Source organism: Chiloscyllium punctatum, chromosome 30 (assembly GCF_047496795.1).
Source record: "Chiloscyllium punctatum isolate Juve2018m chromosome 30, sChiPun1.3, whole genome shotgun sequence".
Classification (NCBI taxonomy): domain Eukaryota; kingdom Metazoa; phylum Chordata; class Chondrichthyes; order Orectolobiformes; family Hemiscylliidae; genus Chiloscyllium; species Chiloscyllium punctatum.
Window position 1 is genome coordinate 4,652,553 of NC_092768.1, and position 144,179 is coordinate 4,796,731.

The 144,179-nt window shown below is 43.9% G+C and overlaps 1 protein-coding gene across 4 annotated transcripts; it reads right to left on the reverse strand.

Annotated features, from left to right (window-relative positions):
• Positions 1 to 14,534: 14,534 nt before the first annotated feature.
• Positions 14,535 to 81,532, reverse strand: LOC140455137 (hepatic and glial cell adhesion molecule-like). Of its 4 annotated transcripts, XR_011952781.1 has the most exons (6): positions 81,342 to 81,532; positions 74,674 to 74,973; positions 51,913 to 52,182; positions 50,022 to 50,106; positions 43,013 to 43,177; positions 14,535 to 16,750 (listed from the first exon to the last, which is right to left on the reverse strand). XR_011952781.1 is itself a non-coding variant. In XM_072549806.1 (5 exons), the coding sequence occupies exons 1-5, from the start codon at positions 81,400 to 81,402 to the stop codon at positions 16,726 to 16,728; spliced, it is 741 nt and encodes a 246-aa protein (XP_072405907.1). In that variant the 5' UTR covers positions 81,403 to 81,528; the 3' UTR covers positions 14,535 to 16,725. The 4 variants fall into 4 exon arrangements, 3 of the variants coding, with proteins under 3 accessions (XP_072405907.1, XP_072405906.1, XP_072405908.1); XM_072549806.1 differs by lacking the exon at positions 43,013 to 43,177 and having other exon boundaries at positions 81,342 to 81,528; XM_072549805.1 differs by lacking the exons at positions 43,013 to 43,177; positions 50,022 to 50,106.
• Positions 81,533 to 144,179: the final 62,647 nt, after the last annotated feature.

The window sequence follows — 144,179 nt, forward strand, 5'->3', positions numbered from 1 at the left end:
ATAAATTCTGCATCTTACATCTTATACTCCACAACCACCTGATGAAGGAGCAGCCCTCCAAAAGCTAGTACTTCCAAATAAACCTGTTGAACTGTTGTGGTTCTGTTCGCCGAGCTGGGAATTTGTGTTGCAGACGTTTCATCCCCTGTCTAGGTGACATCCTCAGTGCTTGGGAGCCTCCTGTGAAGCGCTTCTGTGATCTTTCCTCCGGTATTTATAGTGGTTTGTCTCTGCCGCTTCCGGTTGTCAGTTCCAGCTGTCCATTGCAGTGGTCGGTATATTGGGTCCAGGTCGATGTGCTTATTGATTGAATCTGTGGATGAGTGCCATGCCTCTAGGAATTCCCTAGCTGTTCTCTGTTTGGCTTGCCCTATAAACTTCTCCCAAACTTTGAACACTTGTTGGACTATAACCTGGTGTTGTGTGAGTTTTAACTTTGTACACCCTGGGCACCTCCAAATCATGAGTTTGTTTTGTGGAACACACTCAGGTAGGAACTGCAGTTTCACAGCAATGCTGTAATTCTGAGCTACTACACAAGGTGGCAGTGTAGCAAAGCTTGGAAAAGAACTGGCAAATTCTGGATTAGTGGTGCTGGAGGAGCACAGCAGTTCAGGCAGCATCCAAGGAGCAGCGAAATCGACTTTTCGGGCAAAAGCCCTTCATCAGGAATAAAGGCAGAGAGCCTGAAGCGTGGAGAGATAAGCGAGAGGAGGGTGGGGGTGGGGAGAAAGTAGCATAGAGTACAATGGGTGAGTGGGGGAGGGGATGAAGGTGATAGGTCAGGGAGGAGAGGGTGGAGTGGATAGGTGGAAAAGGAGATAGGCAGGTAGGACAAGTCCGGACAAGTCATGGGGACAATGCTGAGCTGGAAGTTTAGAACTAGGGTGAGGTGGGGGAAGGGGAAATGAGGAAACTGTTGAAGTCCACATTTTTGCCCTGGGGTTGAAGTGTTCCGAGGTGGAAGATGAGGCGTTCTTCCTCCAGGTGTCTAGTGGTGAGGGAGCGGCGGTGAGGAAGGCCCAGGACCTCCATGTCCTCGGCAGAGTGGAATGGGGAGTTGAAATGTTGGGCCATGGGGCGGTGTGGTTGATTGGTGCGGGTGTCCCGGAGATGTTCCCTAAAGCGCTCTGCTAGGAGGCACCCAGTCTCCCCAATGTAGAGGAGACCGCATCGGGAGCAACTGATACAATAAATAATATTAGTAACTCCAGTGGGTGACCACTTTGCAAAATACGTCCAGTCTGTGCCAAGTGAGACCCTGACCTTCCTAGCCTGTCATTTTAACATAGCATTCTGCTCGCACGCCCACTTGTCTGTCCTCGGCATGCTGCAGTGTTCCAGTGAGTCACAGCTCAAACTGGAGGACCAAAATTCCATCTTCAGCCAAGACACTTCACAGTCTTCTGGACTTAATATTGAGTTCAACACACTTCAGGTAGTGAATCAACTCTCATTCCTTCCCTTTTCCTCTAGCTTAATTGTTACATTCTCTGTCCCCCTCGTCCCTACCCCCAACCCCAACTCCAGTGGGTCTAACTGTTCTTTCAAGTCTGGCAGGAGACACGCCATTCTCACATTCCCATCACATAATCTCTCTGAGCTGCTAACATTTGTGGGTCGCACAGTGGCTAGCATTGCTTCCTCACAGTGCCAGGGACCTGGGTTTGATTCCTGTCTTGGGTGACTGTGTACCTGGAGTTTGCGCATTCTCCCCGTGTCTGCGTGGGTTTCCTCTGGGCGCTCTGGTTTCCTCCCACAGTCCAAAGATGTGCAGGTTCGATGAATGCTAAGTTGCCCCATAGTGTTAGGTGCATTAGTCAGGGGTAAATGTAGGAGAATGGGTCTGGGTGGGTTAATCTTTGGAGGGTCAGTGCGGAACTTTTGGGCCAAAGGGCCTGTTTCCACACTGGAGAGAATCTAATCTAATCTTTTGTCTACATCCTCCAAACCACCCCCACCCGCCCCTCCCCCGCCCTCGCACAACCATAGCATAAGTGTCCCCTCCGCACTTCAATTCAGTTCTGATGAAGAGTCATCCAGACTTGAAATGTTACTAGGTGCTCTCTCCATGGATGCTGCCTGACCTGTTGTGATCTCCAGCATTTGAGGTTCTCAGTACAGACTCCAGTATCTGCAATAATTTACTCCTCCAATTGCAATCTTTTGTTTTCCGCATTGTTGTCCAATTTGCTCTGAATGCCAGTTGAAGGACAGCACTATTCTCAGTATGAAATCTGCTCCCACCACATTATTTATTGAGCATCTGACTGAATTTCAGATGAGAGAACTACTGAATCATTAAGGGAACATTTTCTGGACGAAATCTGATAAGGATCCGAGGACTGTTTTATTCATTGAGAGGATGAGGACATCACTAACTCGGCCAGCATTCATTGTCCATTCCTAATTGCCCAGAGGGCAGTTGAGTGACAAAGCACATTGCGGTAGGTCTGGGGTCACATACAGGCCAGGCCACGCAAGGAGGCAGTATCCTTCCCTAAAGAACATTAATGAACCAGATGAGTTTTTTTGATAACAATCAACTCAGGTTCATCATTAGACTCTTAATTCCAGGTTTTATAAAAATCAAATTCAGACTCTACTATCAGTCATGGTGGGCTCTGGACCCAGTTCTGCAGGATCTTACCTGGGTCTTTGGGGAAATAGACGACTGAATGTATCCACTGGGCCATCACTTCTGCTTTGGGTGGATGTGGATAATGGTTAGATGTGTGACGGAATGAGGAAATCAACAAGCCCCTTGCCTTGCCCTGCCCTGCCTTGCCTTGCTGATGTGGTCACATTACCAGGCAGCTGGTCACACCACACAGCATGGGTATGTCCATTTTGTCAGTATGCCATCTCGCACTCATGCCCGTGCCCTGTGGGGGCTGAAACCACACCAAGAGTGTTGCAGCCAGCAATGGGACATGTCTGTGAGTCTGAGCAGAGTGTCCTGGTGTTGGGGGGGGGAGGGGTGCGTGGGGCCAGCAGAATTCATCCAAGGGCAGACTCGATAAAAAGTGGCTGGAAAAGCACAGCAGGTCAGGCAGCATTCGAGGAGCAGGAGAGTTGATGTTTCGGGCATAACCCCTTCATCAGGAATGTGGGGGGAAGAGGATTGAAAGATAAATAGGATGGGGGCGGGGCTGGGGGAAGGTAGCTGGGAAAATGATAGATGCAGGTGGGGGGGTGATGGTGATGGGGAGGGTGGACGGATAGGTGGGAAGGAAGACAGGTCAAGAGGGCGGTGCTGAGTTGGAGAGTTGAATCTGGGATGAGTGGGGAGATTTGGAAACTAGTGAAGTCAATGGCGATGCCGTGTGGTTGAAGAGTCCCAAGGTGAAAGATGAGGTATTCTTCCTCCAGTCATTGGGTGGCTTGGATTTGGTGGTGGAGGAGGCCCAGGACTTGCATGTCCTTGGCGGAGTGGGAGGGGGAGTTGAAGTGGTCGGCCACAGGTCGGTGGGGTTGATTGGTCCATGTGTCCCAGAGATGTGTGCCCCAGGGCAGCCTCCCATACCAATCCAGGGGCTTCGAGCACTCTCAGGCACCAGGGTGGGGCACCATCGTAGGGGGTCTCATGTCTCTGTGCTGCAGGGAGCTGGTCAAGGTCAGCCTTTGAGGAGCCTGCCACCTCAAGCCTGCCACCTGTGTGAACAGCTCTGAGTGGCCTCTGGCAGGTCAGCTTAGTCGAGGGAGAAGACCAGAGGCAACAAGGCCTCTCTGCCCTTAGAAATTGCAGGGGGTTTGGGAGTTATGGGGGAGCAGGACAGGGAGGACGTGTCGAGGTCCTGGGTGATGAGTTGTGGAATCCTGTGGGGCTCACAAAGCAGGCAGCTAGAAAGGAGTGGACAGTGTTGTCCAGAGTTATGGGGGAATAGTTTCTCAAGGGCACGTGAAGGCTGAGACTGAAAGCCAGTGGGCAGCAGACCACCCAGTCTAATTTCAGTCATGAAGCATATGGATAGTGAGCATCCTTCGGGGGTGGGGGGCACACTGATAGAATCATAGAGACGTACAGCACAGAAACAGACCCTTCAGTCCAACTCGTCCATGCCGACCAGATATCCTAAATTAATCTTGTCCCATTTGCCAGCATTTGGCCCACATCCCTCTGAACCCTCCCTATTCATGTCTTTCAAATGTTTATAATTACAATCCAATGGGTGCAGGGATGAGAAGGGGAGCCAAAGTGTCAGGGTGGTGGCAACATCCACAGCCTCTGACTGGGCATTCACGATGGGGAAGAACATCGTGAAACGTGATATGTTGGCACATGACCCGCAGGATACCTTGGCTGTCCTGCGCCACTGACCTTCTGTGTGGGTTACAGTCGCTGGCACCATCACTGCCCAGAAACGTCCACTCCTGCCCATACAGACCCAACAGTAGGCAGTATTGAGAGGAGTGGAAGGGTGAGTCTAATATGTCAGAGTGAGCTGATGCCATGTAAGTATATTGCTAACCTTGCTCCTATATACAATACTTGGAGCTCATCGTAAATCCCTTATGATTGCATCCAGACAAGGAGTGATACCACAGGGCGCAATGAAGCATCTGCACCCTACACAGAGACATGGACAAGGTAAACAAACAATTTATTGAGTTTCACATAATGATTAGCTTTCGGCCCCACATGACCTCAGTATGATTTCCATCTCCTCTCCCTCCCCCGCTGAGCTTGATAGTTTTACTCTCGCTTTCTCTTGCCGTTACGATCACAAGACTTCCTTTGTGCGTCCAGCTTCTCCACTTTTACTTCCTAAAAAACCATTACATTTTCAACCTCTCCCAGTCCTGCTGAATGATCTGTTCTCTGTTCCTCTCTCCACACATGCTACCTCATTTGCTATTTCCAGAACGTTTTTGTTTTAGTTTACTCCAGAAGAGGCATCAATGTATTTAACTCTTTATTTCTAGGCAATATTAATCACACAGTGGTAATTTTGATTTATTGTGAGAACGTAAATCGAACAATGATGACTCGAGAGCCCATTTTACATCACTTTCCATTGGCATCAATCAGATGACACAGAAAAAAGGCTGGTATTACACTAACTGTTGTCAAACGATGCCCAATTCTCATTACATTAGAGTATTTTTCAGTTTGTGAGAAGTAATTTAGTATTAATTGTTCATATCTCGCATTCAAGATTTCAAAAGTTTCTGATGACGCAAAAATGAGAAGTAATGTGAAATGTGAGGTGGATAAGGATAGACATTAAGAAACCATAGACCATCTGGTGGAATGGGCGAACAAGTGAGAGACAAAACTTAATCTAAAGGAGTCAGAAGTGGTCTACATTGGTAGGAAGAATGAAGAGAGGCATTATCATATGAAGGATACATTTGTAAAGGGGCAAAGTTAAAAATCACACAACGACAGGTTATTGTCCAACAGGTTTATTTGGAGGAACTAGCTTTCAAAATGCTGCTTCTTCATCATGTGGTTGTGGAGTAGAATCACATGATACAGAATTTATAGCAACAGGATTGCAGTGTCATTGGAATGTAATATTAAACAAATTTAGCTTGAGTCTTTAATCTTTCAGTCTTTAATCTTGAGTCTTTAATCCTTTTAGTTTCGGCTCCTTCATTTGTAAATCCCAGAACTCTTTTGAAGTTACATTCTCAAGATAACTTTCAACAGGTGCCAGCTCAGCTCAGATAGTGCATTGAAGGTATGAAGGTAAAGTCTGTCTGTGTCCCAATATTCAGTCAAGCTTATTCTATTTCTAAAGTGGGATTTACAGAATCTTACATGGATTTATGCAGTTTTTGAGCAAAATAAAATATAATTCTGCAAGTACAAATTCACCCAACAAACTTATATGTGTGTTTCCAGGGGAGATGGAGTGAATGTGTGTAAGTGGGTGTGTATGTGGGGGTGTGAGTATGTGTGAGAGAGTATGTGTATGTGTGTGAGTGTAATAGGGTATACGCCTGTGAGAGGGTGGGTGTGAGTGTGGGGGATATATATGTGTGTGTGTGGTGCAGTGGGGTCACCTGTAGTGCAATATGTACACCAAGGTCCCAGTTGAGGCCAACCCCATGGGTACCGAACTTGGCTATTAGCCTCTGCTCGGCCACTCTGTGTGGTTGCCTGTCTCGAAGTCCGCCTTGGCGGATGGTCACCTGAAGGTCCGAGGCTGAATGTTGCTGACCGCTGAAGTATTCTCCGACCTGGGAGGGAACGCTCCTAGCTGGTGGTTGTTGTGCACTGTCCATTCATCCATTGCCACAGCCACTGCTTGGTCTCACCAAAGTACCATGCCTTCAAATAAACCTCCACATCATTCGTAAAGGGAATGCATTAACTGAGGGACCTCTAGACAAATAGGCCAGACCAGGTAAGGATGGCAGTTTCCTTCCTTAAAGGGCATTAATGAATCAGATGGGGTTTTCCTGACAATCGCAATGCAACTTTTGTTTCTCAACATCACCCGAAAATAAAATTGATTATCTGGTCGATTTTGCTTTCATCTTTGGCGAAACCCATCGTGCACAAATTTGTGGCCACACCCCTGGCAGTGCAGCAGCAAATCCACATCATTAAAAAAGTGCTTCGCTGAATAAAATACAGCGGGACGTCCGAGGTAGTGGATGTGGCAGATGTCGACAAATTTGACAGTTCATTCAGTCAAATGTGATTTTATTGCCCACCCAAATGCCAATTGAATTTCTAGGAGAAAGTGTTGACCCCCCGTCATGATTTTGGACTCTTAATTCCAGATTTTTCTTGAATTTGAATTCCACCGCCTGCCGTGATGTCATTCAAACCTGGGACCTCAGAACATTATCTGGGTCTCCGAATTAACAGTCCAGTGATAATTCCGCAAAGCCATCACCTCCTTTAAGTGCAAGATGCAAACCTTTTTTTTGACTGTGAGTGGTTAGGATCTGCAATGAGTTTATCTAAACAGGTGAAGAACAGAGAGAGAGAGAGAGAGAGAGAGAGAGAGACTCAATGTGTTTTTCAAAAGGAAATTGGACAAGAATTGCAGAAAGAGAGGGAGCAGCAAATGCTCTTGCAAAGGGCCAGTATAGACACAATGGACTGAATAATCTCTTTCTCTACTGTTACTGTTTTAAGATTTGATGCTCTGCTGGAAGCATTGTGAGTGATCTGAGGCCAAGTCAGTGCAGAATACATCACAGCAACTGCCTGACTCTGAAACCATAGGAAATGACCAATCAGCAGCTGCGTGTACGCCATCAAGAAAAGAGGAACTGGAGGGACTTTGAAGTGATCAGTTTACAATAAACACTCAGAACCAGTTACTGTTGCCAAATGGTGAGCAGTAATTCAGTTGATCATGAGTGTGGTGCTGGAAAAGCACAGCAGGTCAGGCAGCATCTGAGGGGCAGGAGAATCGACGTTTCAGGGCAAGGGCCCTTCATAAGGAATGAAATGTTACTTGAAACGTCGATTCTCCTGCTCCTCAGATGCTGCCTGACCTGCTGTGCTTTTCCAGCGCTACACTCTCGATTCTGATCTCCAGCATCTGCAGTCCTCACTTTCTCCTAGAAATTCAACTGGCGTCTGGGTGGGCAATAAAATCACATTTGACTGAATGAACTGTCAAATTTGTCGACATCTGCCACATCCACTACCTCGGACGTCCTGCTGTATTTTATTCAGCGAAGCACTTTTTTTTAATGAAGTGGATTTCCTGCTCCACTGCCAAGGGTGTGGCCACAAATTTGTGCACAGCGGGTTTCGCCAAAGGCGAAAGCAAAATCGACCAGATAATCAATTTCATTTTCGGGTGATGTTGAGAAACAAAAGTTGCACACAGAGGGAAACCTCCCTGCTCTTCCTCGAATAGTGCTGTTGGAATTTGTACTTTGGTTTGTGTCCCAATGAAAGACCGTACATCTGCCAGCATAGACCTCCCTCAGTGCTACACTGACGGATTCAGCCTGAAGGAGCCCACATCTTATTAACCCAGAGGAGAGGCGTTGCCTATATTTCCATGACTGATATAATGTTAGCACACAGTGGAAAAAGAGTCTTAGAGTCATAGAGATGTACAGCACAGAAACAGACCCTTCAGTCCAACTCAACCGTGCCAACCAGATATCCCAACTTAATCTAGTCCCACTTGTCAGCACCCGGCCCATATCCCCCTAAACCTATTCATGTACCCATCAGATCCTTTTTAAATGTTGCAATTGTACCAGCCTCCACCATTTCCTCTGGCAGCTCATTCCATACATGTACCACCCTCTGCGTGAAAAGTTGCCCCCTAGGTCCCTTTTATATCTTTCCCCTCTCACCCTAAACCTATGCCCTCTAGTTCTGGACTCTCCCACCACAGGGAAAACACTTTGTCTATGTATCCTATCCATGCCCCTCATGATTATATAAACCTCTGTAAGGTCATTCCTCAGCCTCCAACACTCCAGGGAAAACAGCCCCAGCCTATTCAGCCTCTCTCCATAGCTCAAATCCTCCAACCCTGGCTAAAAATCGCACAACACCAGGTTATAGTCCAACAGGTTTAATTGGAAGCACACTAGCTTTCAGAGCGACGCTCCTTCATCAGATGGTAGTGGAGGGCTCGATCGTAACACTTAGAATTTATAGCAAAAAATTACCGTGTGATGTAACTGAAATTATACATTGAAAAAGTGATTGTCTGGTAAGCCTTTCATCTGTTAGAATACAGTGATAGTTTCACTTCTTTCATGTGTAAAATTCAACCCTGGCCACATAGTTGTAAATCGTTTCTGAACCCTTTCAAATTTCACAACATCATTCCGATAGGAAGGAGACCAGAACTGCATGCAATATTCCAAAAGCGACCTAACCAATATCCTGTACAGCTGCAACATGACCTCCCAACTCCTCTACTCCTTTCAGTGATCACAACCTACTCTCAATTCTCCTGTTATGGGGCCAGAACCAAGAGTCTACCCTTCACTGAAGCTGCTGGGGACTGGACAGTTGATGCTGGTCATGTGCAATACTTAAGAGCATCACTTTCCTGGACAACTCTCCCAGCCACTCCATTTTGTTTCTTTAGTGACCTGTGGGCAGTCCAGTCTATGTTAGCTGCCCCTGAGTTTCAGAGGCAGCCACATTGTCATGGGTCAGGAAGCACGTGTAGGCCTGACCAGGTAAGGTTGACAGATTTCCTTCCCTGAAGGGTATTATCAAGTTGGAGAGGGCTCAGAAGAGATTTACCAGGATGATGCTGGGTATGAAAGGTTTGAATTATACAGAAAGACTAGATAGGTTCGGACTTCCTTCCACTCGAGCATAGGAGTTTAAGAGGCGACCTGGTAGAAGTTTGTAAAATAATGAGATTATATAGATAAGAGTTAATGGGAGTTGCCTTTTCCCTAGGATGGGAAATTTCAAGACTGGGGGCACATCTTTAAGGTGAGAGAGAGTTAAAAAAGCCAAGAGAGGTAACTTTATCACACTGAGGGTGGTTCAAGTGTGAAATGAACTTCCTGAGCAAGTGGTGGATGTGGGTACAATTGCAACATTTAAAAGACATTTGGATAGATACATGAATAAGAGAGGTTTGTAAGTGGGTGGGACTAGTTCAGTTTGGGATTATGTTCGGCATGGACTGGTTGGGCTGAAGGGTCTGTTTCCATGCTGTATGACTCTATGCCATGAGTGATCCACATGGGACCTTGACAGCAATCCGAGATAGTGGTCATGTTCACCATCACTGAGGTTGGCTTTATTTTTCAGGTTTACTCAATGAACTTAAATTTCACAAGCTGCTGTGGTGAATCTTAAACCGGTGCTCCCAATAATATTAGCCTGCGCACCTGGTTTATACATTAAACCAGCATTTCTAAAACTGTGGTTGATGACACCTTCTCGAAACATAGAAAATCAGAGCAGCACTCGGCCATTTGGCTTTTGGAGTGTTTGAGTCATAGGGCAACCCCCCAGAGAAACCTTCAATTTCTCGGGAAATTCCTTCAGGATCTGCTACAAGGGGGATTTTGCAGGATCCTCATATGCCTCTACATTTCAGAACCGATGATGTGGCCATCACAAAATCCTGGCCGAGACTTTTGCAAAACATCTGAAAGGTTCTTGTTTAAATGATGTGTTGCTGTATGTTGTTCTATAACATGCAAACAGTAATAATTATGTCTTGAATGTTGCCAAGCTGTTTTATTGCTGTTTTGGTTTTGCTGGCATCTGGGCTCCAAGTTAATTTTCAAGCGATAAAATGGGGTCACATTGGAAAAACGACCTGTGAAGATTGTTTCTTTTAGATGATTTGGAGAAGCCAGTGTTGGACTGGGGTGTACACTTGAGAATGTAACTTTTAAAAAAAGTTTTGCAATTTACATATGAAAGAACTGAAACCAACATGGTCATTCTAGAAGATGTGAGACTTAACAAACAATCCAGTTCTTTTTCAGTATATAATTTCAGTTACATCACCTTTGCTATAAATTCTGTGTCTTACAATCTTACACTCCACAACCACCTGGTGAAGGAGCAGCACTCCAAATGCTGGTGCTTCCAATTAAACCTGTTGGACTATAACCTGGTGTTGTGTGACCTTTAGCTTCTCATAGAATTTGTCTGCTTGCCTCTGCTTTGACTGCAGCCCAGGTGGGACCTTTGTTGTTTCAGTCACAGTGACCTCTTGAAAGGCAGAACTCACTGGCTCAGACCATTGTGTACTGCAGCTGACAAGCCGTCATTAAATATTTGTGCGTTTGTGGTTGCCAGCTCTAACAGGTGGATGCAAATGAAGGGACAATGCTGGTACTCTACCTTATGTACATAATACACAATGTGGTGTGATCAGTCATACAGCCATTGTCTCCTTGTTCATGCAGTGTGGAATAATCATTGAATTAATTGTGCTGCTTTTCCCTGTGGCTATGTGACGATAGACTAGGAAGCGTGTTTCAGGATGTGACATTACACACTTGTACACTTCCTAACTTGGGCAGATGGTCTGTTTCTCTGCTGTAAGGTTAAAAGTAATTATCCGCCCTTTTGATAATTTTTAGCCTTAGCAGAGGAAACACGTTTTAAAACAATCATTTACCAAGCTTTCTGTCAGCTCACTGACAAATGTTGGCTGATTGAATCAGCTTTTCCCAGAAATCAGCAGCTTTCCATAAACATCACATGATGGGGAAATTCCAGGAAACTCAACGGTTTAATTTTGATTACATCTCTATTGAACACAATTGAAATGCGTCTCCCAACCCCAAGTACTCTACGCAGCAGAGCCACAGGCACAGAAGCCTACTGAAAATAGTGTACCCACTCGTTGACCCATCAATCCCCAAACACATCAGAGCTGCATGCAACCACTTCGTAACCACAAGTATACCCACTAACCATGCCTCCACTGAGAGAGCAGGAAATGAAATCCATGGGATGGCCACAATCCAAGCAGGCTTCTGGGAGCGGTCAGCAGAAGGGATGTGGAAGTGATACCCATGTTACAAACAATCGATATTCATTTCCATTACAGAGAACATAATGGAGGACTGGGTGAGCTGAATGTGATGGAAAGAATGTGGAACTCTGTGCAGAGCATGAGAAACACCTGCAGAGTGCTGCCAGGCCAAATGGCCTGTTTCGGTGCTGTCAGTTTTATCTGTAACAGTAATAACCTGAAACGATTCTGCGCAATTTGTGTCCCTGATCAAATGATGACTCTGAAATAGATGTGAGGAAGTGTAACTTCCAGAAAGGATAATTGTTTTTCCGTATAATCACAGATGCTTGCCCAGACCAGCTGAGTACTTACTTGCAGATTTCCAGTATCCCCTGGATAATCGAGATACATTGCTTTTTTCAGGGGTGAGGCTGTTTCTCAAGGTTTATTTTAAAATGATGCACTTTGATTGAATAAGCAGACAACTGCTTGGCCTTCCCACTCCCCATTTAACCCAGTGAAGAGCACTCCCCTTGAATCACGTACATGGGACGTGATCTCAAATCGTTGGAAGTACAATGGAGGAGGCGGGCTCAGTTGAGGCATTCAAGAGAGCACAGGGTGATTATTGAAATAAAAGTGGCACACAGGGAAATAGAGAAAAGTAACAGAAGCAAAACAGCCACCATTGGCCAAATGGCCGACTGTGCCTGCATGATTCTGCGATTCTCTGAAATATACAGCCAGGTAATTTCAGACTGAGATCAAGGGGTACTTCTCTATCTAGAGCTGTTGTGCGATAATTGGGGGCCAAACAGAGTTTTACAAAACTGAAATAAATAGATTTGTGTTTGGGGTATAGTTAAGTGGTATGGAGTTACAGAGGATGGCATGACCTAACTGAGTGGGAAATCAACTAGAAAGGGGCTCAATGGCCCTATCCTGTTTTCATGCACTGATAATATCAATTCAATCCCCATTAACGTTGCTGGGTTTTTCAGGCGCCAGCAATGATCACAAATGATCCTGGCCCTTGACATTAAATGGAAGCAAATAATTGTTTTTTTTTCAGTGAATATAGCACTGGGTTTGGACTTGCCCTTCATTCTTCGCTTCTGCTGCCCATTTCCCTTGTCCACCCCCTGCCCTCTCCTCCATTCCCCTCCCTTCCTCTCGCTTCCCTTAAATTCCCTAATCTCTCCTCCCTTCCCTCTCAATATCCTACCCTTTCCTCACTTTATCTCATCCTTATGTCACTCCCATACCCCTTCCTCCTTTCCTCTCCCAATCCATTCCGACTCCCCACTCTTTTCCACCATTACATCTCTCCTCCAGGTCCACCCGTCCTCCCCTCACACTACCCCTTTCCTCCCCTCACCTCTCTATGGCCCAACCCCCACTCATCCATCTCTCCTCCTCTGTGTCCCTCTTTATGGCCTACTCCTGAACTCCCTCCGAACCTCCATCACGTTCTAAGAAAGGGTCACTCAATCCGAAGCGTTAACTCTGATCCCTCTCCACAGATGCTGCCAGACCTGCTGAGCTTCTCCAACAATTTCTGTTCCACCATTCCTCCACTGACCTGCCCACTAAGTACCCTCAAATGCTCCAAGACCATTTCCATCTCCTCAAGGCCTTCTACTCACCTGCTCCCACCCGCTTGCCCACTCTCCTCACACTCAGCTGCTCCCCTCTGCATCAGCATGTTTAATCCTGCCTGCAGACAAAAATTCAAATAACCAGGCCACATGACTGGTGATATGAGAGTACATTTTCATACAGTGCACAGCTAGGGGCTGTGAAACGCAGTGCCTGGAAATATGGTGGAGGCAGTTTCAAGTGAGACTTTCAAGAGTGCATTGGTTGTTTTTTTTCTTGGATAATAATGTTATGGAAGGCCAAGAGGAAAAGACAGGAGATTGGCAATAGAGGATAGAGCAGGTGGAAGCACAATGGGCTGAATATTCTCCTTCAGCTCTGTAACAATTCTCCAAGTCTAAAATATTGGCCAGCAGCCTCTATTCTGTTTAACTAATTTGCATTGATTGAGTTTTTACCTTCTGATGTACATCTCGACATAGCAGCTAGTGGAAGTTGAAATTCCATAAATACTATTTGAAAGTTAGTCTCAGTAATGGAGGACCATGAAAAACTACTTGTGTAAAATTCTCTCCAGCACACTAATATCCTGTAGCAAGAAGCCTTTAATGTTTAATTTGCTTTTGACCACGTGTAACTGCAGACCTACAGTAGATAGCCACAATTATTAATGCTCTGACCAATGAACTACATGGCCCTTGGTTCAGGTCCCACTCCAAGGCTGTAACACTCCCACTCACAGTACTGGAAGCCACAGTCAAACATAGTGCTGAACCGAAGCCAGCTTTGTGAAAGTGAGGACTGCAGATGCTGGAGATTAGAGTCAAGGGTGTGGTGCTGAAAAGCACAGTGAGTCAGGCAGCATCCAAGGAGCAGGAAAATCGATTATTCAGGCAAAAGCCCTTATTCGAAGCCACCATTTGAGTTGGGTATGATTCTTCTTCGGTGAGGAGGATTTGGACATCTTCTGGATTGAACAAGTTTTACCTTGTAGCCTCTTGGAACTTGGAAGGTTAAAGTGCATTACATAACACATACACTTTACAAACTGAGTGAGGGGATTTATGATTTTAATTAAACAGTTGCTGAAGGCTTAGCATTCTGTTTAGTTGCTCTTGGATTGGAGTTGATGTTTTCTCCTGTACACCAAGCTGAGTAAACAGAAGGGAAACAGCTTGCTCCGTCTCTCCCAAACAAGTTAACGAGAAAACGCAGAGGTAGAACTGGCTGCAAGGATCTGCCATTTCCCCTTAGCTGAAATATTTTGGGAATGTTGGAAAGTCAAATATCAGCATTTCCAACTGACTCTAATCTAAACTCAAGACTGATTTGAAAATCTCATCAATTGTACAGATGGCAGTATTATGAAAATGTTGAAAGAACGTTGACTGGACTGTCAGCAGACTTCCCATTTTATTGCTGAGGTTAAGTGATTGGTCCATTTTTCTGTTTCATTTCTTTAAATAAACATGAACGCTCTGCAGAGCTGTATCATCTTGTCTGTTGCATGAAACGTGTGTTTGGGATTAAAGAGATATACTTGAATTTCACATAATAATATTTTATTGTCCAAAATACATTTGTTCCTAATGAACAAGTTATTTTTATAAGCTTGAAGAAACATGGTGAAAGTTTCTGGACAGTAGCAGAAGACAGAAATAAACTGACTATTTCTCATGATTGAACATTCCCATTTACTGTGTGGCTTGTGAAAGTCCAGTGCACGCTTGTGTTTAGCCATAACACTTACCAAATGGGCAAGCAAGATACTCAATTCAAAGTTAGTTAGGAACAAGCAACAAAGGCTGGAAGCACCAATGCTCCACTGAAAAAATAAATTAAAAATAAATTCAAGGAGCATGGGATTGACAGGAGGAGGAGATTTCAAAACACGCGATTTAGATGTCTGAACGCATAGCTATCATCCAGTTACGTACAAGACATTGAATTTTGGAAGGGCAAGAGACATCAATCACAGGTACAGTTTGAGATAGAGCAGGGTGAGGTGGATACATTCCAAGCAAGGATGAAAATTTCAAAAACTGGCATCACTAGATTAAGAGTTAAAATAACTAGTTAAATTCATAACACAAATAATAACACAATATAATAAATACTTTAAAGTTATGTACAGGTTATATTACTCACATATAAAATTGGGATCTTACTGAATTCACCAGAATGCTCTTGCAACTTGGGACTGTTCTTTCTTCCTTCTATTTTCCCATGTTACAGTGGCTGGCACAATACTGTTTGACTACTTTCCATATCAACCTTCATTATTGGATTTACAGTCAGCTACCCCTTCATGCCACTAACCCTCGGTCATTTTTCCAGGTTGGGCAGCAGTACCAATAAGCACTTGGTGCATGTGCACCAGTAGCTGGGTTCCTCTGGTGGCCCACAAGTCCTGGCAGTGGGACTTGCTACTCGGAGCCGCACACTGAGCCACACCTGCTCCAGGCTGTGAACACTAGTGCCATATGTTACTAGAACTGGGGAGTGCTAAGCCTGTGTGGCGTCTGAGCACAGAGGCAATTCTGAGGCACTGACTTGAATTTCAGTATGAATTTTGTTGCATCGGGAAATGTATGCGGACATGTTCAATTAGAGCTTTCACTATGAGTACTTTCCTTCAGTAATTGTTAACACTGGCGTAACTAGATGCCATGTTAAAAAGGATTCCACAGAGTAAATGCAGAGAACCTACTTCTTGTTGCAGGGAAATCATAAAGAAGGAGGCAATATCTTAAAATTATAGCCACATCAATTAGAAAAGCAATAGCGATGTCTTTTCACATGGATAGGATAGGTTAGTGTAAATTCACAAATTATTCTGCCCTTAGAAAGGATATGGATGCTGGGTTGGGTGGGGGGGGGGGGGGGGGGTCGATTACAGTGTTGAAAGTTTTTAAGAGTAGTACGTACAAGATTCTGAATGAATGGGCTTGATTGCATAGACATAGCTGTTTCTACTGGTTGGCAAGTCAGGAAAAAAAACAACATAGGCCTAAGTCTATGATACGCAAAGGGGGTTGGGCTTACTTTATCACTGCATCCATTTAAGACTGGGTTTACACAAACCTTTGGTCCCTCAGGGAATTGAGGAATGTGGGGGTAGTGTCCTCACCTCTGAGCCAGGAGAGCCAGAATTCAAGACCCACCTACTGCCGAGATTTAGAATAACATCCCTGAACAGGTTGACGAGAAAATGTATCTTAGATGCTGTTCTATCCTTTTAAGGAGATTTTTGGTAGGGAAATGGAGCCTAGGAGTTAAACTACAGATCAGCTGTGATGCAGCTGAATGATGGAACAGATCTAATGGTTTGAATGGGTTCCTCCTCTTCCGCATGTCGCTATCTTAAAGCTCAAAATAAGGGATGTTGGACATTTCAAATGAAAGAAAGCAGATAATGCTGCAAGTGTTCAGTCAGTCAGATAGCATCTGTGAACAGAAACAGAGGTAACAGCTTGAATGAATTAACCAGCAAATGAAACCCCAACATTATTTCTCTCTTTGCACTGATGCTGTCCAACATGTTGACTGCATTGAGATATAGTTCCATTGCGGAAACTTCAGGATGATTGATGTAATATCACGAGCTGCTCAGGCGGGTCTAAAATAAGGTTGTAGGAAACCGCTGCATTCTCTGCTGAAAAAGGCACAGATTCTTCTGTTCCTCTTACACTGAAGAGAATCGTATTTCAGTTTTCTCAGCGTACCCAGTAGTGGTTCACTTCTCCCGAAACTTTCGTAATCTGTTGGTTAGAAACCAGCATTCTGAGAGTTACTGTTGTATCCCATTTCACATGAAGAGCCTAGCTCCCAAGGCTTTGTCAGCTTAACAATTATTTATACACTGGACATTTATACACTAGGGGAGAATAAAATGAGAGAAGAATTCAGCTCCCCTGTGAGGCCCCACTCTGCGGAAATAGTGTCTCTTCCTTCTCTGTCAGACCGTCTGGTGCAGAAGGAAACATTCTCAGTTGCTAATAAACAAAGCCTCCCAGCATGTCAGCTCAACTTCACCAACATAAATCAACTTGGTTTCAGTTCAGAGTCGAGAGTGCGGTGCTGGAAAAGCCCAGCAGGTTCGGCAGCATTTGAGGAGCAGGAGAGTCGACATTTCGGGCATGAGGAACCTGATGAAGGACTGCTCCTGCTCCTTGGATGCTGCCTGACCTGCTGTGCTTTTCCAACACCGCACTCTCCACTCTAATCACCAGCATCTACAGTCCTCACTTTCTTTTAGTTGGATTCAGTTCAGCTCACTTTAGGAACTACACGTCTAAGTTCCACTTATGGGCAGCACGGTGGCACAGTGGTTAGCACTGCTGCCTCACAGCGCCAGAGACCCGGGTTCAATTCCCGCCTCAGGCGACTGACTGTGTGGAGTTTGCACGTTCTCCCCGTGTCTGTGTGGGATTCCTCCAGGTGCTCCGGTTTCCTCCCACAGTCCAAAGATGTGCAGATCAGGTGAATTGGCCATGCTAAATTGCCCGTAGTGTTAGGTAAGGGGTAGATGTAGGGGTATGGGTGGGTTGCGCTTCAGCGGGGCGGTGTGGACTTGTTGGGCCGAAGGGCCTGTTTCCACACTGTAAGTAATCTAATCACTCTCGCAGTGGAAATATTTGCATCCCCCTGTTCTCTGATCTCAATAGTTCTTCGTCAGAACTGAGGTAAGGAGGAATTTCTTCAGCCAGAGGGTGGTTAATCGGTGGAACTCATTGGCACAGAGGGCTGTGGAGACCGAGTCACTGAGTGTCTTTGAGACAGCAATTTAGATAAGTCCCTGATTCATAAAGGAATCAAGGGTTATGGGGACAGAAGGCAAGAGAATGGGGTCAAGAAATACATTAGCCATGATCGAATGGTGCAGCAGACCCAACGGGCCGAATGGCCTAATTCTGCTCTGTTATCTGATGGGTCTGATAATATTCTGATTGTTGCTAAAGTAGCATCACAGAAATACTCCAGCCCAGAAAAAGGAACATTTAAGCTGTTCAGATTTATTCCTGCAATTAATTGTTCATAACTTCAAATTGAAAAGTTTACATCCCTTTGCATATTTTTAAAAAATTTATCTTTCAGGGCTCTTTTTTCCACCAGCCCATTTTTATCCCCTTCTCTTCATGTCTCTTTCCATGCCTGGTTTGAGTCAAATTCATCCCTCTCCAACATTCCTCTGGACCTCTTACACTTTTTGATAAAGTCCGAGCTTATCGCCGTGATGTCTAGTGAATTTTCTGACTGATCTTACCCAAATTTTACTCATGAATTACCCAGCCTGCTCCTTTGCTGTTCCTGACATCCAATTTCTGCCCCATCTTACTGTGCGCCAATTCCAGATTAACATGCTGTTCTACTCAAAGACAGGCACCACTTGCATCAATGCAGTCTCTCAACAGGCCAACAGAGAGGAGGGCTAGCAGAGGAGCTCTTGCCAGCACTCTCTGCTGCCTGGCCTGAGATCGTCATCAAGTCAGTGCCATCTCCAGGGTGCCGACGTCACCATCCACTAAAGTCCCTGCTGTCTCTCAGCACTGTTACTAGCTCACATTTCTGACAAATTACTGTGCAAATAACATTCAAACTGAAAGGTTCAACAAAGAGCCTAATTATTCCCACATGCAGCAAGATGCAGCCTTTCAGGAAGATGTTGGCTAATAATATAATTGACGTCAATTCATAAAGAGCATTAACCAGTTGTTTTGATATAAAGGACAGATGACAATATTTTATAATCTCCTCAGTTATGGGGAAGAAAATGGCTTACATATGTATATGCGACAATCGTTCCAACTTAGAGACAAATACATAAAACTGCCCTCTGTAAAACCACCATTCTAGGCCTTGACTTTTGTCTTTTTCAAGTAGATTAAAAACCAGGTCTTGAGAAGATTAACAGGGCATTATAACTCACCACATCACCCATATCTCAGCCTATTACCCTCATGGGCGGCACGGTGGCACAGTGGTTAGCACTGCTACCTCACAGCGCAGAGACCCGGGTTCTGTGTGGAGTCTCCCCATGTCTGCATGGGCTTTCTCCGGGTGCTCCGGTTTCCTCCCACAGTCCAAAAATGAGCAGGTTAGGTGAATTGGCCATGCTAAATTGCCCATGCTAAATTGCCTGTAGTGTTCGATGTAGGGGAATGGGTCTGGGTGGGAGGGTCGGTGTGGACCGATTGGGCCAAAGGACCTGTTTCTACACTGTAAGTAATCTAATCTAATATTATTTCACTGATGTAACCACATTGAACAGAGTTGAATTTAGTTGAGCCAGCACTGACAGACTTAACAGTTACTTGACATTCTTTATGTGTTTCAGATAAGAGGTTCTTGTGGGAATGAGAGAGATTCACAGTTGGTGTGTACCTCCCAGGTACCAGGGTTTGTGATGTCTCTGATCATGTTTTTGGGATTATTGAGGGGGAGGGGGAGCAGCCCCAAGTCATGGTACATATAGGCACTAACAACATATGTAGGAAGAAAGGTGGGGATCTAAGGCAGAAATTCAGGGAGCTAGGATGGAAGCTTAGAGTTAGAACAAACAGTCGTTATCTCTGGTTTGTTGCACATACCACGTGCTAGTGAAGTGAGGAACAGGATGAGAGTGGAGCTGAACACGTGGCTGCAGGGATGGTGCAAGAGGGAGGGTTTTGGATTCTTGGATAATTGGGGATCTTACTGGGGAAGGTGGTACCTCTACCAACAGGATGGTCTTCACCTGAACCATAATTGTACCAAGATCCTGGGGGGAAAATTTGCCAATGCTTTCGGGGGAGGGGGTGTTTAAACTAATGCAGCAGGGGGATGGGAACCTGAATTGTAGTTCCAGTGTACAGGAGGTTGAGGGTGGTGAGGTCAGGGATAGGTTTACAAGGTCGCAAGAGGGCACCAGCAGTCAGGGTGTTGGTTTGAAATGTGTGTACTTCAATACCAGGAGCATCCGGAATAAGGCGGGTGAAGTTGCAGCATAGGTTGGAACCTGGGATTTCGATGTTGTGGCCTTTTCAGAGGCATGCCTGGAGGAAGGACAGGAATGGTTGTTGCAAATTCTGGGATTGAGATGTTTCAGTAAGAACAAGAGAAGGGGGTGTGGCATTGTTAATCCAGGGTAGTATTACAGCAGCTGAGAGAGCACTTGAGGACTCATCCACTGAGGTAGTTTGGGTTGAGGTTAGAAACAGGGAAGGAGAGGTCACCCTGTTGGGAGGTTTCTATAGGCCTCTGAATTGTTCCAGGGATGCAGAGGAAATGACAGCAAAGATGATTCTCGATAGGAGTGAGAGTAACAGAGTAATTGTTATGGGGAACTTTAACTTCCCCAATATTGACTGGGAATACTCTAGTTCAAGTAGTTTAGATGGGTCAGTTTTTCTTCAATGTGCACAGGAGGGTTTTCTGACATAATATGAAGACAGGCTAACAAAGGGCGATGCCATATTAGATTTGATATTGGGGAATGAACATTTGGAGGTAGGTGTGCACTTTGGCGATAGCGATCACAATGGCAGGGATAGGTATATACCGCAGAAAAAGAGGAAGAACTGGGGGAAAGGCAATTATAATGTGATTAGACAAGATTTAGGATGCATAGGATGGCAATGGAAACTGCAGGAAATGGGCACAATTGAAATGTGGAGCTTAGTCAAGAAACAGCTCCTGCGGGTATATGCCTGTCAGGCAGGGAGGTAGTGTCAAGAGAGGGAGCCATGGTTTACTGAAAAAGTTAAAGCTCTTGTCAGGAGGAGGAAGAAGGTTTATGTGATGATGAAGCATAAAGGCTCAGTTAGGGGGCTTGAGAGTTATAAGTTAGCCAGAAAAGAGAGGGCCAAGAAGAGCCAGGAGGGGACATGAGAAGTTGGCGGAGAGTAGTGGGAAGTTATGTATGAAATCTGATGACATAGGGGAAGTGTTTAATAAATAGTTTTCATTAGTATTCACATTGGAAAAGAGCAATGTTAGTGAGAATATGGAGATACAGGCTACTAAATTAGATGGGAATGCGGTTGACAAAGAGCAATTTTGGAAGAACTGAAAATAGACATGACCTCTGGGCCGATGGGATTCATCCTAGGATTCGCTGGAAAGCCAGGGAGGAGATTGCAGAGCCTTTGGCTTTGATATTTATGTCATCATTGTCATAGGAGTAGTGCCAGAAGACTGAAGGATAGCAAATGTTGCTCCCTTGTTTAAGAAGGAGTCAGGACAACCCTGGTAATTATAGGCCAGGGAATCTTACTTTGGTTGTGGGTAAGATGTTGGAAAAGGTTATAAAAGATAGGATTTATAATCATCTGTAAAGTCAACATGATATTGTGAAGGGTAGGTTGTGCCTCACTAACCTTATGGAGTTATAGAGTCATAGAGTTATAGAGATATACAGCATGGAAACAGACGCTTCGGGTCCAACCTGTCCATGCCGACCAGATATCCCAACACAATCTAGTCCCACCTGCCAGCACCCAGCCCATATCCCTCCAAACCCTTCCGATTCATGTACCCATCCAAATGCCTCTTAAATGTTGCAATTGTACCAGCCTCCCCCATATTCTCTGGAAGCTCATTCCATACACGTACCACCCTCTGCATGAAAAGGTCGCCCCTTAGGTCGCTTTTATATCTTTCCCCTCTCACCCTAAACCTATGCCCTCTAGTTCTGGACTCCCCGACAACAGGGAAAAGACTTTGTCTATTTATCCTATCCATGCCCCTCATGATTTTGTAAACCTCTATAAGGTCACCCCTCAGCCTCCGATACTCCAGGGAAAACAACCCTAGCCTGATCAGCCTCTCCCTGTAGCTCAGATCTTCCAACCCTGGCAACATCGTTGTAAATCTTTTCTGAACACTTTCAAGTTTTACAACATCTTTCTGATAGGAAGGAGACCAGAACTGCACTCAATGTTCCAACAGTGGCTTAACCAATGCCCTGTATAGCTGCAACATGACCTCCCAACTCCTGTACTCAATATTCTGACCAATAAAGGAAAGCATACCAAACGCCTTCTTCACTATCCTATCTACTTGCGACTCCACTTTCAAGGAGCTATGAACCTGCACTCCAAGGTCTCTTTGTTCAGAAACACTCCCTAGGACCTTACCATTAAGTGTATAAGTCCTGCTAAGATTTGCTTTCCCAAAATGCAGCAACTCGCATTTATCTGAATTAAACACCATCTGCCACTTCTCAGCCCATTGACCCATCTGGTCCAGATACTGTTGTAATCTGAGGTAACCCTCTTCGCTGTCCACTACACCTCCAATTCTGGTGTCATCTACAAACTTACTAACTGTACCTCTTATGCTCGCATCCAAATCATTTATGTAAATGACAAAAAGTAGAGGACCCAGCACCGATCCTTGTGGCACTCCATTGGTCACAGACCTCCAGTCTGAAAAACAACCCTCCACCACCACCCTCTGTCTTCTACCTTTGAGCCGGTTCTGTATCCAAATGGCTAGTTCTCCCTGTATTCCATGAGATCTAACCTTGCTAATCAGTGTCCCATAGGAACCTTGTCGAACGCCTTACTGAAGTCCATATAGGTCACATCTACTGCTCTGCCCTCATCAATTGTTACTTCTTCAAAAAACTTAATCATGTTTGTGGGAAATGATTTCCCACGCACAAAGCCATGTTGACTGTCCCGAATCAGTGCTTGCCTTTCCAAATACATTTACATCCTGTCCCTCAGGATTCCCTCCAACAACTTGCCCACCACCGAGGTCAGGCTCACCGGTCTATAGTTCCCTGGCTTGTCTTAACCACCCTTCTTAAACAGTGGCACCACGTTTGCTAACCTCCAGTCTTCTGGCACCTCACCTGTGACTATCAATGAGACAAATATCTCAGCAAGAGGCCCAACAATCACCTCTCTAGCTTCCCACAGAGTTCTCGGGTACACCTGATCAGGTCCTGGGGATTTATCCACCTTTAACCGTTTCAAGACATCCAGCACTTCCTCCTCTGTAATCTGGACACTTTGCAAGATGTCACCATCTATTTCCCTACAGTCTATATCTTCCATGTCCTTTTCCACTGTAAATACTGATGCAAAATATTTATTTAGTATATCCCCCATTTTCTGTGGCTCCACACAAAGGCTGCCTTGTTGATCTTTGAGGCGCCCTATTCTCTCCCTAGTTACCCTTTTGTCCTTAATATATTTGTAAAAACCCTTTGGATTCTCCTTAATTCTATTTGCCAAAGCTATCTCATGTCCCCATTTTGCCCTTCTGATTTCCCTCTTAAGTATACTCCTACTTTCTTTATACTCTTCTAAGGGTTCCCTCGATCTATTCTGTCTATACCTGACATATGCTTCCTTCTTTTTCTTAACCAAACCCTCAATTTCTTTTGTCATCCAGCATTCCTACACCTACCAGCCTTTCCTTTCACTCTAACAGGAATATCCTGTCTCTGGACTCTCATTATTTCATTACTGAAGACTTCCCATTTTCCAGCCGTCCCTTTACCTGCAAACATCTGCCTTCAAACGTTCTTGCCTAATACCGCCAAAATTAGCCTTTCTCCAATTTAGAACTTCAACTTTTAGATCTGGTCTATCCTTTTCCATCACTATTTTAAAATGAATAGAATTATGGTCGCTGGCCCCAAAGTGCTCCCCCACCTGCCCTGCCTTATTTCCCAAGAGTAGGTCAGGTTTTGCACTTTCTCTAGTAGGTACATCCACATACTGAATCAGAAAATACTGGGCTGAGAAGTGGCAAATGGAGTTTAATGCGGAAAAGTGTGAGGTAGTTCACTTTGGAAGAAGTAACAGGAATGCAGAATACTGGGCGAATGGTAAAATTCTTGGCAGTGTAGATGAACAGAGAGATCTCAGTGTCCAGGTACATAAATTCCTAAACGTTGCCAACCTGTTTGACAGGGTTGTGAAGAAACCATATGGTGTGTAGGTGTTTATTGATAGGTGGGTTGAGTTTCGGAGCCACGAGGTCATGCTTCAGCTGTACAAGACTGCAGCTGGAGTATTGCGCGCAGCTCTGGTCACCGCATTGTAGGAAGGAAGTGGAAGCTTTGGAAAGAGTTCAGACAAGATTTGCTGGAATTTGCCTGGTATGGAGGGAAGGGCTTACGAGGAAAGCTGAGGAACTGAGTCTGTTTTCTTTGGAGAGAAGAAGATTGAGAGGCGACTTAATTGAGTTGTATAGGGAGAGCCTTTATCCTCGGATGGTAAAGGCTACACAAGGGAACATAGCTTTAAATTGAGGGGTGATAGATTTAGGACAGATATCAGGTAGCTTCTTTAGTCGGAGAGAAGTAGGGGTGTGGAACGGCTTGCCTGCAACACTAGTAGGGCGTTTAAATGGGCATTGGATATACATATGGATAATAATGGAACGGTATAGGTTAGATGGAATCAGATTGATTTCACAGGTCAGAGCAACATCCAGGGCCGAAGGGCCTGTATGTTCTTTGTTTCGTTCAATAACAGCTACTCTCTGGTGTTCTTTCTGAAGGATAATGAAAGATTAAATACAGACTTCGTCTCTGTCTCTACTTTTCCTGAAATGTCATTTGACTAATTCAAAACTGATTTACGAAAGCTGATCCTCTCCCTCCGATAGACATACTGTCAAAATAAAATCAAAGAGGTTTCACATATCTCAAGGCATCTCAAAAGGGTTTTTACAAACAACATTGAGCCTTTGAAATGCTCTCTTATGTGAGAGCCAATTATGTCACAGTCTCTTCCTTGAAAAACCATTCTTTTCCAATGTTTGTTCCATGATAACTGTGTTCCTGGACATGGAGCAGAACCCCTTAGCTGCTCTTCAAAATGATGCTCTATGTCGGTCAGTTGCTAGCACAGATAGAAACCAAGAGTATAGTCTCATCCAATAGCCAGACAGTGCAGCCCTCCCTCAGAACTGCAAAAAAGTGTCAGCCTCGGTGAAGCTCAGCTCTTTAGAGTGTAATTTGAACAGAGGAGTTTCTGTCTCAAAGGCCAAAGTGTTATCCAATGAAGAACATGGTGCAGTAGTGGACCACGGAGTTTCACGAAAACTCAGATGGATACCCTGCGAACATTTGGGCCCACAACAGAATGAGCCTCTAAGTCTGAGAGTCAACTATTAAATTGCAATCCAGTGATTCCGAACAAATTAGAAAGGGATGATCACCTTATTGGGATTGTATTATAGACCAGGTAAAAACAGTGACTGCAGATGCTGGAAACCAGATTCTGGATTAGTGGTGCTGGAAGAGCACAGCAGTTCAGGCAGCATCCAAGGAGCAGCGAAATCGACATTTCGGGCAAAAGCTCTTCATCAGGAATAAAGGCACTGAGCCTGAAGCGTGGAGAGATAAGCTAGAGGAGGGTGGGGGTGCGGAGAAAGTAGCATAGAGTACAATGGGTGAGTGGGGGAGGGGATGAAGGTGATAGGTCAAGGAGGAGAGGGTGGAGTGGATAGGTGGAAAAGGAGATAGGCAGGTAGGACAAGTCATGGGGACAGTAACTGAGCTGCAAGTTTAGAACTAGGGTGAGGTGGGGAAAGGGGAAATGAGGAAACTGTTGAAGTCCACATTGATGCCCTAGGGTTGAAGTGTTCCGAGGCGGAAGATGAGGCGTTCTTCCTCCAGGCGTCTGGTGGTGAGGGAGCGGCGGTGACGGAGGCCCAGGACCTCCATGTCCTCGGCAGAGTGGGAGGGGGAGTTGAAATGTTGGGCCACGCGACGGTGTGGTTGATTGGTGCGGGTGTCCCAGAGATGTTCCCTAAAGCGCTCTGCTAGGAGGCGCCCAGTCTCCCCAATGTAGAGGAGACCACATCGGGAGCAACGGATACAATAAATGATATTAGTGGATGTGCAAGTAAAACTTTGATGGATGTGGAAGGCTCCTTTAGGGCTTTGGATAGAGGTGAGGGAGAAGGTGTGGGCACAGGTTTTACAGTTCCTGTGGTGGCAGGGGAAAGTGCCAGGATGGGAGGGTGGGTTGTAGGGGGGCGTGGACCTGACCAGGTAGTCACGGAGGGAACGGTCTTTGTGGAAGGCGGAAAGGGGTGGGGAGGGAAATCTATCCCTGGTGGTGGGGTCTGTTTGGAGGTGGCGGAAATGTCGGCGGATGATTTGGTTTATGCGAAAGTTGGTAGGGTGGAAGGTGAGCACCAGGGGCGTTCTGTCCTTGTTACGGTTGGAGGGGTGTGGTCTGAGGGCGGAGGTGCAGGATGTGGACGAGATGCATTGGAGGGCATCTTTAACCATGTGGGAAGGGAAATTGCGGTCTTTAAAGAAGGAGGCCATCTGGTGTGTTATGTGGTGGAACTGGTCCTCCTGGGAGCAGATCCAGCAGAGGTGGAGGAATTGGGAATACGGGATGGCATTTTTGCAAGAGGTAGGATGGGAAGAGGTGTAATCCAGTACGGGATGGCATTTTGTAGACCCCCTAACAGTCAGGGGGAAATTGAGAAACAGATTTGTAAGGAAGTCTCAGTTATCAGTGAGAATAATAGGGTGGTAATAATATGGTAGGGGATTTTAACTTTCCAAACATAAACTGGGACTGCCATAGTGTTAAGGGTTTAAATGGAGAAGAATTTGTTAAGTGTGTACAAGACAATTTTCTGATTCAGTATGTGGATGTACCTACTACAGAAGGTGCAAAACCTGACCTACTCTTGGGAAATAAGGCAGGGCAGGTGACTGAGGTGTCAGTGGGGGAGCACTTTGGGGCCAGTAACCATAATTCTATTCATTTTAAAATAGTGATGGAAGAGGATAGACCAAATTTAAAAGTTAAAGGTTTAAATTAGGGGAAGGCTACTTTTGATGGTATTAGGCAAGAACTTTCAAAAGCTGATTGGAGGGAGATGTTCTCAGGTAAAGGGACGGCTGGAAAATGGGAAGTCTTCAGTAATGAGATAATGAGAGTCCAGAGACAGTATATTCCTGTTAGAGTGAAAGGAAAGGCTGGTAGGTGTAGGAATGCTGGATGACAAAAGAAATTCAGGGTTTGGTTAAGAAAAAGAAGGAAGCATATGTCAGGTATAGACAAAACAGATTAAATGAATCCTTATATTGTATAAAGGAGATAGGAGTATACTTAAGGGGGAAATCAGGAGGGCAAAAAGGGGACATGACATAGCTTTGGCAAATAGAGTTAAAGAGAATCCAAAGGGTTTTTACAAATACATTAAGGACAAAAAGGTAACTAGGGAGAGAATAGGGCCCCTCAAAGATCAGCAAGGCAGCATTTGTATGGAACTGCAGGAGATGGCGGAGATACTAAATGAGTATTTTGCATCAGTGTTTACTGTGGAAAAAGACATGAAAGGCATAGAATGTAGGGAAATATATGGTGATATCTTGAAAATATCCATATTATAGAGCAGGAAGTTCTGGATGTCTTGAAACTCATAAAAGTGGAGAAATGCCCAGGACCTAAAACTCTGTGGGAAGCGATTGCTGGGCCCCTTGCTGAGACATTTGTAAGATTGATAGTTACAGGTGAGTTGCCAGGAGGTTGGCTAACATGGTGACAGGAGAATGTGCAAACTCCACACAGACAGTCCCCTGAGGCTGGACTTGAACCTGGGCCCCTGGCGCTATGAGGCAGCAGTGCTAACTGCAGTGCCACTGTGCCACAGGTTAGCCATGGAAAATGCAGGGGACATGGCTGGGATGCTGCATGGAGGATTGGTGCAAGATTGATGGGCCAACTGGCATCTTCCAGCGCTTTAGGGATTATATGACACTCAGGTGACTCAATCAAGGCAAACAGTCAGATCCTGAGAACAAAGACAAGTATTTGGTAATAGGAGACTTTTTGAATGGATTGGTTTCATTTTACTGGAATATAGAAATTGGATCACAGGGTGGTTATAGTCATCAGTTTGATATGTTCAATTAGTCTCATACATCACAAAGGTACAGCACACATAAAATCCTTTCAGAGAGTTTTCAGATTTAATTTAGTATACTCAGCAAGGTTGAAAACAAAGTAAAGTCTCGATGAGACTTCTTACATGAAATCTTACTCCAAATGTTTGCATGGCTGTGTTGTTTCACAGATGAGGTCTTGGACTGTCTGCTATGAATATGTAAAGCTTTACAGACAGCAGGCAAGGGATCTCAACATTTCAGCTGAAAAAGCTGGGCAGTCAGTTCCTCAAGGACAATGCAAAAACAATGACTGCAGATGCTGAAAATCAAACACTGGATTAGTGGTGCTGGAAGAGCACAGCAGTTCAGGCAGCATCCAACGAGCAGCGAAATCAACGTTTCGGGCAAAAGCCCTTCATCAGGAATAAAGGCAGTGAGCCTGAAGCATGGAGAGATAAGCTAGAGGAGGGTGGGGGTGGGGAGAGAGGAGCATAGAGTACAATGGGTGAGTGGGGGAGGGGATGAAGGTGATAGGTCAAGGAGGAGAGGGTGGAGTGGATAGGTGGAAAAGAAGATAGGCAGGTCGGACAAGTCAAGGAGACAGTAACTGAGCTGGAAGTTTGAAACTAGGATGAGGTGGGGGAAGGGGAAATGAGGAAGCTGTTGAAGTCCACATTGATGCCCTGGGGTTGAAGTGTTCCGAGGCGGAAGATGAGGCGTTCTTCCTCCAGGCGTCTGGTGGTGAGGGAGCAGCGGTGAAGGAGGCCCAGGACCTCCATGTCCTCGGCAGAGTGGGAGGGGGAGTTGAAATGTTGGGCCACGGGGCGGTTTGGTTGATTGGTGCGGGTGTCCCGGAGATGTTCCCTAAAGCGCTCTGCTAGGAGGCGCCCAGTCTCCCCAATGTAGAGGAGACCACATCGGGAGCAACGGATACAATAAATGATATTAGTGGATGTGCAGGTGAAACTTTGATGGATGTGGAAGGCTCCTTTAGGGCCTTGGATAGAGGTGAGGGAGGAGGTGTGGGCACAGATTTTACAGTTCCTGCGGTGGCAGGGGAAGGTGCCAGAATGGGAGGGTGGGTCGTAGGGGGGTGTGGACCTGACCAGGTAGTCACGGAGGGAACGGTCTTTGCGGCAGGCGGAAAGGGGTGGGGAGGGAAATCTATCCCTGGTGGTGGGGTCTTTTTGGAGGTGGCGGAAATGCCGACGGATGATTTGGTTGATGCGAAGGTTGGTAGGGTGGAAGGTGAGCACCAGGGGCGTTCTGTCCTTGTTACGGTTGGAGGGGTGGGGTCTGAGGGCGGAGGTGCGGGATGTGGACGAGATGCGTTGGAGGGCATCTTTAACCACGTGGGAAGGGAAATTGCGGTCTCTAAAGAAGGAGGCCATCTGGTGTGTCCTATGGTGGAACTGGTCCTCCTGGGAACAGATACGGCGGAGGCGGAGAAATTGGGAATACGGGATGGCATTTTTGCAAGAGATAGGGTGGGAAGAGGTGTTATCCAGGTAGCTATGGGAGTCAGTGGGTTTGTAAAAAATGTCAGTGTCAAGTCGGTCGTCACTAATGGAGATGGAGAGGTCCAGGAAGGGGAGCGAGGTGTCAGAGGTAGTCCAGGTAAATTTAAGGTCAGGGTGGAATGTGTTGGTGAAGTTGATGAATTGCTCAACCTCCTCACGGGAGCACGAGGTGGCGCCAATGACAATGACTAGGACTCAGGAACTAGGTCGGCTTTAATCTGACTGTTGCCATTTCATTAGAAGAGAGGAGTTGGTCACAGAGGGAAGGACAGGTTGGTAAATTGATTTAATACTCGTCTCTATTGAAGTTCTTCAACACAGAAAACCTCACAGCAGCATTTTAGATCAAATTTCACCCAAAGGCACGGGCAGCTTTGTAGCTTTGGCCAATCTCATGTCTCTTTTGATAGCATCCTTGAAATCAGAGCTCTGGCTGCCTCACTGGCGTATTGGCACATGCTTCCTCCTCGTATGGAATAGCCACCTTTCATTCTTTGCTCTTGCCCAAAGCCAGGCAAGCAATTTCTACTTAATTAAGACTCATTAGCAATACACCGGAATGCACTGTTTCATTGGTTACTTCATTTGGACCATCGCTACTTAAAGGAATAGGGCTTAGTCTTTGTAACCTCTTGTAACTGATGGCTCTGGCATCACTTGGTGAATCGTGTTGCACCCCTTCCAAGACCATAACCTCTTACAACACCTCTTCCTAAGTTCTCCAGCTGGGACTGAACCAGAACCCTGTACAGCTGTAGCTTAACATTCAGTCCTTTGTACCTCTCCCCTCTTTAAATGAAGAACAATGTTTTGGTAATAAATACTGGTCTAGCTAATGATGCCGACAGACTCTATGATTGAATAGCTTTAAAATATTTGAGTACTCTTTTAAGTTCAGCTTTGTCAATACCCAGTAACCTTGTATGCTTTTTTTGCTGTACTTAGAAACCTAAATCTCTCAGCTCACTTTCACAATCTAGCATTTTGACATTTTGAAACAATTTTGAAGTAACTTCACAGAGGCCAGTATCGCGTCACCAAGCTACCCTTTATTCACACGCGCAAACTACTTGACACAGGTCTGGCTTCCTCACAGCCAGCTCTCAGAGTGAACAGAATCTCTGTCACTCATCTTTATATGTATCAGCTAGGGCTCCTTGATTGGACCAGATTAACTGCCCCAATCAGGGAACTCATATTCAGTGAGGCCCATCTGGCTGACCTCGCTCTAATCACTACAACTTTGATCGCACTACCTCAGTTTCAATGTGAGTGATCGCATACTACCCATTTTGGTCCCCATCTATTACACATCAGCTCTCTCATTTAATCAACCAATGACTTTGTGAAAATCTTTGCTTGCATCTACACTTTCCTGTGTACCCTCTCCTTGTGCCATCAACAAACTTGGATGTAGATCATAAAATCCCTACAGTGTGGAAACAGGCCCTTTGGCCCAACAAGTTCACACTGACCCTCCAAAGAGTAACCCACCCATCTGCATTTAACCCCTGACCATTGTGGACAATTTAGCATGGCCAATTCACCTAATCTGACACAGCTTTGGATTGTGGGAGAAAACCCACACAGACACAGGGAGAATGTGCAAAGTCCACACAGAGAATCACCTGAGGCTGGAATCAAACCAGGATCCCTAGCACTATGAGGCAGCAGTGCTAACCACTGAGCCACAGTGCCGCTCTAAATCACTCTTCTTGTAGATTGGCCATGTCAAGATAAAGTGAAAAGTGGAGTCTACCAACAGATCCCATGGGTATCACCAGTGGCCTGCCAATTTGAGTACCCATTATTATTAGTTTCTGAATCCTGCTTCCTAACTAATTCTTGACCCAGTGGACTGACTCTTTTGTGACAGCACATGTCTAATTCTCTTCCAGGCAGCTTCTTTGCTCTCTGGAATGAACACTGGACTTTAAGGTGTTCCCTATGGTTACCAGACCAGTTGTAACTAGAAACAGGTTAACCTGTCTTCTGCTTTCATAGTTAGTATTCACACCAACATCAAAACCAACACCCTTTTTATAAGACCTGGGGTTTGTAATGTTTTTGGCAAAGAGCAGGGATATTTGCCCAGCAGCAGAGTGCAACAATGTTGTCGAATGTAATGTACGGGCAAGCAACGAAATGTGAAAAGTCTAATCAAACCAATTATCATGTACTGGCAAGCACCACAAACTAATTCCAAACAACTACCACTGCAAATACAGAGACTAACGAATAGAACTGCTATTTGTAGTCTCACATTCTCAGAATGTTTCAATGCACATCATGAACTATATCAGTACTTCTGAACTTCATCACATTATAGGGAAATGTGTCAACCAACTTTCACACAGTGACAACTTCCCTGTTTGTCTTTTGACAAAGCTCCATGTGACCTTGACAAGGGAACATAGAGCCTCAGCGAAACTTCCCATTCAATGAAAATTGCTGTGAAAATGCTGCACTTCCTCAGTATTAAAGGTTGCAATTTACCAAATGTCCTTAAGCAGCACCTTCCAAACTTACAAGCACTTCCATCTAGAAAGTCAATGGCAGCAGATACATAGGAACACCATTACCTTCAAGTTCCCCTCCAAGACACACACCATCCTAACTTGGAAATGTATTGCTGTTCCTTCACTGTTTCTGGGTCAAAATCCTAGAACTGCCCAGAATGGCATTGTGGGTCTACTTATAGCATGTGGACTGTGGTGGTTCAAGAAGGCAGCTCACCACCACCTTCTCAAGAGTAACTGGGGACCGACAATAAATGCTGGCCCAGCCAGTGATGCCAATATCCCATGAGTGGAAAAGAATGTACAGCCTGGATTACATGTCAAATCCTTGGAGGTGGTACCTGAACTGGGCATTTTATTTGTTTCTTTCGAGCTGGGTGTAAAATATATTCTATTTGGGAAATGAGAAGCAACTTGTGCCTGGTTTTATGACTTAGCCTTCGTGTTTCCCCAGAACAAACCAAATTGGGTCCACTAAAAAAAATCCTGTTGAAGTTAATATGACAAAATCTAGCTATGCAGGTAGGTTTACTGTAAACAGACTCTCTACATGTTTGTGTACATGTAAACCTGTGTGCCCCATGGGAAACAGAATGCTAAGGGTAGCATTAAAGAGGGTGGTTCATTTAGTACAGTAGTCATGATGGCAGTTTAGTGAATAGATATATAATCCTCTTTGTTGTGAGTTGTTTAGAGGAATATCTCTCCATATTTCACATGAGAGAGCTGGACAATGCAGCAAATGTGATAAGATAAAAGGAAAGCACTGAGTGGGTTCAGGATCTGAAAGAATTGCAGGGTAACCTTGATTATCCGAATATTGATTATCCGAATTTCGGATTATCTGAACAAGATCTCAAGGTCCCGAAGCTTGGGTAAACTGTATTAAGCAAACATTCGATTATCCGAACAAAATACTCCCCCACCTGGGTCATTCGGATAGTCAAGGTTCCTCTGTACATGAATACAAACACATTTTCCATGTATGGGTTGTGATCATGAGAATTATGCTGCAAATAGTGACTCTGGTCCAGTTATTGTTGTATAGACAAATCATAGCTGACGGCTCACAGCTGTTGAAGAAAGACATATTTGACAACACTTTTCTCCTCTCACACACTCATTCTTGGACTAATTACAAGAATGCCAAATGCCAAACCAATATTTATACAGAATGAGAGGAGGGTTCTAATGCTGGGTCTGTAGGCTGTAAGTTCCAATGACAAAACATGCCCTTTTGATTGTTCACAACAAGCAAGGTACATACCGTACCAAACCAGTCTGCACTTGCAAGATGCACAACAAAAGTGTTCAAAATGAGATGCGATTCTATAAATTGGGCAATTGCAAGATGTCCCCGAGAGGATTACAGCAAATTAGGATTGACAGCCAGGCTCTCAATGTGGCTTAGACTGGAAGCTACATATTAAAACACAGGACCCTGTTCTGTGCAGACAGAAAGAACATATACAGACACCACAGCTGTTTCAACTTTAAACAGGTGGTAGCTATTTGCTGGTGCGTTTCTCAGAGCAATACCCTGTCCAGAGACAGCCTGCCTGGCTTACAATGTAAACAAAGCTTGGCAGTTAACATTCGATCAGCATCAGTGCGTGTATTTTCCATGTGTCAGAGTCCACTTTCCAACCAATCAGCATTCTTCTCTCATGCTGTCTAAATGATTAATTACTTACGTTATGGAAACAGGCCCTTCGGCCCAACAGGTCCACACTGACCCTCCAAACAGCAACCCACCCAGACCCATTTCCCTACGTTTACCCCATTCACCTAACACTACGAGCAATTTAGCTTGGCCAATTCACCTAACCTGCACATTTTTGGACTGTGGGAGGAAACCGGAGCACCAGGAGGAAACCCACACAGACACGGGGAGAATGTGCAAACTCCACACAGATAGTTGCCTGAGGCAGGAATTGAACCCGGGTCTCTGGCGCTATGAAGCAACAGTGTGAACCACCAATGTTGGTTTTCTCTTTGAATTGGTACTTTCGTGTTTGATTCTAATGAGTGGAGGACGTAAGACTTGACAAAATATCTCTTATTCAGCAATACTCAAATTCTAAATTACCTGACATCCATTATTGATTCTTTAGGTCAGACTGGGTCCTGTCAGACACTTCTCCAGCATACTGAGGCTGCTTCACTTCAGAACAGCAATTTGCATTTGAGTTAAATGGGGATTTGTTCAGTTATAGGATCCTCCTGGTGCCTCATTGTATGTAAATATAATCTTACACAAGTAAGAGACAGCTGTGGTTTGTTTTCTTAGATAGCATCAAGCTCTAATGTTTGCTTGTTTCTTTGATATGCCACTGTACTGTGTTTGTGACTATATATAAAGATGTTTTTATGAATAACGTATACTTTTGAAATTAAAAAACAGTCCTGTAACTGGCTCCGACAGTTACAGACTTCGAGGCAAGAGGAGGAATATGACAGCCACTGCCCCAAGCACTGTCCATATCTGTGTCTCTCAGTGATTAGTACGGCATAATTATAGAGTCATAGAGATATACAGCATGGAAACAGACCCTTCAGTCCAACCCTCCATGCCGACCAGATATCCCAACCCAATCTAGTCCCACCTGCCAGCACCCAGCCCATATCCCTCCAAACCCTTCCTATTCATAATATCCATCCAAATGCCTCTTAAATGTTGCAATTGTACCAGCCTCCAGCACATCCTCTGGAAGCTCATTCCAGCCACGACCACCCTCTGATTGAAAAAGTTGCCCCTTAGGTCTCTTTTATATCTTTCCCCTCTCACCCTAAACCTATGCCCTCTAGTTCTGGACTCCCCGACCCAAGGGAAAACACTTTGTCTATTTATCCTATCCATGACCCTCGTAATTTTGTAAACCTCTATAAGGTCACCCCTCAGCCTCCAACGCTCTAGGGAAAACAGCCCCAGCTTGTACAGCCTCTCCCTGTAGCTCAGATCCTCCAACCCTGCCAGCGTCCTTGTAAATTTTTTCTGAACCCTTGCAAGTTTCACAACATCTTTCCGATAGGAAGGAGACCAGAATTGCACACAATATTCCAACAGTGGCCTAACCAATGCCCTGTACAGCCGCAACATAACCTCCCAACTTCTGTACACAATACTATGACTAATAAAGGGAAGCATAATAAACGCTTTCTTCACTATCCTATCTAACTGCGACTCCACTTTCAAGGAGCTATGAACCTGCACTCCAAGGTCTCTTTGTTCAGCAACACTCCCAGAAGTTTCCTCATTTCCCCTTCCCCCCACCTTGTCCCAGTCAAATCCCTCGAACTCAGCACCGCCTTCCTAACCTGCAATCTTCTTCCTGACCTCTCTGCCCCCAACCCACTCCGGCCTATCACCCTCACCTTGACCTCCCTCCACCTATCGCATTCCCAACACCCCTCCCCCAAGTCCCTCCTCCCTACCTTTTATCTTAGCCTGCTGGACACACTTTCCTCATTCCTGAAGAAAGGCTGATGCCCGAAATGTCGATTCTCCTGTTCCTTGGATGCTGCCTGACCTGCTGCGCTTTTCTAGCAACACATTTTCAACCCACATTTCAAAAGTTCTTGCCTAATACCGTCAAAATTGGCCTTTCTCCAATTTAGAACTTCAACTTTTAGATCTAGTCTATCCTTTTCCATCATTATTTTAAAACGAATAGAATTATGGTCACTGGCCCCAAAGTGCTCCCCTACTGACATCTCAGTCACCTGCCCTGCCTTATTTCCCAAGAGTAGGTCTAGTTTTGCACTTTCTCTCGTAGGTACATCCACATACTGAATTAGAAAATTGTCTTGTACACACTTAAGAAATGCCTCTCCATCTAAACCTTTAACACTTATGGCAGTACCAGTTGATGTTTGGAAATTTAAAATCCCCTCCCATTACCACCCTATTATTCTTACAGATAGCTGAGATCTCCTTACAAGTTTGTTTCTCAATTTCCCTCTTACTATTGGGGGGTCTATAATACAATCTCAATAAGGTGATCATCCCTTTCTTATTTCTCAGTTCCACCCAAATAACTTCTCTGGATGTATTTCCAGGAATATCCTCCCTCAGCACAGCTGTGATGCTATCCCTTATCAAAAATGCCACTCCCCTTCCTCTCTTGCCTCCCTTTCTATTCTTCCTGTAGCATTTGTATCCTGGAACATTAAGCTGCCAGTCCTGCCCATCCCTGAGCCATGTTTCCGTAATTGCTATGATATCCCAGTCCCATGTTCCTAACCATGCTCTGAGTTCATCTGCCTTCCCTGTTAGGCCCCTTGCAGTGAAATAAATGCAGTTTAATTTATTAGTCCTACCTTGTCCCTGCCTGCCCTGACTGTTTGACTCACTTCTGTTCTCAGCTATACCCATCTCAGATCGAATCTCTTTCCTCATATTTCCCTGGGTCCCACCCCCACCTTACTAGATTAAATCCTCCCGAGCAGTTCTAGCAAATTTCCCTGCCAGTATATTAATCCCCTTCCAATTTAGGTGTAATCCATCCTTCTTGTACAGGTCACTTCTACCCCAAAAGAGATTCCAATGATCCAACAATGTGAATCCTTCTCCCATACACCAGCTCCTCAGCCATGCATTCATCTGCCATATCCTCCTATTCCTGCCCTCACCAGCTCGTAGCACCGAGAGTAATCCAGATATTACTATCCTTGAGGACATCCTTTTTAAATTTCTGCCTAACTCTCTGTAATCTCCCTTCAGAGTCTCAACCTTTTCTCTTCCAATGTCATTGGTTCCAATGTGGACAATGACCTCCTGCTGACCCCTCTCCCCTGTGAGAACATCCTGCACCCTCGCTGAAACATCCTTGATCCTGTCACCAGGGAAACAACGTACCATTCTGCTTTTTCTCTGCTGGCCAAAGAAACGTCTGTCTGTACCTCTGACTACAGAATCCTCTAACACAATTGATCTCTTGGAAGCCAACATACCCCTTGTTGCATTAGAGCCAGTCTCAATACCAGAAACTTGGCTTTTCGTGCTACGTTCTCCTGAGAATCCATCACCCCCTACATTTTCCAAAACAGCATACCTGTTTGAAATGGGTATATCCACAAAAGACTCCTGCACTAGCTGCCTACCTCTCTTACCCTTCCTGGAGTTCACCCATCTATGTGACTGTATCTGAGACTTTCCCCCCTTCCTATAACTGCCATCCATCACATACTGTTGCTGTTGCAAATTCCTCACCGCTTCTATCTGTCTCTCCAACCAATCCACTCGAGCTAAGAAGATTCGCATCCAACAGCATTTACAGCAGATATAATCCGCAGTAACCCTTAAACTCCCACATCTGACAAGACCCCGGAATTCATTAAATCAGAGGAGGCTAAGACGTAACCTTGTCGAGCTTTATAAAATTATGAGGGACATGAATAGGATGAATAGCCAAGGTCCTTTTCCCCAGGGTAAGGGAGTCTAAAACTAGAGGGCACAGGTTTAAGGTGAGTGGGTGAAATTTAAAAGTGACCTAAGCGGCAACATTTTCCCACAGACGATGTATGGAACCAGCTGCCAGAGGAAGTGGTACAATTATACTACTCCAAGTCTACACTATACCTCAATCATTTCTCAAAATATTTAATGTCGTGGCCTCAACCACTTTCTGTGGCAGAGGATTCCATATGCTCACCCCACTCTGGGTGAAGACATGTTTCCTCATTTCTATCCTAAATGGCCTACCCCAAATCCTCAGATGGTGATCCCTGGTTTTAAACTCCCATCATGAAAATCCTTCCTGAATCTACCCTGTCTGATCAATCCCATCTAGATATTTCCCAATAACTTGATTTAAAGTTAAATGTAAATGGATTCTTATGACTTAGAACTTCCCAGAGTTTGTGTCTATGAGAATGTTTCATTGTGATCAGCTGTTACAGATGACATTTTTAATTCTTACACAGGAATGATGTGGGCATTGCTGGTAATTATTCCCTCTGCCTTTAATTGTCCTGGAATTGAGCGGCTGTTTCACCAGGCAGTTAAGAGTCAACCGCATTGCAGTGGGTCTAGACTCTGGCGAAGGCCAGGCTGAGTACGATGGCAATAAAGGAACACCATGAACAAGACAGGATTTTCTGGCAACGAAATTCTGGTCTCTCTCCTATCGGCAGGATGTTGTGAAACTTGAAAAGGCTCAGAAAAGATTTACAAGAATGTTGCCAGGGTTGGAGGATTTGAGCTATAGGGAGAGGCTGAATAGGCTAGGGCTGTTTTCCCTAGAGCATTGGAAGCTGAGGGGTGACCTTATAGAGGTGTATAAAATCATGAGGGGGCATGGATAGTGTAAACAGAAAAAGTCTTTTCCCTGGGGTGGGGGAATCCAGAACTACAGGGCATAGGTTTAGGTTGAGAGGGGAAAGATATTAAAAAGACCTAAGGGGCAACATTTTCACGCAGAGGACGGTGAGTGTATGGAATGAACTGCTAGAGGAATTGATGGAGGCTGGTACAATTACAGCATTTAAAAGGCATCTGGATGGGTACGTGACTAGGAAGGGTTTGGAGGGATATAGAGCAAATGCTGGCAAATGGGACTAGATTAGGTTAGGATATCTGGTCAGCATGGACGAGTTGGACTGAGCGGTCTGTTTCTGTGCTGTACTTCTCTTTGACTCTATGGTCGTGTCAGAATTTTATAGGTTTCTATGAGATCCCCTCATTCATAGAAACTCCAAAGCATTTGATTTGATTTATTATCAAATGCTGAGGTACAAAAGATTAGTTAGAAACATGTCGGTATATGTTACGGAAAAAAAGCCCTGAAGGAAGGTATAATTACAGAGTGTAATGTACATTCCATTGCTCCGCATTATAATTTTACTGATATGTTAAACTTCAAAAAGATATTATTTTATACTTCACATATTCACCTGAATTTACCACTCAGGCCAGAAACAATTGCATCATCAGCCAAACTGAGCCACCAGACACTAGACTTGACCCAGTATAATTCTTAACCAATCCAGTCTCTCTTCATACTGAGAATGTGTATCGGGTATGAGCAGGTAGGGAAAGAGTGAAGTTGTGAGTTTTGTGAAACTAGAAGTTCAGGTGACCGTGACCCAGATCAAATAAGAACTTAGAGTTAACAATGGGGTGCTGGAGGCAAGGGTAATGGGTTAACACGGTGGAAAAGCATTCAATACGTACAACCAATTAACAATATTGGAAGCATTTAGTATGTAAGATCAGTTAACAAGGTGAAAAGTGTTCATTAAGTGAAGGCAGTTAAGATTAGATTACCTACAGTGTGCAAATAGGCCTTTCAGCCCAACGAGTCTATACAGACCCTCTCACACAGTAACCCATTTCCCCTCTGACTAATGCAGCTAACACTATGGGCAATTTAGCATAGCCAATTCACCTGGCTTGCACAGCTTTGGACTGTGGGAAGCAAACTCACACAGACACAAAGAGAATGTACAAACTCCACACAGAGAGTCACCTGAGGCTGGAATCAAACCTGGGATCCTGGTGCTGTGAGGCAGCACTGCTAACCACTGAGCCACCATTAAGGTTAAGAACATTTGTTGTGTAACAGCACTTTTGGCTTAATCTTTACTATTGACACTCGCTGATTGTAACGGTCACTCAATCAATATATATATTGCCTTATCTGGATGCTCCTCTCTGTAAAATGATTATATAATTCATTAAGGCACTGCTGTTTGAAAAAGAAGACTGTGAACTCATGTCCCTGTGCACATGGGTGATTGTTCTCTCTCCCTCCAGGGCCTGGAATAAAGATGAAGGAGGCAAAACTACACTGTGTCTCTGAGCATTTTGCTTCGACTGAGGGTGGAACGGGACGACAATATGTCCGGCCTATTAACCCAGGAATCCATCTGGTAAAGTTTTGCTGCATTCGCTCCATATCTTTCCTCAGAGAAGGAGACCAAAACAGCGCACTAGTGTGGTCTCATCAGTGCACTATACAATTGCAGCAAGACAGCCCTGCTCCTGTACTGAATCCTTATGCCATGAAGGCCAAATGCCATTTTCCTTCTTCACCACCAACTTGCACACTGACTTTCAGTGACTGAGTGCCAAGGACACCAGGCCTCATTCCACCTCGCCTTTCCTAAACTGTCATCATTCAGATAATAATCTGCCTTCCTGATTTTCCTACCAAAGTGGTAACCTGTCATTTGTGCACACGAAATATCATCTGCATAGATTTGCCCACTCACTCTCACTCGACTTGTTCAAATCACACTGTGGCATCTCTGCATCCCCCTCACAGCACGCCCTTCCAGGCTTTGTGTTGCCTGGAGATAGCACACTTAGTTTTTGCATCTAAATCATTAATGATGAGTTTAAGGTAATGAGCTTTCAGAAGCAGCAGGAAGCACTTATCGGGAATGTGAAAGGGAGAAAGACAGATTGATAAAATCCCTGGTGCAGGCTGAGTCATTGGGATTTAAATGGAGAGGACAGCTGGTATGGGGGAGGGGTAGCTGGTTGCTATGATCCACTTCTGACTTCCGCTTCCACAAAAGTCAGTGTGGAGAGAGAATTGAGGAACAAATACACACAGCCACCTGCAAACTGAGATGGAATATTGGTTGTGCATTATCAATGTACAGGAGTTCCCGATTTATAAACACCACATCATACAGGGGAGTAATTTTAAATATCCAACATACGAACATTTTGAGTACTCACAAACAGCTACTTCATTTGTAGCGTATGCAGTTCTTTTTTTAGTACAGTCATAGAGTCATAGTGATGTACAGCACAGAACCAATATCTTCGGTCCAATTCATCCACACTGACCAGATATCCTAAATAAATCGAGTCCAATTTGCCAGCATTTCTCTCTAAACACTTCCTATTCATATACCCATCAAGATGCTTTTTCCGGTAACACAGTGGTTAGCACTGCCTCTTCACAGTGCCAGAGACCCGAGTTCAATTCCCACCTCAGGCAACTGTCTGTGTGGAGTTTGCACATTCTCCCCGTGTCTGCGTGGGTTTCCTCCGGGTGCTCCGGTTTCCTCCCACAGTCCAAAAATGTGCAGGTTAGGTGAATTGGCCATGCTAAATTGCCCGTAGTGTTAGGTGAAGGGGTAAATGTAGGGGAATGGGTCTGGGTGGGTTGCTCTTCAGAGGGTCGGTTGGGCCGAAGGGCCTGTATCTACACTGTAGGGAATCTAATCTAAAAAAAAACCGTTGTAATTGTAGTGGCCTCTACCATGTTCTCTGGCAGCTCATTCCATATACACACCATCTCCTGCATGAAAATGTTACCCCTTAGGTCCCTTTTAAATCTTTCCTCTCTCACCTTAAAACTATGCCCTCTATTTCTGGACTCCCCCACCCTGGGGAAAAGACTTTGTCTATTTATCCTATCCATGCCTGTCATGGTTTTATAAACCTCGGTTAAGTCACCCCTCAGCCTCCGGCTCTCCAGAGAAAACAGCCCCAGCCTGTTCAGCCTCTCCCTATACCTCAAACCTTCCAACCTTGTTAACATCCTTGTAAATCTTTTCTGAACCCTTTCAAGTTTCAGTTTACACCTCACACTCTGTTCAATACACCCAGGCACCTGCATTCCTGGTAACATCTGGTATGACAGTGTCGACACTATTAAAACCCAGCTTTCAACATCATTGCGTGCACTGAATTATTTTTGCACATTTGATGGTAAACCTATTTTGCACTCTGACTTGATCCGAAACCTCGACATGACATCAAAGACTGAACAGAGCATTCTTTTGTAGGCGGGGTGAGAGTCTACTCCTGTTGATGAGAGCCCCTTGCCAACGGCAATTTTGTGGCAGACTGAGTAACTAGGCAAGCCACCATAACAGCTCCCACCTCGATAAAACTCTCAACGCCCAACTCCATTACTAATAGTGTTGATCTCACTATCTTGCAGGCAATGTCCGACACCTTCACAGTCATACCTGCCTGGCACCAACAGGGGGAGCCTGTGCTGACTCCCACTCTTTGGGCTCAGCATGCCTCCATCTAATTGGGCTGACGACAAGCCCCACCCTCATGGTGTTCCCTGATCTCCAGATGCTTGTGCTCCCTTGATCATGGATCCCTATAAAATTCGAAAAGGACAAGACAGGGCAAATGCAGGAAGGATGCTCCCAATGACCGGGGAGTCCAGAGCCAGGGGTCACAGTCCACGGATGTGGGGTAGGCCATTTCGGACTGAGATGAGGAGACATTTCTTCACCCAGAGAGTGGAGTTTGTGGAGTTCTCCACCACAGAAAGCAGCTGAGGCCAAAACATTGAATGTTTTGAAAAAAGAGTTAGATATAGTTCTTAGGGCAAGAGTGATTATGGAGATAAAGTGCGAATGTGGCTCTAAGTGCTCAGCCATGATCATAGTGAATAACAGAACTGTCTCGAAGGCCTGAATGGTCTATTCTGTTCCTATTTTCTATGTTTCTACAGACTCGCTCAACTGGGGGACATTATTTGGCAAAAGTTACCCAAGAAAAAATCTGAACTGTGGCTGGTATCAGGCTGAAAAGCAGATACAGAGATGGCTCCATCGACTCCAGCATAAATCCTATGAACTGGGCACCGATACAGTAGGCACCTCCTCCTGATGGGCCTTGGGCACCCACCCAGATAGATTCTCCCCTATGGCCTCTTGCCAGTTTTCGGCCTATGTTTTTCTGATGTAGGTACTTAAGATGTCACCTTATGTGGCGACATTACAATCTTTCCATTGCATTCCTGTACGTGACAATAAAATCTAAATATAAGTCTAAATCAAGATACTGACATTCCAAACCTCCCCCTGCTTAAAAATAAATGTCCTCACTAAAGCCAAGCTACGACCTGTCTGAGGTGTTCTGCAGATGGGAATTGCCATTCCAGGTTGACAGTACCAGGGCTCCCACTTCACCAGAAATGTCTTCTTTGAAATGCCAAATGAAAATTGGTTATAGGTTGCATGTGACACACCAATCCCACTCATCGGGCGGTGGAAAGGGGCAACTGAACGTCTGAATTGAAACATTTCGAAGAGAATTTTCCCACTCAATGGGTCAACATTCTACCCATGTGGCTAATAGCCCACATAACACCACCTGCTTAGTAAGCTATGATGGAGCTAGCAGATGAGAATCCTTACCTACTTCCTCATTCACCTGTGGCCGTGCTACTGCAGGGCATGGTCAACCAAAGATAGTTAAAATCATAGGAGACTCTATCCAAGGAAGGTCGTGGCCTATTGGTATTATTGTTGGACTGTTAATTCGGATGTCCAGTTATTGATCCCGAGTCTTGGGTTTGAACACTGTCAAAGCACAATTTGAATTTAACTTTTGTAAATATATTTATTCGCAAAAAAAAAATCTTTTTTGACTTTATAAAAGTATAAAGTGATAAAAAAACAAATACCAGTATAATAAAAAAACGGAAATTACAATACAACTACTGTCTACTAAGTATTAACCTACCCTATAAAACAAAACAAAACCAAACACCGTGCAAAACAACACCAATAAATAAGTAAGTGACTAAAAAAAAACAAAAGAACACAAAATAACACTGCTCGGTGCAAAACTCCTGAACAAAACACAGGAGCGTTGTATATATACCATATTCACTCAGGAGTCCCCCTTCCAGGGTCCAGTTCTCAGCAAACCCAACATCCTGGTTAAATGAATGCCCTAGTTACAATAGCAGACAAATCTGTATCCAAATAACTCGAAAATGTCTTAAGTTCACCTGGACCATCTCTGACACCTCTATCCCCTTCCTGGGCCTTTCCATTTCCATCAATGGTGACTGACTCAACACCGACATTTTCTGCAAACCCACCGACTCCCACAGCTACCTAGACTACACCTCCTCCCACCCTGCCTCCTGCAAAAATGCTATCCCTTATTCCCAATTCCTCCACCTCCGCCGCATCTGCTCCCAGGAGGACCAGACCACAGAATACAGATGGCCTCCTTCTTTAAAGACTGTAATTTCCTCTCCCACGTGGTAGAAGTCCTCCAGTGCATCTCATCCACTTCCCACACCTCCGCCCTCAATCCCCACCCCTCCAACCACAACAAGGACAGAACCCCCTTGGTCCTCACCTTCCACCCCACCAACTCCCATATACATTGCATCATCCTCCACCACTTCCGCCACTTACAAACGGACTTCACCACCAAAGATATATTTCCCTCCCCACCCCTATCCGCTTTCTGTAAAGACCATTCCCTTCACGATTATCTCCTCAGGTCTATGCCCCCCAACATACCACCCTCCCCTCCCAGCACCTTCCCCTGCCACCGCAGGAATTGCAAAACCTGCACCTACACCTCCTCCCTCACCTCCGTCCAAGGCCCCAAAGGAGCCTACCACATCCACCAAAGTTTCACGTGCACTTCCACATGTCATTTACTGTATCCGTTGCTCCCAATGCGGTCTCCTCAACATTGGGGAGACAGGACGCCTACTTGCAGAGAGTTTCAGAGAACATCTCCAGGACAACCATACCGATCAACTCCCCCTCCCACTCTGCCAAAGACATGCAGGTCCTGGGCCTCCCCCATTGCCACTCCCTTACCACCTGATGCCTGGAGGAAGTACACCTCATCTTCCACCTCAGGATCCTCCAACCCCATGACATCAATGCAGATTTCAACAGTTTCTTCATTTCTCCTTCACCACCTTACCTCAGTTCCAACTTTCCAGCTCAGCAATGTCCTCATGACCTGTCCCATCTGTCAATCTTCCTTCCCACCTGTCTGTACCATCCTCCCCTCTGACCTATCACCTTTACCCCACCTCCATCCAACTATGGTGGCACAGTGGTTAGCACTGCTGCCTCACAGCACCAGGTTCCCATGTTCGATTCTAGCCTTGGGTGACTGTCTGTGTGGAGTTTGCACATTCTCCCTGTGCCTGCATGGGTTTCCTCCCACAGTCCAAAGATGTTCAGGTCAGGTGAATTGGCCATGCTAAATTGCCCAAAATGCTAGCTGCATTAGTCAGAGGGAAACGGGTCTGGATGGGTTACTCTTCAGAGGGTCAGTGTGGACTGGTTGGGCCGAAGGGCCTGCTTCCTCGCTGTAGGGAATCTAATCTATTGCACTCTCAGCTAACTTCTCCCCAGCCCCACCCCCCTCCCATTTATCTCTCCAATCCTGAGGCTCCCAGCATCATTCCTGATGAAGGGCTTTTGCCCGAAACGTCGATTTTCCTGCTCCTCAGATGCTGCCTGATCTGCTGAGCTATTCCAGCACCGCACTCTTGACTCAAATCTCCAACATCTGCAGTACTGACTTTCGCTTTATAAAAATGGTCTGTTGTATGGTGCACCATATTTGTGAGAAAATCCAAGGGAATGTGCTCCATCATTAATTTTCGCCATCCCAGCAAGCCCGGTAGGCTCTCAGACACCCAATTCACCACAATACTCTTCCATGCACAGTAAGTAAGAATATTGAATTGTTTCTTTCCACACCCGTCTAAAGATGATAAATTTAGTAGACCTAGAAGGAGAGATGTCAGGTCTACTTTAACTTCAGTCCTCCCTATCTCTTCCACCATAGCACTCCAATAAACGCAGAGCCTATGGCATGTTCAGAAACAATGGGTAAGAGTACCTACACTTACTTTACATTTGGGGCACATTGGAGATGCCCCTTTTTTAAACTTTGCCAGACGGTCTGATGCGAAATGAACTCTGTGCAGAACTTTTAACTGCATAGCATATGTCCTATTACAGATTGAGATCTTACGCACATTCTCCCATATGTCCTCCCATGTTTCAGAAGAGATCTCCAATCCAAGCTCTTGCTCCCAGACTTCACATAACTGGTTAATATCCTGCCAGGCCCTGCCATCCAGCAAGCGATAGAGGGCACTAACCGAAAGGATATTGTGGAATGTAGCAACAACCTCTCTGTATCAGGCCAATAGGGCTTAGTGAGAAGTGTAGTCTTCTTCTGAATGAAATCCCTAACCTGAAAAAAATGGAAAGGATCTCTACTGGGCAGTCCGTATTTGCAGCTCAAAGGACATCATAATCTCCCCCCTCAAACAAGTCTCCCAAACTAGAAACTCTTCTCCATGCCCATTGTCTGAACCCGGAGTCCATCATCCCTGATCGGAATCCCGGCATACTAACTATGGAGGTGAGTGGCGAAGTCTTGGATAAGCAACCCTCACCATACTAATGGCAATGGGGTTCCGGCAGTGGTCCAGAACTGTCCTCATCTTATCCATGAACAACAGGTTAATAAAGAGGGCACTTTGCCTGGGAGGCCTCGATATCCATCCATGTTGAGCCTGCAGCGTTACCTGCTCATTCGCAGACAAAGGACAGCAGGGAACTCAATTGATATCTCCTGATGTCTGGGAAATCAACTCCTCCCCCTCCTTGAGGCAACTGCAATTTAGTAAGTTTGATGAGGGGCCGCCCATGACGCCAGACAAAGGAACTAAACCAACCCATAAGTTTCCGCAACGTTGACCTGGGAAACATTACAGGGAGCATACGCATTGGATAAAGCAAACGAGGAAGGGCATTCATCTTAATAAGGGCTCCTTGGCCCAAAAACAAAATTGGAAGAGCCTCCCACCTCTGGAGAGATCCTGCCTAATATTGTCGAGCAGGTGAACAAAGTTAAGTCCAAAATAACCGATCAAACATGGGGGTAATAAAAAATACCTAGGTATCGGAAACCCGCCCATGACCACTTAAAGGGAAAACTAGGGCCACCTTCAACCTCTGGCACTTCCTTAAGGTCCCCCAAAGGCACAGCCTCTGACTTTGCAAAGTTGATATTATATCCTGAAATAGCCCCAGATGAATTGATACATTGTATCAGATGGGGTGCAGAAGTCATCCGGTTTGATAAAAACAACCACATTGGGACCATTCCGTTCCCCCGGAACTGTGGCCATCCAAATACCTGAAACATTACGGCCAACTGGAAAGTGTGAGTGAATCCCTGGCCAATAGCCTAGTGTAGGACTGCTGGGGAAGCTGAAATGAAAATGAAAACTAAGTAAAGCAGGCCTGACAAAAGGAAGGGAGGGAAAGGAAAGGCAGCCTGGAAGGTTGAATTGGAGCAGCAGAAAATGCTGACAGAAATTGGGTGGATATAGAAAGTCCCCAACAGCACAATAAAATCTGAGGATTTCCGTACTATTCACCTCTATGACTGTATAACTCTACAGCTGGGATCATTCCATCAGATTGAGGGAGCATCAGTGTTCAGGATAAAGGAGGGGCAGAAAGAAAACATATCGAAAACTATTGCCAGCTCCATTTATTACAGCTACACGTTTGTCCAAATCTTGGCTGGATGTAGAGACATGAAGGACAATCGGATTTCATCCTTTATAAATTACAATATAATTTATGAATGGCTCATTAGTTATGCAAAACAAAACGCAGTTAGAGAGCACAGACTGCCCTAACTAGCAGAAGGAACGCATGATCTTGCCCTTTCTACAGCCCCAGTGGCCTGATGGTAACCCTCGTCCAAGATGACGACAAATGGGAAGTATCCACATTGGAATCCATTGGGATTACAATCCAGGAATTCCAATCATCATATGCAACGCCTTCTCCAATCCTGACAAACCAGAATCAGACATGGCACAGCCCAAGTAAAGAATGTTGTTCGGAAAGTGGAGGGGTTTAGCTATGCTGTTAGAAATCCAAACAGCCCAGCCTGAGGGTTTACCCTTGACCGCCAAAATGAATGTTCAGAAATTGGGGAAAATAACATGCAATGTAAATATAACTCCAGATACGAACATACTGCAATACAACTAATGCCAGGACAATTAAATACAGGGAGGATATTTGTCCCATTGGGAAGCGTACTTAGGCTCCCAAAGCAGTGAGGCAGCTATACCAAGAAGTCACTTCCTGGGCCCTGTATCCTTACGAAACATCACAAAACTGAAAATAACTGTCTCCATGCAGAATGAGGCATTTTGTTGCATTCCTCAAACTGGCCATTCAATTAACCCATGTTGCTAAGCCTCAAATCAATCCTAGATAGGAGCAGAACCTCAGGAAAAAAAAGCTGCTTAAAATGATCCAGTTGTACAAAGAAAAATTAAGAAGGAACCCCCAAAGCTAAGAATATACATTTGGTATTACATGGTATTTAACGTCAGTCAAACCCTTTGGGATTGAGAATGATGGTTTTATGTGTCATAGCCACCCTGATTTTGATATAATCCATTCTAGTAGTTTTAATACATTATGAAGAAAACAGGGAACTTGGATCTTAGAAATAAATAAGTTAGTAAGAGTCAGGATGTGAGGAGCAAACAGCACGGGCAGTTGAATTGCGACGCTCTTTAAAACTGAATTCTTTTAATATTCCATATTTTGGAATATTCCATATTTCACACTACTTCCTGTGTAGCATGAGTGTTCCAACAACAAATAGCCTTATAGAAATATAAATAATTTCTATCAGATGAAAACAAAGGAAAAATCACAGGAATCACCAAAAACATAGAATTCTGTTAGACTGATGCCAAAGATTTATCAGGCATCATGTTATCCCCTTAACAATGCAATCTTTAGGAAAATAGGACATCTAGTCTTTGAAAGAATAACAACTAAAGGTAAAGTGGCATAAATTTTACCAGATTATACAGAGAGATTGGTGGCATTTTAAGCTGAAGGTACCATGTCCCAAGCAAGGGGGGGGATGTGGAGTTGGAGAACCTTTCATGGTAACCTCAGCCAGCATGAGAATTGAACCCACACTGTTAGCATCACTCTGTGTGGCAAACCAGCCATCCAGGAGAAAGTGAGGATTGCAGATGCTGGAGAGTCAGCATGTGGCGCTGGAAAATCACAGCAGTTCAGGCAGCATCTGAGGAGCAGGAGAGTCGGGTGTAAGTCCTTCACTGGCCATCCAACCAACTGAGCTAATTGATCCTGACCAGCTGACTGATAACTTAACCTTCAAATGGAGGTGGATAAGGGGACAATGGTGATCCTGCATCAGGAGTAAACCCCCGTGGTCATTGGCTGAAAGGGTTTAGACAGATAATTGGCACAGCATACGTGCCAACCCCCAAAATAAGGGCTACTGCCAGAGGTAGGTGGGGAGAGGGACGGTGAGGATCCAGACACGAGGCACCATCATCTTGGGAGAGGACCAGGAGGTCCCAACAACAGCGCAGGGAAGGCTGTTAGTACCAAAAACAGCCAAAGACTGTGAGACATCAGGGATAAGCATTCCACCATTCCAATAGCACTGACTCCACTTCTCTGTTGAGTAAATAGTTCCCATCTGTCATGAATCATATTTCTCTGTCTCATTCACTGTATCTAATCTGCTACTTAACAAACAAAACTTTCTAAATTGATAGCAAATGGTGGACTTCACATGCTAGTTAACTGTGTTCATGAACCCGTGATGGGAAACAATGCAACAGTAACAATCAAAGGGAATTGAATAAATACTTGAAGAATTAAATAAATGATGGGCTTTATGGAAAGAACAAAGGACTGCAACTAGTTGAATAGCTGCAAAGAACTGCCAGGGCGATCTCATGGTGCAGTAGTAAATGGCCCTGTTTCTAAACTAAACACTAGGGGTTTTAGTGTGTACCATCCCAAGGGAGGTGTGTTCATAATGCAGCTGAGTATAAACCTGTAAAACCTTCTAATATGTGGGAATGGCTGGTAGTGGGAAAGGGAGAGATTCCTGGTGATAGAAATAACTTTGGAGCTTCTACCATCATTATGTTGTAGCTTGGAGTTAGAGATAATGTAAAAATGCATGTAGGTACAGTAACTTGGACTTCATGAGTAAACTGTAATATACCACCACACCAAAAAAAAAACACTTTTTTTTAAAGAGTATCATATTATGTAACTCTGATGGCAGAATAGATTCTTCACTAATATGCTGGTTAACAGGTAGGACTTCGAAACAGATTTTTCCAAATCTGTTTTCAGATGCAGTAATACCATTACAAAGTGACCTCATCTGTGGAGATTAAATAAATCAATAATGTTGTTTATAATTGTTAAACTTCACTGGTTTACACTAAATCCTCCTGATTTTTATGCTAAACCTCTTGGTTTGTAAAAGTTTGTCACTTCCTCTACAAGTTGGTATTGTTGGCAAATATATATTCTGAATACTCACCGCTCAAGAACAGTGATCAACACAACTACTGTCAAACACAGAACACCAGTCAGAATTAACCCAAGTCGAGTTCTGGATTGCTGACCTAAAAGGAAAGGAAATGATTGGTCTTTAACTAACTCTTGCCAGAGGAAAACATATTTAGTCCTTTATAATTTAACTCAATTTAGTGGATAAAGAACCAATGGCAAACATTTGAAGATGATGAAGGGGCTCCCTTCTATCTGACTACACAATCTCCAAGCCCACTGAAATGTCAGCTGAGGCTCCAAGGGTAACCCTCTCACCCTAAATCAGAATGTTGTCAGTTCATGTCCCACTCTTCAACACAAAATACAGATCAATACATCATGATGAAAATAGTATCATAGTAAGATTTATCACTTTGGGGTTTGATTTCAAAATAATGGCATATAAGTGTTGGTTGTTTTCACAAAGGGCTTTTTTCAAAGAAGACAAGGTCAGAGAGTCCTTCTGGAACAGTCACTTAATACAAAATGTGTCAGAAAACAGGTGACGGAAAACATCCATTGCGTTAATAGAAGGATATTTATACACAGTGGTATTTAACATGCAATAGGGAAACATGCAGGACCATTAGATTTTTCTGAACTTAAAAGTAAGCTAAGATGAGTGAATGTTCCTTAATTTTCAGGTCCGAAGTAGGGATTTTTCCAGCTCTGTTCATCAGACACCAGTGTGCACTTTAGAATGTATTTTAGTTTCTCCAAACCAGGAAGATACAAGACAGTTCAGAGAATAGTTACCTCAGTGGAAGGATAGTGAATCTTCCAAATCAGGAGTGTTGAGAAATATACAGATTTTTAGAATTCAGAGAGCATATACCTGTAAATATTCATGTTGGCAGACTTGTCAAATTGGCTCCACGGTCCAAGGGATATGAGCAGTGTTATTTTTATTTCTGACCCTTTAAAACATGTGGACTTTAAGGAGAAAGAACTGTTTTGAAAAATGGAAATTTATCAGGATAGCTGCACAAAAGCACAGCAAGAATTTGTATGCCAATTGTGAACTCTGTTTTTTGTGTCTATGAGTAAATGAAATGTGCCAATGATCAGAGCCGATGAGTTGTCTACAAGGAAAGCCGATTGGTTCTCAGCTAAAAAGGCAGGTTGGAATTGGAAAGAAGTGACAGAGACACCGGCAGAGAGTGGGGAAGAGAGAGGGGAATATACAGAAGAGTGTGCTACTGTTTTCCCCAGTAGAAGCTGCCTGTACTTTGTAGTGAAAACACTCAAGTCAAACTTGAAGAAAACCAGTTACATTTCCTGTAGTAGTGAGCTGTGAATTTTGAATTGATAAGTGAATCAGTCTGTACTTAAAAAACACCATGGAATATTCCAAGAAAGAATACCAAAGGCTGAGCGAGGTGAAGTTGGATCATCTCAACATGAGAATTGGGAAGTGAAGTTTACTGAACTGACTTTCCAGTTTTTTGTACTTCCCCAGATAATATATTTTTCCTATTCTGTGTGTGTATAAGGTGGTGAAAGTTTTAGTTATTAGGTCACATGAGGTGAAATGAACCATCTTCTATGAATTACAACTGAGACGATGGGCATGGTTTGGAATAAGAGAAAGCATTCTGGGTGAAAGATGTGTCAGTGTTTATCCACTATGTTCCCCTTGGAATCATATGTTGGGGACCTTTACCCAAAAGTGCTTGCAACACTACCGAGACAGAGGTTCGATTGTGAAACTACAATCCAATTGGATGACTAGGTGAATAGTACAGGTGCATTAAAGTGAGCATACATAACACTCAGGGTAGATAAAGAGGTGGACCTGAAACACCGTCACAGTCATACTTGGCCAAATAGCCTCTTCTGCCTAAGTTCTGCAGAATTCAATGTAATGCTGACAAACTTACTCGTGAAGATCAGCCGGCATGTATTCTTGCCTTTACTGACGGGGTTTTCGACAGTGCAGGTATAATTGCCAGAATCTGATTCCTGAACGCTCTGAATGATTAAGGTTCTGTTGTCTTCTGATAGCCAATAATGCTCGTCGTGTGGGAGCGTGAACTCTCCTCTGCTCCAGTGAACAGTATAGGCTCTGCCTTTCTCCACTGCACAGACCAGCATAAGTGGGGGCTTCTCCAAGCTGCCATTACAGAAGATGGTGGGCTGAGACAGAGGATCTGGAGAAAAGCACCAACAGAAGACATCTCACTTAATGACCAAATGCAACAATTTGAAGTGACTTTTCACAAACTCAGGATGTGCCAAAGTGTTTTAAACACATTGGGGTAGACCTGAGCCAAGTCACTTGCCATCACATCATTACACAAGCACTCTAAAGGCCCAGCCTACTGCTCTGGAAATCAAACCTAGAATTTCACCATGGTCTAGTCGTGTTATTTCTGGCCTATTACTCCAGAAACTCAGCTAAGCCTCTGGTGACCTTGGTTCAAATCCTACCACAGCAGATGTTGGAATTTGAATTTAATTTAAAAAAGAGAAATCTGGAATTAAGAATCCACTGAAACTATTGCTGATCAGCACAGTGGTTAGCACTACTGCCTCACAGCACTAGGGTCCCAGGTTCAATTCTCGCCTCAGGCGACTGTCTGTGTGGAGTTTGCACATTCTCCCTGTGTCTGTGTGGGTTTCCTCCCACAGTCTAAAGATTTGTGGGGCAGGTGAATTGCCCATAGTGTTAGGTACATTGGTCTGAGTGGGTTACTCTTCGGAGGGTAGGGGTGGACTGTTTCCACGCTGTAGGGAACCTAATCTAAATCGTTACGCCCATTCTCTCCCTGTTGCTAGATCAAAATCACAGAACCCTCTTTCTAACAATTAGTTACAATTTACAAATGGACTGCAGCAGTTCAAATTGGCAGCCCACTGTTACCCTCGCAATGGTAATGAGGTGTAGACAATAAAGTGTCTTTGTCAGCAACAATTGCTTCCTCTGAAAGAACATGAGAAATGACCTTGGTTCAATAAGAACTGTCGCAGCCAGTTTGAATATTAACTTGCACAAAGTAGAAAATCTGGTTTTTTTGCATTTGTTGGGGGATAAATAGTGCCTCTTCTCTTATTACAGCCCTTGGATTTTCAGAGCTGACAGAAAAAGCAGGTCAGCTTGGGTTTAATGTTGCATTTAAACAGAAACTCCACAGGTCAGGTCACCAACAAGTAACAAATAACACACCATTGCCAATGCAACTACGACAGACACCACTTCTACTTAGCACTGAGTCTCATCGCACTTGGTTTTTATGAAGAATTAAAGAACTATAAAAGCCACATCTAGAAAAAAAACAAGATGCCTCTGCATCAAAACTAAGGTTCTACTTCTGTTTGTCCTGCAGATTGGTCAATTTGATTTTTTGAACACTTTTGAATCCTGAACCCACTTCAACAAGGAAGGCAATGGCCCAGCAGTTCAGGCAGCATCCGAGGAGCAGGAAAATCCGAAGTTTCAGGCAAAACCCCTTCATCAGGAATAGAGGCAGAGTGCCTGAAGGGTGGAGAGATAAATGAGAGGAGGGTGGGGGTGGGGAAAAAGTAGAATAGAGTACAATAGGTGAGTGAGGGAGGGGATGAAGGTGATAGGTCAGAGAGGAGGGTGGAGTGAATAGGTGGAAAAGAAGATAGGCAGGTAGGACAAGTCATGGGGACAGTGCTGAGCTGGAAGTTTGGAACTGGGGTGAGGTGGGGTAAGGGGGACATGAGGAAACTGGTGAAGTCCACATTGATGCCCTGGGGTTGAAGTGTTCCGAGGCGGAAGATGAGGCGTACTTCCTCCAGGCATCGGGTGGTGAGGGAGCGGTGGTGAAGGAGGCCCAGGACCTCCACGTCTTCAGCTGAATGGAAGGGGGTCTCAGCAGAGGGCATGGAGGTCCTGGGCCTCCTTCACCACCTGACGCCTGGAGGAAGACCGCCTCATCTTCCGCCTCGGAACACTTCAACCCCAGGGCATCAATGTGGACTTCACCAGTTTCCTCGTTTCCCCTTCCCCCACCTCACCCCAGTTCCAAACTTCCAGCTCAGCACTATCCCCATGACCTGTCCTATCGGCCTATCTTCTTTTCCACCTGTTCATTCCACCTTCCTCTCTGACCTATCACCTTCATGCCCACCCCCACTCACCTATTGTACTCTATGCTACTTTCTCCACAACCCCACCCTCCTCTCATTTATCTCTCCACCCTTCAGGCACTCTGCCTGTATTCCTGAAGAAGGGCTTTTGCCCGAAATGTCGGACTTTCCTGCTCCTCGGATGCTGCCTGAACTGCTAATGCTTTTCCAGCACCACTCTACTCCAGAATCTGGTTTCCAGCATCTGCAGTCATTGTTTTTCCAAGGCAATGGCCCAGTTGTATTATCACTAGATGATTAATCCAGAAACTCAGCTGGGACTCAAGCTCGAATTTTATTAAAGCTAATCGAATTAAATTTGATAAAAATATCTGGGATTAAGAACTGACTGATGATTGCGAAATCATTGTTAATTGTTGGAAAAACCATCCCATCTTGTTTATGTATATACTTCAGAGGAGGAAATCTGTCACCCTCACCTGGTGTGGTCTGCATGTGACTCAGGCACACAACAATGCGGGTGACTCTGAGCAAGCCACTCAGCTCAGATGAATGGCTCAAGTTGAAGAGTATGGTGCTGGAAAAGCAGTCGGTCAGGCAGCATCCGAGGAGCATAAGCCCTTCATCATTCTGATGAAGGGCTCATGTCCAACATGTCAACTCTCTTGCTCCTCGGACTGAATTGAATTTATTGTCATGTGTAACAAGGCACAGTGAAATGTTTTGCCTTGCAAGCATTACAGGCAGATCACAGAGTTAATAGCATAGGTAAGTAGATAATAGGCAAAATCCAAAACAGAGGTACAGGCAAATGTTAAGAGTTTATGAGTGCATTCAATATTTCTAACAACAGTAGGGTAGAAACTATTTCGAAACCGGCTGGTGCATGTGTTCAGGCTTCTGTACCTTCTCCTCGATGGTAGAGGTTGTTGCCAGGATTGGACGGATCTTTGAGAATGCTGGCAAGCCTTTCCTTGACAGCGGGCCTGGTCGATGGATTCTGTAGATGGGAGGTTGGCCTTTGTGATTGTCAAGCCGAGTTCACCACTCTCTGTAACCGTCTCCAATCTTGAATGGTACAGTTGCCATACCAGGTAGTGACACATCCAGATAGAATGCTCTCGATGGCTCACCTATAAACGTTGGCAAGGGTATTCACCATCATACCAAATTTTCTCAACTGTCTGAGGAAGAAGAGACACGAAGAGTCCAAGAAGCTTGTTGTTGATGACCATTCCCAGGAGCTTGACACTTTCCACTCGTTCCACCTCTGTACTGCTAATGTGTAGGAGGCATGAGTAACATCCTGCCGAACGTTAATAATGATTTCCTTGGTTTTGCAGCAATGAGAGCTAGGTTGTTCTCAGTGCACCATTTTTCCAGGTCTTCCACCTCCTGACTGTGGTCGGATGCTGCCTGACCGGCTGTGCTTTTCCAGCAGCACTCTCTTCGACTCTGATCTCCAGCATCTGCAGTCCTCACTTTCTCCTCGTTGATTATATCAATGGCTACCAAGTTTCAACATAGAAATGAAACCAGACAGACCACATGACATCACTGGAAAAGACAAAGGCAGAAAACTGCTCAGTCTACTCTGCAAAATCCCCCTTACTAACATCTGGGGGCTAGTGCCAAAATTAGGAAAGCTATCACACGGACTGGTCAAGCAACAGCCTGACACAGCCATACCCTCGATGCGTCCTGTCCCACTGGCAAGACAGACCCAGCAGAGGTGGCTGCACAGTGGGATACAGCGAGGAGGGAGTTGGCCTGCAAATTTTCCTCTTTTGACTCTGCACCCCATGATATCTCATGGCTTCAGGTCAAACATGGGCAAGGAAACCTCCTCTTGATGTTACATCCTCCCTCGGCTGATGAATCAGTACTCCTCTGCATTGAACAAAACTTAGCACTGAGGGTGACCAGAGCACAAAATGCACTCCGGATGGGGCATTTCAATGCCCACCAACAAGAGTGACTCAGCAGCTGTCGAGCTGGTCGGATCCTAAAGGACTTGGCTGTTAGACTGGGTCCGTGGCATGATTCTGTAACATTATGGTAGTGCCTAAACTCTGACCTGGAAGTCCTGGATTCAAGTCCCACCTGTCCCAGAGGTGCGCCACAACATGTCTGAACAGATGGATTAGAAAAGATAAAGTGTATAAAAAGCTAGTGGTCTAAAAGTGTAAAGTAACTGAGCAGTGAAAAAACTGCCAAAGTTCCAGAGCCACAAGCCAGGAATTTCCTTACATACTCTCTCTTTTGTCCACACCCCTGTGATCTGCTATTCCAAAAGAAAAACAGCTATCCAACTACAGGAGCCACCTGGATCTAACCTCATCAGCAGTTAAGGAAATCAAATAATGAGCCCACAGACACACCATTGAGCCTCAGTGGCCTAAAGGATAAGGCACTGGCCTCTAGGGCCAGGGGTCGTGGGTTCAAATCTTACCTGGGGCTTAAAGCTAAAACAGTTTTTACAATTCTCTCAGTCTGAGAAGTGACAGGGCCCAAGTTACCTCATGGTGTCATGTTGTGCCTTTACTTTGCAATTAACTTGAATAGGTTCAAACAACAACTGCAGGCGCTGGGAATCCCAAGTAAACAAGCAGGAGCCTGGAAAAGCGCAGCAACAGGAGGTGGAGAATTCCAACATGTTAGGTGTAAGCCTTCTTCAGGAATGGAGGTGGGGATAAGGGAGCGCTGCAGACAAAGGGCAGTGTTATGGGTGGGGAGAGGGGCAGAGTGGGGATAGGTGAATACCGGTGGGACGAAAGGAGGAATGAATCCAGTTGGTAGCTAGAAGGAGGGGTCAGTTAGAAGGGAGGAGGCAGGGCTGGAAAATGAGAAGGGGGGATGGGAAGGGAGATTATTTGAAATTGGAGAATTCAATGTTGAGTGCTCTCAGCTGTACACAGTAAACCCAAAGTTTAGATCTCCAATTTTAAAAAATCCTACCCACTTAGCCCCCCCCCCCCCCCCCCCCCCCGCCCCCACTCACTTTCGAGCCCGACCTCCTGCGTTCCATCCTTCCTACTGACCCTTCCTTCCAGCTATCATCCGGATTCAATCCTCCTGTAGATCCACCGGTGCTCACCTATCACCACCTCACCACTCTGCCCCTCTCCTCACCCACAACCCTTGCACCACCCTTTATCTGCAGCTCCCCCACCCCAACCTCCATTCTTAAAGAAGGGTTATACCCAAAACGTCAGACTTCTCCACCTCCTGATAAATGCATGGTTTGGGGTGTTCTTTCAGCCTCCAGCTTGACGACATTAACCAGAATAGCCAATGCTGTCCCATTGTTTAAGAAGGGTAGCAGGGATAATCCAGGAAACAACAGACCTGTGGGCCTCATGTCAGTGGTAGGGAAATTACTGGAAAAGATTCTCAGGGATAAGCTCTGTACACAGTTTGAAGAAAATGGACTTATGCATGATAGCATGGTTTTGTGTGAAGGAGGTGTTTGAGTTGACGACAAAGACGATTGATGAGCATCTTTCCTATAGCAGGGAGAACGGAATTGAACGCAGTATTCTAAAAGTATTCTAAAAATGATCTGTACAGTTGCAACATGACATCCCAATTCATATACTCAGTGCACTGACCACTAAAGGCAAGTGGACCAGAGAAACATTCTAATCTCATCACGAGGGAGCATAGCTTTAAATTGAGGGGTGATACATATAGGACAGATGTCAGAGGTAGGTTCTTTACTCAGAGAGTAGTAAGGGCATGAAATGTCCCGCCTGCAACAGGAGTGGACTCGTCAACATTAAAGGCCCTTAAATGGTCATTGGATAAACATATCGATGATATTGGAATAGTGTAGGTTAGATGGGCTTTGTATTGGTTTAACAGGTCAGCACAACATTAAGGGCCGAAGGGCCTGTACTGTGCTGTAATGTTCTACATTCTATGATGAGGGAAAAGCATTTGATGTGGTCTACATAGATTTCAGTCAAACCTTCACAAGGTCCCTCATAGCAGACTGCTTCAAAAGTCACATAGTATCAGAAGTGAGCTGGCAAGATAGATATGGAACTGGCTTCATAAAAATTACACAATACCAAGTTATAGTCCAACAGGTTTATTTGCAAGCATAAGCTTTTGGAGCCTGCTTCCTTTGCCAGGTAGCTATCTGGTGAAGAAACAGCGCTCTGAAAACTTGTTGCACTATAACCTGGTTCTGTGTGACTTTTAATTTTGTCCACCCCAGTCCAACACCAGTACCTCCACATGTTAGTCATAGGAGGCAGAAGGACGCATTTCATAATGGGGGGTTGTGACTTGTGGGGTTCCACAGTAATCAATGCTGGGACCTCTGCTGCTCATGGTCTACGTAAATGATTTGTAGCAAAACATAGCTGGTCTAATTAGCAAGTTGGTGGAATTGTGGCTAGTGAGGAGGATTGTCAGCAGGATATAGATCAGTTGGTGGGATTTGCAGAAAAATACCAGATGGAATTTAATCTGGACAAATGTGAGGTCATGCATTTTCGAAGGTCAAGTAGAGGTGGAAATTATACAATGAATGGCAGAACCCTTAGGAGTACTGAAATGCAGAGGAAACTGAGTATATAGGTCCACAGATCTCTAAAGGTGGCAGTGCAGTTGGATAAGGTGGTAAAAAAGGCATATGGTGTGCTGGCCTTCTTTGATAGGAGCACGGAGTATAAGGATAGGCCAATTTTGCTGCAGCTTTATCTAATTTTAGTTCATCTAGGTTTGGAATATTGAGTACTGTTCTGGTCACAACACTACCAGATGGACGTGGAAGCTTTGGAGAGGGTAAAGAAAAGGTTTACCAGGATGTTGCCTTGTATGGGAAATTTAGCTATGGAGGAAGTTTGGATAGACTTGGCTTGTTTTCACTCCAGAAATTAAAGTGGGGTGGGGGGGGGGGGGGTAGTGTTGTGACCTGATAGAAGTTTATAAGATTCTGAATGGCATGGATAGGGTGGAAAGGATGAGGCTTTTTCCCAGGGTGGAGGGATCTATTATTAGGGAACACAGGTTCAAAGTGCAGGGTTGCGGTGGGGGGAGGAATGTTTAAAAGAGAAGTGGTGGTGAGCGTTACCAGAAGCAGACACAATAGCACCATTCCAATTGGACAAATTCATCAATTGGAAGGGAACAGAGGGATCGGATCCTGTAAGTGAAGACAGTTTTAGTATGGAGAGGCAAAATGTGTCGGTGCAGGCTTGGAGGGCTAAAGAGCCTGTTCCTGTGCTGTATTTTGCTTTATTCACTGGGACTTTCTCCTCATCAATATTTCTTTGCCTTATCTGCAAGACGTTAGTCAGGCCATATTTGGAGTACTGCATATAATTCTGGTCGCCTGCTACCAGAAGGGTGTTATTAAATCGGAGAGGGCGCATAACTGATTTACAAGTGTGTTACTGAGACTGGAGGATTTGAGTTTGCTGGGACTTTCCTACCCCGGAGTGTAACAGGCTGAGGGCTGACCTTATAGATGTTTACAAAATCATTTCACTGTCCAAGTGATGCAAGATGTGATGAACTTGCTTGGCACTGACAATGGCACCATATCAAATGCCATCGCCAGTCAAGTGGGATAGTGAAAAGAATGAAACGCATCCTCAAAGGGATGCTTGGAAAGGCCCAAATGGCAACTGCCGTTAGGAACGGTCAAATAAAAGGTCCAAAGTAAGGCGTATTTTGACAGCAAAGTCAACCGCACTGAGTTCAAAATAGGGCGGCAGGTCATGCTCCGGATCTTCCAGCCAGGAACCTTCCTGATCCTCAGGATCTCACTCGGTGGTGGACGAGGCAAGATCCTCAGGTGACAAAGTGCTGGTGGACTGCAGGTGTACAACTCCTAAAATGTAAACCACCATTTTCACATGTGTCCTTGGAAGGTTTTGAGACACCCCCGAACAGCTCACCAAATCCCCATAGGCTGAGGGATTGGCTGGCAACAGCCAACTGATAGTGTACCAGAAAAGGAAATGAGTTGTGATCCATCCATATATTAATACAATTTATTGCAGCAAAATCCATGGAGGCATGTGGGCTGACAGAATCAGTGCCTGGAAGCCTCCCACTTCGAGTTATGACTCCACCACCCATGATTGGCTTTGAGGAACCGACAGCTACCCTGTTCCTCATGCAGCTTAGCTTTAATTCCAGATAGTTCCTTTAAACAAATAAATGTTTCTACATGATTGGAAGACGTTTGATAGGGTGAATGGCCAAGGTCTTTTCCCAGAGTAGGGGATTCCAAAACTGGAGGGCCGTTTTGGCGAGAGGGTAAAGATTGAAAAGGGAGCAATGCCGCAATTTTTTCACAGAGGATGGTGCGTATTTGGAACGAGCTGTCAGAGGAAGTGGCAGATTACAACATGTACAATTATAACCTTTTAAAGACTTTTAGATAAGTACATGGATAGGAAAGGTTTAGAAAAAAAGGCACTAGTTTAGTTTAGGAAATCTGGTCAGCATGGACGTGTTCAGCCGAAGGGTCTGTTTCTGTGCCACATGACTCTAAAGTGTTTTAATCTGTAATTTCTTGTTAAAAGCTTTATCTTTGTATCCCTAAGAAAGTGGCATGAATAACTTCTCACAAATTACCCTTTAACCTGCTTAAGAAGGTAGCCTGACTTCTAGTCTGCGTTAACTTCATGGGCGGCACGGTGGCACAGTGGTTAGCACTGCTGCCTCACAGCGCCAGAGACCCGGGTTCAATTCCCGCCTCAGGCAACTGACTGTGTGGAGTTTGCACATTCTCCCCGTGTCTGCTTGGGTTTCCTCTGGGTGCTCCGGTTTCCTCCCACACTCCAAGGATGTGCAGGTCAGGTGAATTGGCCATGCTAAATTGCCCGTAGTGTTAGGTAAGGGGTAGATGTATGGGTGGGTTGCGCTTCGGCGGGGCGGTGTGGACTTGTTGGGCCGCAGGGCCTGTTTCCACACTGTAAGTAATCTAATCTAAGAAAAACTTTAATAATTACAAATCATACGTGGAGCTGAAATGAGTATATTAATGTTGTGGACATGCATGATGGTTGTAACACAACCTCAAAAACATATGAAGAGGAGCTGACAGCTATACTTAAACATGAACGCAGAACTAGAGTCTGCTGACTCAAGATACCCTTATATACGTGTTTAGTATTCGTCTTGTTTCCATTCCACTGTTTAACATTCCCATAAATGAAGGAAATTAATTTCCATGCTTTTCTATTTGATACCCCTGCAGCTTCTGTTAGTAAGAGGGGTAAACCACTGTAGATTCCCCCCATTTAACACTGCAGTAACAGTTTCCCTTATCTTGTCCATTTCTTTGTGGTCACAGACATTCATAGCACATGATTCTATTCAGGGATACAGTCGTAAATTCTTTTAATGGAAACACAGGAAGCAGATGTCAGATCAAGTAAACTGCAGAAGAGGCCTTTTTAACTGTGACTTGGAACTCATAAGCTTGGTAATTTCCTGAAGTTGCAGGCCGGGTTTCAGATGGAGCACACACACCAGGATGTGAGCTGTCACGATGCCAGTGGATCAGCAATACAACCAGCTTGCCCACTGTCAACCTGGCACAGATACGCCAAACAGTGCACTAGCATCCCTTCATTGACAATACATCCTGCAATGCTCCTGATGGAACACACGTGGGTGAACCTCTCTCTATGAACCTCTTCCATCTCCAACACCAGGAATAGCTGACGCTGAGCACTCTGGATGAAATGATTGCCAGGAGGGATGTCCCTTTTTCACTGGTATGACCAAGGGTCCAGTGATGCAACAGTGTGAGAGGATGTGTAAAAGGAGGACATGCCATCACAGAGCAGGTGGAGGAGACGCTTCATTGCAATTCAATACACGACCATAAGATATAGGGGGAGAATTAGGCCACTCAGCCCATCGAGTCTGCTCTGCCATTCGATCACAACTGAAATGTTTCTCAACCCTATTCCCCTTACCAATCAAGAGCTTGTCTATTTTTCTTTTAGATACACTCAGTGAGTTGACCTCCACAGCCCTCTGCGGCAATGAGTTCCAAAGATTCACCAGCCTCTGGTTGGAGAAATTCCCGAAGAAAAAACATACAGGAATGGTTGAAAAGTGGGTTGGACACTGTCACTGTCAGGTATTCATGGAGTTCTCAGAACGTCTCCACCCTGCCCTGAGATTCAGCCTCTCCAGTCTGAGACTCCCTCGAACCTTCCTCTCCAGCACCCTCCTCCTCTTGTGAGGAAATGAGGCTTTTCTTGCCCTTTTCATCCTTGAGCCGTAAACCCCAGTGTGGCGCCAGGCTGAGAGACATGCAGCATACCACTGCCATCCAGGAAGCCGCAGCTGGTGAGGGCTAAGGAGCATCTGAAGCTACTGATTCAGTGATTGTCCTTCTCTGGAAGTGGCTACTAGGCCAAAGGAGAGCACCCAGCACAAGGCCCCAGTGTGCAGGTAGCCCGGAGATCTTACAGCACTGCTCTGGAAGGGCCCAAGAGCGAAGACGTTGGCAGCTGTAGTGACCTTCAATGCAACAGGAAAGGAACATTGAAACACAAGCATAAAATGCTGCAGGAACTCAGCAGCATCTGCGTACAGAGAGAGAGACACACACACAGACAGACAGACAATCAACATTTAGAATTCAGTGACTCTTCTTTGGAACTGTTCGTAGTCAGGAAAAGGTGGTTACATGCACTGAAGACTGAGAGGAAGGAAAAGGAATGAGCACATATGTTGAGATGGGGCCAAGTGAGATATAGAATGACAGTCAGGCAGACAGCGGGATGGATAATGGTGAGCTGGGGGAAGGGAAAGCTGATAATAGGGATCATGAGGAGGGAACAAGGAGGTGAAAATGGGTTGGCTCTGCTGAAAACAATCTATTGTCACGTCAGTTCTGAAGAAGGATGACTGGACTCAAAGCCTTAACTCTGATTCTCTCTCTCCAGATGCCACAAGACCTGCTGAGTTCCTCCAGCAATTTCCGTTATTGCTATTTCTTGTCAATGACAGGGCCTGGGGCGTGGGAGAGGTCAAGAACGTGAAAGGTGGTGTTCTGGCTCAGAAGGTTCCAGAAATCGATATTGAATGCTGAAGGCTGCAGGGCTCCCGAGTGGAAATTGAGTGAAATGCTTCCTGTTCACAAATGCTGCCAGAGCTGCTGAGATCCTGAAACAAAATCCGAAATTGCTTCAGACCTTCAGTTTTTTTGTTTCATTTTAGGAAAGGAATTTTGGTGCAGAGCTTTTGGGATCAAATCATGGGTACCCATGGCGATGACCTCAAACAGACCTTGGGTTCATGTCACACTACAGGTAACCCCACTGTACTACACACGCACGCGCACACACACACAGACTCATACCCATTTACACACACTCACAGACACTCATAATCCCTGCAAATGCTCACGTGCACGCACACAAACACACGCAAGTTTGTGGGGTGAATTTGTACTTGCAGAATTACGTTTTATTTTGATCAAAAGCTGCATGAATCCATGTAAGTCCCTTTTTTAGATGAGAATCAGTCTGAACACTGGGGCACAGACAGCCTCACACAGATCACCTCACACCTCCAATGCATTATCTGGGCCAACATGGCACCTGTTGTTAAGCTTTGGAGATGCCGATGCTGGACTGGGGTGGACACAGTTAAAATTCACACAACACCAGGTTATAGTCCAACAGGTGTATTTGGAAGCATTAGCTTTCGGAGCGCTGCTCCTTCATCAGGTAGTTGAGGAGTGTAAGATGGTAGGACCTCCACAACCACCTGATGAAGGAGCAGCGCTCCGAAAGCTAGTGCTTCCAAATAAACCTGTTAGACTATAACCTGTTGTTGTGTGATTTTTAACCTATTGTTAAAGTTCACTTGAGAATGTAACTTTAAAAAGTTCTGGGGTTTACATATGAAAAAACTGAAACCAACATGGTCATTCTAAAAGTTGAGAGACTTACAAAGAATCCAGGTCTTTTTCAATATATAATTTTAGTTACATCACACTGTAAACTTTTGCTATAATTTCTGTGACTTACGATCTTATACTCCACAACCACCTAATGAAGGCAAGCACTCCGAAAGCTAGCGCTTCCAAATAAACCTGTTGGACTATTAACTGGTGTTGCGTGATTTTTAACTTTGTGCACCCCAGTCCAACACCCGAACCTCCAAATCATTACCTTTCTCTCGTGAATTTGTTGATTTGATTCTTCCACCACTGCACTCTAGGTCAGTGAGTTCCACAGATTCACAACCCTTTGAGAGAAGTAATTTCTCCTAATTTCAGTTTTGAACCTACTACCTCTCACTCTATCACCTTTTGTTCAAGACTGCACCATAAGGGGGAATCATCATCCACCTTATCAATCCCCTATAGCATCTTAAATACCTCAAACAGATCCCCCTTCATTTTTCTGAACTCCAGCGATTCTACATATGCGCGCACACACACACACACACACTCTCTCTCTCTTATACACTCACACACACACCCCCTCACAGACTTCTATTCAAATGCTCTTCTCTAAACAGCTCTTTCATCCATGGAAATAACCTGACAAACCGCCTATTCTGGCTATCTGGCAATGGCACCTTGTTCTGGGTATGGCAAGTAGTAGGTTGTAAAAACAATGACTGCAGATGCTGAAAACCAGATTCTGGATTAGTGTTGCTGGAAGAGCACAGCAGTTCAGGCAGCATCTGAGGAGCAGCGAAATCGACGTTTCGGGGTAGTAGGTTGTGGCTAGAATCAGATGAAAGGAGAGGTGATAGGTAGGGAGTTAATACAGTGGGTTTGAGGGATTGGGAGGATTTGAGCTATAAGAGAGGTTGAATAGGCTGGGGCTATTTTCCCTGGAGCATCGGAGGCTGAAGGATGGCCTTATAGAAGTTTGTAAAATCATGAGGGGCTTGGATAGGTTGGATAGTCAAGCTTTTTTTCCCCCCAGTATGGGTGAGTCCACTAGAGGGCAGAGATTTAAGGTGAGAGGGGACAGATTTAAAAGGGACCAAAGTGGCAACATTTTCGCGCAGTGAGTGGCGCATGCATGGAATAAGGTACCGGAAGAGATGGAAAAGGCTGGGTACATGAATAGGAAGGGTTTAGAGGGATATGGGCCATGTGTTGGCAACTGGGACTAGATTAATTTAGGATAGGTGATCGGCATGGACAAATTGGACCGAAGGGTCTACTTCCGTGCTGTATATCTCTGATACATTCCTTAAAGCAGTTTATCAAGACAGGATAATGATGTGCATGTAATGACCACCAAGCCACACCAAGAAACAGCAGGTCATTAGGTTTCAAATTGATGGTTTTAAGGATTCTTCACTCTCTGACACCGACCCCCAGATTACCTGTTCAAATGGAGAGTACCTTTGCACAAAACCTTGCAGCTCTGGTGCAACTATGGAGGCACTGTGGAAGGAGACTGCAATTATTAATTTGTCAGCAAGAACAGCAGTCTCCACTCAACCTCCAGAGGGAAAAAGCAGGCAGTGAAGATAGATCAAGGAGAGGAGGTGATTCATGAGATCCTGCAGCTACAAACCTCATTTTCTTCGAATTTCATCGACTGTCTAAAAGGCAGCGATTAAAGGATGTCATTGTCAAACCGTTTCATCTGCCAGACAAGTGGTGCTCCCGTCTTAGTGGCCATCCAGGTCACAGTTGCTATGACTTTCTGCCCCAGCGATGTGCTTCAAGGAGCAGTTTAACATCTCCCAAAGCTGACTCACAAATGTGACCAGGATGCAATCAATTTCTCAAAGGACAGTACTTCATATCATTTACCTCTTAATAACTAAGCAGCTTGGGATTCTTCTCCAACCCTGGCTGTCTCCAGGGGCAGGACATTACTGACAGTACCCAGGTTGCTTTTGAGGACAGCCATTCACAATTCAGATTTGGTCAAAATAAAGTATCGACTCCAACGTTCAAATTAAATATGACCAGAAATGGCAGATTCGGGAGGTCTTGTTTCATAAAGTCACCATGGTTTTACCAGGCCATAGCACTGCTCTCTCATCCGAGAGTAATTATAGGTGATGAATTTAACCTGAGCAACACCATGCCTTAGGCAAGGGGAGACATTGAGAAGGAGAATCCTTCATGTAATAGCCAGTGTGGAAATTAAACCACACACTGTGGTTGCCATTCTGCTTCACAAACCAGGCATCCAGCCAACTAAGCTGTGTGACCCCTAAAGTAAACCAGCTCACAGGCTCCTGCATCTTTCTGTGGGTCAGAGAGAGCTGGTTGCTGAGAGACATGGGTGGTCTCTCTCCAAACAAGGCACATGACACTTTTATAAAATTCTCAGACTCATGCTGAAATGAGATACAAACCCAGTTCACACTTCTGCCAGAGCCTCCTTACGATGAAGTTTTTATATTTAGATTAGCTTTGGTGGGGCTTTACAATATCGCTCTGAAAGGGCGTCCTGTATCTTTTTTGGGGGGGGGGCGGGGGGGGGTACTGTGCCCTTCACAACTGGAGCCAACATCAGGATATTGACAAGGAGGGCCATCCATGAACTGATAACAGATAAATACATTGTCAAGCCAGCGAAATCCTCAGTAAAACCGATGAACGAGGTGGATTAGGACTTTGTTTCGTTACTGGCAATCTGCACCAAGAAAGGGCTGTTTTCCAAAGGATAAATTTCATTTTATTTTTGCAGTCCTCCATCTTCACTGCTGCTGAATAAATTCAACCCATGCAACTGGATTCTTTGGGCGATTCCATTTTGAAGTATCCACACAGTCCGATTAGTTCGGGGAAATCCACAAGAAATAAAGCAAGTGTCCAAATTTACAGTCCTTCATTTTAAGTGCTCTGCCACAGGCCTGGTAGCCAAGTACAAGTTCCCTTCGCTGCCTCTAGAACAAATGTCTCTGCTCTCCGGTGCTACCTTGCCTCCACTGCCACGCTCACCACTATGTGTCCTCGCTGGGCCTTGCCAATGCAGATACCATCAATGCCACCAGGTACCTCACCAGCCCAAACACCATTACCTCTGCCACTGTAATGACTCCACTTTGGGCCCACCTCACCGATGCGGCCACTGCTGATGCCTCTGGGTCTTGCACTGGGTCCAACCTTGCTTCTGGTGCCACCTCCATGAATCTGTGCTGGGCAAAGGGGCCATGGGGAGACCAAACCTGCCTGCAAAGCCACTGTCACGAGCCTGCACTGTTAGTTCCACTCAAGTCCGAGCTGCTGGGACTACCCGGGTCTGAGCTGCTCGACCTAACAGAGTCCGAGCTGCTGGGACTACCGGGAGTGGTGCCCCAATCCAGTCCCTATCCATGCTCCACAATGACTCATTTTACATTATCATGTTTTCGTATGGATAGGTTAAATCTTATTGCCTTCTCTATGAAATGTCCCATACGCTAGCTAGTGATAAGGCACTGGACTAGTTACCTAGAGGAGTAGGCTAATTAATGGCAGTTGGTGGAATGTAAATAGATAATATCTGGAATGTAAAGCTCATCTTTATAATGTCAACTATGAGGCCAACACTGAGTGTCATAAAACCCCATGAGGGTCACTCATGTTCATAGTGGAAAGGAAAACTGCCATCCTTACCTAGGCTGGCCTACATGTGACACTAGACACACAGCAATGTGGTTGACTCTCATTTGTCCTCTGATATGTACTAGAAGCCACGTAGATCAAAGACAATCAATGACGGGCAACAATTTTTCTTTAAGAATCCCTCCAGTGTTGAAACAAACCCTTTGGCACAAAAAGTCTACACCGACTCTCGGAAGAGCATCCCATCCAAACCCAATCCCCATTACTCTACATTTACCCCTGACTGACGTGCCTAACCTACACATCCCTGAACATTATGGGCAATTTAGCATGATCAATTCAGCTAACCTGCACATCTTTGGATTGTGAGAGGAAACCAGAGCATCTGGGGGAAAGACACGCAGACACAGGGAGAATGTGCAAACTCCACACAGACAGTCACCTGATGGGATTAAATCCAGGTCCCAGCAGTGAGGCAGCAGTGAGCCACTCTGCCACCAGTGAATATTGGTCTTTCCAGTGAAGCTCATTCAGGCAAAAATATAAAAAATTACATCCATCTAGTGTGCTTCCAATTAAACCTGTTGGACTATAACCTGGTGTTGTGTGATTTTTAACTTTGAGAATGTAAGTGCATTTGAGAATGTAACTTTTAAAAAATGTTTTGCAATTTACATTTGAAAGAACTGAAACCAACATGGTCATTGTAAAAGATGAAAGACTTAACAAACAATCTGGGTCTTTTTCAATATATAATTTCAGTTACATCACACTGTAAACTTTTGCTATAAATTCAGTGTCTCACGATCTTATTCTCTACAATCACCTGATGAAGGAGCAGAGCTCCGAAAGCTAGTGCTTCCAAATAAACCCATTGGACAATAAACCCAAATAAACCTGGTGTTGTGTGATTGTTAATCTTTAGGTAACCATTCTTTGCGACCAGAATAGATGATCTAAGGCTGGTGGTGAAATAGGAACCTAAACACAAGCTTTTCCTTGACATTTATTATCTTGATGTGTGCACGGTATTACAGATCTCCTGACGACACAACCCAAACTCCCAGTCATCACCTTTTCACAGTCTTTTTGAGCAAACCATTGTTACAATTGATGTTGGGGGGATGCACCATTTCCTTTTCTGATCCCATTCCTCCACTAGTCAATATATATTTTAAACCGTAACACTTTGGCGATTTGGCCAGTTAGATAGTTCTCAGCCTACAGAACCATGCTACAATGCGACAAACGAAACAGCCTTCTTTCATCAACAAAGATCAACTGGTTTATTATCATAAATAAGCATACTCAAACAAGGATGCAAAAACGTGATTGGCATCGTTTGAATTATGCAAATACACAGAGACTCTTCAAATGAATTACAGGCAAGCAGACACCCAGAGTGGCTTGATAACACAATGACTGATTCACTGAGTGCAAAATGATGCCAGTGGCGACTTGATAGATTGAATGTAAAAAAAGGCGTTTCCTCTTCTGGGAAAATCAAAAGCTACAGATCACTGCTTATACAAAAGACCAAAGTTAAAATTCACACAACACCAGGTTATAGTCCAACAGGTTTAATTGGAAGCACACTAGCTTTCAGAGTGACGCTCCTTCATCGGGTGGTAGTGCTACCACCTGATGAAGGAGCGTCGCTCCAAAAGCTAGTGTGCTTCCAATTAAACCTGTTGGACTATAACCTGGTGTTGTGTGAATTTTTTACTTTGTACACCCCTGTCCAACACCAGCATCTCCAAATCATGTATACAAAAGTAGAGCTTCTTTGGCAGTGTTGTAGAACAGAAAGACCAAGGGATTCAAGTACATAATTCTTTGAAGTTTGCATCACATATAGATAGCATGGAAATTAAGGCATTTAGCAAATTTGGCTTCATTGCTTAGACCTTTTGAGTATAGGAGTCAGGATGTCATATTGAGCTAGTACAGAATGTTGGTGAGGCCTCTTCCAGTGTACTGTGCACAGTTCTGCTCTCTTTGTTGTAGGAAGGATATTATTAAGCTGGAGACAGTTCAGAAGAGCTTTACCAGGATGTTACAGAGAATGGAGGGCATGAGTTATAAGGAGAGACTGGATAGGCTTGGATTTTTTTTCACTGTAGCATAGGAGATTGACGGGAGACCTTAAAGTGGTTTATAAAATCATGGGGGCAGAGATAAGGTGAATGGGAGGTGTCTTTTGCCTGGGCGGGCAGGGGGGTGCATTTAAAGATTTGGGCACATATTTGTAAGGTGAAACAAGAAAGATTTTAAAAAGACATTTAAGGGCAATTCTTTTGCACATGGTAGTTCATGTGTTGAATAAACTTTTAGAGGAAGTGGTAGTTACGAGTACAGTTACAACATTTAAAAGACATTTTGATGAGTACATGAATAAAAAATGTTTGCAGGGATAGGCAGGTGGGACTAGTTTAGTTTGGGATTTTGGTCAGTACGGACTGGTTGGACTGAAGGGTTCGTTTCCATGCTGTATGACTCTATGACTGGTGATTTCCTCAAATTCCAGGAGTAGCAATTACTGCTTAATATGCTGTTGCATTGTTTTGGAACAGTGGAGAAAAAGTAGTCAAAACAACAGCACTTTTAAAAGGGAGAGCAACAGACAAAGGCAGCTCATGGTGAGGTCAGTGCAAGGGGAGAGAAGAGAGAGAGAGAGAGAAAAGAGAGAGAGAGAAACCCACACTGCTAACTGACCCAGCAGTGAACCTGTGCAGTTACTGCCTTTGCTTTTTGAGTTCATGTATTGCTCAACATCGGAGTGCATCTGGGAAAATTAACGAACAGTGAAATTCACAACTAATCTTGGAGGAACTTGTTTGGGAGAGGTCACAGCACAAAAATAGATAAGTGAATATTTTTAAGTGTGGCCTTACAGATAGTCGGTAGTCGTGAGTAGAGTGGGTGTTTTCTTGATTGTATGTTTTATTGAGATATATCTCTTGACTAAACTTAAAAATATAAGCCATAAGTATTAAGTTAGGGGGGGGAGGGACCAGCAGGATGTCATTGTACACATTGGAACCAATGACGTAGGGAGGGAAAAGAATTAGATTCTGAAGGGAGAATATAGAAAGTTAGGCATGAATTTAAAAAGGAGATCCTCAAGACTAGTAATATCTGGATTACTCATAGTGCTGTGAGCTCGTAAGAGTGGGAATAGGAGGATAGAGCCGATAAATGCATAGAGGAGGAGCTGGTGTATGGGAGAAGGATTCACATCTTTGGATCATTGGAATTTCTTCTAGGGTAGAAGTGACCTGTACAAAAAAGATGGATTGCACCTGAATCAGAAGGGGACTAATTGGCAGGAAGATTTGCTAGAGTGGCTCAGGAGGATTTAAACTATTAAGGTGGGGGAGGTGGGGTGGGAACTAGGGAGATTGATCTCTTTCCTCACAATCGGAGACCGGGACAGTTGAGAAAAGAAGTGAGTCAAACAGTCAGGACAGGCAGGGCCAAAGCAGAGAACAAGGTAGAACTGATAAATTAAACTGCATTTATTTCAATGCAAGAGGCCTAATAGGGAAGGCAGATGAACTCAGGGCATGGTTAGGAACATGGGACTGGGATATCATAGCAATTACAGAGACATGGCTCAGGGATGGGCAGGACTGGCAGCTTAATGTTCCAGGATACAAATGCTACAGGAAGGATAGAAAGGGAGGTAAGAGAGGAGGGGAGTGGCATTTTTGATAAGGGACAGTAATACAGTTGTACTGAGGGAGGATATTTGGGAGAAACTGAGAAACAAGGAAGGCATGATGACCTTATCGGGGATTGTATTATAGATCACCAACTGTCAGATGGAAACTGAAAAACAGATTTGTAAGGAGATCTCAGTTATTTGTAAGAATAATAGGATGGTTATGGTAGGGGATTTTAACTTTCCAAACATAGACTGGGACTGCCGTAGTGTTAAAGGTTAAGATGGAGAAGCATTTGTTAAGTGTGTACAAGACAATTTTCTAATTTGTGGATGTGCCTACTAGAAAAGGTACGAAACTTGACCTACTCTTGGGAACTAAGGCAGGGCGGTGACTGAGATGTCAGCGAGGAAGCACTTTGGGGCCAACGACGGTAATTCTATTAGTTTTAAAATAGTGATGGAAAAGAATAGACCAGATCTAAAAGTTCAAGTTCTAAATTAGAGGAAGGCCAATTTTGATGGTATTAGGCATGAACTTTCAAAAGCTGATTGGGGGCAGATTTTCGCAGGTAAGGGGATGGATGGAAAATAGGAAGCCTTCAGAAATGCGATAACGAGAGTCCAGAGACAGTATATTCTTGTTTAGATGAAAAGAAAGCCTGGTCGATATAGGAAATGCTGGATGACGAAATAAATTGAGGGTTTGGTTGAGAAACAGAAGGAAGCATATGTCAGGTATAGATAAGACAGATTGAATGAATCCATAGAAGAGTTTAAAGTTAGGAGGAGCATACTTAAACAAGAAATCAGGAGGGCAAAAAGGGGACATGAGATAGCTTTGGCAAATACAGTGAAGGAGAATCTAAAGGGTTTTTACAAATATATGAAGGACAAAAGGGTAACTCGGGAGAGAATAGGGCCCCTCAAAGATCAGCAAGGTGCCCTTTGGGTGGAACTGCAGGAGATGGGACAAATACTTAACGAGTACTTTGCATCAGTGTTTACTGTGGAGAAGGACATGGAAGATATAGAATGCAGGGAAATAGATAATGACATCTTGAAAAATGGCCATATTACAGAGGAGGAAGTGCTGGATGACCTAAAACATAAAAATGGATAAATTCCCAGGACATGATCAAGTGTACCCTAGAACTCTGTGGGAAGCTAGGGAATTTATTGCTGGGCCCCTTGCTGAGATATTTGTATCATCGATAGTCACAGGTGAGGTGCTGGAAGACTGGAGGTTGGCAAATGTGGTGCCACTGTTTAAGAAGGGTGGTAAGGGCAAGCCAAGTAACTATAGACCAGTGAGCCTGACGTGGGTGGTGGACAAGATGTTGGAGGGAATCCTGAGGGATAGGATGCACATGTATTTAGAAAGGCGAGGACTGATTAGGGATAGTCAACATGGCTCTGTGTGGGGGAAATCAATGTCTCACAAACTTAATTGAGTTTTTTGGAGCAATAACAAAGAAGATTGATGAGGGCAGAGTGGTCGTCATGGTCTATATGGACTTCAGTAAGGCGTTTGACAAGGTTCCCCATGGGAGACTGGTTAGTAAGGTTAGATCTCACGGAATACAGGGAGAACTAGCCATTTGGATACAGAACTGGCTCAAAGGTAGAAGACAGGGGGTGGTGGTGGAGGGTAGTTTTTCAGACTGGAAGCCTGTGACCAGTGGAGTGCCACAAGGATTGGTGCTGGATCCTCTACTTTTCGTCATTTATAGAAATGATTTGAATGTGAACGTAAGGAGGTACAATTAGTAAATTTGCAGATGACACCAAAATTGTAGGTGTAGTGGACAGTGAAGAAGGTTACCTCAGATTACAGCAGGATCTGGACCAGATGGGCCAATGGGCTGAGAATTGGCAGATGGAGTTTAATTCAGATAAATGCGAGGTGCTGCATTTTGGGAAAGCAGCTCTTAGCAGGACTTATACACTTAATAGTAAGGTCCTAGGGAGTGTTGCTGAACAAAGAGACCTTGGAGTGCAGGTTCATAGCTCCTTGAAAGTGGAGTTCGCAGGAAGATGGGGTCGTGAAGAAGTCGTTTGGTATGATTTCCTTTATTGGTGAGAGTATTAAGAACAGGAGTTGGGAGCCACTTTTGGAATATTGCGTGTAATTCTGGTCTCCTTCCTATCAGAAGGATGTTGTGAAACTTAAAACGGTTCAGGAAAGATTTACAAGGATATTGCCAGAGTTTGAGGATTTGAGCTATAGGGAGAGGTTGAATAGGCTGCGGCTGTTTTCCCAGGGGCATTGGAGGCTGAGGGGTGACATGATAGAGGTTTATAAAATGATGAGGGGCATGGATAGGATAATTAGATAAAGTTTCTTCCATGGGGTGGGGGAGTCTAGAACTAGAGGGCATAGGTTTAGGGTGAGAGGGGAAAGATATAAAAGAGACCCAAGGGGCAACCTTTTCATGCAGAGGGTGATACGTGTATGGAAAGAGCTGCCAGAGGAAGTGGTGGAGGCTAGTATGATTGCAACATTTAAAAGGTATGGGTATATGATAAGGAAAGGTTTGGAAGGATATGGGCCGGGTGCTGGCAGGTGGGACTAGATTGGGTTGGGATATCTGATCGGCATGGACAAGTTGGACCAAAGGGTCTGTTTCCATGCTGTACATCTCTATGACTATCTCCAATTCAGTGATCATCTCGAAGTTGGCAATGGCAATACACCAGCCTCGCCATACCATCATGGCTAATCTCAGTATTGCAATGCACTTCGGCATTTCACCACTGTCCATTGGAGCTCATAGACCTTACATATATTCACCTACAAGGTCACTCTGCATGTAGTGTCATGCACACATTAGTACAGGTTGAGTCTCATGTCCTTTAGCTTGCACTCATTGAACTCACACTTTTGCACTGAGTTGGATGCTTGTAACATCTCTGCCTTGAGCCAGGCAGTTTTTCACATTTGGAGAAAGTGAGGACTGCAGATGCTAGAGACCAGATATCTGGTAGGCATGGACGAGCTGGACCGAAGGGTCTACTTCCGTGCTGTACATCTCTATGACTATGTGCCTCTTTCATCCAGCTAGTGGATTGACAAAAGCTATTTTTAAAATGTAATTTAAGCAAAAGCACTGGCACATTTCAGGATTAACTGTGTTATGGTGTGGGGAAAGCAAGCTTTTGGTCACACAACTAAAAGTGGGAGCAAATGAAAAGGAAACACTCATTCACAAACATCTTACTGTTCCACAATCACAGCCATACAAACATATGAAAGCAATTCAGGTTGCCAAGGCAACTAATGCAGCTGCTAAAATGCAATATGACCATATGTCTTATTCAAACACAGTGCATCAGAATAATCACTGCTGTTTCTATTTGTATTGGTGCAAATGAAACCACCCTCCACGTACTTACCATACACTGTCAGAATGATCACTCTGGTCCGAAATGGGTCTAAGTCCACAGTCATTTTGTATTTACCAGTATCCCACTCACTGACATCTTTGAGTAATAATGACCCATCTGTTTCGTTCAGTTCAACTCTATTCAGATAGTGATCATATATGTGTTGATGTCCTTCATTGTAATCTAAAATGGGAAGAACCTTGAGGGGCTTTGAGAATTCCCACTGGACATTGCTGAATCCTTTATCCGTTCCGGGGAATAGAATGGAGGAACCTGTAGCAACCACCAAGCTGTTTTTCTCATGCTGTGCTGAAATAAAAATAAGAAAGAAAGAACAGCTTGATAATTGTTGTAAAGATTGAATTATGATAAATAATAGGAAGTGTTATGAATAATCTCAATTTCTGGGAATGGATATCCCTACCATTTACCACCAGCACCCCCCCCCCCAATCACTTGCTTTCACTCTTTAAAAATTGAGCATCTGAATTTCTTTGGGAGGTTTCAGTTTTTCTCCACCTGTCATCCATTCAATGGAAACTTAATTTAATTTATGCTAAAATTTCCATACTTACTCAATTCCCTTTAAAATTTACAATTGACTCTTTATTTTTATTCACTTGTGGGATGTCAGCTGGTCAGCATTTATTGCCTGTCCTTAGTGCCCTTGAGGTGGTGGTGATATGTTTCCAAGCCAGGATAGTGAGTGGTTTGGAGGAAAGCTTGAACTTGGTGGTGTTCGCATGTTTCCGTTGCCCTAGTCCTTCTAAATGGATGTGGTCTTGGGTTTGGAAGGTAATGTCAAGGATCTTTGGTGAATGTCTGCAGTGCATCTTGTAGATAGTATACACTGTTGCTACTGAACGTTGGTGGTAGAGTGCCAATCACGTGGGCTGCTTTGTCCTGGATGGTGCCTAGTTTCTTCAGTGTTGTTGGAGCTACACTCATCTGTCACATTCCTGACTTGTGCCTTGCAGATGGTGAACAGGCTTTGAGGAGTCAGGAGGTCAGTTACTCGCCACAGTATTCCGAGCCTCTGACCGGCTCTTGTAGCTACTGTGTTTATGTGGTGAGTCCAGTTGAGTTTCTGGTCAATTGTCGCCTCAAGGATATTGATTGTGGGGGACTCAGGGATGGTAACACCATTGAATGATAAGGGATAGTTAGATTGTCTCTTACTGGTGATGGTGATAGGTTGGCAGTTGTGCAGCACAAATGTTACTTGTCACTTGTCAGTCTAAGCCTGAATATTGTTACATTCACAGTCATAGTGTCTTAAAGGCTTACAGTTCAGAAACAGACCGTTTGGTTCAATTTGTCTAGACTTACCAGATATCCTAAATTAATCTAGTTCTAAAGGTCAGCATTTGGCCAATATCCCTCTAGACCTTCCCATTTGTGTATCCATCCAGATACCTTTTAAATGCTGTAATTGTACTAGCCTCCACTACCTCATTCCATACATGTATATGCGTGAAAATGTTGCCCCTTAAGTCACTTTTAAGTTTTTCCCTTAAACTTATGTCCTCTAGTTTTGGATTCCCCTACCCTTGGGAAAAGATGTTGACTAATCACCTTATCCATGCCCCTCATGATTTTATAAACCTCTGAAAGGTTACCTCTCAACCTCAGACACTCCAGGCAAAATAACCCCCTCCCTGTAGCTCAAACCCTCCACCCCTAGCAACATTCTTGTAAATCATTTTTGAACCTTTTCAAGTTTCACAACATCCTTCCTTGAGCAGAGAGACCAGGAATGAATGCAATACTCCAAAAGGAACTATGAACCAGCACTCAAAGTCTCTTCCTTTGGCAAAACTCCCCAGGACCTTACCATTAAATGTATAAGTCCTGCTCTGATTTTGCCTTTCCAAAATGCAGCATCTCACATTTGTCTAAATTAAACTCCATCTGCCATGCCGATCTGGTTCTGTTGTACTCTGAAGTAACCTTCTTCGCTGTCCACTACATCTCCAGTTTTGATGTCATCTGCAAACCTACTAACTATACCTCTCATGTTCACATTCAAATCATTTATATAAATGACAAAATGCAGGGGACCAGCACTTGTCAAAGGCCTCCAGTCCGAAAAGCAGCCCTCCATCTAGCCCACTGTCTCCTACCTTCTAGCCAATTTTGTATCCAAATGGCAAGTTCTATCTGTATTCCATGTGTTCTCATCTTGCTAACCATTCCACCATGCCACCTTGCTGATAAACATATAGACAACATCCAATACTCTGCCTTCATCAATCGTCTTTGTAACTTCTTCAAAAAACTCAATCAAGTTGATGAGACATGATTTCCCATACACAAGGCCATGTTGACTTCCTCTAATCAGTAATGGCCTTTCCAAATGCATGTAAATCCTGTCCCTCAGAATCCCCTCCAACAACTTGCCCACTCCTGATGTCGGGCTCACTGGTCAATAGTTCCCTGGCATTTCCTTACAACCATTCTTAAATAAGAGCACCACATTAGCCAACCTCTAGCACCTCATCGATGGCTAGTGACGATACAAATATCTCAGCAAAGGGTCCAGCAATAACTTCCCTAGCTTTCATAGAGTTCTAGGGTACACCTGATCAGGTCCTGGGGATTTATCCACCTTTATGGATTGTAAGACATCCAGCATCTCTTCCTCTGTTATACGGACACTTTTCAAGTTCTGTAGCTTCCATATCCATCTCCACTATAAACACTGATGCGAAATACCCACTTATTATCTCACCCATCTCCTGCAGTTCCCGCATAGACAGCCTTGCTGATCTTTATGGGGCCCAATTCTCTCCCGGTTACTCTTTTGTTACTAACTATCTGTAGAAGCCTTTCGGATTCTCCTTACCCCTAGTTATCAAAGCTATTACATGTCCCCTTTTTGCCTTGCTGATTTCCCTCTTGAATATACTCCTACTATCTTTATACTCTTCTTGAGATTCACTCTGTCCCTACAGTCTATTCCTGAACTCCTACAGAGTTGTCCTGGAGCTAAGATGACTGACCTCCAACAACTACAACCATTTTCCTTTGTACCATGTTACCTTTTTAAAGGCACAAAGACAATGACTTTGAAAGAACTCCTTTGAAGTAACATGAACCACAAGTCCATCAAAGTAGAACACATAGGAGCAACAATTAGGCCATTCAGCCTATCGAATCTACTCCACCATTCAATTATGGCTGATATGTTTCTCAACCCCATTCTCCCGCTTTCTTTCCACAACCCTTGATCCCATTGATACTCAAGAAGCTGTGACGATGCTACTCCTTAACAAGGTTATGGTGTCCTTGGCTTTTCTTTTCAGGAGGTCATAAGAGACAGAGACTCCGAAAAGTCTGGACTTGGGACGGTTCTGGGGCCAGTTTGTTTATAGATAAAAACAATGACTGCAGATGCTGGAAACCAGATTTTGGATTAGTGTTGCTGGAAGAGCACAGCAGTTCAGGCAGCATCCGAGGAGCTTTTGCCCGAAACGTCGATTTTGCTGCTCCTCGGATGCTGCCTGAACTGCTGTGCTCTTCCAGCACCACTAATCCAAAACCAGTTTATTTATAGCTAACAGATACTGTGTTAGGCAAAACTGTTTAAAAAACCACTTGTACAATGAAACAATTTATCTAGGCTTGCCTTCACGCATGTCACTGCGCTTGCATCTATGGGCATGGACATCTGCAATGTATGCCAACCTGCAGCTGCACTTCTGGCATTGTTTCCTGCATGTGCCGATGATTGCTTTTGTCTGTCTCTGTGTATGTGGTTGTGTATGTGTCCCTATCGTTGCATGTGATTGTGTCAATATATGTGTCCATGTTATTGTGTGTTTCTTTGTGTTTCCATGTATGTATATGTCTCCCTGTGTTCATTGGGAAGAGTGAATGGTCTGGAATGTGCTGCCTGGAAATGTGATGGAGGTAGTTTCACTTGAGAGGGCATTGGACAATTATTTCAATTGGAGAAATGTGAAAGGGTATGGGAGAAATGGAAGACAAGGGCACAAAACTGGAATGCTCATTCCAAGGTCTAGTGCAAACACCATGAACTGAATGGTCTCCTTCTGCACCTAACACACTCTGTCAACTGTCACTTTTATAAGACTCCAGCTTCTCCAATTTATCCATTCATCTGGCTTCCCTCATGCCTGGAACCATTCTGTTAAAGCCATTTTTTTGCATCGCTTTGGAGGGTCGGTGTGGACTTGTTGGGCTGAAGGGCCTGTTTCCACACTGTAGGGAATCTAATCTAATGTAATCTAATGAAAGAGGATGTGGACAGTCAGCTTTTTCAGCTTTTGTTTGACTTACTTAGCAAGCAGTAGTTGTGAGGCTGCTGGACACAAGAAAAGGAGATCTATGCTAACCTCCCTCTCTGACTTCTCTCCTGTACTTGACTTCACCTTTTGTGCTAAGGGGTGTTTATTGGGATTGTTACAAGTATTTGGAACAGCATCATTCAGTTGGGATGATCTGTTGGGTTTTTGGATAAGTTGAGTGATTCAGTATTCTGTTCTCTTTTATTTGTGTTTCATTCAGTAATTTTGTAAATAAGTTCTGTTTTGTTTAAAATTACATGGTTCGATCAAATGCATCCCTCCTGGAATATACACGTTACACCTACTTAAAACAAGTAGCAAAGCTGGGTCTGGGCTACTTTCTTGAAATGTTTTGAGGAGGTCTGGCATGGTCCATAACAGACCTATCTATTTCAATCTGAAATATACTCAATGACCTGGCCTCTACACCGTTCTATGGCAATGAATTCCATAGATTCACCACTCTCTGGCTAAAGAAGTTTCTCCTAATCTCCATTCTAAACATTTTTCCTTTACTCTAAGGCTGTGCCCTTGGGTCTAGTCTCTCGTACCAATGGAAGCATTTTCCCAGCATCTACTCTGTCCAGGCCATTCAGTATTCTCTAGGTTTCGATTAGATCCTTGTAAACCCCATCGAGTATAGACCCAGAGTTCTCAAACGTTCCTCATATGTTAAGCTTTTCATTCCTGGGACAATTCTTGTGAACCTTCCTGAGGTATGAGGCCCAAAATCTCTCACAATATTGCAAACGTGGTCTGACCAGAGCCTTATATAGCCTCAGAAGTACATCCCTGCTTTTATATCCAAGTCCTCTCAAAACAAATGCCATCACCCATCATACCCAAAACCTCGACTTCTCAACCTCCTGATGCTGCCTGGCTTGCTGTGTTCTTCCAGCCTCCTGCCAGCCTATCAAGAATCACGGCAGGAACATTGGAATGGGGATCAGCCCACCTATTACATGATTCTGGTGGGCTTACAACTCCATTAAAAATCCACCTTGAAACTGTTGTTTCTTCGCCATCACTAGGTTAAAACCCTGGAACTCCCTCCCAAACCACAGGGTGGATATCTCTGCCCCAGATGGAGGCAACCAACCACTGTGGCAACTGGAAACACAGAAAATCAGACCTGGGCTGGGCCATTCAGTCCACTTCACCATCCAATATGATTATGGCCGATCATCCAACTTCAAACCCAGTTCCTGCTTTCTCTGGAATCCCGACAGCGTGGTAACATACCCTTCAGCCCAAAAGCCCACACCAACCATCCAGATCCATTCCCTTACATTCTCCCAACTAACCTACACATCCCTGAATACTAAGGGACAACTTAGCACAGCCAATCCACCCTAACCTGCACATCTTTGGACTGCGGGAGGCAACCAGAACACCCTGGAGGAAACCACACAGACAAAGGGAGACTATGCAAACTCCACACAGTTAAAAATGACACAACACCAGGTTATAATCCGACAGGTTTAATTGGGAGCACACTAGCTTTTGGAGCGTCGCTCCTTCATCAGGTTATTTTTAACTTTGTAAACTCCACATAGTCGCCTGAGGCTGGAATCAAACCCAGGTCCTGAGTGCTGACCAGTGTGCCACCATTTGCCACCCCAAATCTTTCCAAATCCTTTGATCCCTTTCGCCCTTAGGGAACTGTACCTACCTCCTTTTCGAAAACATTAAATTTTTGTGCCTTAATGGCTTTTCCGCAGCAGAGAATTCACAAGCGTGGGGCCAGCTACACCCCAACAGAAAAAAAATCACTGAAAATTCCCTCTCTTGCTTCCCAGCTTTCTTCCTGTTTGACAATCTTTGTAAATTTCGCTTTGAAGGCAGAAGCCTTACATAGCCCTTGGAAACAAAACCTAAACGCCGGCTCCAATTTTTTTTGGAAACGAGTCTGTTTCTCTGCTCGAGAATGACCTCACCCTGTTCCATTCCTCTTCCCCTCTCAGTCAGTCCTGATTCCCAGCCTGTGTCTGGGACCGAGCTGGAGGCGCTGGGATTAACTCGTGCCTCAGCAACACGGTGTCGGTCACGGAGCGGGGTAGGAATCTGCCCCGGAGACCCGTGTAAACGAGACGGGAATGGATCGGAAAAAAGGTCAGGCGGCTCCAACGGAATCTCAAACTGAGTGGAAATATCATCCTGTGTAAACCCACTCCCAACTCAGTGAACATTGCCTCATACTGGGCGGCTGCATCACAGACTACAAGATCAAAACATCGAGTTTTATAAACTCTTGGCATTGCCGATTCCCAGATCTCCCCGAGAGCACTTCTTTGTGTCATCGTTTCAGTTTGTTTTCATCCGAATCAGTCACTGTCAGTTTAAAGAGACTGTTAGAGATGGTTTTACCTGAAGCCGAGTGAGAGAGAACCTGCAAAGCGCGAAGGAGACAAAAGGCAAACATCCTCATCTGTCCGCAGAGCTGGGTTCTGACCGTCACAGGAAATAGCGGGAAGCACGAGAGGGATGGGCCAAATCCTCAATTTACAGGAATAGAGAGCTGGCAAGGGAGATGGAGGGAGGTTGGGATGGAAGATCAATTAGGATCTGTTCTAAAGTGAAGTCACTGCTCACACTGCAGCTCTGAAACAAACAAGAACGGAAATCCCTGGGAATTACAGACCGTTCAGCCTTGTGTCTGTGGTAAGCAAGGTACTGGAAAGGATTCCCAGAGATAAGATTTGAGACTATTTGGAAAAAAACATAGTTTGATTAAAGACAGTCAGTGTGGCTTTCTGAGGGGCCGGTTGTGGCTCACAAGCCTTCTTGAGTTCTTTGAGGACTTGACGAGGCAAGTTGATGACGGTCGAGCAGTGGATGTGGTGTATATGGATTTCAGTAAGGCATTTGATAAGGTTATAGAGTCGTAGAGTCATAGAGATGTACAGCATGGAAACAGACCCTTCAGTCCAACCTGTCCATGCCTATCAGATATCCCAACTCAATCTAGTCCCACCTGCCAGCACCCGGCCCATATCCCTCCAAACCCTTCCTATTCATATACCCATCCAAATGCCTCTTAAATGTTGCAATTGTACCAGCCTCCACCACATCCTCTGGCAGCTCATTCTATATACGTACCACTCTCTGCGTGAAAGAGTTGCCCCTTAGGTCTCTTTTATATCTTTCCCCTCTCACCCTAAACCTATGCCCTCTAGTTCTGGACTCCCTGACTCCAGGGAAAAGACTTTGTCTATTTATCCTATCTATGACCCTCATAATTTTATAAACCTCTATAAGGTCACCCCTCACCCTCGGACACTCCAGGGAAAACAACCCCAGCCTGTTCAGCCTCTTCTATAGCTCAAATCTTCCAAACCTGGCAACATCCTTATAAATCTTTTCTGAACCCTTTCAAGTTTCACAACACCTTTCCAATAGGAAGGAGATCAGAATTGCATGCAATATTCCAACAGTGGTCTAACCAATGCCCTGTACAGTCGCAACATAACCTCCCAACTCCTGTACTCAATACTCTGACCAATAAAGGAAAGCATACCAAACGCCTTCTTCACTATCCTATCTACCTGCGACTCCACTTTCAGGGAGCTATGAACCTGCACTCCAAGGTCTCTTTGTTCGGCAACACTCCCTAGGACCTTACCATTAAGTGTATAAGTCCTGCTAAGATTTGCTTTCCCAAAATGCAGCACTTCGCATTTATCTGAATTAAACTCCATCTGCCAATTCTCAGCCCATTGGCCCATCTGGTCCAGATCCTGCTGTAATCTGAGGTTACTCTCTTCGCTGTCCACTACACCTCCAATTCTGGTGTCATCTGCAGACTTACTAACTGTACCTCTTATGCTCGCATCCAAATCATTTATGTAAATGACAAAAAGTAGAGGACCCAGCACCGATCCTTGTGGCACTCCACTGGTCACAGGCCTCCAACCTGAAAAACTACCCTCCACCAGCACCCTCTGTCTTCTAACTTTGAGACAGTTCTGTATCCAAATGGCTAGTTCTCCTTGTATTCCATGACATCTAACCTTGCTAATCAGTCTCCCATGGGGAGACTTGTTGAACGCCTTACTGAAGTCCCTATAGATCACATCTACTGCTCTGCCCTCATCAATCTTCTTTGTTACTTCCTCAAAAAACTCAAACAAGATTGTGAGACATGATTTTCCATGCACTAAGCCATGTTGACTATCCCTAATCAAGCCTTACCCTTCCAAATACATGTACATCCTGTCCCTCATGATTCCCTCCAACAACCTGCTCACCACTGAGGTCAGGCTCACCAGTCTATAGTTCCCTTGTCCTTCCCAGCCTTCTTAAACAGTGGCACCACATTTGCCAATCTCCAGTCTTCCGGCACCTCACCTGTGACTATCGATGATACAAATATCTCAGCAAGAGGCCCAGCAATCACTTCTCTAGCTTCACACAGAGTTCTCAGGTACACCTGATCAGGTCCTGGGGATTTATCCACCTTTAACTGTTTCAAGACAGCCAACACTTCCTCCTCTGTAATCTGGATAGGGGTTAGCAAGAATGCTGAATGGATTGATTACATTTATTACAACCAGCAGAGATTTATCAATTATACTGATGATGCTCTTGTGGCCTTGGGAGAACAATTGGATGCTATGACCAAAATGAAATGGCAAAACAGACATGCCTTAGATTGGCAGAAAAAGGCGGGGTTTGTGTGATGTTTGGGGAACTTTGTTGTCCCAGGAACCCAGGTTCAATTCCTCAGGCAACTGTGTGGAGTTTGTTCAGAGGAGCCTGTAACTGGGGATGATACACACACCCAGACCTCTGTTTGATTCTCAAAAAGTGCAGCAACAACTTAACTACTTTCTGAATGAGGGCAGACCCATTGTCTGAACTAAGTTCCGATGGTATACCAAACCTTAGGATAACTTTATTCGTCAGAAATTCCACTACTGTCCCAGCTCCTGGTTTCAACCTTATTTCTACTGGGCTAGCTGATTTCACTCTCCCCAGATCTGTATCATGCTGTGACCACAAAGTAGCTCGTAATGCATCAAATTGATCACTTTCCTCCACTGTCACTGGTATGCTGTGCTGGGGTGTTACCTTGCCTTCCTTCAGATTCCCTGTCAAGTTGCAGCATGATAGGATTTTAATATAGCTGCCATCCCCAGATTCCCAAACCCCTGTCCTGAGCATATGTAATTCCCTGACTGTTTCTACACGCCTAGTCATAAGACCTAAGTCTTTAGATTGATATCCCTTATTTCCAGTGTGGTTACATGTGGTGCGGCACCTGGTACTCCATACCACTTTTTCAGGAACGCATTTCTCTCTATTTGCAGGATCACTCCCTGCCCCCCTAATACTATTGCTTCACTTCTCAAATGTTGTGGAGCAGTGACTTCCTGCTGCCACTGCCTCTCTAACACCTCATCCTGAGACTCATCAAATATCACTGTACAGTGTAGCTCAGACTTAGGTGGTCTTGCTTTTGTCAATATTGGTAACATTTCTGCTTCCCACATCCCCCAAAATTCTTGAATATCATTTATGTCCTGAATAAACAAGATAGAAGAGACATTTAACATCATCAACAACACCCTCACAGGCATAAAGTTCACCAAGGAGGAAGAAACCGACAACAAACTCACATTCCTGGACGTCTCAGTCGAAAGAAAGGACAACGGAGAACTACAAACCTGCGTATATAGAAAACCGACAAACACTGACCAAATACTTAACTACACCAGCAACCATCCCAACACACACAAACAAAGCTGTATCAGAACACTATTCCAACGAGCCAACACACACTGCAGCACAGACGAACTTCAGAAAACAGAGGAGAACCACCTATACAACGTATTCAAGATGAACAGATACTCATAAAATACAGTGCGCAGATTCCTCAAGAACAAACCACGACAAGCAGACCAAACACAGCCAGAAATCCTAACCACCTTACCATACATCAAAGAAGTTTCAGAAATGACAGCCAGACTACTAAGACCCCTCGGAATCCTAGTAGCACACAAACCCACCAACACTCTCAAACAAAAACTAACAAAGTTAAAAGATCCAGTACAACCCATGGACAAAACCAACGTCATCTACAAAATTCCATGCAAGGACTGCCACAAACACTACGTAGGACAAACAGGAAGAAAATTAGCCACCAGGATACACGAACACCAGCTCGCCACAAAAAGACACAACCCTCTCTCTCTCGTAGCCCTACACACGGATGAAAAAAGCACCATTTCGACTGGGACAACACATCTATCGTGGGACAGGCTAAGCAAAAACATGCCAGAGAATTCCTAGAAGCCTGGCACTCCAACCACAACGCCATAAACAAACACGTAGATCTAGATACCACCTATCAATCCCTCAGAAAATGAACAGGAAATGACATCACCACAAACCCCAGGAACCCTATCCAGGAGAAAGATATAAATAGAAAGCAGAAGACAACAGCTTCGCTTCACTTGGAGGTCGCCACTGATGATGTTACCTAGCCAGATAATGAAACGTCTGGATATCAAACCTACAACTCAGCGAGCAAACCTACACCTAAATCTCAATTTGAGCTACAAACCTTCACAAATCTTGCAAAAATCACTTGCTATATCCTCTATCCAATAAACATTTATATCTTTAACTTCTTGCATCGCTAATTGTATGTTGGCCTTTTCTATGACCAAGCCCTATTGTGTGCACTCCAATCTTACCTCTAACTGTAGTAAAGCATCTCCACCTAACAAGTTAATTGGCGTCTCTTTAGACACTAATATTGGTAGAACTATCTCCCTACCTTTCATTTCTAATCTTACTGGAGTTGTAAATCGGGTTAACTGTGATTTCCCTGAGAACCCTACAGTTTTAACAAATTTACTTTGACATGGGAAGGTGAGAGACATACCGCAGCTGTACACAAGTGTATGTAGCTCCAATATCTGTCATCACCGATGTCTGCCTCCCTTCTATACCAACTTGTATTACTGGTTCTTGATCAGCCTCCCATGCTGCTAAAGGGTAGTGCCCTTCCCAACCCAGGTTCTCAGGGCATCCCTAACACATCCCATACGGGTTAACAGGTACTGCTGGGCCTGTAGGTGTCTGGGAAGTGACCACTGGGGATTCCTGCCATCTAGGCCTGCTGTAGGACAGAGAGGGCCCGGTCCAATAAGGGCAATTCCTCCTAAAGTGACCTGGTTGTTGGCATCCCCTACACATCATTTCTGGCCCCCCCCTTGAGCCCTGAATATTTATCATGTACCTGAGTCCCCCATTCCTAGGTCCCTGTCCTTGGGGATCCCAGTTCTGTTTAGGTTGTTGTTTAAATCTGCCCTGCCCCGGATACGTCACCAGCGGGAAAGCTTCTCGAAAAACCTCCATTGCTGGCATGGGATTTTCTGGCCCCCGTCTGGCTACCTGATAGGACCCCCCTGTGCTGGCACTTGGTTCACGCCAGTGTTGATTACTGTGGCGGTTCTTACTGGCAACACCTTTTTAGCCTTCTCTTTTTCTTTCTTTTTAAGCTCTTCAAGCTGCATTTGCGCCGGCTTCCTTTGCACCTCCTCCTGCTGTTCAGGCAGTTTCTCTTTGTCTCTTCGAAACCTTTCAACTGCATGAGCTACATGATCTCTAAATTCCTGGTGGCTCATTGATGATGTCAGACCCACTACCTCCCCCAGCCTTGACCTGACTTGGGAGGGCATTGCCTCAATGATGGAATTTCAGGACATTGTGGTCAGCAACTGATTAGTCTCTATGTCTTGCTCTGTTTCCAGCCTCCACTTCTTTAACTGTTTCTCCAAGTAGGCAGCCAGGTTTTCACTTTCTCCCAGTAGATCCCCTCTCAGAGCCTGTGGGTCCATTTTGGGTGGATAAGTGTCTCTTAAGGCCTGCCATACATTCTGTCTCACTTGATCAAACCCGACCCCATCAATCATTGGATTGTCTGCTGCGTTTTTCAGACGGGCTCAGACCATTATTTCCTTTAACTTTGAGTGTCCTACCAACCTCACCAGCAGGGCCTTCAAATCTCCTCTAGCCAGCAATTGCCCTGTGGTTTCATCTTCAAAAAGTCCTGATCCACTTTCCTGTTCCCTCATGTAAACTGGGCAGTGCATTCTTCAGCCTTTCCAGATCCTACATTCCCCAAGGAATGTATTGTGTGTTTCTCCCCTCTTTTATAAGGAGCGGTAGCATCCTTCCCTATTGGCCCTTTTTCCCTTTATTAACACTACTTCTCAATAAATCCCCCTCAGGCTCTGAGTCCGATGCTATTTTTAATTCCTCCCATTCTTTAGGCCTTTTTCTTTCCTTGTCTCTTATCATCCTTTTGTTTGCTCTCTGTCACTTTCACTGCTTTTCTCTTCAGCCCTTCTTTCACTTCCTAATGAGTATTCCTCAATTGCTTTTTGTTCACTTTGCCCATGCAGCACACTAACCTCATGTTTCAGCTTTTCCTGCTTTCGTTGTATGGCTTCCCTTTGCTCCTGCCTGTCCCTTTTCTCTTTTTCTCTTCTATCCCTCAGTTCATTTTTGTCTTCTGCACTTCTATCCCATTCTAACGGTCCCTCTATTTCTACTGCTCCCTTTATTACTGGACACTGCTTCAATGCCTCTTCATTCAAGTAGGGAGGAGGTGTATTCAACTCCTCCATATCTGGGGATAGAGGGGGTACTGATTCCTGCTTTCTTGTTTCCCGCTCAGCTTTTCTTTGCAGCTTTCCTGGTCACCACAGGTGCCTGACAAGCACCTCACCCTCTTTCCTGAAAAGTTTCAGTATTTCCATCTCCTGATTCTTTTTTGGTTTCTATTTTTAGATTTCTCTTTTAGCTTATAGGTCTTAATTAATCCTTCCATCTCATTGCACACATGTATATCAAAGGTACCTTCTTTTGGCCATTTAGTCAATAAATCCTTCGTCCTTTTTTCCCCATTTCTCAGAAATTTTTACAATATTATTTCTTGCCACTGGAAATTTCTTACTCAGTATCTCAACTGCAGTCCCTTTATCCATCCTACGAAATATTTCAGTCCAACTAATGCTCTCATCTTTGCTCTCATAAATCACTTCCTCATACCATTCAAGTCCAGTAGTGCTTTGTTCAATAGTATAAGCAATTCCTAACTTTATAACTTATTATTGTCCCTTACCAATCTATCAATTTCTAAACACTCTCAGTTGCAGCTAGTTAATACAAACAACCTATTCTCATTCATTCAGCCTAAACCAATCTAACACTGCACCTTCAAAATGCATCAATCACTAACGGTTTCTTGAGAAATTTCTCTCTCAAAAAAAACTATCTTAAATTCTTACAGTGCAAAATAAAATCAAAATACCCTTGGATCTCGAGCTCTAGGGAAACAAAACACAAACATTTAACCACCACAAACAATTATGCATACCAATCAGATCACAATGATTAAACTATAAACTCTCTCTATCTCTCTCTCACAAACACACACAGAAGAGCCTTACTTAAAAAGACCCTTTGTTCATTTCCAAAAATCCTATTATCTGACAGGCCTTATCTAAAACATTTAACAGTCTAGTAACTATTCTCTGTTATTTTACTTTTAATCATTCACTACCAATCTGTTGGCTTTCTAAACAGGTCTATCAGCGCTTCCAGTGAAACAATTTCCCTTTCTTTATTCTGCCCTATCTATCAATAAGGTATTATGAAACAATTTCCTCTTATTTATTCTGCCTTATCTCTCTATGGGGTCTTATATATTTGCCTTATATTTCTGCCCTATCTATCTATAGAATATTATATACGCCAGGTGGAATTTTTACTCAACAATTGCTACTTTCTATTCTTACTCACCCCTTACCCCAGTGCTCAGTTTTCTTGACCAATTCTCCACGTCTCCTTCAGCAGCAATTTGGATCTTGGATCAGCAGGTTCCCACACCTCTGAGTTCCCAAGGTCCATTTTTTTTGTTGGGTACCCTTATTCTGTCAGTCTCAGGAGTGCCCCCGGTGGACCAAGAAGCGCCCTGTTACTGCCACCCTCTGTCCAGGTGGGTCTCTGCACGACCCTGCTCGCAGTGCCAAAGTTATGGGGAAAATATATAGAATCACCAGAAGACACAGTTCTTCAAGAAATAGGTCTTTTATTTGCAAACAAAAAACCGTGACACTGAGAAAGCTGATTCTCGAATGCCCACGAACCTCAGGGTCCGTGGGTTTTTATATCCTTTTTTATCATGTTTCTGTTAGCTTATCAGCATGTCCAACTATATTAATCAAAGGACCTCACTCTAGCTACACAATAAACCACTGATGTTAGTTCCCATTATCTCTTTAGTTGTACATTTTACTTAATGTTATTCTAATTTCACGGTTAGATATTTATTGCTAACTGTGCTACAGTGATCTTCCATTCCAGACTAACCTGTCATGATAAATATTTGGCTATTCCATCTGTCACAATAGTCCCCTGTCTCAAGCTGACTCTACTAACTATTAATTAGATATTTTAATGTCATGTCCCAAATATTAATTGTCCCAATCCTGTCGTAATAATACTTAACAGAGAAACTTGCTTTATTACTTGTGTTATTTCATCTCACCATAGTGAACTTTCAGCCTTAACCTTACTCTGTTAATTGGTGTAAGAATGTTCCACTGCGGTTATCCCATCTTGCCTTCTACAGAACACAGATTGCCAGTGGTCTTCATGCTTTAACCCTTCCCATGCTTTTATGTTCTTTATTTTCCATAATTACCATCTCACATGTTCTAAATCTGTTAAGAAGGCAAAGGAATTAATTATGCCATTCCCCCATTTGGCAATGTCACCGGATCAGTAATCCATGATCTGAAGTCGGGCGGGGGGGTGGGGAAGGGAAAGGAAAAGCAACAGGGAGTATGGAGTCAAGTAGAAAGATAAGCAGCAGCTTAGCATGTGTGCAGGGTTTAAGTTCAAGACAGAATCGGAATGAAGCAAAAAGGAAGGGTAACTTAGGTAGAGGTGGTGGAAATCATGAGGATAAGAAAATTAGCATAAAAGTGTTTTACCTGAATGCTCGAAACATTCAAAACAAAGTAGATGATATAAGAGCATAAATCATCGTGAATGATTAGGATGTGGTAGGAATCACAGAGACGCGGTTGTAGGGGGTTCAGAACTGGCAGTTAAACATCCAAGGATTTACAACCTATCAAAAGGACGGAGGTGGGCAGAGGGGGTGGGGTTGCCCTGTTAATTAAGAATGAAATTAAATCTATGGCATTAAATGATATCGGGTCAGATGATGTGGAGAACATGTGGATGGAGTTGAGGAATCAAAAAGGTGAAAAAACCATAATGGGAATTATGGACAGACTTCCCAGCAGTGGTCAGGACCAGGGGCGCAAGATGTGCCGGGAAATAGATAGGGCATGTCAGAAAGGTAAGGGCATGGGGATCACGGGGGAGCTCAATATGCAAGTGGACTGGGTGAATAATGTTGCTGGTGGATCCAAAGAAAAGGAATTAATGGAATGCTTACAGGATGATTTTTTGGAACAGCTTATGATGGAGCCCACAAGGGAGCAGGCTATACTGAACTTAGTGCTATGGAACAAGGCAGACTTTTAACAGATCTTAAAGTAAGGGAATACTTAGGAGGCAGTGATCATAATATGGTAGAGTTCAGTCTGTAGTTCAAAAGAGAGAAGGCAAAATCAGATGTAATGGTGTTACAGTTAAATAAAGGTAATTCGAGGGGCGCTGACGAAAATTGACTGGAAGCAGAGCCCAGTGGGAAAGACAGTAGAGCAACAATGGCAGGAGTTTCTGGGTGTAATTGAGGGCACAGTACAGAGGTACATCCCAAAGAAAAGAAAGATTACCTGGGGGAAGTGGGGGGGGCGGGGTGTTGGGGAGGTGGTTGCGATTAGACAACCACAGTTGACAAAGGAAGTCAGGAAATGTTATCACAGAAAAAGAAAGAGCCTATAAAGTGGCCAAGAGCAGTGGGAAATCAGAAGATTGGGAAGACTACAAAAACAAACAGAAGATAACAAAGAGAGAAATAAGGAAGGAGAGGATCAAATATGATGGTAAGCTAGCCAATAATATTAGAAATGATAGTAAAAGTTTCTTTCAATACATAAGAAACAAACAAAAGGCAAAAGTAGACATTGGGCTGCTCCAAATTGATGCCGGAAGGGTAGTGATGGGAGATAAGGAAATGGCTGAAGAACTTAATAAATACTTTGTGTCAGTCTTCAAAGTGGAAGACATGAGTAATATCCCAACAATTACGGAGAGTCAAGGGGCAGAGTTGAGTGTGGTGGCCATTACAAAGAAGAAAGTACTTGATAAGCTAAAAGGTTTAAAAACTGATAAATCCTCATGATTTCCATCATCTCTACCTAAGTTATCCTCTCTTTTTGATTCATTCCTAGTCTGTCTTGAATTTAAACTCTGCACACATGCTAACCTGCTACATCCTAGAGTTCTGAAGGAGGTGGCTGAAGAAGTAGTGAAGGCGTTGGTTATAGTCTTTCAAAAATCACTGAAGTCAGGGAAAGTCCCAGGTGATTAGAAAATCACTGTTGTAACCTCCCTTGTTCAAGAAAGGATCAAGACAAAAGATGGAAAATTATAGGCCAATTAGCCTACCTTCGGTTGTAGGTAAAATTCTAGAATCCATTCTTAAGGATGAGATTTCTAAATTCTTGGAAGTTCAGGGTCAAATTAGAACAAGTCAGCATGGAGTTAATAATGAGAGGTCATGCCTGACAAACCTGGTAGATTTCTTTGAAGAGGTAACAAGTAGGTTAGACCAGGGAAACCTAGTGGATGGTATCTACCTAGACTTCCATAGGGCATTTGATAAGCTGCCCCACGGGAGGCTGCTGAGTAAGGTGAGGGCCCATGGTGTTCGAGGTGAGCTACTGGCATAGATTGAGGACTGGCTGTCTGACAGAAAGCAGAGAGTTGGGATAAAAGGTTCTTTTTCGGAATGGCACTGGTGACAAGTGGTGTCCCGCAGGATTCAGTGTTGGGTCCACAGCTATTCACTTTATATATTAATGATCTGGATGAAGAGACTGGGGGCATTCTGGCAAAATTTGCCGATGATACCAAGTTAGGTTGACCGGTAGGTAGTATTGAGGAGGTGGGGTGGGGAGGGGGTGCTGCAGAAAGATTTAGACAGTTTAGAAGAATGGTCCAGGAAATGGCTGATGTAATTCAATGTGAGCAAATGCGGGGTCTTGCACTTTGGAAAAAAGAACACAGGTGTGGACTATTTTATAAAAAGGTGAGAAAATTCATAAAGCCAAAGTACAAAGGGATCTGAGAGTGCTAATCCAGGATTCTCTAAAGGTTGATTTGCAGGTTGAGTCCGTGGTTAAGAAAGCTAATGTAATGTTGTCGTTTATTTCAAGTGTGTCAGAATGTAGAAGTAGCGATGTGCTTTTGAGACTTTATAAAGCTCTGGTTAGGCCCCATTTGGAGTACTGTGTCCAGTTTTGGGCCCCACACCTCAGGAATAACATACTGGCACTAGAGCATGTCCAGCGGAGATTCACATAGATGACCCCTGAAATGGGAGGCCTAACATGTGATGAACAGCTGATGATCCTGGGATTGTATTCATTAGAGTTCAGTAGGTTGAGGGGAGATCTAATAGAAACTTACAAGATAATGTATGGCTTAGAAAGGGTGGATGCTGGGAAATTGTTTCCGTCAGGCGGGGATACTGGGACTTGTGGGCACAGCCTTAGAATTAGAGGGGGCCAATTTAGAACGAAAATGAGGAGACATGATGGAATTTAATTCAGATAAATGCGAGAAGCTGCATTTTGGGAAAGCAAATCTTAGCAGGACCTATAGACTTAATGGTAAGGTCCTAGGGAGTGTTGCTGAACAAAGAGTGCAGATTCATAGCTCCTTGAAAGTGGAATCGCAGGCAGATAGGATAGTGAAGAAAGCATTTGATATGCTTTCTTTTATTGGTCAGAGTATTAAGTACAGGAGTACATGTTGCAGCTGTACAGGACATTGGTTAGGCCAATGTTGGAATATTGCATGCAATTCTGGTCTCCTTCCTATCGCAAAGATGTTGTGAAACTTGAAAGATTTCAGAAAAGATTTACAAGGATGTTGCCAGGGTTGGAGGATTTTAGTTATAGAGAGAGGCTGAACAGGTTGGGGCTGTTTTCCCTGGAGCGTCGGAGCTTGAGGGGTGACCTTATAGAGGTTTACAAAATCATAAGGGGCATGGTCAGAATAAATAGACAAAGTCTTTTCCCTGGGGTCGGGGAGTCCAGTACAAGAGGGCATAGGTTTAGATTGAGAGGGAGTGGTCTTTCCGGAACGCTGATAGGGGAGGGGAGGGAAGTATATCCTTGGTGGTGGGGTCTGTTTGGAGATGGCAGAAATGACGAAGAATGATACGATGTTCTGGAGGTTGGTGGGGTGGTAGGTGAGGACCAGTGGGGTTCTGTTCTGGTGCCAATTGGAGGGGCGGGGTTCAAGGGCGGAGGAACGGGAAGTGGAGGAGATGCGGTGGAGAGCATCATCAACCACGTCTGAGGGGAAATTGCGGTCTTTGAAGAAGGAGGCCATCTGGGTTGTTCGGAATTGGAATTGGTCCTCCTGGGGGCAGATGCGGCGGAGGCGAAGGAATTGGGAATATGGGATGGCGTTTTTACAGGGGGCAGGGTGGGAGGAGGTGTAATCTAGGTAGCTGTGGGAGTCGGTCGGTTTATAGTAAATGTCCGTGTTGAGTCGGTCGTCCGAGATAGAAATGGAGAGGTCGAGGAAGGGGAGGGAGAAGTCTGAGATGGTCCAGGTAAATTTGAGGTCGGGGTGGAAGGTGTTGGTAAAGTGGGAGCACGAGGTAGCACCGATACAGTCATCGATGTAGCAGAGGAAAAGGTGGGAGTTGGTGCCAGTGTAGCTGCAGAAGATGGACTGTTCCACATATCCGACAAAGAGGCAGGCATAGCTGGGGCCCATGCGGGTGCCCATGGCTACTCCTTTGGTTTGGAGGAAGTAGGAGGATTGGAAGGAGAAGTTGTTCAGAGTGAGGACCAGTTCAGTCAGTCGTAGGAGGGTGTCAGTGGAAGGGTACTGGTTGGGTCAGCGGGAAAGAAAGAAGCGGTGGGCTTTGAGGCCTTCATGATGGGGGATGGAGGTGAATAGGGACTGGATTGGTGAATGGGAGGTTAGAGCAGATAGGTGGGAGGGAAGATGGACAGGTAGGTTAGGTTAAGGGGGCAGGGTGGAGAGGGAGGTGTGGGAAGAATAAAAGCTGGTGAATTCTATGTAAGTGTGTGGTGAAATAGGACAAAGTCAGCATGGTTTCATCAAGGGGAGATCATGCCTGACAAATCTGCTAGAATTCCTTGAAGAAGTAATGAGCAGGTTAGACCAAAGAGAGCCAATAGATGTTATCTACCTGGACTTCAACAAGGTCACACACTAACTGGAGGAAGAACACCTCATGGTCCACCTCAGGAGCATACAACCATGTGGCCTTAACATAGAATTCACCAATCACAGACACCTCCTACCTGCATCCACCTATCGCCATGCTATCCACCTTTTCCCCAGCCTCACCATTTATTTTGCAGGCCCCATCCCCTCTTCCGATGAAAGATTCCGACCTGAAACATCGACTCCCCTCCTCCTCTGATGCTGCTCGACCTGCTAATCTTTTTCCAGCTCTGTAATGATCCAAATATTACCACCCTAGAGACTCTGCTGTCTCAGAGTGCCTAGCTCATGACTTCCGAAAATAGTGATTCTGTTCCCAAGGGGGGTCATAAGCCAAAACTGGATATCACAATGCCTGAGGCAGCAACGGCTGTTCTGGAGTCCTCCAATTGAATAGCAGCATCAAGCCAGCATCAAATCAGCACAATCTCTTTCAAACTGTGGGCCTTGCCCCAGTGAGTTAGCTTTGAGGCTCCACTCCTGCAGCAGCCAACACAGCAGGTTCCAAATGCTTTGCAAAGTCAGTGAAATCTCCTCTTAACACTCTGTACATCACACACACGCACAACTTCTGAGCACCCCCAACTCTTCCAGGTTCCCCAGCAAACACTTGCCGCAGCTACGTTTGCTCTGACCATCACTCAGAGGAACTGCTTTTGTACTCAATGTTTCTATTCCTGAAGCTCAACGTCCCAACTGCTTTACTGATTGTTACCAACATATCTTGAAAACTTCAAAGATCAACAGATATGATTCCCCAAGTCCCTCTATTCCATGCTTTTTAGAATTGTGTAATTAACTTAATATTACCTCACCCTTTTTCTTCTAACAAGCATCACGATTTTTCTAAGACCAGCCCTATCTCCACAGATACACAGATGCAATACTGTTCTTCTTAACAGAAATGTTCTGGAATACTCATAAACTGGTTGAATGGAGTTGGAGAGTTTGCACTCTAGGGAGATGCTGAAAAGGTTAGGGCTATTTTCCCTGGAGCATCGGTGGCTGAAGGGAGACCTTGTCGAGGTTTATAATATCGTGATGGGCATGGGTGGGGTGAATAGACAAGGTTTTTTTCCCCCAGGATAGGGGATTCCAAAACTAGAGGGCATAGGTTTCAGGTGAGATGAGAAAAGAGTGAAAGGGGACCTAAGGGGCAACCTTTTCATGCAGAGGGTAGTGGATGTATGGAATGAGCTGCCAGAGGAAGTAATGGAGGCTGGTACAATTGCAACATTTAAAAGGTGCAAGCGGGCATCAGAGCCACCCCGCATTTGCCATGGGACTATGCCTACATCGGTAAAACTATAGGAATTCATTTTGTGTTTTAAACGGCAGCCGCAGCTTAAACCCACAGAACTCAGCAGCTGTCAGTCCGTCCAAGTGACCGGGAGATGGGAGCCAGAGGACAGATCAAATCCACACTAGGCCAGACACTAACCATGACGACTCAGAGACCGAAACTCCGGAGCTAATCAATATGGAAACCCATCTCCTAATCAAATCAAGAGACTGACTGAAACACACCCATATTCATCAATACAGAACCATCCTGACACGAAGGACAGGCATCCACCAGACAGGAATGAACAGACTAATACACACCAGCACCCCAAGGGAACAAAGGGGGGTGCTAGCCTCCAGCCCTCACAGAGAGAGACAAGCAGATAGAACCCGGACCCGTTTACATAATCTAATTAGCACCCTATTGTGTGTACACTGCAACTCTCCTGGGATGGAAGGAAACCTACCATTTGCACCTACTCCAGCGATGTGGAGAACTATCATCCCATTCGTACTCAAAATCCTCACATCCTGACAAAGAAAGGTATATAATGTGTAGCAGCGCGCGGGAACAGCAGAACAGCCGAGATTCGGACCTTGGTTGGTCTCCGCCGGTGTTACTGTATCAATAAACGTTACCGATTGTTGAACTGCACTCTGGGCTCGGACTGATATCATTTCATCCGCGCTAACAAAGGCATCCAGATGGCTATATGAATTGGAAGGGTGAAGAGGGATATGGGCCAAGTGCTATAAATGGGACTGGATTAATTTAGGATACCTGCTAGGTATGAAAGACCAAAGGGTCTGTTTCCATGCTGTACAACTCTATAAGCGCAGCAGGTCAGGCAGCATCAAAGGAGAAGGAGAATCAACATTTCAGGCGGGCTTTCTCCTTGGATGCTGCCTGACCTGCTGCGCTTTTCCAGCAACACATTTTTAAGCTCTGATCCCCAGCATCTGCAGTCCTCACTTTCTCCCTGTACAACTCTATAACACACTTCTCTGCATTAAAGTTCTTTTGCTACCCTATTTATGTTGTTGTCGCAGCCAAATGACATCCACAATGTTTGCCACATTCTTATCATCAACATTCCCTTCACTGTTGAATTCTGTCACCAAAATGTTCTCTAAGCTGTGGAGGCTATGCTCAGATTAGCACTTTCAAAAGAGCTCTCTGTCTATTGCTTTCCTGTCCTTTCATATTTGCCAAATCACCTCTCATGGCACCTCCAAATATGATGTGCACTTAGTCCGCCAATGCTGGACTAAGTGCACAAGATCAGAAGTCACACAATTCCACGCTATAGTCCAACATACTCAAACATAACTACAAACTTTTGGAGCGCTACCCCTTTGTCAGGTGAAGTTCACCTGGCAAAGGGGAGCACTCTAAAAGCTTATGATTTCAAATAAACAGTGCAATGTTCAAATAATACAACTTTAACCAGAAAGTTATGAATACATTTTTACAGGTCTCCCACAATACGGAAGTGATCAAATATGAGAATATGAGACAGCATCCAAGCAAAATGCTCCGAACTTTATCTGGAAACAGGTTACAGTAAACTTTAGTACTAAACATGCTATCTCTAATTCTATTCAGGGGATGGGGATGCTGCTTTTCCTTACTTTTACACAGTCTGTCTCTGTCTCTCTAAGAGACTCTGTAAGTCAACCCTGTTTTTATACCATTTAGATGGTTAGGTGGAAATGTGTATGGTTCTGGCAAATCAGCGAGACTCACTTAATCATTTGAAAGAATGTTAATCATTTGGGTGGCGTCCCATTGCTGGTTTCTTTGCTGGTGCAGCAAGATCTGGCACCTTTCTGTCTGGGCGATTTTTTGTTTCGTGGATAATTCATTGGGGGAATGTCTATCTTCAATAGCTGTTGCCTTTTATATTATGCTAATACTATTAGCACCTGGGTGTTGTGTTTAGGTGTTTGGAGTGTGGGTTTTGTGATTTCAGAGTTTTACTTACCCAGTTTACCTAACATCCCTTGCTGTTTGGCCAAGTTAGCAATCTAGCCATGTTTTTGCAGCCAGGAGGCTGATACGTGACCTTCCTTTTGATACATTTTTTAGGTGGTCAGTCTGTGAATCCACAGATTTTAAGTTTCGAAAAGCCCTTAAAGAACAGGATGTATGAATAGCTTTGTTGTGATCAGCCCAATGAAAGGAAATCAGCCGTACCTGTGGTTAGTCAATTAGTTACTTTATGGAAACTCATGGTTGCACAGATATTGTAGGTCACCTGATAAGCAGCAAAACGAACAGCCTTTTAGTGACTGTTTGTAAAAAAAATCTATTTTAGAAGATTCTACTTTCATTACATTTTATTTTTAATAGTTAATGACATGTTGGCCAATAGGGTTAGGGTTGGGCCTGTTTCCACACTGTTGTGATTCTATGATTCTATAATTAACTGGGCAAGATTGTCACTAAATACCATCTAATGGTCAATCAGCATTGTTTTTTTTTCTTTTACGCGTGCTCCCTCTCCAAAAATCAGCGTTGTTTCATCTTGCATTTCCCTGCAGTGTTATTGGTAAGATCTATCCAATGTGAGATTGGCTGATAAAATGCAAAAAGAAGAAATGTAAACCAAGTGCAACTAAATTAACAGCAGAGAAGGAATGCCATTTTTTATTCATGATACAGAGGTGCCAGTGTTGCAGTGGGGTGAACAAAGTTAAAAATCATACAACACCAGGTTATAGTCCAACAGGTTTATTTGGAAGTACTAGCTTTTGGAGCACTGCTCCTTCTTCAGGTAGCTGTGGAGCAGAGTCAAAGAACACAGAATTTATAGCAAAAGATTAAAGTGCCATGCAACTTAAATAATATATTGAACAAACCTAGATTGCTGTTAAGTCTTTCATCTTTTAGAATTGGTTATAGATTTTGTTTATTAATATGTAAATCCCAGAACTTTTTTTTAAATCACATTCTCGAGATAACTTAAGGTGTTGTAAAAAAAGTGACATCTCAGCTCAGACAATGCATTTAAGGTGTGAGATTAGAGTCTGTCTGTATCTCAATCTTAAATCAGACTGGTTCTATTTCCAAAATATTAATTGATAAAATGTTACATAGATTGACAGTCTGCGTTGACTGCCTGCAGGTTGTATGCTTTTTGAGCAAAATAGAATGTGTCTGCAAATGCAAATTCAACTATAAACTGGCGTTGTGTGATTTTTAATTTTTTTTTATTCAGTAACATCAAACCATAAACACCTTTTAAGTTGTGGAGGTGCTGGTATTGGACTGGCGGGGACAAAGTCAAAAGTCACACATCAGGTTTATTTGAAATCACAACCTTTCGGAGTGTTGCTCCAAAATCTTGTAATTCCAAGTAAACCTGTGGGACTATAACGTGGTGTTGTATGACTTTTGACTTTGTCCACCTTTTAAGAGTTGCCAGTCAGTTGCCTTACCAGTTGCATGCAGCTCCAACATGAACTATGAGTACAGAAACAGAGTTAACTGTGTCTGCACTGCCTACAGAATGAGATATTCACCTTGTATCATTTCCCTGCCTTCTCCTCTAACCCTGCAAATTCTTTCTTTCCTGATAACTATCTTCTTTTGAACGTTTAAGTGAACCTACTGCTATGACATTAATCTCAAGATAAGGGGGTCACTCATTTATGACAGTGATGAGAAAGGTTTCCTTTTCTGGGGGGTTGTGAATCAATGGAATCCTGAACTGCTGAAGGCTTGGAGACTGGGGCATTAAATATATTCAAAGCTGTGACAGTTTGTTTTTGTATCACTAAGGGAATCAAAGGGTATGGTGGAAAAGGCAAGAAGGTCAAATTGAGGTTTATCAGCTCAGGAGTGATCTAATTGAATGGTGGAGCAATTCAATCGGCTGAATAGCTGCTTCTACCGTACGTCTTGTGATTCAAAATTCTTAGTGCATTCTAAATGCTAACCATTCACAGTGTGAAACTGTTTACCCTCCTGTTGCCATTTCAGCTTTCAATTACTTTAAAATGTGTGCCCTCTCATTCTCCACATTTAAAACAGGGAAGAGTAGCTTCCTGTCCCTTCTGCCCAGGTCCTTTATGACTTTAATACCTCTCTCGAAACTCTTCTTGGTCTTTTCTCTAAGTAAATCAGCCCTAACATCTCCAATCTCTCCGCATAATTAACGTTCTTCATCCCTGGAACTATTCTCATGAATGGTTCCTCCATCCTCCTCCAATGTCCTTGTTTCCTTCCGAACGATCAGTGCCAAGAACTGAATGCAGTATTCCAGCTGAGACTGAACTAGTGTCTTTAACATGGTAAAAACAATGACTGCAGATGCTGAAAACCAAATGCTGGATTAGTGGTGCTGGAAGAGCACAGCAGTTCAGGCAGCATCCAACGAGCAGCGAAATCAACGTTTTGGGCAAAAGCCCTTCATCAGGAATAAGATGAAGGGCTTTTGCCCAAAACGTTGATTTCGCTGCTCGTTGGTTGCTGCCTGAACTGCTGTGCTCTTCCAGCACCACTAATCCAGTAGTGTCTTTAACATGTTCAGTGTGATCTCCTTGCTTTTGTACTCTAAGCCGATTAGTGAAACTCAGGATAGTGTTTTAAACACTCCTTCAAAGTGTCCTTCTGCCTTCAGGCATATACACTGAGATCCTTCTGCTCCAATATATTGTCTTGCTATTTCTTCTGACCAAAATGAATCACATTGCATTGAAATTCACCTGATGCCACCTGTCTGCCCAATCCATCAATGTTGATATCTTTTTGAAGTTTTGCACTATCCTCCTGACAATGCATCCAGGATTTATATCATCAAACTTTGAAATAAGGCCATGTACACCAAGGTCTGGGTTGTTAATATGTGGAGAACAATGCACCCAAACAGTGAGCCCTGGGGAACTTCCTTACAAACTCTAGTCAACAAGAAAAAATACATTCACCATCACTCCTTGTTTATTGTCACTGCCAATTCCATTTTCATATTGCTGAGCTTCCTTTTCTATCACAAGCTCAAACTTTTCTCTGTTTATCTTAAATGTTTTCTGGAAGTCTGTCTGCACCCGACTAATAGCAATGCCTTCATTGACCCTCTCTGTTACATACTTCTGGAACTGCATCCAGATGTGGGTTTTATTGATGGATGCTGTTCTTACTGCAGAGTTCATGGGATGGGATGTCACTGGCGATCAAACATACAGGCTCCAAATTCGGTGATTGCTTGATAAGGCAGAGATTGGTGTTACCATGGAGTGGCCATTATTATACTTCCAACAGACATCCAGTGAAGGAGAAGACCAGAAGTCATTCTCAGTTTAAACTTTTCTACAAAATAAAATATTGCAAGTATGCAGCTCTTAATCTTATCCATGTATCAATTCACATTTTTTTCATAATGTTTCTGTCTACTTTGGTATTTGAGGTGAACGTATTAGCCAGTTTGGTACAGATTTGTGATATGAAAGTGAATCTCTCCGCCTGTTTATCCTCACTTTTAACTCAAACAATTAATAATCATGGCCAATGAGAGGCCCTCCATAGAATGACCTCATGAAGAGGGCTCCTTCCTCTTCCTAAGTCCAATGAGAGGCCACCAGGTTTCACCAGTCAGTCACCTCATATAAAATCTAAACAAAACATTGTGCATACTGCAAGGCTGAAACAAACAGAGATCGGTGGAAAAACTCAGCTAGAAATGTGGATGGCACTGTGGTTAGCATTATTGCCTCATAGCATCAGGGATGTGGGTTCGGTTCTAGCCTTGGGTGACTAACTGTAGAGTTCATATGTTCTTCCGGTATCTTAGTGAGTTCCTGCTACATGTTTGGGTGGCATGGTGGCTCAGTGGTTAGTACTGCTGCTTCACAGCACTAGGGTCCCAGGTTTGATTCCAACCTCTGGCGACTGTCTGTGTGGAGTTTGCACATTCTCCCCGTGTCTGCGTGGGTTTCCTCCGGGTTCTCCGGTTTTCTCCCACAGTCCAAAGATGTGCAGGATAGGTGAATTGGCCATGCTAAATTGCCCATTGTGTTAGGTGCATTAGTCAGAGGGTAAAAGGGATTTGGGTGGGTTACTCTTCGGTGGTTCGGTGTGGACTTGTTAGGCTGAAGGGCCTGTTTCCACACTGTTGGGATCTAATAAAAAAATGTCTGGCAGCATCTGTGGGGAAAGAAACATATAACTTTTCAAATCTAGTACAACTCTTCTTTAGAACGGAAAGGTGTTGGAAAGCAGATTTGTTCATACTCTTTGAGATAGGAGGAACAAGAAGCAGATGGTGTCGAGACCCAGTACAAAAGACAAAGAGGTTGTTAATTGTAAAGAAAGAAAAGATGTGAAATGGATGGAAATTGATTTATGATATGGAGAGAATTGCTCCAATTTACAAAATGCAAAGTAAATAAGGCACAAACAAGAATGAATTTTTGAAAAATATGGAACTATTATAATGCAGTCAGGTTCTGATGTTATTGAATTCAAGTTGACACCTCACAAGGCTGTAATGTACTTAAATGAAAAACACAGTGTTATTTCTTGAGCTTGTGTTGTGCTTCATTGGAACAGTGCAGCAGACCGAAGACTGAAATGTTGATGTTAGTGTGAAGTGGTTTTGTGGAAGAACAAAAAACTGGGATAGTGGGGCCATTCCTTTTAAGGTGGTTCACAAAGCATTCACCCAGTCTGTTTGGTCTTGTTAATGAAACAGAGACCGAGTACAATAGACAGGATTGAAAGGAGTACAAGTAAAATGTTGTTTCACTTTGGAGGTGTATTCTATGCCCTGGACAATAAGGAGGGAGGATGTGAATCGGCATAAGAGTTTTGCGTAAGAGTTCCACCATCTGTGATTGCATTGGAAGGTACCCATGAAGGAATGGCAAAGTGTTAGAAGTAAGCCAGGATTTCACGGAGGAATGGTCTCTGCAGAATGCTGACAGGGGAAGGGAAAAAGGGTGTGTTTGCCGATGGAATGCTGCTGGAGGTGGCAGAAATGACAGAGGGTGATTCCTTGAATGTGGAGACTAATGGAGTGGAAAATGAGGCCAAAGGGAACCCCACCATTGTTCTGAGAAGGAAGGGAAAGAGTGAGGGCAAAAGTGCAGGAGGTGTGTCAGACACTGCTGAAGGCCCCGTCAACCACAATGCGGGGAGGGGATTCCTCAGTAGAGGAGAAAGGAGGTAATGTCAGAGGTGGATGGTGGCATCAGCAAACAGGTGTGGCAGAGAAACTGGGAGAATGGAGTGGAATCCTTGCATGAGGCAGGGTGTGAGATGGTGGAGTCAAGGTGACTATCGGAGTTGGTGGATTTGTAATGAATGTTTGTGGACAGCCTATCCCACAGCTGAATGCAAACAGTCATCTGACACTATTTCATGAAAGAGCAAAATGGAAAACCCATCTGTCAAACAACATTATTGACACAAAGGTTCTGGTGTTTGTCTCAGTGATGTCTGTGGGATCTTGCAGTGACATGTGTTGTGGCTGGAATCAACAGAAATTAAGATTAGATGATTTCTGCAATGAACAGCCCACTCTACAGCATCATTTCTAACCAGATTGGAAAGTTTAAAATCTAATTCACAACAACTGGATAGAAAGTCCTGATTCAGTACAGAAATAATCAGAGTTGAATGTGAGAATAAATTTGCAGAGGTTACAAAAGCAGCTCAGTAATGCAGTGTATATTGTTTGTTGATTATAACATTACAATTATCTGTCTGAAATTGATATCTACAGGTGTGTGGAAAGATGAATGTATGATCAAGCACTATGTGTGCTACGCCCTGTTGTGGTACAGTGGGAGTGTTTCTATCCCAAGCCAGACGTCTGGGTTCAAATCCCACCTATCCCAGAGATGTCATAAATGTGTCTGAACAGGTTGTTTAAAATGATTAAGGAGCTGTATTACAGAAACATGGAAGATAAGAATAGGCTATCAATCTCCTATGCTTGCTCCATCAATATGATCATGGCTGATCATGGAGCTCAATATCCTCCTTCATCCCTTGAGCCATAGGAGCTATATCCATCTCCCTCTTGAAAACACAATTTTTTGACGTAGTGAATTCCAAATTCACCAGCCTCTGGGTGAAGAAGTTTTTCTCATCTCAGTCCCTTAAAGGTTTAGCTCTTATCCTTAAACTATGAACCCTGGTTCTGGACTCCCCACCATCCTTCCAGTGAATGCAATCCTAACCAACTCGATCTCTCCTCATACATCAATCCTGCCATCCCAGAAACCCATCTTCTCTGTGCTCCCTCTACAGCAAGAACATTCTTCCTCAGATAATAAGACCAAAACTGAGCATAATATTCCAGCTGCGGCCTCACAAATAGCCTGCATAATCAAAGCAAGACATTTTCAAATCCTCTTCTTGGAAAAGCCAATGTACAGTTTGCCTTCTTATTGCCTACTACACTGTGTCCTTCCTTTCAGTGGCTGGTACATGAGGAGACACAGGTCGTGTTGGACATGCCCCTCTCTCAATTTACAGCCATCCAAATAAGAATCTGCCTTCTGATTTGAATAGGTTGATGAAAGGTATGTAGACTTAGAGTTGTGGAGATCGACAGCATAGAAACAGACTCTTTGGTCCAACTCATCCATGCCGACCAGATATCCTAAGTTAACCTAGTCCCAGTTGCCAGCATTTAGCCCACATAGCTCTAAACCCTTTCCATTCATATACCCATCCAGATGCCTTTTAAATGACGTAATTGCACCAGACTCCACCATTTCCTTTGACAGTTCATTCCATACACTCACCATCCTCTGCACATAAGAGTTCTTGGGTAGTTGACAAGCAAACAGCATTTTATTGATTTAGAATAATTGCATTTTGCTGTTTGTAGAGGAGTTGCATTCCTCACTGATCCCTTGCTATTGGTGCAATCCATTTTCTGCACTGGTAGTTACATTTGGAGCAACTTTATTAAATATCACTTCCCTTGGTCCCAGGGACTCTTGTCGAACTGATATATTTAATCTGGCCTGGTAGTGTCATAATATCTTTCACTAACAGTCATAGAGTCATAGAGATGTTCAGCATGGAAACAGCCCCTTCAGTCCAACCTGTCCATGCCGACCAGATATCCCAACCCAATCTAGTCCCATCCACCAGCACCTGGCCCATATCCCTCCAAACCCTTCCTTATCATATACCTATCCAGATGCCTCTTAAATGTTGCAGTTGTACTAGCCTCCATCAGTTTCTCTGGCATCAGTTTCTATTTCCCTGTGACTCCACTTTACAAATACTGATGTGCTTTGTTTTGTTTTTTTGAGAAGAATTTTGGATCATTCAATCTTTCCTAATACATTAGTTATGACCTGTACTTCAAATACATTTTGTACGTACCACTCAGTTTTCCAGTGGGCAGCACGGTGGCACAGTGGTTAGCACTGCTGCCTCACAGCACCAGAAACCCGGGTTCAATTCCCGCCTCAGGCGACTGACTGTGTGGAGTTTGCACATTCTCCCCGTGTCTGCGTGGGTTTCCTCCGGGTGCTCCGGTTTCCTCCCACAGTCCAAAGATGTGCAGGTCAGGTGAATTGGCCATGCCAAATTGCCCGTAGTGTTAGATGAAGGGGTAAATGTAGGAGAATGGGGTCTGGGTGGGTTGTGCTTCGGCGGGTCGGTGTGGACTTGTTGGGCCGAAGGGCCTGTTTCCACACTGTAACTAATCTAATCTAGTGGACCCAGCACCAATCCTCGTGGCACTCCACTGGTCACAGGCATCCAGTCAGAAAAACAACCCTCCACCCACACCCTGTGTATTCTACCTTTGAGCCAGTTCTGCATCCAAATGGCTAATTCGCCTTGTATTCCATGCGATCTAACCTTGCTAACCAGTCTCCCATGGGGAACTTTGTAGAATGCCTTACTGAAGTCCATGTAGATGACATCTACAGCTCTACCCTCATCAATTCTCTTTGTTACTTCTTCAAAAAATTCAATCAAGTTTGTGAGACATGTTTTCCCATCCACAAAGTCATGTTGACTTTCCCTAATCAGTCCTTTCCAAATACATGTACATTCTGTCCCTCAGGATTCTCTCCAACAACTTGCCCATCACCGAGGTCAGGCTCACCTGTCCATAGTTCCTTGGCTTGTCCTTACCACCTTTCTTAGACAGTGGCACCACGTTAGCCAACCTCACCTGTGACTATCATTGATACAAATATCTCAGCCAGGGCCCAGCAATTACTACCCTAGCTTCCTACAGAGCTCTAGGGTATACCTGACCAGGTCCTGGGGATTTATCCACTTTTATGTGTTTCAAGACATCCAGCACTTCCTCCTCTGTAATATGGACATTTTTCCCTACATTCTCTATCTTCCATGTTCTTTTCCACAGTTAATTACTGATGTAAAATATTTGTTTAGTACCTCCTCCATCTCCTGCAGCTCCACACAAAGGCCATCTTGCTGATCTTTGAGGGGCCCTATTCTCTCCCTAGTTAACCTTTTGTCCTTAATGTATTTGCAAAAACCCTTTGGATTCTACTTAACTCTATTTGCCAAAGCTACTTCATGTCCCCTTTTTACCCTCCTGATTTCTCTCTTAAGTATATTCCTACTGCCTTTATACTCTTCTAAGGATTAACTCGATTTATCCTGTCAATACCTGACATTCGCTTCCTTCTTTTTCTTAACCAAACCTCAATTTCTTTAGTCATCCAGCATTCCCTATACTTACCAGCTTTTCCTTTCATCCTAACAGGAATATACTTTCTTTGCACTCTCATTATTTCATTTCTGAAGGATTCACATTTTCCAGCCATCCTTTTACCCACAAACATCTGCTCCCAATCAGCTTTTGAAAGTTCTTGCCGAACACCGTCAAAATTGGCCTTTCTCTAATTTAGAACTTCAACTTTTAGATCTGGTCTACCCTTTTCCATCACTATTTTAAAATGGATAGAATTATGGTCACTGGCCCCAAAGTGCTCCCCCACTGACACCTCAGTCACCTGCCCTGCCTTATTTCCCAAGAGTAGGTCATGTTTTACACCTTCTCTAGGAGGTACATCCACATACTGAATCGGAAAACTTTCTTGGACACACTTAAATTCCTCTCCATCTAAACCCTTAACACTATGGCAGTCCCAGTCTATGTTTGGAAAGTTAAAATCCCCTACTATAACCACCCTATTATTCTTACAGATAACTGAGATAGACAATAGACAATAGATGCAGGAGTAGGCCATTCTGCCCTTCGAGCCTGCACCGCCATTCAATATGATCATGGCTGATCATTCCTAATCAGTATCCTGTTCCAGCCTTATCTCCATACCCCTTGACTCCACTATCTTTAAGAGCTCTATCCAATTCTTTCTTAAATGAATCCAGAGACTGGGCCTCCACTGCCCTCTGGGGCAGAGCATTCCACACAGCCACCACTCTCTGGGTGAAGTAGTTTCTCCTCATCTCTGTCCTAAATGGTCTACCCCGTATTTTTAAGTTGTGTCCTCTGGTTCGGCACTCCCCCATCAACGGAAATATGTTCCCTCCTGCCAGAGTGTCCAGTCCTTTCATAATCCTATACGTTTCAATCAGATCCCCTCTCAGTCTTCTAAACTCAAGGGTATACAAGCCCAGTCGCTTCAGTCTTTCCGTGTAAGGCAATCCTGCCATTCCAGGAATTGACCTTGTGAACCTACGCTGCACTCCCTCAATAGCCAGAATGTCTTTCCTCAAATTTGGAGACCAGAACTGTACACAGTACTCCAGGTGTGGTCTCACCAGGGCCCTGTACAGCTGCAGAAGCACCTCTTTGCTTCTATACTCAATCCCTCTTGTTATGAAGGCCAGCATGCTATTAGCCTTCTTCACGACCTGCTGTACCTGCATGCTTGCCTTCATTGACTGGTGGACAAGAACACCCAGATCTCTCTGAACAACCCCTTTACCTAATTTGATACCATTGAGGTAGTAATCCGCCTTCCTGTTCTTGCCACCAAAGTGGATAACCAGACATTTATCCACATTAAACTGCATCTGCCATGCATCTGCCCACTCACCTAACTTGTCCAGGTCACCCTGTAATCCCCTAACATCCTCATCACATTTCACCCTACCACCTAGCTTTGTGTCATCAGCAAATTTGCTAATTTTATTGCTGATACCATCTTCTATATCATTTACATATATTGTAAAAAGCTGCGGTCCCAGCACGGATCCCTGCGGTACCCCACTGGTCACTGCCTGCCATTTTGAAATGGAGCCGTTAATCACTACCCTTTGTTTCCTATTAGCCAAACAATTCTCTATCCAATCTAGTACTTTGCCCCCAATCCCGTGCGCCCTAATTTTACTCACTAACCTCTTGTGTGGGACTTTATCAAAAGCTTTCTGAAAGTCCAGGTACACTACATCCACTGGATCTCCCTCGCCCATCTTCCGAGTTACATCCTCACAAGATCTCCTTACAAGTTTGTTTCTCAATTTCCCTCTAACTTTTAGGAGGTGAGTCCTTAGCAGAGTATAATGGCAGTAGGAATATCCTTTTTGCAAATACATTAAGGACAAAAGGGTAACTATGGAGAGAATAGGGCGCCTCAAAGATCAGCATGGAGGCCTTTGTGTGGAGCCACAGAAAATGGGGGAGATACTAAACAAGTATTTTGCATCAGTATTTACTGTGGAAAAGGATATGGAAGATATAGACTGTAGGAAAATAGATGGTGACATTTTGCAACATGTCCATATTATAGAGGAGTAAGTGCTGGATGTCTTGAAATGCATAAAAGTGGGTAAATCCCCAAGACCTGATCAGGTGTACCCGAGAACTCTGTGGGAAGCTAGAGAAGTGATTGCTGGGCCTCTTGCTGAGATATTTGTATCATCAATAGTCACAGGTGAGGTGCCGGAAGACTGGAGGTTGGCTAACATGGTGCCACTGTTTAAGAAAGATGGTAAGGACAAGTCAGGGAACTATAAACCAGTGAGCCTGATGTCAGTGGTGGGCAAGTTGTTGGAGGGAATCCTGAGGGACAGGATGTACATGTATTTGGAAAGGCAAGGGCTGATTCGGGATAGTCAGCATGGCTTTGTGCGTGGGAAATCATGTCTCACAAACTTGATTGAGTTTTTTGAGGAAGTAACAAAGAGGATTGATGAGGGCAGAGTGGTAGATGTAATCTCTATGGACTTCAGTAAGGTGTTCGATAAGGGTCCCCATGGGAGATTGGTTAGCAAGGTTAGATCTCATGGAATACAGGGAGAACTAGCCATTTGGATACAGAACTCGCTCAAAGGTAGAAGACAGAGGGTGGTGGTGGAGGGTTGTTTTTCAGACTGGAGGCCTGTGACCAGCAGAGTGCAACAAGGATCAGTGCTGGGTCCTCTACTTTTTGTCATTTACATAAATGATTTGGGTGCAAGTATAAGAGGTATAGTTAGTAAGTTTGCAGATGACACCAAAATTGGAGGTGTAGTGGACAGTGAAGAGGGTTACCTCAGATTACAACAGGATCTGGACCAGATGGGCCAATGGGCTGAGAAGTGGCAGGTGGAGTTTAATTCAGATAAATGCGAGGTGCTGCATTTTGGGAAAGCAAATCTTAGCAGGGCATATACACTTAATAGTAAGGTCCGAGGGGGTGTTGCTGAACAAAGAGACTTTGGAGTGCAGGTTCATAGCTCCTTGAAAGTGGAGTCACAGGGAGATAGGACAGTGAAGATGATGTTTGGTAAGCTTCCTTTTATTGGTCAGAGTATTGAGTACAGGTGTTGGGAGGTCATGTTGCAGCTGTACAGGACATTGGTTAGGCCACTGTTGGAATATTGTGTGCAATTCTGGTCTCCTTCCTATCAGAAAGATGTTGTGAAACTTGAAAGGGTTCAGAAAAGGATGCTTCCTGGTTTGGAGGATTTGTGCTACAGGGAGAGGCTGAACAGGCTGGGGCTGTTTTTCCTGGAGTGTCGGAGACTGAGGGGTGACCTTATAGAGGTTTACAAAATTATGAGGGGCATGGATAGGATAAATAGACAAAGTTTTTTCCCTGGGGTGGGGGAGTCCAGAACTAGAGGGCATAGGTTTATGGTGAGAGGGGAAAGATATAAAAGAGACCTAAGGGGCAAATGGTTCACACAGAGCGTAGTACATGTATGGAATGAGCTGCCAGAGGAAATGGTGGAGGCTGGTACAATTGCAACATTTAAGAGGCATTTAGATGGGTATATGAATAGGAAGAGTTTGGAGGGATATGGGCCAGGTGCTGGCAGGTGGGACTAGATTGGGTTGGGATATCTGGTCGCACGGATGGGTTGGACCGAAGGGTCTGTTTCCATGCGGTACATCGCTATGACTCAATGACTCGAAGTGATCCTACTACTAACTAATCAGATCAAAGCTCTGTCATCAGAATACACCTAGTCATGAACGGTGAAGGACAAATAAATAATGAGGCAGTGGAGGAGGTTTCACATACATAACAAGCCTCCTCGATAGGACAGGCCAACCTGTCGGTGTTAAAGATTAGGTTGCATCATTTGCAATTGTCTTCAACAGAAACACAGAGTGGGTTATCCATCTCCTGCCAATACAACTCAATACGCTCCTCGCGATATCAAGAAATGACTGAATGCACTAAATACAGCAAGATCCAGGAGCACTGACAACCTCCTGGTAGTTGTTCTCACGTCTTGTGCTCCAGAGCTCTTAACTAAGCTGCTCCAGCCCAGGTACAAAGTTAAAAATCACACAACACCAGGTTATAGTCCAACAGGTTTAATTGGAAGCACTAGCTTTCGAAGCGCTGCTGCTTCATCAGTCTTTGGTACAACACTGACATCTAGTGGTCAGTATGGAAAAGTGCCCACAAATTGGACACTGTCCTGTCCACATAACTCAAAGCAAATCCAATCCAGCCAAATTGACAAGCCTCAACTTTCAGTTAAAAATCACACAACACCAGGTTGTAGTCCAACAGGTTTAATTGGAAGCACACCAGCTTTCGGAGCGACGATCACCTGATGAAGGAGCGTCGCTCCGAAAGCTAGTGTGCTTCCAATTAAACCTGTTGGACTATAACCTGGTGTTGTGTGATTTTTAACTTTGTACACCCCAGTCCAACATCGGCATGTTCAAATCATGACTCAATTTTCAGGAAAGGGATGAAAGTTTGTCAGTGACAGTGCAGTCAAGCAGTCAATACTCAGCAAAACCCTGCCCAATCCATTTTCTACCAGGAACATAGAAGTCCAGACTTCATTACAGCAAATATGAATAAAAGTAATAAATTCCAAAGGAGTGATGATTCCTGACATCTTGGCAACATTTGATCAAAGTTGATCAGTGGGAATCAGGATAAAATCTTCTCATTGTTTGGAGTTATACTGGCAGAAAGAAAGATACTTGTGGTTGTTGAAGACTGACTATCTCAATATGAGAATGTGACTGCAGGAATTCCTCAAGATTCGGAGATGCCGGTGTTGGACTGGGGTGTACAAAGTTAAAAATCACACAACACCAGGTTATAGTCCAACAGGTTTAATTGGAAGCACACTAGCTTTCGGAATGACGCTCCTTCATCAGGTGATTGTGGAGGGCTCGATCATAACACAGAATTTATAGCAAACATTTGCAGTGTGATGTAACTGAAATTATACATTGAAGAATTGATTGTCTGTTAAGCCTTTCATCTGTTAGAATATAGTGATAGTTTCACTTCTTTCATGTGTAAATCACAAAACCCTTTTTTTTAAAGTTGCATTCTCGGGTTAGCTGTTAACAATGGTGATAGCTAGATGTGTTGTCCCAATCGAAATGGTGTTTTTTTTCATCCGTGTGTAGGGCTACGAGGGAGAGAGGGTTGTGTCTTTTTGTGGCGAGCTGGTGTTCATGTATCCTGGTGGCCAACTTTCTTCCTGTTTGTCCTATGTAGTGTTTGTGGCAGTCCTTGCATGGAATTTTGTAGATGACGTTGGTTTTGTCCATGGGTTGTACTGGATCTTTTAAGTTTGTTAGTTTTTGTTTGAGAGTGTTGGTGGGTTTGTGTGCTACTAGGATTCTGAGGGGTCTTAGTAGTCTGGCTGTCATTTCTGAAACTTCTTTGATGTATGGTAAGGTGGTTAGGGCTTCTGGCTGTGTTTGGTCTGCTTGTCGTGGTTTGTTCTTGAGGAATCTGTGCACTGTATTTTATGAGTATCCGTTCATCTTGAATACGTTGTATAGGTGGTTCTTCTCTGTTTTCTGAAGTTCCTCTGTGCTGCAGTGTGTGGTAGCTCGTTGGAATAGTGTTCTGATACAGCTTTGTTTGTGTGTGTTGGGATGGTTGCTGGTGTAGTTAAGTATTTGGTCAGTGTTTGTCGGTTTTCTGTATACCCAGGTTTGTAGTTCTCCGTTGTCCTTTCTTTCGACTGAGACGTCCAGGAATGTGAGTTTGTTGTCGGTTTCTTCCTTCTTGGTGAACTTTATGCCTGTGAGGGTGTCGTTGATGATGTTAAATGTCTCTTCTATCTTGTTTCGTTTTGTGATGACAAAGGTGTCATCTACGTAGCGGACCCTCGTAGCCCTCATAGCTCCACCATTTCGACCGGGCCAACGCATCTATCCTGGGACAGGCTAAGCGAAGACATGCCAGAGAATTCCTAGAGGCCTGGCACTCCAACCACAACGCCATAAACAAACACATAGATCTAGATGCCATCTTTCAACCCCTCAGAAAGCAAATAGGAAATGACATCACCACAAACCCCAGGAACCCCATCCAGGAGAAAGATATAAATAGAAAGCAGGAGACAACAGCTTCGCTTCACTTGGAGGTCGCCACTGATGATGTTACTGAGCCAGGTAATGAAACAGCTGGAATCAAACCTACAGCTCAGCGAGCAAACCTACACCCTAAACCTCAACCTGAGCTACAAACCTTCACAAACCTTGCATATAGAATGGATGTTGGGAAAATGTTTCTATTTGCAGGAGAGACTAGGACCTGAGACCACAGCCTTAGAGTAAAGGAAAGGCCCTTTCGAACAGAGATGAGGAGAAACGCCTTCTGTTAGAGAGTGGTGAATCTATGGAATTTATTGCCACAGAAAGATGTGGAGGTCAGGTAATTGAGTGTATTTGAGACGCAGGTTCTTGCTTGTTACAGGGATCAAATGTTACAGAAATAAGGCAGGAGAGTGGGGTTGAGAAACTTATCAGCCATGAATGAATGATTGACCAGACTCAATGGACCAAATGGCCTTATTTCTGATCATATGTCTTTTGGTTTTGTAATCTAATAACAACAAGGAAGAAGCTGTTCTTAAACCTTTTAGTACGAGTGTTCAAGCATTGTATCTACTGCCTGATGGGAGAGGTTGGAAGAGATTACAACTGTGGGAGGAGTCTTAGATGATGTTGGCTGCTTTGCCGAGGCAACGAGAAGTACAGATGGAGTCAATGTATGGAAGGTTGGCTTGCGTGATCTGGGCTATGTACAAAACTTTCTGTCGCTTCTGTTGGTTCTGGGAAGAGCAGTTGCCATACCAAGCTGTGATGCACCGAGACAGAATGCTTTTATGGTACATCTGTAAAAGTTGGTGAAGGTCTTTATGGACATGCCAAATTTCCTTAATTTCCTGCTGTGCCTTCGTGACCGTTGCATCTACATGGCTCAAGAGGATAGCTAAATATCATCTCCTCGAGCACAATTAGAGATGGACAATAAATGTAAGTGATGCCTAAAACCCATGCACAAATAAAAATATTTCATATTTTGAATCCTACTGTCTTTGGTGCTGCTGACTGATCTCTTCCCTCTGCAGCTGCTGTTCCTCTCTCTGCTCAATTGTGGCCAGATACTTTAATCACTGCCTCCCATGCATTGTGTCTCCATGTGTCTGGAATTCCCTATCACAACCTGTATGCAGTGTACCACCCAAATCTTTATGGAGTGAGGAACCTTAGGGACATGCGTGACTCTCTGTATGTAGATTTCTTAATAGAGTCAGAGAGTCATAGAGATATGCAGCACGGAATCAGACCCTTTGGTTCAACTTATCCATACCGAATAGATACCCTAACCTAATAGAACATAAAACATTACAGCGTAGCACAGGCCTTTCAGCCCTCAATGTTGCACCAAATTGTGGAATCATCCAACTGACAGTATTCCATTCTCGGCCATATGCCTATCCGATGACAATTTAAATGCCTTAAAGTTGGTGAGTCTACCACTGTTGCAGGCAGTGCATTCCATGCCCCACTACTCTGAGTAAACATACTACCTCTGACATCTGTCCTATATGTATTGCCCCTCAATCTAAAGCTATGTCCCCTTGTGCTGGCCCTCACCATCCAAGAAAAAGGCTCTCACTGTCCAACTGACCTAACTCTTTGATTATCATAAATGTTTCAATTAAGTTGCCTCTCAACCTTCTCCCTCAAGTCTCTCAGCCTTTCTTTGTAAGACCTTCCCTCCATACCAGGCAACATCCTAGTAAATCTCCTCTGAACCCTTTCCAAAGCTTCCATATCCTTGCTATAACAGAGTGATAAGAACTTCACGCAATACTCCAAATGTGGCCTCACCAGACTTTTGCACAGTTGCAGCATGATCTCGTGGTTCCGAAACTCAATCCCTCTACCAATAAAAGCTAACACACTGTATGCCTTCTTAACAACCCTATCAACCTGGGTGGAAACTTTCAAGGATTGATGTACCTGGACTCCGAGATCTCTCTGCTCATCTATACTACCAAAATTCATATCATTAGCCCAGTACTCTGCATTCCTGTTACTCCTTCCAAAGTGAATCACCTCACACTTTTCCGCATTAAACTCCATTTGCCTCCCCTCAGCCCAGTTTTGCAGCTTGTCTATGTCTCTCAATAACCTACAACATCCTTTGTCACTATCCACAACTCTACTGACCTTAGTTTCATCTGCAAATTTACTAACCCATCCTTCTATGCCCTCACCCAGGTCATTTATACAAATGACAAACAACAGTAGATCTAAAACAGATCCTTGCGGTACCCCACTAGTAATGAACTCCCATTAACCACCCTCTGTCTTCTTTCAGCTAGCCAATTTCTGATCCAAACAGCTAAATCACCCTCAATCCTGTGTACCATATTTTGTGCAATAGTCTACCGTGGGGAACCTAATCAAACACCTTACTGAAATCCATATACACAACATCAACCGCTTTACCCTGATCTATCTGTTTGGTCACCTTCTCAAAGAACTCAATAAGGTTTGTGAGGCACAACCTACCCTTCTCAAAACCTTGTTGACAATCACTAATCAACTTATGCATCCTCAATGATTATAAATCCTATCTCTTATAACACTTTCTAACACTTCACCCACAACCAAAGTAAGGCTCACAGGTCAATAATTTCCAGAGTTGTCTCTACGGCCATTCTTGATCAAGGGAGCAATATTTGATATCCTCCAGTCTTCTGGCACTATTCCTGTAGACAATGACAACATAAAGATCAAGGCCAAAGGCTCATCAATCCACTCCCTGGCTTCCCAGAGAATCCTTAGATAAATCCCATCCGGCCCAGGGGATTTAGCTTTTTTACACTTTCAACAATGATCTAGTCCCATTTGCCAGCACTTGACCCACGTCCTTCTAAACCTTTTCTACTCATGTACCTATCTAGATGCCTTTTAAATGTTGTAATCATACCAGCCTTAACACTTCCTCTGGCAGCTCATTCCACACGAGCACCACCATCTGTGTGAAAAGGTTGGCCCTTAGATCCCTTTTAAAATTTTCCTCTGTCACCCTAAAGCTATGCCCTCTAGTTATGGGATTCCTCAACCTAAAGACTTTGTCTATTCACCCTATCCATGCCCCTCATGATCTTACAAACCTCCATAAGGTCACCCCTCAGCCTCCGATACTCCAGGAAAACAGCCCAGCCTATTCAGCCTCTCCCTTTTTTCTCAAGCCCTCCAACCTTGGCAACGTCCTTGTAAATCTTTTCTGAACCTTTTCGAATTGGCCATACTAAATTGTCCAATGTTCAAGGATGTGTATGTTACCTGGGTAAATGTAGAATAGTAAGGTAGGGCGAATGGGTGATTGGGTTCCTCTTTAGATGGTCGGTGTGGACTTGTTGGGCCAAATGGCCTGTTTCCACACTGCAGGGATTCTATGAAATTTTATAACATCCTTCCAATAGGAGGGAGACCAACAACAACACCAATAAGCATTCCTGTAGCATGTATTAGGGACTGTCCAATAGCACTTGGCAAGGCCACTCTGTCACAAAATCTGGCCTGGACTCATCCCTATGAAAAGGACGGCCTGCGTTTCTGTAGTCCTTTTCAAGACCACCAGATGATGCAGGACTTTTGAAGTGCAAATACTGCTATAATGCGGCGCTCAACTTGTGTGCATACACAGCAAGATCCTACAAATAGGAAGGTGATGATGACTGCAATTTGCCTTTTTCGAAGTCAACAGGGGCCAGTGTACCAAGGTTGCTCCCCGCTCCACTTCAGATTCTCAGTCACCCACATCACAGGTTAATACCTCAAAGGTAGCAGTGCGGCACTCCCTCAGTACTGAATTGCAGGGCACTGTCTCTCTCTAGCCCTGCAGTGAACTTTGAACTCAGTTCCTTGTATCATTCCCCACTTGGGAAAGTGCACTTTTTCTTCAGTCCCATTAGTTGTCACAAAAGTTAAAAATGCCATCAATTTTTTGTCAAAGTGTCCAACTTTCCTGTTTGATGAACTCAGGTCCTGAAGAAGAGTTACACCTGAAATGTTGGCTTCTGCACATCCTGATGCCTCCTGGCTTGCTGTGTTCATCCAGCCTCCTATCTGTCTACTTTGGATTTCAGCATCTGCAGTTTTTTTGTCTTTAACTCTAAACAATGACCAGGTTCCTGAACTTAACAAAGAAAGCTATTACAAGTAAGTCAGTTCCAACTGCATATCTGAATTATCAATTTATAACTTGCTAACTTAAACTTCTTAAACTTCTGCATCCACGCCCAGACAAAAAAGGGTGATAGCGAACCTGAATCTGCTGTAGAGACTTTTTATGTCACTGAAGGTTGGTAAGTAATTGAAATAGCTTTGTCCTGACACTGCAATAACTTCATTTTGAACCTCATAGTTTCCTGCTTCTCAGCTCTGTGCTCATTCCAAATCTCCAATGTGCATTCTTCCAACTACTTAAAGACCTGTCGTCAGCATCTCTTGGCTCTGTGTTGAAACTTCCCCTTGCCCAACAAGAAACAATGAAAAACAAGCTGCAGGGATAGTGTAACACATCCAGTCTGCTCTCCCAGTCATTAAATTCACCTTCAACATTGGTTTCTACTCTATGTTTCACCTACTCCCCATGTGTATTGCTTCCTGGTATTATAAAGACAGAGAGGAACCCTGATTTACTTAGGGATATGTGGAATTCTTGGACAAAGTCAATGTTTATTAAAACAAAGCTCGGAAGCCAAATCTAACTGATTATTCTTTCTCCTAAGAATGGGATGCATTGATTGCTGAGACATCCCCTTTGCAAATTCTGGAATGGATTCCAAGCAAACTTCAAAGACAGCACTTTCAAAGGAAGAAGTGCAGAACAATCTAATTACACCCTTGGTGCAGGAAAATATCTCCCATGGGTTACATTCCAAACTGGGGATTTGAGTTGAAGGACTTGTTTGATATTTTACTCTTCCAGGAGTACAAAAAAGGAGAAATTTTAAAACCAGATGCAACCCGTGATCTGTGGAATTGGGTTGAGGTGCTCATGTAGACTATTGTGCTGTGAAAGTCACAGGTAGGGAACAGCCATAAGACCTCACTGTGCTATAGATTAAAAGAAATGATGTTCTCTGATTCTGAGTGCAGCAAGTCAGTCATTATTGCAAGCAAAACAAGCCAAAAGAATTTCACCAACCTATTTTTATTATCCCAACTAGATTACCAGATAAATTAGATCTCACATTTTTAAAGTAAAGCTTGAAACATCATACTTTGGTTTTAACCATAAGGCAGAAGTTTATAATGTAAAATAAATGAAGATAGGATTGAAACTATTTCTATCTGGAATCATAGTCATTGCTCTCTTTGTTTGTAGTCTCTCCCAATGTGAACACAATACTCCTTATGTTTCAGGAAGTCTCTTACATGGCTTTTTAAAAGAAATCATCATGGCTACAGAGATACTTAAAAATTAATAATTAAACCCCTTTAAACTCGCACATTACATCACTAAATCAAATTTAAAAATCCAAATGTAAACTTAATTACATAACAAAATTAATTGCACGTCTACCACCATCAACACTCCCAGTATCAACAAACATACCAGGCATAACATTTTGTACTGTATTCTTTAAAAATCCACATTATTTTTAATGTTTTTGTTACTCACATCTCACATCTAATCTACATAAATGTGTATCGTTGTTATTTCTTGTATTGGTAACTAATACCTCACTTTCAAATTCAAAATTTTAATGTGACCACTTTTAAAACATAAATTCATTTGGTTTGGGTATGAGTGGAGGTAATTCATCCTTCCTCTCTCAGGACCTTCACAACTTTGAGCATCTGGTCCAGAATTTAACAAATTGAAGAACTGGGTTGTTTATAACAATTGGGAGGCCAGAGACCTGTTCTTCTCAGTTATAAACATACTCAATAACATCCACAATCCTCTGGGCTAAACAATTCAAGAAAATCAATAACACTTTGAGTGAAGCAATTCTTTCCTGTCCAGCCCGCAATGTTATACTCTTATCCCAAGATTGCATTCTAGATTCCGCAACCAGATGAAACAATCACTCAGAACACTCTGTCCAGTCAAGCCCCTTCAGAATTTTTAGTGAGATCATGTTTCATTTGTCTAAATTGCAGAGAATATATGTCCAATTTACACAGCCTGTCATTAATAATAACCCTCTCGTTGTTATGAACCAGGCCAGACCACATCAATGCATTTCAAGAAAGGAGCTAGATCCTAACTTTTCTAATTGTTTTAAGCATTAAGGAGTGATACAGCTGGCACAACCACTTAGTTTTAAAAATATAGAATTTATTTGCAAGATTACCAGATGAAACAGAAACAAAAGAGAACATAACACAGAATAACTTGACTATATATAAACCCAGTTGACTATCACAACTTAATGATGCTGTTCCAAATAATTGCAACATTCCCACAAGCATCCCCTTGACGAAAAAGATAAAATCAAACACAGGTTCTTACGGGAGAAATGTCAGAGAGGATCAGCGTGGAACGGTTTATTTGACCAGCAGCCTCAAATCACTTCATAAAACCAAACCAAACCAGAGACAACAGAGCTGGGAAAAACTGGTCAATCCACTTTCATTGTACCAGTGTATATTTTAAAAAAAATCTAATGTCTTTTACCTGAGGCAGTATATGTTAGCTGTAATCAAATTGCCCTAAAACCTATACAAACCAGACACATCATAATCCATGCATTTACAATCCCTCTGAAAAAAACCCAAGGACAACCTAACCTTGTAAAAGGAGCAGCAGCATCACAGTCATGTCAGGAAACAAATTAACAAGCCTTTCACTCTACTCCAGTCTAGCGATATACTTCCTCAAATATGGAAACTGAAATTGCACGAGTCCCCATGTACTCAAAGCCTCCTTTCTTGCTAATTGCTTACTGAACTTGCATGCTAACTTTCTGAGTGCCTTGTCTAACATATATAAGGCCATTTCAACCTCAATACTTGTACGTTTTACACTTTTTAATAGATTATTCTGCTAGTGCTGTTGCAAGGACAGCATCAGTGACCCAAGTTCGATCCCAGCCTCAGGCATCTGTATATCTGTGTGGAGTTTGCACATTCTCCCCGTGTCTGCGTGGGTTTCCTCCGGGTGCTCCGGTTTCCTCCCATGGGTCCAAAGATGTGCCGGTTCGGTGAATTGGCCGTGCCAAACTACCGCCGTTGTTCAGGAATGTGTAGGCTGGTTGCATTAGTCAGGGGAAATGTACAGCAATAGAGTAGGGGAATGGGTTTGGATGGCATACGTTTCAGAGGGTCCGTGTCGATTTGTTAGGCCGTTGCCACACTGTAGGGACTCTATGAATTCTTCTGATTAAAGTGAATAACGTCAAACTTCTCCACATTATACTCCATCCACCAGTTGTGTCAAATCACTTAAGAGTTCATATCTCTTTTCAGCTTCTTTGTGTACCACTCCTCACAGCTCACAGTCCCACCCAATGTTCTACTGTAAGCAAATGTAGATGGATAAATCACTTGTCTCTCCATTAAAGTCATTAATGTGGATCATAAATCTCTGCCTGCCTCAAACATAAGGATCTTTCATTACACTTACCTCTTTGATCAAACATTTGGTCAAGTGTCCTAATGTCTTCTCCTTTGGATTGGTGTCAATTTACTTTCCTATTTGGTGCATTGGAATGTTTTGTTAAAAACACTACATAAAATAAAATCACTGTATGAAAGTTTAACTTAATTTGTTAAGGCTGTGTGGGATAGTGGGTCACACAAATAGCTCAGGAAAATCACCAATGTGATTGCATAGAACTTTCATTCCCTTGGTTATTCATATCAACATATATTGGTGCATTTTCCAGTAAGTTAGCAGCTGCCTGTCATGTCATATTGGTGCAGAAAATTCTGTTCTTTAATTCTGCTGATGTATTTCTTTTCAGGAAAATCATCCCTGAAATTTATTGTTGATGATGAGAAAAATGGATAAAGAAGCAAGTGAAGAATTTGATGTAGAACATGCAACAATAGCAAAATACGTTTTTGAGGAAAATGATCCCAATTGACCAGAATGAACGGAACTAAGAGGAAATTTGCAACTTCAACAGATATCTGACAGCATTTCAATAGAATTATAGTAAATAGTACCTTATAAATGTTGTGGTTCTGTTCGCCGAGCTGGGAATTTGTCTTGCAAACGTTTCGTCCCCTGTCTAGGTGACATCCTCAGTGCTCAAGCACTGAGGATGTCACCTAGACAGGGGACGGAACGTTTGCAAGACAAATTCCCAGCTCAGCGAACAGAACCACAACAACGAGCACCCAAGCTACAAATCTTCTCCCAAACTTTGAGTACCTTATAAAGTGCAATCAAGTTTATTATGCAAACTTTCATTTTGCTTCAGAAAATATATAATTGCTTATGTTGGAATAGAAATAACTATTTTAATTTTGATGGCTGAGATACCTTTCAGGTTGTGAATTTTAAACAAAACAATAGGCTATGGTTGCAGAAGATTTCAATCTCCTAAAGTCATACATCAGAAAGAATCCACTAGAAAACCATGTTGAACAGCTACAAATATTTAGTGTTAAGAGAAAGTAGGGAAGATGGTGTGAGCTGAATTATAGTTCTGCCTGATGGAAGAGGTTGTAAGAGATCACCTTTCATCTATTTAATTACTTCTGCTTTCACCTGTTCACTGTCCTTCCATTTTCTAGTATATTTTCCTCCCTTGTGCCTCTTTCCTGGAACCCAATTGCTTAAAATTATGGCTTTTTTTTAGCACTTTGCAGTTTAACTTTTACGGCACTGTACTGGCAAGTCACTCAACATATTGAGAAAAATGGCTGCAGTTGCTATTAAGACTTTTGCATGTAGTTTGTAGAGGTTTTTTCTCAAATCAATTTCCTGTCATCTACTATTTAACTAGACTTTGCCATATGAATCTGTATTTCATTTGAAATACAGTTTTTCCCTGAGTTCCACTCTGTCTCCAAATCATTGCCTGATGCATGGTTTTAATACGAGGAAGTGAGGATTGCAGATGCTGGAGTTCATTCTTGATTTGCATTCCTGATGAAGGGCTTATACCCGACACATCAACTCTCCTGCTCCATGGATGCTGCCTAACATACTGGACTTTTCCAGCACCATACTCTCGAATCTGATCTCCAGCATCTGCAGTCCTCACTTTCTCCAAATGTGAAAAACTGCCTGGCTCAAGGCAGAGATGTTACAAGCATCCAACTCAGTGCAAAAGAGTGAGTTCTATAAGTGCAAGCTAAAGGACATGAGACTCAACCTGTACTAATGTGTGCGTGACACTACATGCAGAGTGACCTTGTAGGTGAATATATGTAAGGTCTATGTGCTCAAGTTTGTCAGTATTACACAGTCAAGAGGGTAGGCCACTTACAAAGGTGCAACCCTTTTCTGCAGTCTTCATTTGGCTCATAGTTATTACCAGTTTCTAATTCTTTGTTGGCTTGTTGTATTTGACCTTTTCTTGTAATAAATTACTGGTTTATTACTAAAACCAATTTGTAGCATTGAATTTCAATGAAAGACTATGTAATTAAATGAAAAACAACACAAAATTTAATGTCAATCCAGATTTCAGTCTGTGATCATACTTGTTTTGTTTTTGGTTGATTGATTTTGTTTGAATAATGAATTGATTGATTTTTTGTTATGTGTACTGAAGTACAGTGAAAAGCTTTGTTTATGAGCAGTATAGGCAGATCATAATAAGCAAGGATGTACAGATCAAAAAGACTTAGACAGAGCATATGTTGCACAAATATTACATTGCAAAAGGTGCGCACTAGGCAAGATCAGCATCATTTAAAGCTAGAGAGAGTCCATTCATCCATCTAAAATCAGCTGGGAAGAAGCTGTTCCTGAACCACCTAGTGGATGTGTTTAGGCCTTTATACCTTTCCCTTACAGAAGAGGTTGTAGGAGATCGTTACCAGGGTGCAATTGGACATCAATTCAGATCACAAAATTTTGCATGAGCAGTTTTCAAATCCTCTAGAACCTTTCCAGAATGTAATGATTATGTATTGATTATACCAATGTTTCTAGCTTTCCTGTAGCTAGTTTCTTTCATATCAGTCCCAAAGGTCTTACTGGTGTTCAGCCCCAGTAACTTCTCAAGTACTTTTCCCTCTAGTTATAGTAACTGTATTTATTACCTGACCACCCCACAATCACATGTACTTCTTTTATTATGTCATGTTTTTGCACATCCTTGAACCTCATTTACTGGATCAATGCTCTCGATGTGGTCTCCTCTACATCAGAGAGACCAAGCACAAACTCGCAGAATGGTTGAGGAACATCTCTGGTCATATTTTGCAATTAGTATTCATTTCCTTAAAGGGTAATACAAAGTATTTATTTACTTTCTTTGCCATTTCATGGTTGCCTTTTTTTTTACCCAACTATTGTTTGCTAGTTTATCCTCAAACTTTATTTTTCCCCCCTTTATTATTTACTTGATCATTTGTGCCACCCTTATGTTCCTTAGCTAATTACGGTTAGTTTATTTCTTTCCGAGGTTTCTTCTTCCCCACTGAAATTTTTCCAAGTTGTGAGTCATTAAGTATTTTCTTAAATGTCTGCTGTTCTTCCTCAACTGTGTTCTCTGCTAAAAGCCTTTTCCCAGCCCACTCCAGTCAACTCCTCTCTAAGCCACTGTAATCAGCTTTTGCTTTTTTTTAGGTTCAGCACAATTCTTTCTGGTCCTAGTTTCTCACTCTCAAACTGAGTAAGGTATTCTGCCATTTTATTATTCACTGTTTTGAGAGAATCTTTTACTCTGAAATAATTTATTAAACCTGCACATTACCAAATCTAGAAAAGGTTGATCTCTAAATTAGATCTACAATTTTTTTTCAAGTCAACTAATCTGAACAAATTCCACTTCTTCTTTGTGGCTCCTTCTGGCAATTTGATTTTCGAATCGTCATGAAGATTAAATGTAGTGCCTTTATTATATGCTCTCGTTATTTTTTAATATCCTGTACATATTTTAAATCCTACTGCAGTAACTCTTATGGAGCCACAAATTACATTTACCAATGTCTTTTTCCTCTTTTCATTTCTTACCCCAACCATAGGATCCCACAACTTCTGATTCAAAAATGTCAAATATAGAAGATTGGCTGACTGGTAGAAGGCAGAGAATAGGAATAAAGCAGCCAGTGACAAATGGAGTTCCGCAGGAGTCAGTGCTGGAACCACAGCTATTCATATTATACCTTATCTGGACAAAGGAACAGAGGATATTGTGGCGATACAGCGATCCAAAGATAGGTGGAGGGACAGGTAGTGGTGAGGAGATGGGGAAGATGCATTAGGATTTGGACAGACTAGGAGACTGGGCAAAGACTTGGTTGATAGAATATAATATGGGAAAGTGCAAGGTTATGCACTTTGGTAGGAAGAATAGAGATATAGACTATATTCTGAATGGGGAAAGGCTTCAGAAATCTTAAGGGACATGGGCATCCCAGTTTAGGATATCCTTTAAGGTTAACATGCAGAAGCCGTTGTCGGTTAAAAAGGTAAAATCAATAACTGTGGCACTGGAAAGAGCATAGCAGGTCAGGCAGCATCTGAGGAGCAGGATAGTCAATGTTTTGGGCTTAACCCTTCAAGACTGACGAGGGGATGTGGGGGCTGAAGAAGTAAATGGGGGGTGGACTAGGGGAAAGATTGTTGGGATTGTGATAGGTCAGTGAAAAGTGTCGAGCGGATAGGTGGGAAGGAAAATGAACAGGTCAGACAGGCCAAGAGGGCAGAGCAATGTTGGAGAGATGGATCTGGGATCGGGCTGGGGGGGAGGGGGCAGGGGAGACAGGAGGGAAGATTTAGAAACTGATGAATTCAATAATGAGGCCGTGTGGTTGTAGGCTCCCAAGGCAGAACACAAGATGTTTCTCTTCTACTTTGTGGGTGGAGGAGGCCCCAAATGGACATGTCATAGGGGGAGTTGAAATGCATGGCCACAGGAAGTTGGAGTTTGTTGATGTTTATGGACCAGAGACGTTCCCTGAGCCATTCTATGAGTTTGTGCTCGGTCTGTCCAATGTAGAGGAAACCATATCAAGAGCACCGGTTCAGTAAAAGAGGCTCAAGGATGTGCAAGTAAATCTCTGCCAGATATGGAATGATCCTTTTTGGCCTTGAACAGAGGTGAGGTGGGAGGTGTGGGCACAGGTTTTCCACCCCTTACGGCAACAGGGAAAGATGTGGAGAGGGGGTTGGTTGGTTACACCTAACAAGGGATTCACGGAGGGAATGGTCCCGATAGAATGCAAATAGGGGTGGGGAGGGGAAATATATTTTTTGTAGTAGGTCTTACTGTACATGGCAAAATTGTGGAGAATAATATGCTGGATTTGGAGATTAGTGGGGTGGAATGTGAGAACCAGGAAATTCTATCCTTGTTATGGTTGGGGGTTGTGGTTCGAGGGCAGAGGAACAGGAAAGGGAGGAGATGCAAGTAGGGGCATTGTTGATAATAGTGAAGGTTAATTATGGTCTTAGAAGGAGGGGGACATCTGGGATGTCCTGGAATGGAATCACTCATCCTGGGAGCAAATACAGTGGAGGCAGAGGAATTGGGAGTAAGGGGTTGTGTCTTTACTGGGGGAGGTGAGCTCAGGGAAGCTGTGGGACTCAGTGGCTTTGAAGCAGATGTCAGTGTTAAGTTGGCTGCCAGAGACGGAGACAGAGAGGTTCAGGAAGGGGAAGGAGGTGTTGGAAATGGTCCAGGTGAATTTGAGGTCAGGATGGAAGTTATTGGTGTGATAGATAAACTGTTCAAGCTCCTCATAGGAGTACGGGGCAGTGGCAATACAGTAATCAGTGTAGTACCAAAATGGATTAAAAAGTAGGGATGGTGCCATTGTAGCTGTGGAAGAGGGACTGTTCCATATAAAGAGGCAGACATAGGTATGCAGGTACCCATAACCACCTCTTTGGTTTGTAGGACGTGCGAGGATTGAAATAAGTTGTTTACGGTGAGGACCAGTTCCTCACCTTAATCGGGACATGCTCAAAACATCAACTCTCCTGCTCCTCGAATGCTACCTGACTGGCTGTGCTTTTCTAATGCCACACTTTTTGTGACTCTGAGGACCAGTTCCACCAATCGAATGAGAGTGTAGGTGGAGAGGGATTGGGTGGATCAGTGGGAGAGGAAGAAACAGAGGGCTTTGGGGCCTCCCTCATGGGGCATGAAGGTGTAGAGGGACTGAATGTACATGGTAAAGAATAGGTGTTGGGGGCTGAGGAATTGGAAATCCTTTCCTGGAACTCTTGTCCTGTCCTCCTTGGTCCAGGGACTCCCCACATACTTTCAAGACTCCATCCCTGCCTTCCATCTCCTCCACAACTTCTTCTCCCGCTGACCCACCCAGGCCCCCTCCACCGACAGTCTCATTAGTAAATGTTCAAATATCTGACATTTCTTGCTGGTTGATAGAGTACTGGCTCAGAATGCTCTCTTGGCTAGGTTGGCTCAATAAATAATTGTTAAAACTGTACCTAAGATTATTTCCTAAAATAATGTTGGGTTGCGTGGTGCCTCAGTGGTTAGCACTGCTGCCTCACAACTCCAGGGACCTCAGTTCAAACCCATCCTTGAGTGACTTCCTGTATGTAGTTTGCACATTCTCCCTGCGCTTGTGCGGGTTTCCTCTGGATGATCTGGTTAGGTTGCTCTTCCAAGAGTTGGCATAGACTGAATGACCTGCTATCACATTTGGGGATTCGATGATTCTGAATGTACTTAAACAATTGGTACTGCAGGCAGGTTGTTCATACTGGATCATCAGAAAGTGCAAAAGGGGTCAGTGTAGTTTATTTACTATCGATAGTTAGTGCAGTGGGCCTGAAATTGATCTGGTCAAGTGTCAAATCAATTTGAAAGGAGTACTCAAGTTAGGAGATGTTGGACAGAAATCCAGAGAGGTTAAATCAATTCCGCATTGGATAATCCATGCTGGGGTCAAGGGTGTGAGAGAAGCCAAATCAACGCTAGACAGGCCGTGCTCGAGTTAGTCAGATCTGCGTGAGATTAACTGCACTGGGACCAAAGATAGAATTGTGCATGTTCAGGCAGTAGTAACTGTGCTAGGATGGGAGGAAGTCTGGAAAGAGGTGCAGGCAAGGTTATCTTATGTATATAAATGACTTGAAAACCGACCACAAAGCGATAGGCAGGAAAGTGAAAAAGGAAAATCGGAATATTCCATCACAAGTTTCATCACAGAACAGGTAAAAATTAGTTAAGAAAATGCACAACGATGTTGGAACCCGTATAACGCACTTGCGGAACAGAGTAGCTGGTGGATAGATCAAAAGAGGGAAAGAGAACAGAAGGAAATGATCGTCACCATTTTAAGTTTGCAATTATGCGGATGAGTTCATGTTAATATAAGGTGAACCTTTAAGTCAGTTACTGCAGTTGGTACCAATGACGATAAGGTAGAAAATACAGGGAGAAGGCATCCACCCCGATATACTAAATCACAACCACCCACTGCAATATAGTGTGAGGTGGTGGTAACCCACCCAACAAATAAAAAGAATTCAATGAAAGTTAGGGCATCCTTCATAGAACACTCGTTAAAATTTTTGGAAATACTTGTAATGTGTTTCAGCTTTAATTTTAAAGCAGAAGTTTTTGGTTATAAACTGAGGATGTTCTCACAGCATAGGTAAATTCATTTTAGAAACATCTTATTTGTATTTAGAATTTGGAGTAAGAAATATTTTGTCCGTACAAAAGTGCTGTAGATGATTTGTTCTCAAAATATAGAGGTGAGGGGAAGGTGGAGGGGAGAGAGGGAGGGGATGCTGGAGAGGAGAGGGACAGATGGGGAGAGGGGCAAGGGAAGGTTCTGGGGGGAGAGAGGTGGAGGAGATGTAGGAAGGAGGAGGGAGGGTATATGAGGGAGAGGGGTGGGGGAGGTGTGTTGGGAGGGAGGTAGTGTGTCAGGGAGAGGAGGGAAGGAGGTAGGATGTAGGTGAGAGGGATGGCGGAGATGTGTGGGGGAGGAGGGAGGGGTGTGGGTGTGGGGGAGGAGACATGGGGGCAAACAGGGGTCATGGTGGGGCAATGAGGGGATGGGACGGGTAAGCGGGGAGGATAAGGTGGATGGGAGGGAGGGGCAGGTGGGGTGTTTGGTTGGAAATCGGGAAGCTTGAGAGAGAGCTAGAGGCATAAGCATATGTGAGGGGAGAGCGATGAAGTGGATAGGGAAGGTGAGAAGGTGTGTGGAGTTGGAAATGGGTGTGGGACCAAGTAAGAGCAGGAGAAAACAGAAAGAACAGGATGGGAGAGCAAGACTCAAAGGGAAGAGATGGGGAGTGAACAGAGAAGTTGATAAAGTGAGGGGGAGTGACACGGGAAATGAGGAAGGAGAATCGGGGAAGAGGTAACGCTGGGAGGAAGGGTCTTTTTACAAAGGGGGGTTGAGATTGTGGGAGAAGGAAATGTTATTGGGGAAGATGGGAGGTCAGGAATGAAGGGCGTGAAAAGGCACGCAAAAGAGAGACAGATTGAGGCTGGGAAGTAGGAAAAAAGGCAGAGTCTGGAAAATAGGGAGGAGGGAAGAAAACACTTGGGACAAGTGTTGTAGATCGTGGTTAAGAAAGATGATTTGGAGATGCCAGTGTTAGACTGTCCAGCTTTCAGGACAACACCATACAATCGTGGTTAGGAGACATGATTTGGAGATGCCGGTGTTGGAATGGGGTGTACAAAGTTACAAATCACACGACACCAGGTTATAGCTCAATAGGTTTAATTGGAAGTACTAGCTTTGGAAGCACTGCTGCTTCATCAGGTGGTTAGGACAGTTTGAATTATGTGATGGCTTATAGGGATTTGGGGGAGGGTTGTCAAATGTGGGATATAGGTAAAGCAGTGATACTTCTGCATCCATAATTGCTTATGCAAGGTAAAGGAACTAACACCAGTGTATAATTGTTTCAGCCAAGAGCTGAGTTAACAAGAATGAAAACTATGTGAAGGAAATACATAATTGCTTTTGAATTAGCTAAAATGTGTATACAAGAATGAAATGTGCCTGCAAACAATGGAAGATGTTACAGACAAATAGATAAGGTGCAAAGAACATTGAGTTATGCCAACTCAACGTATTGCCCTCATGTATGCACTGAAATGAGCCAAGTTAGCTACAAATAAGGGATAGAGTAAATAAGAGAAAGGGTCGCCCGGCTTGGAGTAGGGGGAGAAGTAAACAAGGGCGGAATGCAGGTAGGCAGGGCAGAACACAATAAGGAATATTGATAGGTTTGAAGGCCAATGAGGTAAACGGGGAAGTACTGAGAGAGACTCAATTAAACTGTATAAACTGTGGAATAATTTTGGATTGGGGTGCCTATCTGTTAGACACCCGTCTTGCAAGAATGTTTCAATAAAATTCGCTGCTTCAGAATTTGACTCGGACTGAAATTTATTATATTGTGAGCTCTGTTTCTCACGATTTGAGCACTTGTTCAGGGTGTCCATCATCACCAGTGAGATAGGCACCGTCAATGGCTGGGAAGACGCATCCCGTTCCTTTTAGAACGGTCCCGTGTTCCTCGGAGGTGGGTTCCCCCTTCTGGTTGACTGATCGAGATTTGATGAGAGTCTATCTGAACCAGGCGAAAGGTTGTGAAATAGGAAATTTAAGTAGGCACAGGGAGACGTTGAGCCAGGCAACTCCGTGCACGGACCAAGGTAGGAAAATTGACTTTTAAGTACTGCCTTGGTGGCTGGGATTGAGTTCTAGTAGTTAATAAGGGACTAACGAAGGAACTCAATCCGGGCTGTGCCGAGGGTAAGGAAAAAGCCTCCGGTAAAAAAAAGTAAATGGAAACGGAGGCGGGGTCCCTGACAACATACCTCCAGAAGGTCCGTTGGGCAGGATTTTGTGGAATTGGAAAAATAATACTTGTACAAGGGGAATAGTTAGGAAAAGGGTGATTAAATATTGTTGCTTTGTATGGACTAAGGAATCCATTCTTCATCCCATCGTCTTCTGGCCAAAGTACGGGTCGGACAAAGACCGTTTTTGTAAATATTTGAATTTATATGTCAACGGAAAACAGTCTTACAGTCAGGAGGGATCAGATTATGCTTCGTGTCAGAAGGAATAGTAGCTGAAGGGCTACTGAGGGTACGCTTCGTAACTAAATCATGGCCAGACATCCAGAAAAAGATTCAAAAGATAGAGGGGAGGAGCAAGGAGCCTCTATAGGAGTTGTTGCGGAAAGCTCAGAAAGTATCTGAGATATGGTATGTGTGTGTGTGTGTGAGAGAGAGAGAGAGAGAAAAGAGCTGTACAGCTGGTAGAAAGTTTAACCCTTTGTGATTCAGTTTCAATGCACATTTATTTGTTGGTGATTGAATGTTTGTGCTTTGTTCCCTGGAGCTTAAGATCCAGGACTGTTTTGAATCTGATTTCTATTATGGAAATTTAACATGATTTATTTTAAGGTTAAGAACTTTACGGTGATTGTGAAATAAAATGTTAACTCCTGTTCTTTTTATGACTGCTTATCAGTTTCTAACTAATCTCTTTTATCCTTACATAAAAGCGATTTATGGAGGACAGTTGAAATTTCAGTTCAACATTAGGTTGCAATAAATTATCAAAAAAAAATCCGACGGTTAATATCTGTGACCTTGGATTCGGCCATTATTCATGCACTAGAAGTCTTTTTTAACTTGAAGAGACAAATCCTTTTAAGGCAGCTCCGGTTATTTCACGGAGTATGAATTATGGGATGGCTTATAGGGATTTGGGGAAGGGTTGTCAAATGTCAACACCACGGTCACTGGAGAGATTAACTACCAATTTATCTTTCACCTCAGGCAGACCGAGTCACAAAACAGTTTCGAGAATTAAGATTAATTCTGACCCACTCCGGTATCTCATTCTCGCACATCACTTACTTACCGATTTCAGTCGCTTCGCTCGACGCGCTTTGGGTGTTTTGCTTTTCCTCTTTCTGGGATTTCTTTCATCCGAGCCTTCCTGATTTTTGCTTTAAATTACTCTGTTTGAAGGAATGGGGGCGTAAAGAGAATTGTCCGTGACGGTACCTGTGGGATAGAGGTAAAGTAGTGTTAATTCTGCAATTATAATTACTTATGCAAGGTAAATGAACTCACACCAGTGTGTAATTGTTTCAACTAAGAGCTGAGTCAACAAGAATGCAAACTATGTGGAGGAAATACATAATTGTTTTTGTATTAGCTAAAATTGTATGCAAGAATGAAACGTGACTGCAAAATAATGGTAGATGTTACAAATAGATAAGGTGCTGTGAGGATGTAGGTTAAGCCAGTTATGCTTGCACAAGCAGTAGTTATAAGCATCTGTTTCCCATTTTACAGAAACACAGGAACAAACCCCAATTAGAAGGTCATAAGGATCAGTATGGTTGGGGAAAGCACAGATGGAGGGAGTAGATAATACCTAACAATGATCTACAGCAGGATGAGGTCAAACGGCCTTGTGAGGCCAGAAATAAGCATTTTGTCACAGACAAGGCCGGATAAGGCAAGAGATAAACAGGAGTAATGGGGCCAGTCTTAGGGAAGTGGAAGATGTAAATGGGGAGGAGCAATGTAAAACAAAAGAAACCACATTATATAAATGTTGTGTATTTGTTGAATTCAGTGTGTGTGTGTCCCTGCTTTGTAGACAGTGGACATCGCACCCTCTTGCAAGGGTAACATAAATGACACTACTGATTCAGATCTTGTCTCGGACTGAAACTATTGAAGTGAGTGAGCTTTGTTTCTCACAGTACCCGCTCCCCATCCATCCCCTCCCCTCTCGTCCCTTGCCGAGCTTTCCAGCGACCGTGGTCGCTCCTTTGCCCTTCGTATTTATAAATGTGAGTGGAAAAGGTTTTATATTTCGTTACCAGCGGAGCGAGAGGGGGAGGATATCACCACCTCCCGCGCGGCACAGACGGAGTCAATTGCCAGGTCGGCGGAGCTCGAGCTCCAGGTTCAAATCCTAACGGAACGGGAGGGAAGGGCGCGCGAGGGAAGGGGGACCGAGGCGCTGATTGGAGGAGCGGAAAGCGCGGGCGGTTTGAACCCCAACGGCCGAGCCTCGAGCGCCCGAGGAACGTTCCCCGGGAATGGCGGCGGGTTCGGGGAGAGGAGAAGCCGTGAGGACCAGTAACAGGGTTAGACCCCCCCGTTTGGCTACTGGAGTCTACTGACCCTTCCTTCCAGTATTCCTGATGAAACGTCGATTTTCCTGCTCTTCGAGTGCTGCCTGACCTGCTGTGCATTTCCAGCACCACTCTAATCGTGACTCTAATCTGCAGTCCTCACGTTTGCCTTCCTTCCAGCTACAAACCGGATTCCTTCCTCCCAGCTCTCGATACATCCACCGCAGTCCTGAAGAACCGTTACACCCGAAACGTTCACTTCATCTCCTGATGGTGTCTGGCTTGCTTTGTTCTACCTTCTTCAATGAGGTTATGGCTGATCTGATATTCCTCAAATTCCACCCACCCTTCCACCCCACACACACACACGGATGAAGAGTTTTAAATGTACACGGTGACTCTGCCTCAGTAGCTCTCTGTGGCAATGAGTTCCAATGACACACATCCCTCCAGAGAGAAGATAGATGGTGACATCTTGCAAAGTGTCCAGATTACAGAGGAGGAAGTGCTGGATGTCTTGAAATGGTTAAAAGTGGATAAATCCCCAGGACCTGATCAGGTGTACCCGAGAACTCTGTGGAAAGCTAGAGAAGTGATTGCTGGGCGTCTTAGTGAGATATTTGTATCATCGATAGTCACAGGTGAGGTGCTGGAAGACTGGAGGTTGGCAAACGTGGTGCCACTGTTTAAGAAGTGCGGTAAAGACAAACCAGGGAACGATAGACTGGTGAGCCTGACCTCGGTGGTGGACATGTTGTAGGAGGGAATCCTGAGGGACAGGATGTTCGTGTATTTGGAAAGGCAAGGACTGATTCGGGATAGTCAACATGGCTTTGTGCATGGGAAATCATGTCTCACAAACTGAGTTTTTTGAAGAAGTAACAAAGAAGATTGATGAGGGCAGAGCAGTAGATGGGATCTATATGGATTTCAGTAAGGTGTTCGACAAGGTTCCCCATGGGAGACTGATTAGCAAGGATAGACCTCATGGAATACAGGGAGAACTAGCCATTTGGATACAGAACTGGCTCAAAGGTAGAAGCCAGAGGGTGGTGGTGGAGGGTTGTTTTTCAGACTGGAGGCCTGTGTCCAGTGGTGTATCACAAGGATCGGTGCTGGGCCCTCTACTTTTTGTCATTTACATAAATGATTTGGATGCAAGCATAAGAGGTACAGTTAGTAAGTTTGCAGATGACACCAAAATTGGAGGTGTAGTGGACAGCAAAGAGGGTTACCTAAGATTACAACAGGATCTGGACCAGATGGGCCAATGGGCTGAGAAGTGGCAGATGGAGTTTAATTCAGATAAATGTGAGATGCTGCCTTTTGGGAAAGCAAATCTTAGCAGGACTTATATACTTAATGGTAAGATCCTCGGGAGTGTTACTGAACAAAGAGACCTTGGAGTGCAGGTTCATAGCTCCTTGAAAGTGGAGTCACAGGTAGATAGGATAGTGAAGAAGGTGTTTGGTATGCTTTCCTTTATTGGTCAGAATATTGAGTACAGGAGTTGGGAGGTCATGTTGCGGCTGTACAGGACATTGGTTAGACCACTGTTGGAATATTGCGTGCAATTCTGGTCTCCTTCCTATTGGAAAGATGTTGTGAAACTTGAAAGGGTTCAGAAAAGATTTACAAGGATGTTGCCAGGGTTGGAGGATCTGAGCTACAGGGAGAGGCTGAACAGGCTGGGACTGTTTTCCCTGGAGCGTCGGAGGCTGAGGGGTGACCTTATAGTGATTTGCAAAATTATGAGGGGCATGAATAGGGTAAATTGACAAAGTATTTTCCCTGGGGTCAGGGAGTCCAGAACTAGAGGGCATAGGTTTAGAGTGAGAGGGGAAAGATATAAAAGGGAGCTAAGGGGCAACTCTTTCACGCAAAGGGTGGTAGGTGTATGGAATGAGCTGCCAGAGGATGCGGTGGAGGCTGACACAATTGCAACATTTGAGAGGCATTTGGATGAGTATATGAATAGGAAGGGTTTGGAGGGATATGGGCCAGGTGCTGGCAGATGGGGACTAGATTGGGTTGGGATATCTGGTCGGCGTGGACAGGTTGGACTGAAGGGTCTGTTTCCATGCTGTACATCTCTATGACTCGAAGAAAATCATCCTCTTCGCAGTCTCAGCTTCTTCCCTACTGCTATTAGCCTTATTAAACTCACTAACTTCAATTAAAGTTAAAAATCACACAACACCAGGTTATAGTCCAACAGGTTTAATTGGAAGCACACTAGCTTTCGAAGTGTGGACTATAACCTGGCATTGTGTGATTTTTAACTTTGTACACCCCAGTCCAACACCGGCATCTCCAAATCATAACTTCAAATAATGCTGATCTTGCTTGGAGGCACCTCCTGTGCAGTGTAACCTTGTATGCCTCACTCTGCCTAAGCACCCTGTGATCTGTATGTCATGCTTACTTAAGATCTACCTGTACTGCTCACAAACAAAACTTTTCACTACACTTAGATACATGTGACAATAAATTAAATGAAGGTAGTACACCTTTACTCTGAGATTATGCCCCCAGTCTGAGACTATCCCATGAAGGGAAACATCATCTCAGCATTTAGGTGTTTAGCCCCTTGAGACTCCTATATATCTCAATGAGATCACTTCCCAATCTTCTAAATTCCAGTGAGTGGAGTCCAAACCAGTCTAGTCCTTGCTTGTAAGACAATCCTTCCAATACTATGGATCATCCCAGTGAGCCTGCTCTGAGCTGCCTCCAATGAAATATCTTTCCTTAAATAATGGAACTAAGATTGCTCACAGTTCTCCAGACTGATCTCACCAGAACCTTGTACAGATGCCAGTTTCTCCTTTTTGTTGCATCTCTTCTGATGATACCACCATCCATCAGGCTGCCTCTGACCTGACCTCCTTTTATCCTCAACCAAGGACTCCCTCCACACATTGAGGTTGACAGGGCATTCAGCTCTGTCCAGCCCATCTCCGACACTTGCACCCTCACCAGCACTCTTCCTTTCCAGGGCAACAATAGGATTCCCCTTGCTCTGACTTGACAATCCACTGATGTCAACATTCAAAGGATCATCCTCCACCATTTCTGCCACCTCCAGCAGCACTCCCATCAAACACACTTCCCCATTTATCCACTCAATATTCTGCAGGAACCATTCCCACTGTAAAACCCTTGTTAACACCTACATCACTTTCACACGTCCTCAGTTCCCCATCTCAATTCCAATGCAATCACATAATGCATAACACTTGCTCATTCACCACCTCCCTCATCACTGTCCAAAACTCCAGAGTCAACGTTCAAGAGAAGGAGGTATTGTTTGTAGTTTCTTTAATGCAGTTTACCGAATTTGGTGCTCACAATGCAGTCTCCTTTTACATTGATGCCACCAAACACAGACAGGGTGACCACTTTGTCTCTATGTCTTCAGGAATGATCCTGACCTCTCCAGTTGCTTACCATGTCACTAAACACCTTGCCCTCATGCTAAGACTTCTGTCCCTGGATAGCTGAAATGTTCTAATGAAAGCTCAAGAAAAAACATTTTCCACTCGGGCACTTGACAGCCTAAAGATCTTAACATCGAATAATTCAACTTCAGAAACTAACAACATTATTTTGTCACATTATTTCCTCCCCACTCCCTCCCACAGTCTTGTCTGTGTCTTGAGAGAAACAGAATTAATGCTTCAAGTCTCGTATGACTTCTTCTGTTCCGAAGCAGGGTCATATCAAACTCAAAATATTAACTGTTTCTCTCTCCATAGGTACTGCCAGTTCTGCTGAGTTTCTACAACGTTCTCTGTTTACTTTAGACTTGCAGTCTCCACAATGTTTTGTTTAGATTTCCAGCTTCTGCATTATTTTGCCTTCATATGTGGCTGTATTTACTTTGCTCTTAGTCGAGATGATTCATTCTGTTCCTTTCAAGCCTTCATTCACGTCAATTGAACATCTGTTCTTGTTTTTCATCACTATTATCAAGCCCTTTGACATAAACCAACCTCTTGCTCTTCCTCTGTCTCTGTCAAAAGTATAAAAAGGATAATTTAATCAAAAACATAAGCAATGTTTAGGAAACTGAAATCAGACAATGGTGTTGAGGAATGTAAAGGAAGTAAGAAATAAATTAAACAAGAAATTAAGAGAGCTAAAAGTCACCATGAAACATCCTTGGCAAAAAAATTAAGGAGAATCCTAAGGCATTTTACATGTTTATTAGGAGTTAGGCTCAGGGTAGGCCTATTCAAGGAGAAAGGAGGCAATTTATACATGGAGCCAGAGGAAGCAAGTGAGGTCTTTAAGTGAGTACTTCACTATCATTTTCATTAACAAGGACATGGATGATGGTAAGATTGGGGGGGGGGGGGGGGGGGTGTATTTTGACATCTCAGGGTGTGTCGGTATTAAGAAGGAGGAAGGGTCAAAAACTTTAATGTAAATATTTCCTGACAGCCTGATGGGATCTTTGAAAGGATACTGAGAGAGGCAGAGAAGGAGATTGCATGGGGTCTTGGCAGAGATCTTTATATTCACTTTAGTCACATGTCACATCCCAGAAGAATGGAGAATAGCCAATGTTCCTCAGTTGCAATTAACATGGAATTCATGGTGAGCTGTGATGCTGGATACAAGATTGGCTTGTTTGTAGATACAGAGGATAGATGTGGAGTTATGTTATGAGGGTGTCAGTCTGACTAGATGTCTGTGATAATGCTCTGATTAGTAAGTCTGCATAAAATTAGTGGAGTTGTAGCCAGCAAGAATGGTTATGAAGGAATGCATGAGGATATACATCATTTGGAAAGTTGGGCAGAGAAATGGCAGATGGAGTTTAATCTGCTCACGTGAGGTAATGCCTTTTGCACGAGTAAATGCAAGAGGAATGTAAACAGGAATTGACAGGGCCCTTAGGAGCATTTATCAATGGAGGGATATTGGGGGTTGCATGTCCTTGGCTCCCCAAAAATTGGAACACAAGTGGTTGAGGTCATTACAAAAAAAGATGTATGGCATTTTGGCATTAATTTGTTGGGTCATTGAGTATTAAAGTTGGTAAGTCATGTTGCAGCTGTGTAAAACTTTAATTAAGCTATGTTGCAATATTGTGTGAGGTCTGGTTGCCATGTTAGAGGAAGAATGTGGAGGCTTTGGAGTGGGTGTAAAAGAGTGTTTACCAGGACTTTACCCAGACTTGAATGTATTAGCTGTAAGGAGTGGTTGGACAAACTTGGATTGTTTTTGCAATCGCATCAGAGGCTGAGGATTGGCCTGATAGAAATATGTGAAATTATGAGGGAACATGAGGGTGAATAACTAGAGTTTTTTTTTCTGGAGTGGAAATGTCAAATAGCATATGTTTCAGGAGAGAGAGGAAAAGTTGAAAGGAAATGTGCAAGGTAAGTTTTTTTACATGGGGGTATTGGTGCCTGGAGCACATGGACCGGGCAGGGTGGTACAAGTAAATATAATACCAATATTTAAGAAACATTTAGACACACATGAACAGTAAAGGAATAGAGTTATGGACCATGTGTAAGCAGATGGGATTAGTTTAGACTGGCATTATGGTCAGCACAGATGTGGTGGGTTGAAGGACCTGTTCCTGTGCTCTACTGTATTATGCTCTATTTTTCAGTTTGAAGAAGAGTCATACTGAATACAAATTGTTAATTCTGTGTATCTCTCCACAGATGCGAGACCTGCTGAGTTTCTCCAGCATTTTCCATGTTTGTTCCTTGAATTCAACTCCTTTTTTAAAATTTCAATTTTTGAACCAAGTTAAGAGGGAAGTGGGTATGATAGTACTCAAACTGAGCATCACTGAGCAGATTAGTGTGGTTATAACTGCTGTTGGATAACACTTAGAGGTACCACTCATTCCCCTTCATGAAAACCCTGTGCTAAATACATAAAGGACACTAGAGGGCGACAATTTGCAACAAGAGATGCAACAATAAGAAAGTAAAGTATAACTATAAATCACTGAAGAATCTTCTAAGTGTGGAATAATATTGAGATTTTGGAAACTGCAAGGGCGATTTAACAGTCTAGATATATGCAAATGGTCTGGGCCGAAAAAAAGTTAACATTTCAGGTCGAGGATCTTTATTTCAAATCGAGAGAGAAGCAACTGGTGGTGATTTAACCTGAGGGCCATCAGAGCTCAGGTGAGGAAAGACAGGTTGAGAAAGAGAGTCCTTCATGGTAACCTCAAACCGGTGATGGAAACAGAACCTATGCTGTTAGCATTAGACTGCTCTGAAGACCAGGGATCCAGCCAACTGAGCTAAACCAATTCCCCATGAGATGCACAGTTAGAAGAATACGAAAAGTCTTTTCACTAAAATAGGGGAGTTCAAAAGTAGGGAGCATATTTTTAAGGTGAGAGCAGAAATACTTGAAAAGGACATGAGGGGCAACGTTTTTTACACAGGGAGTGGTTAGTGTGTGGAATAAACTGCCAGAGGAAGTGATGGGTGCAAATATAGTTCCAATATTTAAAAGACATTTGGATAAGTATATGAATAAGAAAGATTTGCAAGTATATAACCAAATACAGACAGGTGGGACTAGTTTAGTTTCAGAACATAGTCAGCATGGACTAGTTGGACCAGAGAATCTGTTTCCATGCTGGATGGCTCCAATTACCCTCCCATGGAGTGCATTTGATTCCCATCACCTTCTGGGTAAAAAACAAATTCCCAATTCCCCTCTAAATCTCCTGCCTTTCACCTTAAAGTTATTTTATTGACTGTTCATGCAAAACAAATCAAAGCATTATTTAACAAGCCAGGTTTCTTTCTGGAATCTGATTTGTTCAATAATACAATCAGTTGGAATTATTTTGTTCATTTAATTTACCTTTCACTTTGTTAGAAAGGCAAGATAGCACAAATAATAAATATTGCACAATTATTATACATTTCCATTTCAAATCTATAAATACATATTTTGCTAGCTTACTATAAATAGATTTTTCACATGTTGGTTCCAATATGGGGTCATGAGAAAAGCTGAACTAACAAAGTTGACTTTGAATGATTCAAATTGAACAGATGATGAATGAAGATAGAAGTTTCCAACTGAAAATCTGACATTCAGTTACAAATTGGGGTCCATTCCAATGTTTTCACAGGAAAAATATCAAATAGGCACAGTCATTCATCTTCACAGTGATACACATTGTAAAGGATATAGCTGCTAGACTTGGTCTGCGGCAGAGCCAATAAGATAGAAAACATATCTGACCTCATCCTCACCAATCTGCTAGCTGCAGATGCATCTGTCCATGACAGAATCAGTAAGAGTGACCACCGCACAGCCCTTGTGGAGAAAGGTCCTAGCTTCACATTGAGAATGCCTTACATTGTGTTGTGTGTCACTATCACCATGCTAAATGGGACAGACTTCAAACAGATCTAGCAACTCAAGACTGAGAATCCATGAGGTGCTGTGGTCCATTACCAGCAGCAAAACTGTACTCCAGTATGGTTTGGTATATCTCCCACTCAACCATTACCATCAAGCCAAGGGATCAACCCTGGTTCAATAGACAGTTGAGGAAATCATGGGAGGAACAATAGCAGACCGATTTAAAAATGGGGTGACAACCTGGTGAAACTACAAACAGGACTACTGCCATGCCAAACAACATAAACAGCAAATGATAGACAGAACTAAGCGATCCCACAACCGATGGATCAGATCTAAGCTCTCCAGTCCTGCCACATCCAGGCTTGAATGCTGGTGGACAATTAAACAACTCATTGAATAAGGAAGCTCCACAAATATCTCCATATATCAATGATGTAAGAGATGAACACATCTAATAAGGCTAACCAATTAGAGCAATCTTCAGCCAGAAGTGCCAAGTTGAAGATTCATCTCAGCCTCCTCCAGTGATCCCCAGCATCACAGACTTCAGCCAATTCAGTTAATTCCACATGATATCAAGAAATGCATAGAAGCGCTAGATACTGCAAAGGCTTTGGGCCCTGACAATATTCCAGCAATAATACTGAAGATGTGTGCTCCAAAACTTGCTGCTCCCCTACCCAAGCTGTTCTAGTGCAGCTACAACACTGGCATCTACCTGACAATATGGAAATTTATACAGGTATGCCCAGTACACAAAAAGAAGCACAAATTCAAACTGATCAATTACCATCCCCTCAGTCTACTCTTGATCATCAGTAAAGTGATGGAATATGTCAGCCACTGTGCTATTAAGCAGCAACTGCTTAGTGATGCCAAGTTTGGGTTCCACCAGGACCCCTCAGCTCCTGACTGCATTACAATCTTGGATCAAACATGGACGAAAGAGCTGAATTCCAGAGGGGAGGTAAGAGTGACAGCCCTTGGCATCAAGGCCTCATTCGACCCAGTGTGGCATCAAGGTGCCATAACAAAACTGAAATCAATGCGTATCAGGATTAAGCCTTCCATTAGTTGGAGTCATAACTGACACATAGGAAGGTGGTTGTGTTCATTGGAGATCAGTCTTCTCAACTCCAGGACATCTGAACTCCACACCTACGTTACTGCACGCCAGTCCCAGAGTAACCTGCCACACAGTGCGTATCCTGGAATTCACCGGCATCTCTTGTATCTGCACCATCTTTAAAAGTCCATTGCACATCTGGAGTCAGGAGCTGTCATAGAGTGATAATATCATGGAAACAGATCCTCCGATCCAACTCATCCATGCTGCCCAGACAACCCAATGTGATCTCGTCCCATTTGCCAGCACTTGGCTCATATCCCTCCAAACTCTTCCTATTCATTTACCCATCCAGATGCCTTTTAAATATTGTAATTGTACCAGCCTCCACCACTTCCTCTGGCAGCTCATCGCATACATGCACCACTCTCTGCGTGAAAACGTGCCCCTTAGGTCTCTTTTAAATCTTTCCAGTCTCACCTTTTAACCTTTACCCCCATGCTTTGGACTCCCCTACCTTGGGAAAAGACCTCTGGCTGTTCACTCTATCTGAGCCTCTCATGATTTGATAAACCTCTCTAAGATCACTCCTCAGCCTCTGACACTTCAGGGAAAATAGTCCCAGCCGATTCAGCCTCTTCCTGTGGCTCAAATCTGGCATCATCCTTGTAAATGTTTTCTGTGCCAAGACCAGAATTGAACACAGTATTCCAAAAGTGGACAAACAAATGTCTTGTACAGCCATAGCATAACATCCCAACTCCTATACTCAATGTTCTGACCAATCAAGGCAAGTGTTCCAAATGCCTTCTCCATTAACTCTGCTTTTAGGGAGCTATGAACCTGCATTCGAAGGTCTGTTTATTCAGCAACACTGCCCAGAACCTCACCAGAACCTCCTGAAGTGCAACACTTGACATTTATCTAAATTAAACTCTGTCTAAGAATCAATGTCATAGTTGTGGGTCTGGAGTCACATATCAGCCAGATCAGGTAAGGTCAGCAGATTTCCTGTCCTCAAGGACATTAGTGAACCAGATAGGTTTTCCCCTACCAGCAGTTTCATGGTCAGCATTAGACTCATCATTCTAGATTTTTGTTGAATTGAAATCTCACCATTGGCCATGGCAGGATTCAAACCTGAACCCTCAGAACATTGCCTGGCTCTCTGATTTAACAGTTTAATGCTGATGCCGCTAGGCCTTTGGCTGCCCAGTTCAGGTGAGTGAGTGTGTGCTTTGACAATGATTAGGGTTTTCCCTAATCCTACCAACTAAGGACCTTTCATGTCCCCTCCTTGCTGCTCTTAGCTCTCTCTTCAGGTCCTTCCTGGCTACCTTATAACACTCAATCGCCCTAATTGAACCTTCATGCCTCATCTTTACATCGGCCGCCCTCTTCCCTTTAACAAGGGATTCCAATTCCTTATTAAACCACGGCTCCCTCACACGACCCTTTCCTCCCTGTCTGACAGGTACATACTTATCAAGGACACTCAATAGTTGCTCCTTGAACAAGCTCCACATATCAATTACGCCCTTGCCTTGAAGTCTACTTTTCCAAGCCACGCATCCTAAGTCATGCCTCACCGCATCATAATTTCCCTGCCCCCAGCTATAACTCTTACCCTGCAGTGCACACTTATCCCTCTCCATCACTAGAGTAAAAGTCACCGAATTGTGGTCACTGTCCCCAAAGGGCTCACCTACCTCTAAATCTAACACCTGGCCTGGTTCATTACCTAGAACCAAATTCAGTATGGCCTCACCTCTTGTTGGCCTGTCTACATATTGTGTCAGGAAACCCTCCTGCACACATTGGACAAACACCGACCCATCTAACAAACTTGAGCTATAGCTTTCCCAATCAATATCAGGAAAGTTAAAGCCCCCATAACAACCACCCTATTACTTTCACTCTTCTCCTGAATCATCCTCGCAATCCTTTCTTCTATGTTTCTAGGATTATTAGGAGGCCTGTAAAAGACTCCTAACAGGGTGACCTCACCTTTCCTATTCCTAACCTCAGCCCAAACTACCTCAGATGGCGAGTCTTCATCCATCGTCCTTTCCACCGCTGTAATACTATCTTTGACAAGCAATGCCACACCTCCCCCTCTTTTACCCCCACTTCTGACCCTACTAAAACATTTAAACCCTGGAACCTGCAACAGCCAATCCTGTCCCTGCTCTACCCATGTCTCCGTAATAGCCACAACATCGAAGTCTCAGGTACCAACCCACGCTGCAAGTTCACCTACCTTATTTCATATACTTCTTGCATTGAAGTATACACACTTCAAGCCACTTTCCTGTTTACAGGCACCCTCCTTTGAGATTGATGCCATGTTTCTAACCTCCCTACACTCCAGGTCCTGCACCCTAAAGCTACAGTCTGGGTTCCCATGCCCTTGCAGAGTTAGTTTAAACCCCGCCCCCCCCCCCCCCAAGAGCACTAGCAAACCTCCCCCCAAGGATACTGGTGCCCCTCAGGTTCAGGTGTAGACCATCCTGTTTATAGAGGTCCCACCTTCCCCAGAAAGAACCCCAGTTATCCAGATACCGGAATCCCTCCCTCCTGCACCATCCCTGTAGCCACGCATTTAACTGTTCTCTCTCCCTATTCCTCGACTCTCTATCACATGGCACAGGTAACAAACCAGCGACAACCATTCTATTTGTTCTAACTCTGAGCTTCCAACCTAGCTCCCTGAAAGCCTGCCTAACATCCTCAGCCCTCCTCCTACCTATGTCATTGGTGCCAATGTGGACCACGACTTCGGGCTGCTCCCCCTCCCCCTTAAGGACCCGGAAAACACGATCAGAGACGTCACGTACCCTTGCACATGGGAGGCAACATACCAAACGTGAGTCTCTCTCGCCCCCACAAAACCGCCTATCTGTGCCCCGAACTATCGAGTCCCCAATTACTATTGCTCTGCTCTTCTCCACCCTTCCCTTCTGAGCAACGGGGACAGGCTCCGTGCCAGAGGCCTGAACCCCATTGCTTACCCCTGGTAAGTCATCCGCCCCCCCACAAGTATCCAAAACGGTATACTTGTTCTTGAGGGGAACGGCTGCAGGGGGTCCCTGCACTGGCTGCTTCCTCCCAGTCCCCTTCATTGTCACCCATCTGTCTGCAATCTTTGGAGTTACTACTTCCCTAAAGCTCCGATCTATGACCCCCTCTGCCTCCCGAATGATCCTAAGTTCATCCAGCTCCAGTTCCCTAACACGGTCGTCTTCCTATTTCTCATGGTGTTCTGGTTGGGACTATTGAGATAGTTCTTTTAAAGAGCTTAGCAGGCATGATGGGCTGACTGATTGTCCTCTGTATTTTGTTTACATTGTATGACTCAAAGGATCATTGTTTAATTTAATTCCTTATTTCTCTACTCTCACCCTAACAGCTCATCGGTAGTGTGATATTGGTCTTATTTTTGCTTATACTGTCAGTTGCCCACTGTCTTCATTGCAAGTGTAGTGACCAGAAAACTGAATATTGGTTGGAGTATGATTACAGCGTGAAAAGGAGGAGAGAAATCTGATGAGGGACAAATTGAAAAGAAAAGCGCTTGATATCGCAGAAGACAAAAGAGAAAAGACAATGTCAGAAATGTTCCCATCTTCTCCTGAGCGTCAACAACATCAAGACAGTGAAAGTATTCCACTGAATGAAACAGTAAGTATGAAGAATGGGAATACTCACCAACATGATTGGAATGATTCTGATAGTCTTGTTTTCCACAAACAGCACCTGAGACCTCTGCCCAGACTCCCTTGTGGAATAGCAGACACAAACTGATTCCAGATTCCCATCCATCCTGATTTCCAGTTAGTTTTGCAGGGATATGCTGACAGAGGGTAATGATGCTGGCAGCCTGCCATTACTGGGTTACTGGGATGGACAGCTCAATTCATCCCCTGACAGTGTTTGTACATCCAAGCCCCACGTATGGCATTCACATGAGTCAGAGGAAACATGAGCCATAGGCTAACCCCTGTCCCCAATGCAGAACAAAAGGGAAAGTAAATCACTTGGTACTATGCATAAATGGAAAAAAAATCTTTTTTCTTTCCAAACTCTAGATGTCATGATTTAAAGTGAATTAAATCACCAGTCCTTTAAAAATTGAATGAAAAGTCTGTCACTCTAAC

Bases quoted from the DNA above. Each gene is read 5' to 3' on its own strand.
- LOC140455137 (XM_072549805.1), bottom strand. From the start codon at position 81,402: ATGAGGATGTTTGCCTTTTGTCTCCTTCGCGCTTTGCAGGTTCTCTCT. The intron at 74,974-81,341 runs GTAAAACCATCT...TTTTTATTTCAG, and splicing joins TCTCTCTCACTCGGCTTCAG to CACAGCATGAGAAAAACAGC. The intron at 52,183-74,673 runs GTAAGTACGTGG...GCTTTTCTCCAG, and splicing joins GATCATTCTGACAGTGTATG to ATCCTCTGTCTCAGCCCACC.